Source organism: Cololabis saira, chromosome 5 (assembly GCF_033807715.1).
Source record: "Cololabis saira isolate AMF1-May2022 chromosome 5, fColSai1.1, whole genome shotgun sequence".
Classification (NCBI taxonomy): Eukaryota; Metazoa; Chordata; class Actinopteri; order Beloniformes; family Belonidae; genus Cololabis; species Cololabis saira.
In genome coordinates this window covers 46495611-46639789 of record NC_084591.1, presented here as the reverse complement: position 1 = coordinate 46639789, position 144179 = coordinate 46495611, and the positions used below count along the sequence as shown (strand labels likewise).

At 42.9% G+C, this 144179-nt stretch overlaps 2 protein-coding genes across 2 annotated transcripts in view; both read right to left on the bottom strand.

Moving 5' to 3' along the window:
• LOC133444488 (integrin alpha-11-like) overlaps positions 1 to 30783 on the bottom strand; it is a 107432-nt gene extending 76649 nt beyond the window's left edge. The window contains exons 1-7 of the mRNA XM_061722308.1: positions 30728 to 30783; positions 8356 to 8467; positions 6146 to 6255; positions 5700 to 5791; positions 2318 to 2432; positions 1960 to 2087; positions 853 to 1001 (exon numbers count right to left, since the gene is read on the bottom strand). Of these exons, the coding sequence (XP_061578292.1) occupies positions 853 to 1001; positions 1960 to 2087; positions 2318 to 2432; positions 5700 to 5791; positions 6146 to 6255; positions 8356 to 8467; positions 30728 to 30776 (755 nt within the window). The 5' untranslated portion in view covers positions 30777 to 30783. The remainder of the gene's footprint in view (positions 1 to 852; positions 1002 to 1959; positions 2088 to 2317; positions 2433 to 5699; positions 5792 to 6145; positions 6256 to 8355; positions 8468 to 30727) is intronic.
• A 22021-nt stretch (positions 30784 to 52804) lies between these two features.
• Positions 52805 to 101517, bottom strand: LOC133444479 (NT-3 growth factor receptor-like). The gene is made up of 18 exons (XM_061722298.1): positions 100998 to 101517; positions 91099 to 91173; positions 89039 to 89110; positions 87708 to 87779; positions 86273 to 86427; positions 81796 to 81935; positions 79330 to 79474; positions 77082 to 77194; positions 74846 to 75029; positions 74146 to 74169; positions 72228 to 72274; positions 71125 to 71227; positions 68869 to 69045; positions 67628 to 67758; positions 63442 to 63614; positions 62464 to 62707; positions 59783 to 59941; positions 52805 to 57466 (listed from the first exon to the last, which is right to left on the bottom strand). The coding sequence occupies exons 1-18, from the start codon at positions 101249 to 101251 to the stop codon at positions 57281 to 57283; spliced, it is 2454 nt and encodes an 817-aa protein (XP_061578282.1). The 5' UTR covers positions 101252 to 101517; the 3' UTR covers positions 52805 to 57280.
• Between the last annotated feature and the right edge of the window lie 42662 nt (positions 101518 to 144179).

The window sequence follows — 144179 nt, the reverse complement described above, 5'->3', positions numbered from 1 at the left end:
GAGGGATATAGCTGTCATAGATATAGCTATGTCATAGCTGCAGCTAGAGAACAAGACTATAATAGTTTGTCTCAAACATAGCTTTGTGGTAGATATGCTGCTATAGGCTTATGCTGCAGGGGGGCACCGACATGATCCACTGGGCGGTGCCTCTCACCCTTCTTTACTTCTTCTCTTTTCTTCTTCTCTTCTCCTCATCCATTTTTTATTTATTATAAGTATCTCATAGCCATAATTTTTGTCCATTGTTCTTGTAGTTTCTTGTGCTGGCCCCCTTTTTTTCTTTTGTGTATGTTTGCAGGCCGGAGCTTCGGGAGCTGCATGCTGCCCTGCAGTCCTCCCCTCTGATCATCCCACTGCTGCTTCCACACGTCTGTGTGGATGTCTGTGTGCTGCTGATGTCCTTCTTTTGTAATAGACGCTATATAAATAAAATTGAATTGGAAAGTTTCTGCAGCAAAACAAACCCACGCCATAATCCCTCCACCATCGTGCTTGCAAGTGGGTCTGAGTTGCTGAAATGCTGCGTTTGGTTTCCTCCAAACATGGTTCTCACCAAACATCTCCACGTTGGTTTCATCTGTGCAGGGGACATTGTTCCAGAAGTCTACTGGTCTGTTGTCTGTTGTTCTTTACTGCGTCTCTTCCCCCCTCTCTCTGCCCATTTCCTGTCTACCTACTTTCCCAATTAAGACCACTAGTGCAACAAAAACCTTTAAAAAAAAAAGAAATGCTGTATAATAGAAAAAGATAATTTCTATACAAATGGTCACATAACTGGTTGCAACTACCTTTTCCAGAATTTGACATACAGTACAAATGGCTGAGTCATGCTCTGACTCAGAGTCTTACCGTGCCACACTGATCGCCAGTGCTGTTCTCGTTTCCTCTCCTCCCCGCTGGTCGATGTTCCTGGCAGCGTCCACCACATCCTCCACTGTCTGGTATTCACCCAAACCAAACTCATGGACCACCGAAGAACCATATTGAACAACTCCCACCTGCAAAAAAACCCCAAAACAGCTCAGTCCAGCTGTGAAACGCAACATCACAGAACTTTATTAATAAAATAATGTGCAATATCATTCACTGCAACATGCAATTATGTAAATATCCATCTGTAAATATAATATATAATAATATTTTTATATACTAGTATTTCTTATTATTTATTTTTGTTCTTCTTATTATTATTGTATATAACAGTTTACTGTTTATAGTGTGTTATTATTACTGTGTTATTACTATTCCTATTGATGCCTCTTGTTTTTGCACTATCCCCTTTGCTGCTGTAAACTGCAAATTTCCCCTCTGTGGGACTATTAAAGGTTTATCTTATCTTATCTCTTATCTTATCTTATCTTATCTTATCTTATCTTATCTTATCTTATCTTATCTTATCTTATCTTATCTCATCTTATCTCATCTTATCTCATCTTATCTTATCTTAGAGAGTCGTGGGTGGTGTCATCTGACTCGGTTTTGAGTACTTGACCTTCATTGACATGAATTAGCCCCGCTAATTCATGTCAATGATGGAATTATAAAAATCCATCATTGAACTATGACTCCACCTGTCTGTATGGATGTCTGTTGGATACCTGCTGACATCCTGACCTAAACATAAGAGAAATAAGTAGAATAAAGTTGATTAACTGTGACAGGAATTGTTACCATGGTAACAACTCCCCCTCCCAACGGCAGTACGTGCCGTGTGCGCTCTGATTAGTACGTTCAAATTAATGCATACTACTGATATTTACTCAAAAGTGTGCCGAACCTAAGTATACTTTTTGAGTATATACTGTTTAGTATGGCATTTTGGACGCACCGAGAGGTTTCTGTTTGTTTTTAAACCTGATGAGTAACAACTTTAGAATAAAAAAAGGGTGTTCTTTTATACTTGCATAACGACAGACAGACAGACAGACAGATACACAGACAGACAGATGAACTAACCTGTGTCTGACCTGGACGGATGTAGAACTTGTGCAAGATGTTGGTGATAAAGTCCTGGACCTCATACCAGGGGTAAATGGAGTTAGAACCATCCAGAACAATCACAATGTCCATGAATGTCTCACACCCTACAAGAATGAAAATGAAGTTAGACCCAGGATAGATAGATAGATAGATAGATAGATAGATAGATAGATAGATAGATAGATAGATAGATAGATAGATAGATAGATAGATAGATAGATAGATAGATAGATAGATAGATAGATAGATAGATAGATAGATAGATAGATAGATAGATAGATAGATAGATAGATAGATAGATAGATAGATAGATAGATAGATGTGTGGTGGTTACTTTGCAGGGCGGGGGTGATGATGTGTGTGGCTTTAAAGTTCCAACTGGCTCTGGCACAGATTCCTGTGCTGTATAGAGAACTTCCACATTCATGAGACCAGAGAGGCCCACAGGTCTGAGGACACACAGATGCATACAGACCAAAAGAGAAAAAGAGTGTGCATGTCAAATGCAAATAAAACAGTCTCTATTATTGTTATTTGAAGTTTCATGTTTGATTGTGCTATGTGAACTCATTGTCGTTGTAATGTTGATATTTTGTCTTCTTCTGGAGTCTGTTGGTTCTGTATTGGTTCTCTGGCAAGTCTACTTGGATTTTAACAACTCCACCCATCTACAGATGTGGACACAATTTTCAGTACCCTTTAAAAAACCATGATCTTCACTGAAATAACCTCAAATTGAGAAAAGTAAAAGGTAAACAATAATTGAATGAAAACAATGAACATTTAGATATTCCTGTTGAATTGTGGTTCAACAGAATCATCAAAATAAGTTTCAAACAAATCAAACTACTCTGTACAAATATGAAGGATCCTCAACTAAACATTTAATTCTATGACCTTTTTCATCTACATCTTCAATCCAATGAAGAGTGTAACACTGTCAGTGGGACTTGTCCACCTGTAGACAGGTGTTCTGGTCCTCATGAACAAACGTCTCCAGCTGTCTGAGCTTTGAATGTTTCTTGTCCAGACTGCATGTTCTAGATCAGTGTTTCTCAACCCTGGTCCTCAAGGCCCACTGTCCTGCATGTTTTAGATGTTTCCCTTCATCATCACACCTGATTCTAATGAATGGTCCTAATTAGCTTGTCATCAAGGTCTGCACAATTCTGTTGATGACACAGCCACTTGTATCACGGTGTGCTGAAGCAGGGTAACATCTAAAACATGCAGGACAGTGGGCCTTGAGGACCAGGGTTGGGAAACACAGTTCTAGATGTTTCCAGAGATGTTCAACATGACTCATAGAAGGACAGAATAGTCCAGTGTTTGGTTGGTTGGTTGGAGTTGTTCTTGGCTGGTTTTAGTTGGGTTTTTGGGTCATTATCCTGTTGGAGCACCCATGACTTGCGACTGAGACCATGTTACGGGGTGAGGTTTCGGACCCAAATGCAGCACACGGTGGCAGTAACGGAGAGCAGGGGACAAGGCAGGATCCAGGAACAGGCAGGGTCGGCAATGGGAAGTCAAGACAGGGAATGCTGGAAGGTCTTGCATCTACAAACATTGAGTGATGATCTGGCAGTGAGAGTGCAGGAGAGAGGAGCTTTTATGCTGTCCTGATTGTTGAGGAGCTGCAGCTGGGAAAGCAGGTGAAAGGAGTGAGTGACGAGGTGGGCGTGGCTGGCATATGGAGTGAGCAGGAGAGAGGGGAGTGGAAAACCACTGAAGGCCAACCATGACAGACCAGGCTTTATGACACTGGACATGTACACTTTTTGTCCAGAACATCTTGATATTTCAGTGTTCCTGCACATAATCAAGACACCCTATACCAGACTCAACAAAGCATCTCAGTGACCAAGCATCAACCGTCTTACTTCCACATTGAAGCTCATACGGAACCAAGTTTCTTTGCAGTTCCTCCACTGGCCGCAAAACGAGTCCATCTCCATCAACCTCCAGGTTAAAATGTACAACTTTAGAGCAGAAAAAACATATTTACAGCCTGGTTCAAAAAACCGTTTTGGCCTCAATTTGGCTACCATGCTTCGCAAAGCAACCACCCGTTTTAACCCAGCATCAGCTAAATGCAACGGTTATTTTGGATTCTACCATTGCCTCGATGTTAAACAGTATATCCTGCTGGAAATGTCTCACAGCACCTCTGCAGATATCTCCGTGAGGTTCAGCCCCAGTTCCTCCCGTCTGGAGATAATGCTATTCAGTAGATGGAGAGGATTGTCCATAGCCGACAGGAGTCTACTCAGTACTCCTGCCACATACTGTATGTCAGACTGTCCAGTTCTGGACCTACAAAGCCATACTTCCTTACCAGTTCTGCAGATGCGAGGTGTCTTTCTTCTTGAAGTTGAGGTGCAGATGGTTAGAGTCACGCAATGAGAGTTTTTGATCAGCTAAAGATAGTTAATTTGGCAGCCACCTGAAACTGATGTCCTGTAAGAGGACAACGAAAAACTGTTTTTATATACTCACTTAAATTTGCCATGGTTCATCTATGGAGACCATGTGCACGCCATCAGTGAACTGCAGTAACATTGTTGAGTCTCAGAGGCTAAAGACGTAACGGGATAGCAGACTGGACCCACAGAAGTCAGATTCACAAACTTAGTCAAGGGAGTCAAAGTTTATTAAGTTCAAGGAACCAACTGGGGGAGGGGTCCCAGGATCCCTGGGAGAGCAAGCAGAGGCAAGGTCTGTCCCAGTAGGACAGCCCAAGAGGCTCCAAATAACGTCCAAAATCCAAAATCCAATCAACAGAACAGTCCAAGGTCTGAAAGCTGGAAAGGGCACTGAGATCTGTAACAACCAGGATATCCAGGAAGAGAGGCTATGAAATAAGTCCGTAATCCAAACCAAATCCACAGAGGCAGTCCTGAGTCCAACATCCAGGAAGGGCACATAAAATCGACAAGACAGCAAATCCCGAAGGAGTGAGCTGAGGCAAGATGTGGAGCAGAAACGGATTATACACTGGAGGCTAGAGAACCTCTAGCTATGAACAGGAGGGGAAACCACTGACGATCTGGCACCGAGGAGAAGCTGCTGCTTGTATTGAGAGGAGCACAGGTGGAGTGTTTAGTGATTGGAGTGGCGCTGCAAAGATGCATTCACGGTCGACTCTGAGACCACACATGACATAAACTCATGTTGTTCTGCACCCTGACAAACATTTATGTTCAGAGCTGGCGTCTAACTCTTAACTCTCCTCAGATGAAAGGCAGATACACCTGGACAGGTCACCATGTCTTCAAAAACAGTTCTCTGACCTACAACAGGAACATCAGTCTTGGTCCAATAAATCATGAGATGCTCTAGAATGGATTTCTAGAGTGTTTAGGTTTTCACTAAAGTTTTCAGACCAACATGAGCTCTAAAAACTAAATATTTAATCATATGTCTGCTTTTTATGATCATTTACTGTCCTCTGACAATTTTTACAATTAATTGTATACTTCTGCTGGAATTTCAGATGTGTTTCGTTTGTTTTTATCCAGATACACATTGTAGTTGCTGAGATCAATTCATTTGAAATCAGATATATGGTGTTAGAGCAGGAATCTCTGAAATTGGCGTCCTTAGAAAATGATTAATACTCACAAATACAAAAAATATCACATGCTCTTCATTTGATCAGTGATTGTAAGTGGGGCTGAGCTCATGTGGATGGCATCTTGGTGTGGTCTATGACTCACCACAAAGCTGCTGTCTTTAGGGTTGGAGGTGAGCGTCATTCCTAGCCTCATCTTGTCTTTCCTTTCAGATACGTTGTCCAGTGAAAGTTTTCCTGCAAACGATCCAAACAGATGTCTTCTGTGTCACGATCAAAGAGTCCATTTTCTTTACAGAATCCCTGTTATGTTATGTGTGTTCAAGTACATTTTGTAGAAAACAAAAAATGCACATTTAAGGGGTCAAAGTGAGGTGCTGACAATTGGAACCAGAATACAGGAGACCCTTCAGACCTCTACAGGAGATTCTATCTCCTGTACAAATGTGTTTGTGTCATTTCAATCTAGTTTTTGGTAAATGAATAATGAAATGGTATCATATTTTGTCATGTGCTGTTGTTCTTATAAGGTTCTGTTTAGCAATGAAATCAGAGAGGGTCTACTGTCTGTATTTGTGGGTTGTTGCTTACCCAGGTTGAGTCGGCTGCAGTTCACAGAGTTTGTGATATCCAGCGGACACTTATAGATGTCACCAGTCTGCTGCGTTCCTGTGGATTCAAAGGGTGCTCCAACCAACAACCTGAAAATACACTCACAATGGTAATTTTATGCTTTACCCATACTAAAAATCAAGAGAAAGGTCAATTTAAATATCAGTTTCATGCCTGTACTGTCAGTTATTTTCATTTAACCTTCTAAAACCTGGTGTACACATACATGGACATCACACAAGTGTCTATGTCATAATATTTAATTTCTTATACGGGGGCCCAAAGCAACAAGAAAAAAAACAAGTCTTAGAAGGTCAAAATGATTGTGTGTGACAAAATAATGCAAATTAACAATAAAATTGTTAGCCACCTAGAGGTGTAATGAGATTATTTTTATTGTCAGATTAGAACAAGTATATCACAAGTTTGCTTTAAAAACGACTTGGTTAAGGTCAGGAACATGTGGATTGCTTAAAAAATTGCCGCTGGGTGGCACAGTGGTTAAAGCAAGCTGCCCATGTACAGAGGCAACAGTAGTACTGCAGTGGTCGCAGGTTCAACTCTTGCACTGCAGCCCTTTGCTGCATGTCGTCCCCATTCAAATGATTTTTTTTTTTTTTCAAATTCAAATTGGCTTTATTGGCATGAATGATAATAATCATTGTTGCCGAAAACATACATACAATAAATCACGAGACAATCAACACACGAAACACCAATACAATTACAACAGATACCCAACACCCATTCTCTCTCTCTACCCCATTTCTATCTAGAAATTGAATGAAGGCCAATAGTACGGTGGCCAAACGCCAAACGCACTGCAACGGCCTAATGCGTCTCAGTTAAGGAAAACGGCTTCAAGTACAGAAACGATTCAAATTCACAAACTCAAAACGAGGTACGAAAAAGAGGAACGTGGTGCAAATGAAAAAACGTGCTGCAAAAAACAAAGACAAATGCAGCCTCATCGAACGCGCTGCAAATAGAGAAACAATGCAAAGCACAAAACGATATAAAACAAGAAACCATCTTCAAAAGAAAAACGCTTCATAACCGGAAGTGCTCCAAACCTGCAGGGGGCGCTCTCAGCGTAACAGCTCAATGGACCTATCACCACGTTCCTCTTTTTGTACCTCGTTTTGAGTTTGTGAATTTGAATCGTTTCTGTACTTGAAGCCGTTTTCCTTAACTGAGACGCATTAGGCCGTTGCAGTGCGTTTGGCCCTTGTCGGCCACCGTACAATAGAGCCACAAAATCTTTTTTTTTAATTAACAGGATACTTTCAAATATCTCAGATAGAAGACACAATTGGGCCTGATTTTGGCTACATTTGACACTTGTGGTTCAGTTATGGCACTTACATTTGCCAACCATGGCCCAAAGGTCACAAGATGGGCTTCACATGGTTTATGGCTTGTGTTGTATAGGCAAGATATGGTGACAATGACATGAATTTAGAAATTAAAGTATGTATATAGAGAGCCAAGCGTGGCCCTAAAGCTCAAAGAAAATGTCTGGTTGCCGTTCGACCAAAGTTAGGCAGCCAGAGTCATCCTGAGCTAATGCCACTAATCAGGACCAAATGTAGTCCAATGAACGCTGCCGCGTGGACCGTGTCGGTTTCTAATATTTTTTGTAATCCAGGATGCTTTTACTGGATTAAAAGATGACAGCTCCCCGCTAATCCACAAACTACACCTCCCACTTAAATCTAGAACTATCCCAAAATCTTTGCACCTATAATCTTGTTGTTTTATTAAAGTTTTAAAGATATCCACATTTATTTTACAGCCGCTTTAAGATTCAAACTGAAAATCCAGGACTCCAACTCTCTTAAACATAAACTGGAATCCTGATTTATATCATGTTAAACATCTGTATTGGCAGTCTTCTGATACAGACCTCCTTGTATAGTGGTTTTGTACTGAACATTGAGTAGTTTTATTTACCTAAATGATGGGTTTTTCTATGTTCGATGCCGATGACTAAAAATGGTCAATAATTGTCACACTGATTAATCTTTCTACCTCTAATATTATCAAATTTGTATTTGTATCTTAAGTAAAGATGCTGAAAGATAAATAAATATGGTAATGTCAGCTTTGATAAAACAACTGGACAGGGGGTGCCTAAGACTTCTGAATGTTTGGTGACACTTGAAGGCTGAATAAAGAGGGATTCTCACCATCGACGTCCTCCTGCCTCGTGCTGCTGAACTGTGTATCCAAACCCTGCGTCTTTAGAACCAGAAAAGATCTTAAAGTTCTTTGTGTCAAAGTTGAAACAGAGCTGGAGACCTGCAACACAGGAGAGAATGTGCTTCCTTCACCATTTCCAATTGCAAGTCATGGGTTTACATGACGTTAGTAAAAAAAAAAACAACAACCTAGAACTGTCATTTTAATTTGTTCAACTGAAGTTGGACTAAACCAACCTTCTAACAGTTGGACCAAAACACACAGATAATGTAGTTAAAGTTAGACTAATCCTGCAAGTAAACATTCAAGGAATGAAGATGGTGGTCATTCTGGATCTGAAGGGTTTTCCGGAGGTCTGTCAGGACCAACCTAGACCTGTGATCAGCCGAGCCTTGCATCCTAAAGGACCACCTGAAAAGATGTTAAGCTAGTCAACCTGGAAGGTTCTTAAAATTGCCAAAAGCGAAGGTAGCTGAACCATAATATCTTCCTGCTCCAGCTGGTGCACAAGATGAAAGCTGACGAGTAGGAGAAAGTCTGGCTCACTATCCTCTGATAATCAAGACAGCTGCTTCAGGCTGCATTCTCAGGCAAAAGTAACCCACGTTTTCTCTTCAGCACTGTAGCCAGGCTGACAAAGAGTCACAACTCTGTTGAGCTGTGCATTCCTGCAGCTCTCAGTTGTGAAGACTTTATGAGCTTCTTTAACAGTAAAATCATCAAAATTAGTGAAGATATCAATCAGGCCCATCCGGTAGCGGTTGTTCTTCAGCTTTAGCGACTTCCCTAGGCTCTGACTTGACTCTAGACTGTTTTGATCCTATAGACCTCCCTGAGCTGACCTCACTCGTCAATAGAGCTAAGTCAACCACGTGTCTGTTAGACCCCATCCCGACTCGACTATTCAAAAATGGTCTTTCTCTTATTGGAACTACAATACTGGACCAGATCAACTTATCCCTAAACTTAGGATGTGTACCACAGGTTTTCAGAGTAGCAGTAATTAATCTTTTACTTAAAAAAAAACGTTCTCTTGACCCAGACATTTTAGCTAATTATAGACCAATTTCCAACCGTCCCTTTTTATCTAAAATTCTGGAAAAAGTAGTTTCAAGCCAGTTATGTGACTATTTGTATAGAAATGATCTGTTTGAAGTTTTTCAGTCAGGGTTCAGAATGCATCATAGCACAGAGACAGCACTGGTTCGAGTTACGAATGACCTTCTTATGGCCTCAGATAAGGGATTAGTGTGTCCATACTGGTTCTACTGGATCTCATACTGGTTCTACTGGACCTCAGATAAGGGATTGTGTCCATACTGGTTCTACTGGACCTCATACTGGTTCTACTGGACCTCAGATAAGGGATTAGTGTCCATATTGGTTCTACTGGACCTCAGTGCTGCTTTTGACACTGTTGATCATGGCATTTTACTGCACAGGTTAGAGCACGTTGTTGGGATTAAAGGGACAGCTCTACGTTGGTTTAAATCATATCTATCTGACAGGTTCCAGTTTGTTCATGTACATGAGGTTTCTTCAGAACAGTCAAGGGTCTGTTATGGTGTTCCGCAGGGTTCAGTGCTAGGGCCAATCTTGTTTAGTTTATACATGCAGCCGTTGGGAAGTATAATCCAGAATCACGGCATACACTTTCATTGCTATGCTGATGATACGCAGCTCTATTTGTCTATGAAGCCGGATGAAACAGAACCGTTAGTTAAACTTCAGGCATGTCTTAGGGACATCAAGGACTGGATGTCCGGAAATGTTTTGCTTCTAAATTCAGATAAAACAGAGGTTATCATCAGGTTTGTAAAATAGCATTTTTCCCTCTCAGTAAAATCTCAAAGATTAGGAAAATCCTCTCGAAACTAGTTCATGCATTTGTATCTTCTAGACTGGATTACTGTAATGTGTTGTTAGCAGGATGTCCAAGTAATTTGCTGAATAGGCTCCAGCTGATCCAGAATGCAGCAGCACGAGTGCTGACAGGAATTAGCAGGAAAGACCACGTCTCTCCAGTGTTAGCGTCGCTCCATTGGCAACCTGTATCCAAATGTAGATATGGAGGGCGGGTCTCTGCTATCAGGAACCATTACTATGGAACCAACTTCCAATCTGGGTTAAGGAGGCTGACACCACCTCCACCTTTAAAACTAAACTTAAAACCTTTCTGTAAGTAAAGCCTGATTTACTGAAGGTTTGCGTGTGTAAAAACGTGTGCAAACTTGACATCACCCGCAAACCAAAGTGCCAGCTGATCTACTAACAGCGTACCCGCCAGAAATCGCTAAATACTGGGAGGAGAAGATGCAAATTGGTCCATTTACCATGCGCAATGAGATTTACCAAGCCTGAAAGTTATTGCGGGGATTGTGATTGCGTCTGTATTTAATACGTTCGAAAGGAAGGTGCTAATCTGCCCAGCATTACGCACAGATGGTTATTGTGGCAAGGAGGCGACATCGCCAAAATCAAAGAATACGCAGAGAGAGAGAGTCTTTCGGACTCGTGTAAATTTGTTTGGAATGAATGAAAACCAGATAGTTGAAACATATCGACTATCTAGCGATTCCATCTTGGAGCTGTTGAATGAGTTAAGGGCTGATTTGGAGCCGGTCACAAGCAGGAGTAACGCCATACCTGCCTTGCCGAAACTGCTCTCAACTCTTCATTTCCTCGCATCAGGGTCATTCCAGCGCACTGTAGCCATTTCTGCTGGGCTCTCCCAAAGCAGTTTTTCAGGTGTGCTGTCCACTGTCCTCAACGCTCTGTTACGCAGGATGGGCAGGTACATAAGGTTCCCATCCACTCCGGACGCACTGAATGATGTCAAACACGGATTTTATGCAGTTGCTGGGTTCCCCAGAGTAATAGGAGCGATTGACTGCACTCATAATCAGCTGGTTCCACCATCAAACACGGAGCATGTGTACAGAAATAGAAAACACACACATTCATTAAATGTGCAGGTTGTTTGTGACTCCGAAGGCATCGTAACAAACGTTGTGGCTAAATATCCTGGGTCGGTGCATGACTCCTTTATCCTGAGGAGCTGCATTCTTTATTCCAAGTTGCGAGATGGCGAGTATGGAGATGGCTGGCTTTTGGGTGAGTTTTATATAATTTATACTTTGTAAAATCATTCCTCACATTAAAGAAGTGCCATGCATTTATGCCATATTGATTCATATTTTCTGTCATTAGGTGATAGCGCATACCCCTTACACCCCTTCCTCATGACTCCTGTACTATATCCGACCACCCCAGGAGAGAATCGGTACAATGCAGCCCATATACGCACGAGGAACATTGTGGAGCGCACCTTTGGCGTATTGAAAACCCGGTTCCGCTGTTTGGACCTGGAGGAGCACTGCTGTACAGCCCAGAAAAAGTGGCCAAGATTGCAATTGTCTGCTGCATGTTGCACAACATCGCTAAACGTCATGGGTTGGAGCATGCTGCTGTGGAAATGGAGGAGGAGGATGATGATGATGATGATGATGATGATGATGATGATGATGATGACCACTACCATGGGCTCCCTGGGGGGCAACAACCCAATGCTGCGGGATTGCAGACACACATCACTCTCATTCAAGGCCATTTCTCATGAACTGTGAGTGGAATACATTCATTCTTAATTTTCATTCAATAATACACAGAAAAACACCACAATTAATCATACATTTATTTAACCAAACGAATTAAACATTCACAGCCAATGCAGTTAACAAAAATTTAAGCTACACTACGCTACTTCCTGAAATTAAAGAAACACTTTTATTACCGGTCTTGTAAAATGTAAGACAGGAGGTAGTGGAGCCTGTTGTGTGTTATTTCCCTCTTTTTGCCTTCACATTTGTAAGTTGTTTTTTTCTTTTTCTCAGGTTACGCGTCGCTCCAACGTGGCTCTCCTCTCCTCCAGTGCGCGCCTCGCCAATGCTCTCTCCCTCCTCTCCAGTCTCCGGCTGCTCCACTCTGGGACCGCTGGGAATGAGAGCCCTCACCACCGCCTGAACTCCATCCTGGATCCCTCTCGCCAGGGTATTTACGGCCATCGTTAGAGCAGATACAGCACTGACCAGCTGCCGAGTGTGCGCAGCAATGGCCCGAGTATCCCGCCTGAGCGCTCGGGCCATAGAGGACACAGCTCGCACCTCGTGCGCAACGGAAGATAAGCCATCTTCAAGGGCTGTAGACTGTTTTTTTTGTTCTTGCAGCAACTCTCTGTCAATGTCATCATAAACTGGTCACTTTTGAGGCTCTGCAGGGATGCTTGTTGGTGCCTGATTTGAGGACTGGGGTGGGGATGGCTCAACTTGTGGTGAGGATTCTCCACATGCAAAAGGAGAAATATTTTATTTGAATGTTAAATCGAGTATTATTCACCAAAAGGTTGCCACAGGAGGCACATTCCTTTTTTTATTTGTGATAATAAATAAATCACGGGTTTCTTATTGGCCGCCTACCTTGTTCTGCAGTTGGCTCTAGCGTGTCATACCCCGGTATCCCAGTTATCTGCTCCTCGCAGAAGGTGAGCTGCACCTGCTGCTCAATGCTGGTTAGAAGCATCTCTTCCGCAGGCCCTCCACCTGTCTTGTTTGCCGAAGTTTTATTAAAGGCCACTTTTTCTTTAGTTCTTCGCCTTATATCTTGCCACCTTCTTTTAACCTCATCTGCCGTTCTTTTTGTCTTATAACTGCATTTATTCTATGGCAGATTTTCTCCCATATTGCGTTTCTTTTGGTAATGTTTAAATGTCTTTGCTGTAGTTCATGAATGTGTTTATTTGCCTCTTCCACTAATATCTCTAACTCCAACTCGTCAAATTTCATTTTGCGCTTGCGACTATCCTGCTTTCCATCCAGACTGTCCATGGCGCAAACCGTAAGACACGCAATACCTCATTTAAATACTGCTGTTTGCACCTGTTATCAATTGCGCAAGCATTCTTAGTTGATCACCCGCAAAACACACAACAACAGCACGCGCAAACTTTTTCAGTGCACACGCAATTTAGTACTCTTTATTTAGGATCTTAGTAAATCAGGCCCTAAGAGTAGATACTGCTACTGGTCAAAGGTAAATAGGTCAACAACTATCTTCTACGAGGGTCTTTATGGAGCACTGTGTGGATGTAATGACTTTTTGGCTTGTTTGTTTCTGATGAGTACTACACATGTCACTAAAGTTCAGAGTACTTCTCTTGCTCTGCATCTGCAGCTTTCAATGCCAAAGTGACTTTTGTGAATGCGATTAAGCATTTCAGCTCTCATTGCTGCCAGAACGATGAGTCATCTCCTCTGAACAGAACTCCATTCACTCCTGAAATGTCCTCTCTGCAGTTCCAATGCATTTGTATTTCATTTGGCCATCTTTGGCTTCCATTCACTCTGTATCTGTGAATTATGGCATCATCATATCATCCTTTGTTTCTTTTCGGAATTCTTCTCATTTCTGCAGTCTCAGGAGTCTTTGTATTTTAGCTGGAGTACGGCTCAACAGTTTATTCATTATCACTTTGGGTTGTGATTTGACTCCACAATCACGTCTCTTCCATACACGCACTGATGGAAACAGTCCACTTCAAACACAGTTGCTAACATTCCTTTTCTAATTGCACATAGCATTGCTCTCTTTCAGTCCATGCATGTGATGCATATGCAACAGGCTTGTCCTCTTGTAGTAGGACTGCACCAAGTCCATCTTTTGAAAAGATATAACCCAGGTATTTGATTTCCTCCATCCTCACTTTGCATTTTTCTTTATTCAGCTTGAAGGTCTTGATTCTCACTCTCAATCTTTCATAATGTTGTTCTATTGTGTCACTGTTGATCAAAAGGTAATATATGCACGTCTCAAAACCTTCAACAACAATGGCGGAAGCAGCAACAAGAAAGACGCCTCACATCTGCAGAACTGGTGAAGACAGAGGGCTCTGTTGTAGGTGCAGAACTGGACAATCTGACATCTGTGGCAGGAGGATGGATGCTGAGTTGACTCCTGACAGTCATGGACAATCATCTCCATCTACTGAACAGCACCATCTCCAGAGAGAGGAGCAGCTCCACTGACAGACTGAAGAAATCATTCACACCATGAAGCGCTTTAAATCCACCCAGGTTGGATAATATTAAACATTAATGTCAAAGAAGCTCAATATCTGTATTTGTCAAAAGTAATTTCCTCCAACCCTAACCAGCCTAGAGTGGAGTTTAACACAATTCAGTCTGTTACAAATCCACCTTTCAATGTTTTAAAATATGTGTCAAAGTATACCTGTGCTGAATTTCTTAATTATTTTGTTGATAAGGCGGCTTCTGTGAAGCTGAACATCAATAAGACTTCTAACGTTCTTCTCCTGCTGTGTTCAATGTGTTTGAGCCAATGTCCTCATCACTCGTCTCTGACTTGGTCCAGACTGTAGCACGTGCTACGGGGCCCGACCGACAGGATAGAGAGGACACAGAGTTTAATGCAGAACCCTTTTATTCACTCATACACCGCCACACATGTGCACAAGCACCTTCACACAGCTCCAGCAGCAGCTTCTCCATCCGACCCAGCTGCAGTCTCCCAGTCCTCCTTATCAAGGCTGGCAGGGTGGAGAGGCTGATGGGACACACCTGTGTCCTGTCAGCCTGAGTGGCTGCAGCTCCTCCACCCTGCCACACAGACCAACCAGCTGCCCCTGGACACTATTCCATCTGGACAGCTTGAACAGGTTTTTAACACGACATGCTGCTAGTGATGCTGGACCTCACCGCAGCATTCACTACTGTGCTGCAATGGTTTAGGCCCTATTTAACAAACAGGAGCTTCTCTATCATGGCCAATTACTTTTCCTCTTCTTCAGGCCCTCTTACCTCTGGTGTGCCACAGGCAGAGGAGGATTAAGGTAGTCATGAGCCCCTAGGCTATTTTTTCTCTGGGGCCCCCCTTATGCATCATGTTCTCCCAGAAAAAAGTAATTTTGTGCCATGTGTAACAGTGCACATGGCAGTAGCACTCATTTACTATAACAGCCTTTAGTTGTAACAAAAATACTACAAAAAGCCATTAAAGTACATCTACAAGCCTAATGAATTCTCTGAATTGTCCAATTTCATCCACAAAATCTTCTTCTAGATCACCTGGATATTTACCCTGGAGATCAGCTGCTCCTGAATGGAGGTCTTGTATGGAGATAGATAGAATGTTGTTCAGAAATCCAAATGTGTGCTGAACGTGTGTAGGAGTGATACCTCTGATCCATTTCAGCAAAGAGACGATCTATGGCAGCAACGAACACTGTTGCTCTGAACCTGTCACGGCCCGACTGCATTGTGACGGAACAAATCAAATCAATGAGCTGATTGGATAGAAGTGACCCATGTTTGACCAATCCAAGGGCCCCTCCACACGTGGGGCCCCTAGGCTGCAGCCTAGGGAAGCCTGTGCATTAATCCACGCATGGCCACAGGGATCCATTTTGGACCTTGTTCTATTTTCCTTGTACATGCAGCCACAGGTTCACCAATTTCCCATCATAATGTCTCCTTTCATCTTTATGCAGCTGATTTACAAATCTATCTGACAATTATGCTCAGCTCACGTGCATTCAAATTCATCCACAGTTGTTGATGACATCAACCCTGGCTGTCAAATAATGTTCTCTGTTTGAACAAGAGCAATACTGAATGCATAGGATTTGCCCACTCCAAGTGGCTCAGGAGTGTAGCCCCAGGTCTTCATACTCTGACCCCTCACGGTTACCACAGATTGACTTGGTCATCAATACAAGCTTCTTTCACCTTGAACTCCTTGCTAAAGTCAAACCCTTCCTGAGACGTTGAGAAAGCCTTCCACTCATTTATCAGATACTACTACTACTACTACTACATTCATTAAGTAGATGCTTTTATCCAAAGCTACTTACATCTGAGAGAAAAACACAAGCAACACATCACATAGGAGGGTCCAGCATGGATAAGTGCTGCTCAGACTGCTGTGAGTCCAGTTGGACACATGTGCTTTTTTTTAATTAGTCATACTTCCCTATATCGTCTGCAACGTGTACCAAATGCTGCCATTGAGAAAAACTCAGGGATATCAACATATCACACCTGTCTTGTAGGCCCTCCCCTGGCTCCCAGTTCTGTTCAAAATTAATTTTAAGCTCTTGTTGTTTAGTCCAGTTAATGTCTTTCACCTCCATATTTATGCAGCTTTTAAGTTTTCACCAACCCAACAGAACTGTGCATTATCCTGGCAAGTATAGTGGTCCCATGGCGAAGGAGCAAACAGTGGGCTTATCATTCCTTTGGAGTCACAGGTCCCAATTCTGGAACAACTACTCCTAAATTATTAAATCACTGACATACATTCTATCACTGACCTATGTACCATTATTGACCTAGGTAGCTTCACCAGCCTATGTTTCTTTATCGACCTATCAACCATTACTCACCTATGTACCATCAGTGACCAACATTCTATCACTGATCTATGTACCATCACTGACCTATGTATTATCACTGACTTATGTAACATCACTGATCTAAATTCTATGACTTAACTATGTACCATCACCGACCTATGTACTATTATTCACTCACATACCATTACTCACCTACATACTATCACTGACCTATTACCTTTACTCACCTACATACCATTACTCACCTACGTACCATCACTGACCTAAATTCTATCACTGATCTATGTACCATCATTGACCTATGTACTATTATTCACTCACATCATTACTCACCTATATACTATCACTGACCTATTACCGTTACTCACCTACATACTATCACTGACCTATTTGTACCATTATTCACCCACATACCATTACTCACCTACGTACCATCACTGACCTAAATTCTATCACTGATCTATGTACCATCACTGACCTATGTACTATCACTGACTTATGTTACATCACTGACCTAAATTCTATGACTTACCTATGTACCATCACCGACCTATGTACTATTATTCACTCACATACCATTACTCACCTACATACTATCACTGACCTATTAACGTTACTCACCTACGTACTATCACCCACCTATGTACCATCACTGACTTATGTACCTTTACTCACCTACATACCATTACTCACCTACGTACCATCACCAACCTATGTACCATCACTGACCTATGTACCATTATTCACCCACATACCATTACTCACCTATGTACCATCACTGACCTATGTACCATTATTCACCCACATACCATTACTCACCTACGTACCATTACTGACCTATGTACCATTACTCGCCTACGTACCATCATCGACCTATGTACCATCACTGACCAACATAACATCACTGACCTATGTGCCATCACTAACCTATGCCCCATCATCGACTTATGTACCATTACTAACCTACATGCAATTACTCACCTACTTACTGTACAATCACTGACCTAAATTATATCACTGACCTATGTTCCATCATCAACCTATGTACCATTACTCACTTACATGCTGTCACTGACCTGCCTTCAGATTTCCATTTGGCACAACAGTAAGTTTTATTTACTTTTTTTTTTCATTATATTTTTGTTTTGGTCACCATAATACACTACAACCTTTACTTCTTGCATCTAATTTCTTTAATTCTTTTTAACTTCAATTTCTGCTTTTAAATTTTTACTATTTGTTGGGCCACAGTCCCGTGTTGAACATGGAAAGACTTGATTTCAATTCTGAGGCCCAACTCTAACACCTTCTTACAGCTGACCGCATGGTTCGAAACAAAGGAACCTTCATAATGAATCAAAGCCCCAGCAGGCTTTGCATTCACGGCCCATCGGTGATAAGGATTAGCCCCCTCATTGGGCATAGACCCCAAAACGCAGGAGGGGCCGTTGTCAATTTATGGCAGCCGGGCTTGACTATAAAGAGCCAGCTCCCTCTTTCTCCCAAGCTCTTGCTTTCTTCCTCTCTTACTCCCAAGATCTCTTATACCTGTCCACGGTCCCATGGAGTTCTCTGTGAGCTATGAAGAAGGCCACGGCTCATATTTTAGCATGAAGAGCTACTAGCTATGGGCCGACCTTCTCCATTATCGTGCCTGAAGAAGCATGTGGTTGCCTTGAAATGGCAACCATAGTCTGCAGCCCTGCAACGAGTGACCCGCAAACATTCTGAGCCCCAGATGAGCCGAACAAGGGACCCTTGCATGCATCGACGTGAACGCCTTTGGACCGACCTGGAGCTGAAGGAGGACCAGCTGCTGGGCCCATACATTCCCCTAATCCACACTGAGATGAGGAGAGCAGGAGAGAGAGAGAGAGAGACACTCTTTAACACGATAACCTACGGAGCATAACCATCCAGCCGTTCAGCCGTTTTTCTTCAACTACAAAGATTCACGTAAGAAGCTGTTTTGTATCTGGGCAGAGAATACACTAGTTTAGTTTTACGTTGTGAGCCGGAGCGCTGATCCTGTCACAACTGTGTTTATGAGTTTAAGTTTGTTTGTTTATTTTATTGTTTGTCTACTACTGCATCCACGTTAGAAAACAAAACCCTTCCTCATTTCCCAGTTGAATGACCGCGGCGCACATGTGAAGTTAGTTTCACATTGGTCTCTGTGTGGGAAACATCAGAAGAACTTGATTTTCCGGTAGTGAGAAGTTATTCTAGTGTCTTGGGTTTTGCTTTTCTCCTCTCATCCACACCTAGTAACACCCCCCCGCCACACACATGCACACTCTAATTAGTTGTTGTTTATATGTAGTTTAGACATCAGAATTTATCCCAGGTGTTGTTTCAGTATCTTTTAAATACATTCTGATTAGGGCTGCAACGATTCGTCGACGTTGTCGACAAAAATCGACAATCAAAATTGTCGACAATGAATTCCATTGTCGACAATGAATTCCATTGTCGACAATTGTCGCCAGACGTGTTTTTCCAACGGAGTGAGGCATCTCATTTCAATACGTTCTCTGCCGAGAGTCGCGCATGCGCGATAGCGTCTCTGCCGAGCGGTAGCGGGTAAACAGAAATGACAGCGTCCTGTAGAGCAGCTGCATGTTACAAAACTTCTAAAGTTTTGGAGCCTTTTAGCCTCGATACGGTAAATAAAAAGATGACTTGCAAGGTTTGCAAAGCAGATCTTGCTTATCACGGGAGCACGTTGGTAATGCACGAGCATTTGAAGAGAAAGCACGTCGGGTCTGGGTGACTGGTTTCAACAAATGATACACCAGTTCAACCCAGAGAACGTCCTGCCATCCAGAACCCATTTCACCCACTTGATGGAGAAAAAATATGAGACGTTTTATTTTATTTTTTATATAACACATTTGCCTGTCCTTAAAAAATGAAAAATAATGGACAGAGGTTTATTTATTCATGGATTTGTGTCCATACTGACTGATCACTGTGCCTGTCCTTGGTTTTAGATAGGACATTTTATTTACTTTTTGTATGAACAGCGGCAAAGTTGAATAAAATATCTACAGGACTGTCTCAGAAAATTAGAATATTGTGATAAAGTTCTTTATTTTCTGTAATGTAATTAAAAAAACAAAAATGTCATACATTCTGGATTCATTACAAATCAACTGAAATATTGCAAGCCTTTTATTATTTTAATATTGTTGATTATGGTTTACAGTTTAAGATTAAGATTCCCAGAATATTCTAATTTTTTGAGATATTTGAGTTTTCTTAAGCTGAAAGCCATGATCAGCAATATTAAAATAATAAAAGGCTTGCAATATTTCAGTTGATTTGTAATGAATCCAGAATGTAGGACATTTTTGTTTTTGTAATTGCATTATAGAAAATCACAATATTCTAATTTTCTGAGACAGTCCTGTATATTATCCGTTTTTTGGGTTTAGTATTTCTTTTGTACATTGCAAATTTTTTTATATTTTATATTGCTCTTTTTTTAATTATTTAGCTATTTATTGGTTATTTTTATGTTTATTTTTTAGGATATACTTTTTTTTATACCTTTTCATACTTTCGTGTGCATTCTGTAAAATTGTTGAGCGTGTGTGTGTTTGCTGCTGCACAATCGAATTTCTCCTCTGGGGGATCATTAAAGTTTATTCTATTCTATTATGTGCAGTTGACCTCAACTGCAGGGGATCCTCCCATGATGCACTGGACGTTGTCCTTATTCTCTAAGTCAGTGTCTCCCAACCTGGGGTGGTGCCAGAGATCTCTGGGGGGGCGCAAATCTTTGTCTGCTTTGAAGATATGCAGTTGTAAAAATTATATTTGCGCATGTTAAATAAATAAAAAAATCATAATAATACACCTAATGGAATACTCTAATCCAAATCTGTATAAACCCACTTAGTATTTTATTTAATCATACTACTACTCTGACAGGTTGTTGAAGGAAAAATGTTGAAAAATGTTGCTCTCATATTAAAAGACACATTTTTCAGAAATTATTTTATGTATTTGTTCGTATTTTATACATTGTTGACACAAAATGAAGGTGAGAAAAAAAAAAGTCATATCTGTACAGGGTAAACCAAAGAGAAATGTATCAAAAAAACATAATTAATGTTAATTTTTTTCAATTAAAGATTTTTAACGAATCTCTTTACTCTATTGGAGCTAGTACGTACGGGTCGGGGGGCCCGGCTGGTCTTAGACACAAGTAGGGGGGGCTCCAAGGAAAAAAGGTTGGGAACCACTGCAAGTGTTTAATATTTGTCTAATTTTTTTGTCTCTCTTTTAGGGCCAAGATTTTCTGTTTTTCTAGTTTGTTTTTCCTGTCCTCTCAGACCTTCCGCTAGTTGAAAACCTCCCTGCATCTGGTTTTGATGGAGGTTTCTTTCAGTTTGAACTGACTTCTCCTTCCTCTCTATAGGTTGGTGTGAAGATTCAGTGTGATGCTATGGTTTTCTTTACTTGCTATGTAAAGTGGTCTTAGCTGTGAACATAGACAAACCAGCGAGAGGTGAGGGGTGGTTAGTACTCGAAGCAACAATGAATTTGGCTTCTGGGGACATAAATAAAAGTTAGAAACCACATGAGATCCACAATTTTCCTCAAAGCAGAGTGAGCTCAATGAAGAATGATTAATCAGAGATGTTGGCAGAAGACAAGCAGGGGCTGGTCGGAGTGGGATACAGGATCCAGATCCACACTAGTCTCCTCCTGAAGTGATAGATCTCAGTGACTCTCTTTGGCACAGAAAACAGATTTTTAACATTTCACACAGCTTACACAGCTGAGCAGACTGTCATTGTCTGGCCTTTTTTCTTTCCTGACGTTTTTTCCACATGTGCCTGTGCTTCTCTCGTAATGAAAAACAGATTAATAATCAACAGTTCCTGCAGCAACAGAGGGATTGTGCCAATTCTGAGAATCCTCCACGTTTCAGAGTAAGATACTGCAGTGGGAAGTCAATCCGATCAGGTCGGAGATGGGAATGATTAACTAAAAAGAGCTCATCGAGCAGCACACGCTCAAATATCTGCATGGTTTCCTCCAGCAGGCGAGCAGATGGTTTCACTGGCCTTCCTGCAGCTGAATGATATCATCTTACCTCCACGTCCCTGACAGATCTAAGATTTTTACTTAAAGTGTCTAAGGCTGTGTCAAAAAGTAGTTTACTCAAATTTTGTGTGTGCGTGTGGCTGCGTGCATATTTGTGCATGTTGGTGTGCGTGCATGCAAAGAAGAGCGGTTGACAGAGAGTGGTCTAATTTTTGAGGGGGTGTCTAGTTTGATAGTGGTCATGTAGTTGGAGAAATCTTGTCTGGTTGGACAGTGGTCTCAAAGTTGCAGAGTCGTGGTCTAGTTGTTGTGCCTGTGTACTTAGAAGGTTAATCTAGATGGAGAGTGCTTGTGTAGTTGGAGAGTGATCATGATGTTTCCAGCCCAGATGTGAGACCTGGTTGGATGAGGCTACTCGCGCTGTCAGGTGGCCACAGTGATCTTTCCAGATGCTGAGGGGCTGCTGGGGATTTTATCAAAAAACCAAACTGCGAAGGCAAAATATTTTTTGGATATTTTTGAGAGTGGCTGTGTAGTTGGATAGTGTTTTTTTAAGTCCTTTCTATTCATTTTTATTTTGTTAATAAAGCGTCTAGTACCATAAATTAATTAACTCTTCCCTCACCACTGGAACTGTTCCCCCAATCCTCAAACTAGCTGCCATCACACCCACCCTAAAAAAACCCGGTGCAGACCCATCCGACCTTAATCATTACAGGCCCATTTCCAACCTTCCCTTCATCTCCAAAACTCTGGAAAGGGGGGTTGCAGCACAAATACAGTCCCACCTCAAATCAAGTAACCTCCACGAACCCTTCCAATCTGGTTTCCGCCCCAATCACAGCACTGAAACAGCCCTGGTTAAAATCACCAATGACCTCCTCCGTGCAGCTGACTCCGGCCTACTCACCATCCTCATCCTCCTGGACCTCAGCGCAGCTTTCGACACCATTTCTCACCCAATACTCCTGGACCGCCTGGCTGGCATTGGGATCACTGGTGTTGCACTCTCCTGGCTTTCATCATACCTCACTGACCGTCAACAGTTTGTCCAACTACGGAACCATAAATCTGGGTGCACGGGTGTCACAATGGGTGTCCCCCAGGGGTCAGTACTGGGTCCACTTCTCTTCACCATCTACCTCCTACCCCTAGGTTCAATTCTCCGTCACCATGGGATCCATTTTCACACCTACGCTGATGACACTCAGATATATATCTCCTCCAACCCCACCGCTGCCATTCCTCCCACTTCAATTCAATTCAATTCAATTTTATTTATATAGCGTCTAATACAACAGATGTTGTCTCTAGACGCTTTCCAGAGATCCAGAACATGAACATAAACATAAACATAAACATAAACATAAACCCCCGAGCAATTATTATATAAACAATGGCAGGTAAAAACTCCCCTAGTGGGAGAAAAGCCTTAAGCCAAACAGTGGCAAGGAAAAACTCCCCTTTAGGAGGGAAGAAACCTTGAGCAGGACCAGGCTCATAAGGGGGGACCCTCCTGCCGAAGGCCAGACTGGGGGAGTCAGGGACGTCGACAGCACACAGCAGGCAGGTGGAAGCAGCAGCGGGATGACCAGAGGTGGGGGGGGGGGGGCGTCAGCAGCACACAACAGTCATGTGGAAGCAGCAGCGGGATGACCAGAGGGGGGGGGGGGGGGTGCAGGCAGGCGGAAGCAGCAACAGCAGACATCCACGTAGGCAGGTGGAAGAAGCAATGGGATGACCAGAGGGGGGGGAGGGCCGGGAACACAGGCCAGAACGCAGCTCCTGAGGCTCCGGCCTGCAAACATACACAAAAGAGAAAAAAGGGGGGCCGGCACAAGAAACTACAGGAACAATGGACAAAAATGATAGCTATGAGATATTTATAATAAATAAAAATGGTAATGGAGAAGAGAGGCAGGGAAAAGGAGAGGAGAAGAAGGGTGAGAGGCACCGCCCAGCGGATCATGTCGGTGCCCCCCTGCAGCATAAGCCTATAGCAGCATATCTACCGCGAAGCTATATTTGAGACTAACTATTATAGTTTTGTTCTATAGCTGCGACAATGACTACTGACTCTAACACACTAAAGTTTACACTACCTAGAGATTTACCAACACCAGCTAGAGGTTTACTTAACACTAACTATAAGCTTTACTAAACAGAAAGGTTTTAAGTTTAGTTTTAAAGGTGGAGGTGGTGTCAGCCTCCTTAACCCAGATTGGAAGTTGGTTCCAAAGTAATGGTGCCTGATAGCAGAACGCCCGCCCTCCAAATCTACATTTAGATACTCTAGGAACTACGAGTAAACCTGCACCCTGGGAGCGGAGAGCTCGGCCAGGAACATAAGGCACTATCAAATCTTGTAAATACTGCGGAGCTAAGCCGTTTTGGGCTTTATATGCAAGTAATAAAATTTTAAATTGAATTCTGAATTTTACAGGTAGCCAATGGAGCGACGCTAACACTGGAGAGACGTGGTCTCTCCTGCTAATTCCTGTCAGTACTCGTGCTGCTGCATTTTGGATCAGCTGGAGCCTATTCAGCAAATTACTTGGACATCCTGCTAACAACACATTACAGTAATCCAGTCTAGAAGATACAAACGCATGAACTAGTTTCTCTGCATCCCTCTGCGAGAGGATTTTCCTAATTTTTGCAATATTACGGAGATGGAAAAACGCTATTTTACAAACCTGATTAACATATGGTTTAAACGACAAATCCTGATCGAAAACAACACCAAGGTTTCTCACAGTTGCACTGGAAGCCATCGCAACACCAGCTAATCCCTTCCTAAGATGCTCTGGACCAAGAATGATAACCTCTGTTTTATCTGAATTTAGAAGCAAGAAATTTCTGGACATCCAGTCCTTGATGTCCCTAAGACATGCCTGAAGTTTAACTAACGGTTCTGTTTCATCCGGCTTCATAGACAAGTAGAGCTGCGTATCATCAGCATAACAATGAAAGTGTATGCCGTGATTCTGGATTATACTTCCCAACGGCTGCATGTATAAACTGAACAAGACTGGCCCTAGCACTGAACCCTGCGGAACACCATAACAGACCCTCGACTGTTCTGAAGAAACCTCATGTACATGAACAAACTGGAACCTGTCAGATAGATATGATTTAAACCAACGTAGAGCTGTCCCTTTAATCCCAACAACATGCTCTAACCTGTGCAGTAAAATGCCATGATCAACAGTGTCAAAAGCAGCACTGAGGTCCAGTAAAACCAATATGGACACTAATCCCTTATCTGAGGCCATAAGAAGGTCATTCGTAACTCGAACCAGTGCTGTCTCTGTGCTATGATGCATTCTGAACCCTGACTGAAAGACTTCAAACAGATCATTTCTATACAAATAGTCACATAACTGGCTTGAAACTGCCTTTTCCAGAATTTTAGATACAAATGGAAGGTTAGAAATTGGCCTATAATTAGCTAAGGTGTCTGGGTCAAGGGAAGGTTTTTTAAGTAAAGGTTTAATTACTGCCACTTTGAAAACCTGTGGTACATATCCTAAGCTTAGGGATAGGTTGATTTGGTCCAGTATTGTCACACCAATAAGAGAAAAAACATTTTTGAATAGTCGAGTCGGGATGGGGTCTAACATACATGTGGTAGACTTAGCTCTATTAACGAGTGAGGTCAGCTCAGGGAGGTCTATAGGATCAAAACAGTCTAGAGACAAGTCAGAGCCTAGGGAAGTCGCTAAAGCTGAAGAAACGCCCACAACCGGCTGGTTGATTTCTTCTCTAATTCTCGTGATTTTACTGTTAAAGAAGCTCATAAAGTCCTCACTACTGAGAGCTGCAGGAATACACGGCTCCACAGAGCTGTGACTCTTTGTCAGCCTGGCTACAGTGCTGAACAGAAAACGTGGGTTACTTTTGTTATCCTCTATCAACGTTGAATAATAAGCTGTTCTTGCTTTGCGAATGGCTTTTTTATATACTATTAGAATATCTTTCCATTCACGATAAGAGTCTACAGACCTACAAGAGTACCACTTCCTTTCCATTTTACGCACGCTTTGTTTCAACATGCGAATATCTGAATTGTACCAGGGAGTTAAGCTCCTGTGGCTAGAAACCCTCCTTTTCAAAGGAGCAACTTCATCTAAAGCTGAGTGCAACAGATCAGCAGTGTTACTAACAAGAAAATCAACATCAGAGGTAGAACCCAGGTCACTGGCCTCTATTGCTTCAGTAGAGGCTTCACTATTTTCCACTGTCGCAAGACGAGCAACGGTCTCCTTAAATTTAGCAATAGCTTCATCAGACAAACATCTGCTAAAATAATACCTCCTGCCCTGCACTTCAACATCAACAACATTCAATTCCAACGTTATTAAATAATGGTCGGATAAAAGGGAGTTAACAGGTGACACCAACAGACCATCAGTTTCAACACCGTAGGTGAGAACGAGATCGAGAGTATGACCAAAACAATGCGTCGGCCCGTCCACTTTTTGTGAGATACCCATTGATTCTAGAAGAGAATTGAAAGCTAATTTAAGATTATCGCTTTCAACATCCATATGAATATTAAAATCACCCACTATGATGAATTTATCTGTACTGATCAATAATCCAGAAAGGAAATCTGAAAATTCAGACAAAAACTCTAGATAAGCTCTAGATAAGCTTCTCTAGATAAGCTTCCCTCACCACCTGCCTACACGACATCAATACCTGGATGAGCAATAACTTCCTAAAACTCAACGGCAATAAAACTGAGGCTCTTCTCATCGGCTCCAAATCCACCCTCACCAAGTCACAAGCCTCTCCCGCCCTTCCCATCATCATCGACGGCTTCCCGGTACCCTTTTCCCCCCACGTCAAGAGCCTCGGCGTCATTTTGGACAGCACACTCTCATTTGCACCTCACATTCACAACATCACCCGGACTGCATTCTTCCACCTCCGCAACATCTCCAGACTCCGTCCAGCACTGTCCCAATCCAGCACCGAAATCCTGGTCCACTCATTCATCACATCCCGTATTGATTACTGCAACGCCCTCCTCACTGGCCTCCCAACCAAACTCACCGACAAACTGCAACTCATACAGAACTTGGCCGCCCGGATCATCACCCGCACCAAGTCATCTGACCACATCACCCCCGTCCTCATCCAACTCCACTGGCTCCCAGTCCAATACCGCATCATCTACAAAAACCTCTTCCTCACCTACAAAGCCCTTCACAACCTAGCCCCCACTTACCTCTGTGACCTATTGCAAGATTACACCCCCTCCCGCACCCTCCGCTCAACCTCTGCTGGACTTCTTTACACTCCCACCTCACACCTTAGCACCATGGGTGCCCGAGCTTTCAGCTGCTCGGCACCCAGACTCTGGAACTCCCTCCCCCCACACATAAAACAAATACACTCCATCACCACATTCAAAACACAACTCAAAACCCACCTGTTCAAACTTGCCCATTCACTATAACCGGTCATCACGCACTACTTCCCACCAGTTTGTTTGTTTACTATTATGTTATTTGTATTGTTGCTTTTATGAATGTCTTATTGTATTTTTAAATGTATTTCTTGTTTTTATTCTGTAAGGTGACCTTGGGTGACGTGAAAGGCGCCTCCAAATAAAATGAATTATTATTATTATTATAAGTTAGTTATGACCAGTACTGGAGTTGAGGGGGATGAGGGGGGATGGCATCCCCCCCAGAAATAAAAATGGTCCAAATCATCCCCCCTGTAAAACTGCCATCCCCCCTTTCCATCCCTTATGTCATTTCATCAATGAATGTGGTTTTACTGCTATTTCAACATTTAGAGTCATCACCAGAAAAATAACACCAGAAAAATAACTTATTTGACAATTTTTACCTGTTTCAAGTAAATCTTCACTTGAAATAAGTAGGAAAATCTGCCAGGGGGACAAGATTTATCTTCTCATTACTAGAAAAAAAAAAATCTTGTTCCACTGGCAGATTTTTCTACTTATTTCAAGTCAAAATCTACTTGAAACAGGTGAAAATTGTTGTTTTTTCCAGTGATGAGTCTTGTTTTAAGTGTAATGAGATTTTTTTTACCAAAATGAGACATTTTAACTAGAAATAAGACAAATATTCTTGTTAAGATTGTGAGTTTTTGCAGTGATCCATGTTACTTATCCTGTGAAGGACAGAGTCATATTGATAAGTTCAGAAAAGTGTTTTTTATTGTTGTGTTTTGATGTATTTGATGTAAGCCCAGTGGATATTTAAAGCTTACAGAAGGCTGCATTTAACTGCTGCTATGTGAACCAGGTGGGGATGGCACCCCCCATCCCCACCTGACCACAGGTCAGGCGTGTGAGTTGTGATATACTTTTGTAACTATGTAACAATGCAAGCTAGTAACTGTGTCAAATGTTTTTTTTTGTTTTTTGTTTTGTCTTTTTGAGCTTGTATCACAAAATGAGGTGGCTGAAAGATGAAATCAAAGCTACCTGCTTAAAAAGACAAGCAGGTAGCTTGTGAAAGGCGGCTTTTAAAACCGCCTTTCACTTCACCTTCCCTTCTCAAAGCAGGAGCACCAGCGTCTGAGCTGCTTCACAAACAGGAAATTCCTAAATTTGTGTCTGTGATTCCACCCAAAACACCTCTGCAGGTGTTTTGGTCACTGCTATTATTTGTAATATATTATATTATTTGTAATCAGCACAAATTATCTGTCCCCATATGATAAAATCCACCATCCCCCCTGATTTTTTTTACAACTCAAGTACTGGTTATGACTGATATATTACTGATACCGGGTTAGTTGCTGGACTACAGATACCACTATATAAACAGGTGTAGACAGCAGGCCGTCAGAGTGAAACTGGAGGAAGAAAAGGGGTGTGAAACAGACAACGGGGCAGTGCTGCGACGCAATAGACGACATCTGCAGGCAGTCCCAGAGCTGGCTGATCCTGCAGACCAGCAGCAGCTGCAGCCTGAGGGACCTCCATTGCAGTGGGCCAGCAGCCCTCCTTCTCTGGCTAGACCCAGCACAGACTGAAAGATCCATCTGTGGTGTGTTCACCACACCAGTCAGCCCCATAGGGCTGTTCAAGTGACGTCCAGAGGTCGCAAGGTCACGGTACCTCCCAGTTATACAGTATAGACCAGGGATCAGCAACCCATGGCTCTAGAGTCACATGCGGCTCTTTAGCGCCACCCTAGTGGCTCCTGGAACTTTAAAAAAAATGTTTGATGTTTTTTTTCCTTTTTTCTTCTTTTTTTTCCTTTTTTTCCTTTTTTTCTTCTTTTTTCTTTTTTTCTTTTTTTCTTCTTTTTCCTTTTTTCTCTTTTCTTCTTTTTTCCTTTTTTTATCCTTTTTTTCCTTTTTCCTTTCCTCTTTAATCTCGACATTTTGACTTTTTTCTCAAGATTGTACTTCAACATTAATCTTGACATTTCAACCTTTTTCTCGAAATTTTTCACTTTTTTCTCCACATTTCAACTTTTTTCTCAAAGTGCATAATGAAAAAAAAATCTTACCCCAGTAATAACTAATATAGAAACATGCAGCATGTGTTGCCTTCATTCTAAGGCTGATACAACACTTCATCTTTTGCGGCTCCAGACATATTTGTTTTTTGTGTCTTTGGTCCAATATGGTTCTTTTAACATTTTGGGTTGCCGACCCCTGGAATAGACACTTGAACACTTTAATGACACTCACCATTCCACTGTTTCCTAAGTCATTCCGTTGTGAGAAATAAGTATGGGAAAATTACATTACATATGTTCCATGAACGCAACATATTTGCAAATAAAGAACTAGAACGTGAACTTATTCATTCTGCAAATGATGAACTGGAATTTGAACTGTTCAGATTATGTGAGTTTCAGCTTCAGTGTTTAGGTCCAATTATTACGGAATAATCCTTCTCATTTCACCAGCGGGCAGCGCGCACATTTAAAATACTCCACGAGACGACGACTTCACACTACATTACCCACAATGCAATAGCATAGCAACGGGCACCAGCTCCATGGCAACGGTGGCCCGAGCCCGGTGCATCTTTACATGACCAGTGGAGAGAGAGACGTTGCAGACGCAGCATCAGATGATGATCCACTTATCATTATCTGCGGGAATTTTACACATCGTCTCCCAAAGAGTCTGACGGTAAAAATCTAACCTTTCTAAGCAAATTATGTTCACCTGCGCTGAGAAAACAACTTTGAACGTCTGCCTCGTCCGTCTGCCTGCTAAATTCAAAACGTCATGTGGAGTTAAAGCATCTGTCCAGTGTGAGAAAATATCTGCAAGTCCTTGATAATCAAACAAAAGTCATCAGGAAAGACCAAGAAGACCCAACAGCCCTGAACGACCCCAGTCCCCCTGCTGCTCCATCAGGGTTGATTTACCTGCAACAGGTTGATAAACTGATAATGGTCTACATTGTTGGAGATTTACAGCCTGAGTAAAGTTGAAAAGCCACTGGGACAATACATGATAGTTTACAGCAGGGTCTCCAACCCTGGTCCTATGGACCCCCGGTCCTGCAGGTTTTAGATGTTTCCTTGCATCATCACACCTGATTCTAATTAATGGTCGTCATCAGCTTGTCATCCAGGACTGAACAAGTCTGTTAATGACAGTCATTTATATCAAGGTACTGCAGTTTTAGGATAGGGGGGCGTTTCATTCATACTTCTCACCTAAAAATATTGAAATGAACTGAATTTGAACCTTTTTAAACTATGTGAACTGAACTTTGAACTAGTTCATGAAAAGTATGAACTTGCACAACACTGCCGTCACGTTCCCTTTGACTGTCTGAAGAAGCCTGAACTGAAACTGCACGTTTTAAAAGGTATAATTGATGCGACCTTTCCGGCGCTGTTGGGTCATCCACTCACCTGGCAGGAGGCTGCAGGTCCACAGCACTAACAACTGGGAATAATCCATGAGTGTGTTTGAGCAGAAGAGTGAGCTGGAGTGTGAGTGTGTGTTGCTGCTGCCTTTATATGTGTGGAGCAGAGGAGCGGCGCCTCCTCCACACACACATCTCTGCTTTTAAAACCGCCTTTCACTTCACCTTCCCTTCTCAAAGCAGGAGCACCAGCGTCTGAGCTGCTTCACAAACAGGAAATTCCTAAATTTGTGTCTGTGATTCCACTCAGCACGCCGAGGAGCAGACGTGAGTGCATGTCACCGTTCCACGTGGAGCTCTCTACTGCAGGTTTCTGCTTTCGGAGGCTGTACAACTCAGTCAGAGCTGAACACACTGATATGGGGACATTTAAAAGTGTGCATCAAAAATATTTCCCTAATCTGCTTTTCCATTTTCAGATGAAAGAGTGAATACCTCAGAATCACACTATATTTTTTTTGTACTGAGAATGTAAAACTATGTTCTGGAAAAAAATCTCTGTCTTTGGTGAGGAGCTGAAAGTGAACTTTTTTATCACTCCTTGTAATTTATAGTATGTTTTTTGTTTTGTTTTTGTCTTTTTTTTTGTCTTTGCTTCTTGTCTAGATACCTCTGTTACTTGTCCAATATATCCATTCTTTTTTCATGTTTGAATCTAAATGATAAGTTTTGTTTTGTATAAAACCTCCTGAGTTGAGGTTCATAAAAGGGTAGGCATAATAAGCCTTTGCTTCAGCCTATACCTTTTCGGTGCCATTTAAAATATTGGACTATTTTTATGTTGTATTATGTTGTATCCAAATGGACCGAAATAAAACTCAAAATCAAAAATCAAATCAACTTTAGGTACTGTACACACCGTTATTACGGCACAGGAAGCATGTTATCAGGAATACACTACAGGTAATGGTACTCGGCTCATCCCCACCAGTCATTTGCAAGTGTACTTCTTGAGACTAAATTGGCCGACTTTTAGTTTATGAAAGTACATTTTGAAGTGTACTGTCACAGCGCAGCTATTACACTGAACACATGACGTCTAAACTTTAATTGGTTATAAAAATAAACATCTTACACCATAAAACCAGTGATAATGGATGATATGTGTTATGTCTCTGTAGACGTTGGGCTCAAGTGCACGACACAGGATGGCAGAGATTTGGTTTAATGCCCGGGAGGGCCTTTATTGCTGTTTGGGGGGGGGGGGGGGAAGGGTTGAGGCCTGGTGGGCTGGATCCAAGGCAGGCTGGGGTGACAGCAGGGTGAAGGAGTAGGTGGGTAAGGGGTCAAGCCAGACTGCAGCACAACAGTGAGGGCAAAAACTGTGGAGAAAACAAAAAGGAGGCAGTTATCAAAAAATCACAAAAGGTAGCTTCAGGAGTGTCAACATATAAACGAGCAGCTATGTATGCGACAACCACAGACGAGATACTTGCCAGGCCATTCTTAGGGAAGATCTGGCAATGAGTGGCTGGAAAACCAGGGTTTAAGTAGGCAGAGGATCTGATGAGGAGAGTGGCTGCAGCTGTGCTGGACCTGGCTGGAAGCTCCTTCCCCAATCACCCACAATTCACATCACCTGTGGCGAAGAGCACGCAGTGCACGAGCTGTGGGGGTGGGGCAGGCTGGTTGTTGTGGAGGGTGAGTGTTAGGTGGAATGAGTGGAGGTGACACCGTAACATATATGTGTCCTTCTGAGGTCTTTAGAACCATTAAAGCATGAGTTTAATGGATTTTACGCCTTTGTATGCCAGCCGTCTTGTATATAACCAGAGGTGGGTAGTAACGAGTTTTGGGAAATGTTGTACTTTTAGGAGTAGTTTTGAATCACTATACTTTTTACTTTTACTTGAGTAGATTTGTGAAGAAGAAACTGTTCCTCTTACTCCGCTACATTAGGCTACGTTGAGCTGTTACTTTTCTTTTATCCCTTTTATCCACGTACGCGTCAATCTCATGACATCACTGAGTGATTCTTTGGGAAAAGTGTTTGTTTTTGCATGTTTTGTCACATTTACACAGACTCAAACACACACAGAGTTTCTATGAGTTCATGTTTGTTCTAGTTCTGCCTGGTTAAAAAAGAAAAGTACAAAGGCTTGACATTTTGTGCTACTTGTGCTTAATTTATTTTTTTATTCTGTTATTATTTTATTTATTTTATTATTTATTAAAGTACTTGAATTTACTTTAAGAATATTTTAATTTAAGCTATTTTTTATTTTTTATTAATTTTTTATTTATTTTATTGATTTAATTTGCCTGAAGATGATTATTTTGTACTTTTGTCTGTTTGAATGGTTGTGTTAAAAAAATAAATCAGACGTTACTCAACACTTACTCAGTAACTTGAGTCGTTTTTTCACCAAGTACTTTTTTACTTTTACTCAAGTAATTATTTGGATGACAACTTTTTACTTCTACTTGAGTCATATTAATCTGAAGTAACAGTACTTTTACTTGAGTACAATTTTTGGCTACTCTACCCACCTCTCTTCAGCAGCAGAGTAAAGAAAAATAATCTGAAAACGGAAGACATTTTAAAACTATTCCAATTTCTGTGTGTGACTCATTTTGCTATCCCTGAATATCTGTTTTTCTGTTCTTTTAACATCACAGAATATGTCATCATTTATTAAATCATTGTTGAGTTTCCAGAATCCGCAAATATTATTATTTTTTTGTTTAGTACTTAATAAATGGATATTAATCAATAAGTGATCAGATAAAGGAGCCAAATCATGAGACGATTCTGAAACAAATTGTGAACAAGAAGGGGATATGAGCCACCAGTCAATTCTAGATTGTAGGGATTTGTTTAATCCAGGTAATTTATTTTAGATCAGAATTTAAATATCGCCATATATCTATAACCGAAAGTCGTTCACAAATAAATGCAATGCTTTTAAATCTTGAATGTTGGACTATTCTTGTTGGTAATCGATCTAACAGATCATCTGGAGCATCATTGTATTCTCCCCCAACAATCAGTTGTGCTTCTTTGTATTTAAATTTTTTATTTAAAGAGCTTCAAGTTTCGTACACAAATGCCTAAACATTGTTTTTGCAAGATCTGTGTTATTATAATTGTATAAGTTACAGTCTATAACAAAGGTGTTATCCAGTTTGAAAACCAAAATAATCCATCTACCCTCATCTGAAAATAATAATTCAATGATAGTACCTTTAAATTTGTTCAGAAGAATATTTACCTGTAGATTGTTGGGAGGCATGCCAAAATAACATAGATCACCCCATTGTGTTTTCCAAAATTTCAGACTCACTTATTTGAGTGAGTGTTTTGTAAAAGGAATAAGTCAGCATTTTTTCATCTGCAAAAAATGAAAATAGATTTTCTCTTGATACTGTCATACCTCTAACATTAGGGGATACTATTTTTAAGGAACTAAAATGGAGGTCTGTCATAAGGAAATAAAGAGCAAAGTTAGCTAGAAGTCTGTTAAGACAAACAGGAACTTGTAGAGTGCTAAGATGTAGCTAAATACACAGGTAGGTATTTTCAAATGAGAACTCTGAAGTATTAACCTACCTTGAGAAATTAACACTCTTTTCTCTTTTCATTAAAAAAAAGGTTAGGTAAACAAATTGCAAATTAAGTTGGTAATTATACCACCATAGAATATAGGTTGTTGACAATTGATAAACTGTTAAACTCAACATAATAATATGATGAAACTTGGGAAATGAACACGTTACCACATCAAACCTTACATTTATTAATGTATCATTATGAACTTATACGTACAGTATTTGTGTATCTATATTTCTATTAATATATACTGATTTATAGTTACCGGTATATGTAGATATGTCGATTTATAGTAATTTTTATGTATATAATTGGAGGTAAATATATGATCCAGTGTATATATAGCATATCTACTCTTATATAGTTATTCAAGTATATTGTTATACCATTGTTGTCTATTGTTCTCTATTATATTGTAGTATTAAAGTAATGATAATGTAATACCATGCATTATAATTCATTCTATTAGTACATACATACATAGTAGCACAACTAAATGCTGGGCGTTTGTTTTTTTTTCTTTTGTTTGCCTTGATTTTGTTTGATTTTGACTATATTTATATATACATATAATTAGGGCCCAAGCACTTACAGTGCGAAGGCCCCATTGTATCCGTAGGATTTTTTTTTCTCGTTTTTATTTTTCTGACGAAATGAGGGCCTTTTTCCCCCCTAAACGTGCCTCAAAATTCACCAAATTTTGCACACAAGCCAGACCTGGCGAAAAATGTAATATTTAATGGTTTGCATTAATGGGCGTGGCCTAATGGCTCAACAGCGCCCCCTAGAAAACTTTGTGCTTCAAGCCCCACAATACGGTTTGACGTACGAAAATCGGTACACACCTGTATCATGTCGCAACTTAAAGAAAAGTCTCTTGGCGCCATGGCTGAAACTGAACAGGAAGTCGGCCATTTTGAATTAATCGTGTAATTTTGACGCAATTTATGTCATTTCTTCGGCCGCTTCTTCGACCGAACCGTAACGTGCACCCAGGTGTGTTATACATCAAACTTTGTGTCTCCATCCTGCGACGATGCGCATTACTTTTCTCAGTCAAAAGCGTTACCGTGGCGACGATAGACGCCAAAAAGCACGCCCCCCCCCCTTCTTTTAATTGGTCCATATTTGATAGTTCCTACTTTCTGCCATAACTTTTGAATGATTTGACATAAAGACTCGTGGGTGGTGTCATCGGACATGGTTTTGAGTCCTTGAACATAATTGGTGCAAATTAGCCCCACCCCTTCTTCTGATTGGTCGATATTTGATAGATCCTATTTTTTGCCATAACTTTTGAATGGTTTGATATAGAGAGTCGTGGGTGGTGTCATCCGCTAAATGTCCAGGCCTGAAGAATCTACATGAAGTCATACAAGCTTCCACTGCAGCCTGAACGTGATCAAGGGTGGAGGACTGTTCATCGCTGCTTGCAGCTTTAATTGAGTATTATATCACTGTATTGAACAGTTATTGAAACTCATCTTATTATATGTAAGAATGTTAGATGTAAGAATGTATGTAAGATTCAGGGGTAGGACTCGATAAGTGGTTACTTCATTCCTACTCCGTTTCGAGCATGGTATATATATGGTATGAGTGCTGTACATATATATATATATATATATATATATATATATATATATATATATATATATATATGTATTCTGTTTTTTCACTTTCTTGTACGCTTTTTTATGCATGTTCAAAATAAAATCTTCAAATCAAATTATGAACTTAAATCAATCAACATTCACTGTGTACAGTAACCTGAATTTGGTAGTTAAGAGATCTTGTTAATATTAGATAGCATTTAACTTAAAGGGGACCTATTATGACATCTAATACCTATTTTAAACAGGCCTTGAATGTCTTAAAAACAAGCTTTTGATTGTTTTTGCTAAATAAATTAGAAATTCAGCCTCTAAACCATGTCTTTATCTTCCCATTCTCTAACCTCATTATCTATGCGGGATTCTGAGTGGGCGGGGCTATGATAATGAGGCTCTGTGCTGATTGGCTGCCTGAATGACGCGATATACCGCTACGAAAAAATGGAAAAGCTCCGACCGGCGGAGTGAGTTGCGGGCGTGGTTTCACGCATCGGAGGCCAACCGATGTAAATCACATTTTTGTTACGTAACGACGGGAGCAGAATCTTATTGGCTCGTAGATCCACATCACACTGGACGGCTCATCCAGGCAGCTGTACAGACACTGCAGAATTTGGTTGCTTTCCTCCTCCTCTGAGTTGGCAGGCTGAGGGGAGACCACTTTATATATGTTAAAGCAAGAAAAAACCTTTTTTTCATAATAGGTCCCCTTTAAGATCACCTTATTAACTCTCATGATTTCTACCGGACCGATCCATTTGGTTTTCTTCCCTTCGTCACAAGCTTTTTTTGACCATTGGCTAGAGTTTGTTCCTGCATTGTCTTTCCATATAGGTGAGGTCTTCTGCCATCCGTAGATTTTTTTCCCTTCATCACATCGGAGTTGAAAGAGGCTCTCCATAGAAGGTGCGCATGGTGAATTATATGATGATGAGACGTGGTTTGTTTTAATCTCTTATTCCCACTCTATGAACAGTAGCCTATCTATCAGGAACCCAAGTTTTGATTTTTCTTCTGGGATGATCTGGCCAATTATTTCCATCACCTGTCTTCTAACATCTTCATTACTGTGTTTCGGAAGATTGAGAAGATGGAGGTCCCATCGTCGGCTGTATCTTTCCCTCTCCTCTTGTCTCTCCTGAATTGGAGTCGTCCGCTCAGTCAGCATCTTTATAGTATCACCTGTTGCCTTACACTGTGTCCCAAGGTCTTTCATCTGTTCTTGCATGACCACAATCTCTGCTGTGTTTTTAGTCACTATTTCTTCAAACTTGGAAAATCAATCATTTAGCCCGTGAATAGCTTTCAAAATGTCCGTGTTCCACTCCTCCGAAAACGTGGATTTTCTTTGAGCAGGGGCTGTAGCAACTCATAATGTAATAACGGCTCATAATGTAATAACTTAAAGGAGCCGTCTGTAAGAAATGTCCAGAACTGGTACTGCAGTCACTTTCAAAATATTGTTGAGCGGCGTGTACCCTCTCCCTCCTCCCCCCGACCAGAGGTTGCCAGGTAGGCTGCAGAATGCAGCAGGAACGTAGGCTGACATGGCTGCCATAATTAGAGCCGAGCTGGCAACCCGGATGCCGAAACAATACTGACTTGGTGATTGGGAGATAGGTGGAGGGTGGAGCTTCAGAAACAATACTGACTTGGTGATTGGGAGATAGGTGGAGGGTGGAGCTTCAGAAACAATACTGACTTGGTGATTGGGAGATAGGTGGAGGGTGGAGCTTCAGAAACAATACTGACTTGGTGATTGGGAGATAGGTGGAGGGTGGAGCTTCAGAAACAATACTGACTTGGTGATTGGGAGATAGGTGGAGGGTGGAGCTTCAGAAACAATACTGACTTGGTGATTGGGAGATAGGTGGAGGGTGGAGCTTCAGAAACAATACTGACTTGGTGATTGGGAGATAGGTGGAGGGTGGAGCTTCAGGCCAAAACAAAACATGACAACATAAACATCAGTTGAGGGCTGCAACTCCTCTTTTTAAACTGGAATATCCTGGCTTGAGTGCTGTTGTCAGTGACATAAGTATTTGAAATGAACATGATTTTTAAATGTCTGTTGACATATCGGGGTCATTTTATGATTCGTTTTATTATTGCTCTTACATACAGCTCCTTTAAATGTAATAAAAGTGCATAATGTAATAATCGGCTCATAATGTAATAAACGTATAATAACATAACGTAATAAAGGCTTTGCGCATAATGTAATAATGTAATAACTTATTAGCTTATGAGCCTTACTGGGGCCGCTCATAATGTAATAACAGCTCATAATGTAATAATGGCTCATATTGTGAGAAAACAGCTGCATTATCATAATTTTTACCTCTTAAAGGTGCAAATAAAGCAAACAGCATGGGTTTCAGCGCATTAGTAAAGTAAATTAGTGAAACCAAGTATTATTTAATAGTAATTGCATTCTCACATTTTATTATGTAAGATGTATAAAGTTGAGCCACTAGGTGGGACCCATGTTAGTTATTTTTGGCCTTTGCGAATGCCATGCTAACTTCCACTGTCTGATTGTTGCAGGTGCTATTTGTGAACACCAAAGGTCAATTAATATATTTGTTAAACCAAGCCATCCACCTTATGTTTTAGCTGTCAGCTGAAGTCTCATGTACAAGCCCTGTGGAGAAAAAAGAAAAGTAGCTAATCTACACAAAAAATGTAGAGGTTCATCAAGGATATATATACTGTATAGGTGCATAACACGCTAAAATATAAGTAAGTATTTGTTTAAAATAAATCAATATTTACATTAATCTAGTGATTCTGAAAATTAACATTTTAACAATTTTGGTCCTGTTCACACTGGCCCTTTGGGTTAGTAACGTTCAAGGCCATGGAAGTCGAGTGATGGATGATGAGACATATGATGTCATTGTTAAAGCAATGAGAGGACAATTTCACATTCATGTAAAAGAAAGAACAAGGGTCCAATAGGGTCCTATAGGGTCCAATAGGCGCCGTTCGGGCTGAACGGGCCTATTGGTCAATCTGCCTGAATGTCAGTGATTGGACAGTCCTCACTACTTCCCGCCTCCCATTTCTGAATTTGAAAGTCCGGCTGGCTCCCGTACCAGAGGGGGTGTGAGGTGAGGTGGGAGCATCATGTGAGCCAAAGGACAGGGGCGAGGGGGTGTGTGTGGGGAGAAGGTGCCTTTAAAAAAAAAAAAAAACTGAATATCGTAGACCCTAGCTTTAAATTGGCAGTAAGACCAACAATAAAAAACAGCAACATTTTGCCTGGAAGGACCTCATCAGATTGTATGGAAGGAAATAGTGTTCACTTACTTATTTGAAAAGACCAATCTTAAATGTGTTTTTATTGTAGAAGTTATTGTGTCCTGCATTTAATAGTAAACAAAGAAAATGCTCTTTTAAACTACATGAACTACAGCCCACCTCCTTCTTCCCTAATCCACCCTCTTGTCCTGCCAGCTTTTGAGTTGGTTACTGTATCGCCACCTACGTACAAATCATAGTCTGTCACGGCTGGTGTATGGTGTGGACCTAAACGCAGGAGAGCAGGAGAGCAGGAGGCAGGAGTTGCAAAAACCAAGGATTTATTCCAGAAAAGGAAAAACAAAGCGCTGCTTGGCAGGATCAAAAGAAACTAAACAGGGATCAAAAAACTTGAGGAGGAAAAACGTGGCAGGAAACATGGAGGACAAAACAGTACGGACCGACAGGGAACAAGGGAATGACAAGACCAGATATACTCAGGGGATAACGAGACACGACGAGACACAGGTGCAGACAATCAGGGCAGATGGGACACAGGCGGGGCAAAACAGAAACTGAAAGGCTGGGGGGAATGTCAAACCCTGACATAGTCGAAAACACAAACACAGACTTCTGTCCATTCTTGTTGTCAGTGTGTGCTGTAGTGTGACCTTTATACCATGGATTTGACCTATAGGGGAGGATGCGTTAAACAATAAGTCTTCTCTTCCTGTTAATGTGGCCCGCTGCGTATTGGGGGCGGAGTTATATGGCATCTAAATTGGCCAATGCGCCACCACGTGTCGCAGAAATTGTATGATCCTGCTGGTAGACAGACAGACACACACAGGGGTGAAAGCATTTCCTTCCACCCCTGCAGGAATGGCAGAGGTAAAAATTATGATAATGCAACACCTTTCTCACAATATGAGCCATTATTACATTATGAGCTGTTATTACATTATGAGCGGCGTCAGTAAGGCTCATAATGTAATAAGTTATTACATTATGCGCAAAGCTGTTATTATGTTATGCGCTCATGATTTTATTACATTATGAGCCGATTATTACATTATGAACTTTTATTACATTTAAGTTATTACATTATGAGCCGTTATTACATTAGGAGTTGCTACAGGGGCTGTTAAGAGGAGTTTCAGGAAGAGGAGTGGACAAGCTTGGGAATGTCTGATCAGACTCCAGCTCCATTACCAGTCCTCCCTTTCATCTTTCTTCTTTTTTGGTCATATTTTCAGTGTTAGCTTGTCACGTTGCTAACTGTAAGTTAACCAATTCACTGTCTCAGATATGCCACGTTGAAAAAAATAACTTCTATTTCTGTTTTTGGGGTAAAATAATCCTACTGTCCGTGCACAAAACACAAAAGCAAAATGTTAATTCTCAAAAGACACTCCTTGAGTCAGATTTGATCATATAAAAGTCTGGTACTCTGAGAAGTTCACAAACTCAAAAGAAAGCCTATACTCAGGTTGCCATCTTGGCTACGTCCTAACAGACCATAATCTGCTGTTGGTTTCTGGGAGCAATGACATCATCAGATGATACAGTTCAAAGACCCGTTTCATTGTTGTGACATCGAAATGTAGAAGGTAACTTTCAAGACTGCATGTGATCAGCTTCGACTGTCAGGGACAATCGAGCACATGCAAGACAATCGAGGATTCTTTACACAGTTTTGTCATATCTGAACTTATTTTTCCTAAAGAAATGAATTAGCCCAACATCTTTCAAAAGAGCTATCTTTATATATATATTTTTTGCGAGTAGTTGTAAGTTCATATATAAATATGACAAAACCAGTGTCAGAGCCATAAGTTTGTAAATGTCAACACCTCCCTCTAGTGGCGACTTTGGGAACTGCGGCACATGGAGTCAAGTGATCTCAAAATATTTATTTGAAAACAAATAAACCCTCAGTAAAAGTTGCAACGGAAAGTTATGTGTTTTTCCAAACTTAAAACGTTTCTGTTTAGTAAGTGTTCCATAAGCCTCTAGTTAGTGTTTGTAAACCTCTAGTTAGTGTTAGTAAACCTCTAGTTGGTGTTAGTAAACCTCTAGTTAGTGTTAGTAAACCTCTAGTTAGTGTTTGTAAACCTCTAGTTAGTGTAAGTAAACCTCTAGTTAGTGTTAGTAAACCTCTAGTTAGTGTTTGTAAACTTCTAGTTAGTGTAAGTAAACCTCTAGTTGGTGTTAGTAAACCTATAGTTAGTGTTAGTAAACCTCTAGCTAGTGTTAGTAAACCTCTAGTTGGTGTTAGTAAACCTCTAGTTAGTGTTAGTAAACCTCTAGTTGGTGTTAGTAAACCTCTAGTTAGTGTTTAGTAAACCTCTAGCTGGTGTTGGTAAACCTCTAGTTAGTGTAAACTCTAGTGTGTTAGAGTCAGTAGTTATAGTTGCAGCTATAGAACAAAACTATAATAGTTTGTCTCAAACATAGCTTCGTGGTAGATATGCTGCTATAGGCCTATGCTGCAGGGGGGCACCAACATGATCCACTGGGCGGTGCCTCTCACCCGGCTTCTTGTCTTCTTCTCTTCAATTTTTCATTAATTATAAGTATGTCATAGCCATCATTGTTGTCCATCGTTCTTGTAGTTTGGTGCCCCCCCCCCCCTTTTCTCTTCCGCCTGTCTGTTTGGATGTCTGCTATATGCTTGCTGACATCCTGGCCTGCTCCCAACCTCCTTTATTTTTCATTCTCTCTGTCTGTTTCCTCTTTTCCTGCTCTGTCCAGCTGGCCTCTGGCAGGAGGGTCCCCCCTTATGAGCCAGGTACTTGAGCAGTTTTTCTTGCCACTGTTTGGCTTGAGGTTTTTCTCCCACTAGGGGAGTTTTTACCTGCCATTGTTTATGTAATAATTGCTCAGGGGTTTATGTTCTGGGTCTCTGAAAAGCGCCTAGAGACAACTTCTGTTGTAATAGACGCTACATAAATAAAATTGAATTGAATTGAATTTTCTGTTAAACATTTATATTTAATTTTCACCTCTATACATTATTCACAATTTGTATTTCTTAAATGTTTCTTCAGATTTCTTTTTTTCCCCTGTTTCAATAGCTTGGAACTGGTCTGGTGTGAGTGAGCAGATGGCAGGGATGTCAAATCATGACTGATTACCTCCCCGTTACTACCATCAGAGAACCTGAAATAGAGGTTTTTATTCTTATTTTCCAATTCAAGTCAATTCCAAATATTTATTTATCCCCTTAGGGGAAATTAATTGTTACAGTAGTCATGATTTAAGTTTCTTCAAAGTGTCATTGTAGAGATCTCCTTTAGCAGTCCTAAAGAGGTCCTGTAGGGGTCCTGTAGAGGTCTGAAGACTCTCCTGTAGCGGTCCTAAAGATGTCCTGTAGAGGTCCCTGGGGGATCTCCTGTTTTCATTAATGGGCATGGCCTAATGGCTCAACAGCGCCCCCTAGAAAACGTCTTGCCTCAAGCCCCACAGTACGGTTTGACGTACATGCACGAAAATCGGTACACACCTGTATCATGTTGCAACTTAAAGAAAAGTCTCTTGGCGCCATGGCCGAAACCGAACAGGAAGTCAGCCATTTTGAATTAATCGTGTAATTTTGGCACAATTTATGCAATTCCTTCGGCCGCTTCTTCGCCCGAACCGTAACGTGCACCCAGGTGTGTTATACATCAAAATGTGCGTCTGTGCGACGATGCGCCTTACTTTTCTCAGTCAAAAGCGTTACCATGGCGACGATAGACACCAAAAAGCGCCCCCCCACCCCATCATCTGATTGGTCCATACAGACAAAATTTCGTGCCTCAAGCCCCACAATACGGTTTGACGTACATGCACGAAAATAGATACACACCTGTATCATGTCACAAATTACAGAAAAGTCTCTTGCCGCCATGGCCGAAACCCAACAGGAAGTCGTCCATTTTCAATGAATCGTGTAGTTTGGCGCAATTTATGCCGACGTCAAGGCCCGCTAAATCACCGCCCCCTCCACCCAGCTCCCTGCCTCGTCTCCTCTCCAGCGCACCATAAAGGCTGATTTATGGTTCCGCGTTACACCGACGCAGAGCCTACGGCGTAGGGTTACGCGGCGACGCGCACCTTACGCTGAACCCTACGGTGTAGGCTCTGCGTCGATTTAATGCGGAACCATAAATCAGGCTTAACACGGAGCTGTTTAGAGCCTCTTTTGTTCTAATCACCGGAGGAAAACTGCTAAGAAGACCCGTGGCCACTGACTGGACTTAAGATAAGAGGACACTGCTGCTTGCATGCCTTTATTTTTATGATTGTTTGCTGTGGACTGTCTGCTTCGCCCTGCTGCTTTTCCGTGCATGCTTCGCCTGTCGCTCCCGGCTTAACTCTCCGACGCCGCTGTGAGCGTATTGCTCGCGGGGAGCTGCGGTCCCGGTCCTCTGGTCCCGGTTGGACTTCATCCCCGGGCTGTAGTCGCCCTGTCTGGGCTGTGTGTCGGTGTTTGTGGTTCGGTGTGCGCGCGTGTGTGTGGAGACGCCGGCAGAAGTGTGTAGCGGTTGGTTGGAGGAGGTTTGGAGGAGGAGCGGCGCAATGATTGACAGGAAAGGGGGGAAAGGAAGCGTTTTTCACGGCGCAAAAAAACACTGTCATAAAAAGCCAGGAATGGAGTACTAGAGTGAAGTTTTTCTTGTTACACTCTTTTAGACACATTTGAGGGATATTGGCCAAGACTTTTAATAGTGTTAAAAGCATGTTAAAAATGATGTCACAATACCTTTAAATGGCTAGGACTGCATCTGTTCAAGTCTGTTCAAAAAATAAATAAATGACTTTATAAAGCCACTTTATATATATATATATATATATATATATATATATATATATATATATATATATCAATGTTTTGATCTGCTACAATAATGAAATGACTTTAAAGGAGAACACCTCAAGTTGAGGACTTTTGTCAGCAATTTTTTGGTGAGATTAAAAAAGAGATTAATTAGATTAATTAATTACAGACCTTAATTAATTAAAACATTTTTTATCGCTTGAGGGCACTAGTCAAAACATACAGTAGTTCTGCATGACATTACTCTGCTAATGCTCTCATTAGACACGAAGGTGATATGAAAACAGAGACCGAAGAATCTGGCATCTTCTGTGAAGACACACGATACTCTCAGAGGGCAGGTTGGAACTGTGCCGGACCCATGCGGAGCTCCTTTTCACTGCAGTTGTTGATGATAATCAATTAGATTAACACCAACACAATTAACACTTCGTCATCAGATATTGGTCATGACATTTGGTCAATATGTTTGAGGGAGTTTAAACTGCAGCGAACCGCAGTAATGAATAGCTGATTACCAGACTCTAAAGAAATTTACAGTTTGTTGCAAAATTTGCAGCATCTCAACCATGATTTTTCCTCATTCTGATGTAGATCTGTTGCTGTGTTTGAGATCATTTCCTGTCACATGCACCAGTTTCAGTCAAGCTTCAGCTATCAGACAGATGTCTTCACATTTGTCTCTGGAAGACTCTAGAGAGGAGTTCATGGTCCACTTAATGACAGGCAGGTTTCCTGGTCCCAGAACATCCCAGTGAAGCCTGGAGGCTCTGAGACGCATACTGTATCTTGGTTTTTGTATTTTTCAGAGCCTTGCCTGGTCGGACCTTGAGGTAAATCTGCTGGGACGTACATTCGTGAGAAGATTGACAACTATCCTCACTGTTTTCTTCACTGTAGAAGGAGGAGACCCCGGGGAAGCTGGAGGGACTATGTATCTTGGCTTGCCTGCAAACGCCTTGGGATCCCCCTAGAGGAGCTGGACCAAGAGGCCGGGGAGAGGGAAGTCTGGGCTTCCCTGCTTAGGCTGCCGTCTCCGCAACCCAACCGCAGAGGAAGCGGAAGATCATGGAGGGATGTAGAATGTTGAGCTCCATATAGTTTTGAAATGGTTTGATAACCTTTTCCAGGTTGATGTGGAGCAACAATTACTTCTCTAAGAGCATTGCTGAAGTCTTTCCTTCTTGGCATTGTGTTAAGACCGGAAACTTTTATAGAGGTCCTCCCACATGCTCATGATCTGTTCATCAATAATGATTTTCACCAGCAAGTGGCTACTTGATTAAATCCTGTTAGAGGGTATGTAGGAAAGCCTGTAATAAAAAAGAAGAAAGCAAAAGTGCAAAACAACGTTATACAGAACTGGAAAAGGTCCAAGCAACATGAGGGAAAGAAGTAAGACTAAACAGCACAAAGACTGCAAAACAATGACGGTAAGAAACTCATCAATTATCAATAAAAGATATTTACTATTCTCACTGATATTGGAAAACAATGCCGGATTGTGTTGCTGTAATCCAGTAGGAAGGTCTGTGGCGTACACCGAGCATTACTCTGCACATTACCAGGAGAAAGTATCTGATCATCCCGTGATGGTAGGGATCCCTCATATTCATGGCTGTAAAGCGATGTACTGTATCTCAGAACTGGCTCTGGGTGGAGAATCTATGAAATCCATAGAATAATAAGTTCTGGGATTATGTTTCAGCAGCAAAGATGTGGAGAAGGAAGGTAAAAGCCACTGAAGAGGTAGACAGACAGAGAAGCAGCTCCTTGGAGGCCATATATAACTTACATCAGGTTTTTACTAAACAAAATATGAAACTTGAGCAGCTGCTATGAAATCTGTGCTATGATTGGTGAACAGTGAATTATTTAGTAGTCTGAAAGCCCACCTATCTACACTAAGACCAAGGGGGATTGGGAGTCATGTGACTGTAATACTGCCTAACCCAAGTGACAGAGTTGCCTATGAGGTCAGATTTTTATGGTCCACATCTTCATATGCAGAGTCTGTGTTTGATGACCACATGAGGGAATCATGTGGAGAGCCACCAGTTACTCACAGGCCGTGATCAACCCACTTTTCATAGAGAACATTTATTGCTGAAGGATAACAACAAGAGTGAAAGAGGAGGTTCACAAGATGGTGTTGGGACCATCTATGATGCACGGTTTGGAAAAGAAACCTGATATTAACCTTGACCAGAAGAAACATCTCTGGACTCAGAGCCATCTGGGATGGACCAACACCATGGAATCATGGATAGTTCTAACTGAGGATTACTACAAGGCTCGAGGGACTCTGAGTTATGTCACAATAATTGATAAATACAACGTACTGAAGCTGGCATCAAACTGCTATGATTTATTTATTTTCTTTTTTCTTTAATGGCAGATTTGTCGTACAGTGACAGCTGAGTATGAAAATGAATCCTTGGACACAATGGGGGTCAGGGGTGACATCCGCTGCTAGTCTATAACGCTAAAAAAACACAGGGAAACACACAACAAGCACACAAGCCTTCGAGATCTGTAAGAGAAAAAACAAACAGATACGAGAACAGGCAGAGACGTAAGCAGCAACCTCCCTCATTTTCAACACCCGGCCCGGCTCCCCTCTTATCAACCCCCCCAACACAGTCACCAGGTTGGAACGCCACGAAGGCCCCGGCGCTCACTTGGATGTAACGTTCACCCCTTCCACTCACCCACCCCCCATACCCATGCAAGTCCTCTTTATGATGTTGTTAAATTTGTTATGTGTACGTTGCTTTTCTGTGCTGAGGGGTTTTTTGCACCATGACACTGTATTTATATAGAGTGTGAAGATGCCTTTTTTCCCTCCTCCATCCCAGTGTCATCCTTCCTCCAAGAATGGCGTCCGTAGAAACAAATGGTGCCAGCGGTGTTAACCGGAGTCACATTCCGAAGTTGGGGAAGTGCATCTCCAGCCCCAGGTCCACCAGTACCGGCTCCCCGCAGGACTGGGTTCTGTCGCCTCTCCGATTCTCCCTGTACACCAACAGCTGCGTTTCCCTCCACCCCTCAGTCAAGCTCCGAAAGTTGGCTGACGACACCACCCTGGTGGGCCTCATCTCCAGGTGTTACGAGTCGGCCTACAGGAGGGAGATCGAGCGGTTGCTGAGCTGGTGCTGCCACAACAACCTGGAGCTAAACACCCGCAAGACAGTGGAGATGGTGGTGGACTTCTGGAGAAACACAGCCCCTCCCCTTCCCATCGTGCTGAGAGACACACACGTGGACTCTGTGGACTCTTTCCGCTTTCTGGGAATTACCATGACAGGACTTGAAGTAGGAACTGAACTCCACGACCCTTCTGAAATCCAAGGACCATGATGGCCCAGTTTTACACAGCCATCATTGAATCCACTCTCACCCACTCCATCATCACCTGGTTCCCCGCTACAGCAGCAAGGGACCTCCACAAGCTGCAGCGAGTGACACGCTCTGCGGAGGGAGTGATTGGCTCTCCTTTGCCTTCTCTGAAGTCCCTATACGACTCCAGGGCATTGAGGAGGACTAGGAAGATCATGGCCGATCCCTCTCACCCTGGCCATGGCCTCTTCACCGTCCTCCCCTCTGGTAGGAGGCTGAGGCTACCTAAGGCTGTCAGAGCCCGCCACAGACTCAGCTTCTTCCCCTCAGCCGCCAGGCTGATCAACGACTCAGGTCCCCCCCCTTCTCCCCTTCCCGCTCCTAAGTGACACTGGCACTTGTCACCGGTGTCACTTAAAAACTGGACTATAACTTACTGCATATGCCTGCACTTTATTTTTTGTTAACTCACTCACTGTGGTGTATGTGTCTGTTATTTATTTATTTATTTGTGAAAATATACTGAATGTGCACTCTGTTACCACCGTAACAAATTCCTATGTGTTTACACAAATGGCTAATAAAGTAATCTGAATCTGAATCTGAATCTGAATCTGTTCCTTGTCTGACATGTCTAACTCGGCTAATAAAGTTTATTCTGATTTTGATTCTGATTCTCCTAAAATACATGTAGAATTGTTCTGTGGTAGTTTGGTGGTATATTTGCATGTCACCCTCCACACTTCATTGGTATGCAATTTGATTAAAAACATTAACTCCATGATATTTGTTTATCATGGTGATGAGTGGATGAAATTAGGATTTTTTTCCAGTTGTAGATGTGAAGGTTCATGTACGATGGTGGAGGATTTCCATCTGACTGAATGTGGACTTTCAGTCAGCCTGGAAGAAATTCTACTGCTACTACTGTCATTTAGCAGATGCTTTTATCCAAAGCAACTTACATCTGAGAGAACAACACAAGCACAAAATCACATAGGAGGGTCCAGCTGGATCAGACTGCTGTGAGTCCAGTTGGACACAGGTGCTGCCATGCAAGGGTTCTAATTTTTATTTTTTTTATTTTTTTCACCCAACCCAACAGTCCCTTTATACAAGAAAGAGAATGTCTAAAAAGACACCATCATGCGATCATCTTGTCATAAGTGCATGCTGCTTAGTGAGTGCTGAGATTGACAAATCTGATCCTTATTGGGTAACATATTGCGTCACATATTGCGTCACTTCCTGTTGTTTGCAGTCTGTTGCCGTTGCATGGTGTTGCAGACTCTGTTTTTTTTTGTCTAAACTTGGATTGTTTTCTGGTAAAATAATACTATATCTGGTAAACCTCTGTCTTTAATTCATCACTCGCAAATTTTTCTCTTCCGTAACTTACATTGTCACCAATCACCGGTACACTTTCTGTCTGTTAGCCTCTTAGCATGGCCTCCTCTTCTCCCACCGTTTCTCCCCCTTGCTGCTCAGTGTGTGAAATGTTTAGCTATTCCTCACACGGAACACCACCACTCGCTTCACGTCTCTAACCATTTTTCCCCACTCAGCAACACACCCGCTGAGAAACCGACCTCGGTGATTGGCAACTCCATAGTGAGGCATGTGAGGCCGACTCCAGCAACCATAGTTAGGTGCATCCCAGGGGCCAGAGCAAACAAATTGAAACAAATCTCTGCCAGGAGGAGGTCATTGGTAATCTTGATTAAGGCAGTTTCTGTGCTGTGTTTTGGGCGGAAACCAGACTGGAATGGTTCAAAGAGGCTATTATTGTGGCTATTATGGTGGTTCTGGAGGTGGGTTGCTACTGTCTTTTCCAGAATCTTAGAGATGAATAGGAGGTTGGAAATGGGCCAATAGTTATTGTGGTCAATTGGATCTAAACCAGGTTTTTTAAGAATGGGAGTGATGGAAGCAGTCTTCAATGATGGTGGAACAGTAGCAGTGGAAAGGGAGGAGTGAACTATGGCAGTTATAATGGGTGAGACTGTTGGCAGAAAGGCTTTAATTAAGGCAGTGAGGAGAGGATCAAGAGGGCAGGTAGAGTTCTTGGATGCTTTGATGAGTCTATTAATACTTTCAACAGATGGGAGTTGAAATGTGGACAGGGTGTTGGAGGGTGGAGGATCCAGGGTGTTCCACTGGGAGAAGGTGGGTTGCGTTGGTGCAGGAAGAGTCAGTTGCTGGTGGATGTTGACAATTTTTCAATTTTAGATGGTCAAGATACATTTGCTGATGTACCACTAGGCCGGTTTTCCTCACTAATCGCTCCAGCTGACGACCCTGTGCTTTAAGCTAGCGAAGCTCCGGGGTGTAGCAAGGGGAAGACCGAGTGAATGTAACTGTGCAAGTTTTCAGGGGGGCAAGTGTATTGGAGGTTGGTATTATTGTGATCAACCAGTTCAGAAGCAGTGAGGGAGTGAGTTGAGCTGAAATGAATGGAAGTGTTAGACTGTTAAGCTCAGTGATATTCGTTTCTGGATGGATTTTGAAAGTTGAAGATGAATATCAAAGATGACAAGCTTATGGTCAGAAATGGGAAAATCAACAGTACTGAGGTTACACGGTGTGAATCCTGAACAGCAAACTAGGTCAAGAAAATGCCCTTTGTTGTGAGTTGGGGAATTAACAAATTGAACCAGGTCAAAACTGTTCAGGGTAGAAATAAAATCTTTGGCAGATGTTTCAGTGGGCTTATCAAGATGAATGTTAAAATCACCAGTTAAAATAACATTAGGAGACATAGCACAAAGATCAGCTAAAAGGGATGTGAGCTCACTAATGAAAATGGCAGAGGGTTTAGGAGGTTGATAAATGGTAACAATGAGGGTAGGTGTGGGACCATTCAGCTGAGCAGCCAGAACTTAAAAGGAGGAGGGCTCCGTAACTAGGACAGGCGTGATTTTTAGGTTCTAGGGATATATGAGCGCGATACCGCTCCCCTCTCCCGGAAGAGCGTGATTTACAGATGTAAACAAACCCAAAAGGTGATGCTTGATTCAGATGGGAAAAGTCGTTTGGCTGTTGCCAAGTTTCGGTGAGACATATAAAGTCCAGTTTTAAATCCGTGATGGATTCAGATATAAGCAGTGCTTTGTTCGTTAGTGAGCATGAATTGAAGGTGGAGAATTTAAAACAGTTGGAGGGAGAAAGCTCCGCCGTCCTGAGAAGAGAAGCCAATACGGCATGGCTTCCTACCGGCGTTTCCAGCCTTGTCCTGCCGGCGTGAATCCCTCGACCCGAAGGATCGGATGGAACCGCTGTCATCTGTTAGGATTTCATTAAGTTTGAAGGTGTATTTCTCTTTATATGCAAAGTAACCTCGTATTCAGCAGGTCAGCTGCTTTCATCTAGCCACGGAGTCAGCCTCTGTTTACGGCTAGACTACTTTCTTTAGATGCCGGGGTTAGATACAAATACACATACCATTTGTTGAGAGAAGACAATAGGGAGAAACAGATGTTTTAGCATTGGGGGGTCTTATCTGTGATCTGGGTTGACACCCCAGGTGGGAGACAATCAAAGGAGATTTGGGGCTGGAGGTGTGAAATGTTTGGGTGTCTTTCCCGCAGCTGGCTCCACCAATGAGGTTCAGGTATAAAGAACACCTCCCTTTTTAATATAAATTCAACTGGATTGATGACGACTGGGTGCATTTCTCTCCTGCCTTATGGTCTGAAAAAATTGTACCTCCGGCCGGAAAACATTGTGTTTGATATAATAAAAGCTTGTATTAACTCTGATTCTATTACACTGGTTTTCTTATGGTTCACCAGACAAACGAACACAAGGATCTTTCACATCGAAGCAGAATTTCCTGCGGGATCCGCGGTGGATGTATCTCGGATGTCGGAGGACATCCCGGTGGACGAGTAGGCTGGCTGGTAGCTCATACCGTGATCAGAGCCGTAAGATTTCATCAGCTGAGTATGTCAGTCGAGGCAGAGCAGTTATGATGGTGGAGAAAAAGGCAATCCAGAGCAGGAGCTTGAGTATCCACATTGTAGCAGAGCCGCAGCAGGAGAGAACCAGGAAGCGGTGGTAAGGAGCAGCACGCCAGGACGCCAAACTCAGAGAGGTCCCGTTTGCAGCAAGTGGGTTTCGTCAGTGGCTGACAGATGATCGTAGTAATACGAGCAGGTAATTGATATAAAACACAGATACCACTGGCAGTGGCAGTTAGCAGGCATCAAAAAGTGTTAAACAAGTAAAAGGTAAAAAATTCGGGTCGGTGAGGAGCGTCAGCCAAACGCGCCAGCGTTCACTCACACCAATAACATTTGCAGCCATTTCAGAAGTTATACCCTTTTCTCATAGTTCTCACTGGGGCTTCCTGTTGGATAAAACTGGTGATATTAAAAAATAGAATATATACATAAAAATAGAATACTTAGTCGACTCTGAAGGTTGTCCACATCTCAGCTTTTATGTCTTATGATTTATTTATTAGTTATCAATCACACTGGATATATGACAGTTTACAGGGAGAAGAACAAAACAATGGTTCCTGACCAACAAGAACTGTCACATATTTAGCTTTAATACTCGTGAAAAAGTTCTGTGGAACCTTCAACATGGAGGACAAAATGGGGTGAGATTAAACTGCAAGTAGAAGATAAATGGAATGAAAGAATGAAGAGAGCAGCAAATAAGAGGCTAACTTTAATAAAAAAAAACTATAATCACATCCACTTCACGAGGTGATCATTACTAATAGACCCTCGAGGGGGATGGTATCCACTTTGTATTTGTACATGCTTGAGGCCTCCTACAAAACGCTTCCATTAGACAGGATGTGGAGGGGTGATGTCCCTGGACTGGTTCAGGATTTTGACTGGGACGAGGTGTGGGCCAATATCAAACTTGCCTCTCAAAATCCTAACCATCAACAGATCCATCATAATTTCGTGCATAGGACCTACCTGACCCCTCGCAGGCTACATTTTATGAAAGTTATCAGTGATCCCTCATGCACCCTGTGTACATTAAAAACTCCTGGCACTTTTCTCCACATGGTGTGGGAGTGCCCCCCCCGTCGCTCGATTTTGGCAGGGCGTGGCCGCTGAGCTGATGACACTCATATCAGAGACATTACCTGTGACGATACCAGTGTTATTACTGAATGATCTTTACGCACTTCCAGTCCCTGAACGTCAGAAACGGGTCATATTAGCAGGTCTGACAGCTGCTAAGAAGATGATAGCAGTACGTTGGAAGCCCCCTCATACTTTGTCCATCAAACAATGGATCTTGACTTTTCTTGATGTTACTTACATGGAGTTATCGACAGCCCGTATAAATGGGGCCAAAGAGGCGAATGTGAATATGTGGCTCACCACAGCTGAAGCACTGAAGGGCTTGCTTTGATCCTCGTGTTTTTTTTTTTTTTTTTTTCTTTGTTGCTTGCTTTAGCCGTCCTGTCTCGATTTTATTTTAATTTCATATACGTACAAACGTCAAATAATTGTCCTGGTCTTTTAATAGTTTATTTCATTTTATGTGTGTGTCCGGCTGGGTAGGGTGGGGGTGGGCGGATGGATGTAACAATATATTCAGTGCCTGTGCATCATTGTTTGTTTTCTGTTTGAATGAAAATAAAATAAAAATTTGATAAAAAAAAAAAACAACTATAAAGTTACATCGGTTGAACTGAGCCTAAAACCGTTACGTGTTCAGAGCACTGCACACCTAAACAATATGGAAATATGGTACATATTTGCATCATTGAAGCATCAGAGGATTTAATGAAGACAACATTCTGAACTACAGTTCCGCAGAGCTGCAAACTACCATGGATTAAGATTAAGATTTAAAAAACTATTAAAACAAAATGAAAGTATCAATCCCAGAACCTGTAGATGAGATTTCTAATATTAGTAATTGATTACATACAGTACACATACAGTTTACATACATAACTAGTACACACACACACACACACACACACACACACACACACACACACACACACACACACACACACACACACACACATCAGGTGAACATGTTAATAAAAAGTCTCTCAGTTTATAAATTACCATTGAATAACCCAAAAAATGCACAAAGAGTTTTAAATGTTGACTACTTTGTAAAAACAATGGAAATCTTGTATCACAAGTGTTACTTCCAAAAAAAAGTTACATCTGGAAGGAAGATGAATCAGAAGGTAAAACATGTACAACATTACAGATGGATTCAGAGTAGGCTTAGGGTTACGGGTTAGAGGTTGGGGTTAGGGGTTAGAGGTTAGGGGTTAGAGGTTAAGGGTTAGAGGTTGGGGTTATGGGTTAGGGGTTAGGGGTTACGGGTTTGAGGTTAGGGTTAGAAGTTGGTGTTAGGGTTAGAGGCCAGGGGCTAGGGTTAGATGTTGAGGTTAGGGTTAGAGTTTAGTGGTTAGGGTTAGAGGTTGGGGTTAGGGTTAGAGGTTAGGGATTAGGGTTAGAAGTTGGTGTTAGGGTTAGAGGTTAGGGGCTAGGGTTAGAGGTTAGGGGTTATGGGTTAGAGGTTAGGGATTAGGGTTAGAAATTGGTGTTAGGGTTAGAGGTTAGGGGCTAGGGTTAGATGTTGAGGTTAGGGTTAGAGTTTAGGGGTTATGGTTAGAGGTTGGGGTTAGAGGTTAGGGGTTAGGGTTAGAGGTTATGGGTTAGGATTAGAGGTTAGGGTTAGAAGTTAGGGGTTGGTGTTAGAGGTTGGGGTAAGGGTTATAGATTAGGGGTTAGGGTTAGAGGTTAGGGTTAGAGTTTAGTGGTTAGGGTTAGAGGTTGGGTTAGGGTTAGAAGTTAGGGTTAGAGGTTAGGGGTTAGGATTAGAGGTTAGGGTTAGAAGTTAGGGGTTGGCGTTAGAGGTTGGGGTTACGGGTTAGAGGTTAGGGGTTAGAGGTTGGGGTTACGGGTTAGAGGTTGGGGTTAGAAGTTAGGGGTTAGGGGTTAGAGGTTGGGGTTAGGGTTAGAAGTTAGGGGTTAAGGTTAGAGGTTGGAGTTAGGGTTATAGATAAGGGGTTAGGGATTGATTCATTAAGCTATTATCTCACGTTAGCATGAGCTACATACCAAAGTTAGCACAGCTCAACTTCACTAGTTTGTTGTAAGCTACTGTAAGCTACTGTAAGCTAGTTAAACTAAAACAGCTTAATAATATTAGCTTAGATTCACTAGTTTGTGGAAAATGAAAAAAAGGATAATTTAAGTCGAAAATGCCTTAGTTTAGTTTTTCTTAACCAGCCTATGGTAGCTGAAGTAAAGCAGCTAAGATAATGGTAAAATCTCATACATCTGAGCTCAACTATCTTCTGGTAACCAAGTTAAACTAAAACAGTTTAATTATCATTATCTGATGATTCATTATCTGAATTAGCCATTGCTAATTTACACAAGGTTGTGTGTTCCTACAGCGGGCTAAAACTTACTTTCATCTACACAAAAAGAACGTTTACATATAATTATGTGGATATTTACAGCATGTACATCATTATAAAAATCACAATACAATAGAAAGAACCTTTCTTATGTTCTTGGTGGAACCTTTCGTAAGTCCTCGCTAGAACCGTCCCCGTCCTCAGTTGTAGACAGAATATGTCTACCGTTCTAGGGAGAACCTCTCCTCAATTCTTGGTAGAACCATCACTGTCATTTGTCCAATGAAGAACCGTCACTCTCCTCACATCTAAGTAAAATCTGTTGTCAGTTGTCGGTAGAGCCATTATTGTCTTCAGTTCTCATTCTTTTAGTGATTTAACCAGAATGCAGATGTTTTTTTCAGCATCTGTGGTAAAGGAAGTCATTAAACAAGATCCTCCAAAATGTTATTCTTAAAGTTCCCATCAAAGCCAATCCAAAATGTTTTAAAAATAAATATTAAAATAATTTTTAAACATTTAATATATTACTCCGTATTTTTGAGTGTTTGCATGGAGGAAAATTCTTCCTGCTTTTAGGGGTGATTACTACTTTCGAGTCTGATGAAAGTGGGGGGTCATTGGAGGCATCCATTCCTCTTCTTTTTTAGTATCTGGTTTTTAGAGTTGGAAGGGAAGTATGAAGTTGGCACTTCAACTACTGAACACTAGGATCTGGATCCAGACCTTAGTGGTCAATAGAGGACTTGCAGGTCTGGATCCATCACTGAAACACCTTTCAGTGGATGTGCTGCCATCGTCCTAACTGCACAGTTGCCTCCATTTCTTTCCTGAGTGGATTTTCTCAACTTAAACATTTGTATCTGGGGTCTGTATGTTTTATTGACATTTTACGTATCTGAATCTTTTCAGACCTGTTCTTGTCTTCACTTAGGTTTATGTACAGTGTTCATATGCATATAATACACGCCTCATGTGATGAAGACTTTTTTTTTACTAAATGTAACAAAGACTCATGCACGACAGTCCCATGCAACCATCATCTTGTCCCTCTCCTTGCCTCTTAAGGCCTACATGGCATCCTCAAGGCTCTTCCATCTTCATTTGTTCTTGGCCAGGTTTTTAACTTACTCCTTGCTGTGTCCCATTTTTTTTAGCCTTTACCATACTGGTGTTTGGCCTTCGTTTGCTTGCCTTTCTTCTGGATTCAAAGACAATGTTAGTAGTGATGTTGGTGAAATGCTTCCTCACAGGGGGACAAATCCACCTACACTCCTGGTGGTGTCAGGAGGATTCTTTTCTGTTCTTTGTGGTCTCTGAACTACAGCGTACGGCTGAGCTGTGACTTGAAGACTTGAACCTCGGTATGGGTAGAATTGTGTCTTTAGCTCCAAACATTAGACGGCATAAGAAGGTCTATGCCTTGTGTATCCTTGTCATGATCCCATCACCAGGTCCTTCTTTTTTACCACCATGGTAAATGAAGGAGTCGACAGTCAACTAAAAAGCAGGTCAGCTGGTTTGTTGAAACCTTGGAGAACCAAGTTCAAGTCCTCCAGGATACCTGCCCTCTTCTCCTTGTCAGTGTGTGTAAACATGTGCGTCTAATGTTGTGTCTTTTGTCTTTTTAAAAATGTTTCTTTGCTTATGTATATAATGTAAAGCCACTTGGTTAGGTTTAGAAAAGCAGATACCTAAACCAAACAACCAAACTCCAATAAAATACCGAAGACGGTACAGTTCAGCACTTCATACACGATCAACATCACAGACAGCACATAATGTTTGGCCCAGACTTGGCCCACGTCTGAAGTTTTCTTTGGCTTTGTCTAACGGCATTGACTCAAGGTGCCTGTAGCTGCCAGAAATGGTCCACCTCATTTCTTCTGGGCCTCTGGGAGACACCTGGCCTTCACAACACTTGCCATATCTAATGTCAACTAGTGTATTGAATCTAGGCCAACATCTGGCTCATACAACATATGCCAAACCAGGTCTGGTCCAGTTCACTTTGGGACAAATCTGGCCCACATAGCACTGGCCAGCGCTGTAACGGAGTCACAAGTGCCAGAAGTGGCCCAGATTAGGGCCGGCTGTGTCTACCATCTGGGCGTGTTCCTCACAAACCAGGAAATGCACTTATGATTTTAAATAGAGGAAAAAAAGTTCTACAGGGAAAGAGAAGAATATTATTATTTCTGAAAGATAAAACTGGATCTTTTAGTCACGTGACTGAGCTGCTCTGTCGTACTTTCATTCTTTCACTTTTCATTGTTCATTCGTTCTTTCACTCTTCATTAAATATTGGCATTCATTTCAACAAATAGAGTTTACCTGACAGGTGGGCATGTGCTTTAATATGTGGAGACCTAAACTGAAAAAGGGTTTGTCAGTGCTTGCTGTCAATGCCTGTAATGGTCTGCTGCGCGTGTGGACAGACAAGGACAACTAGGTTTATACAGTCAAGTCCAGTTTGACATAGTGCGGACTCCAGTCAAGTGTTCTTAGTGGAGTTCAGGTGAAAAAAGACAATAAGCCCAGTGATTAAAGAGCATCAATACAAGACATCCGGCCAGTGCATCCCCAGTGTCTGCTGTCAGTCTCTACCCCAGTATGTCCAGATAGACTGGTGTGGCCTTCATCAGAGTGAGCAGCTTCTTCTGAATGTCCTTGATGTTGAGTCGCTGTTGGGGCTCCCTTTGCCAGCAGCCCAGCATGATGTCATGGACTTCCTTGGAGCAGATTCTCGGGCACTCCAGCACTTTGCCCTGAGTGATGCAGTCTATCACCTGAAAAAGAAAAAAAGTGGTTAAATCCCAAAAAAGCAGGACAAGACAGTCACTGACTGTGGTGAAGACTGCTGTAACTGCACAGGTTACAGGTTACAAGAGCCATCCTGGAGTGTTCCTGTTAGAGGGGTGGGATGGTGGGGTATCTTGGCAAGAACCCCAATAAGCCTATTCCTGGTTGACCAGACGTGGGAATTATTGCCTCATTTCCTCCATCTACACCTGACTGACGACATCTGTCTGAGCACCTGTCTGAATACATCTGTCTGACCAACTGTCTGAATACACCTGTCTGACCAACTGTCTCAATACACCTGTCTGACCAACTGTCTCAATACACCTGTCTGACCAACTGTCTCAATACACCCGTGTGACCAAATTTGCCTCACCACACCAATCAGATCACACCTGTCTAAGACCTGAAGCTTGGAAGAAATTGTGCAGAGTGGACTTGTAGACTTAGACCAAGGCCACTGGTTATGTGAAACTACAACAAAAGTAAGTCAAGCTGCACCGTCTCCTTATGGAAGTTAGTGCAATAACTCAGACTAACCTGGGGCCTCATTTATAAAAGATTCATACTAAAAGTGTACGTGCGCTCAAAAGCCGAAATTGGCGTGCGCACAAAAAAAAAACCTGATTTATAAAACCGTGTGCACGCTAATCTGCATGCAATGTTCGCTTTATAAATCACAGACCAGCTGGAAGGTTGCGCACGTGAATTCGCCTCATATCCCACCCTCTACACGCCCACTTTATACCATAAATGGTCAATGCAAACTACTTGATGACTGTATTTGCATATAAATGAGCCTGCTGAGCATGCGCAGCGGCTTCCTGCAGTCTGTTTCTGCTGTGCGTCAGGATGAATGAGACGTGTCGAGCCGGTGTTTTGCCGAGGTGTCCTACCTCGGCAGAACATACTACTGTACAATCCCCGTTTCTTTTATCTCAGTTTCTTTTTTTTCAAAGGCTTTTTCATGCAAATAGACGATTTAACAGCAGGAAGTCAGAATGTGCTTCACATAGATCTATGTGTACGACGCTTCGGTGGAAGAAAAAAAACCTGGCAAATCACGCTTCCACATAGATAAATGTTGATGTCTATGTGGAAGCGTGGTCTATGTGGAAGCGTGATCTGACGGGGTATTCTCATCTGTCAAATCATTCTACCTGCACGGGGTGTCCGCGGTGCAGGACACGCCGTGCCGGTGTCGTGCCAAAAAGTGATTGCCTGCCAGAATCTTCTCCCCTGAAAATGGGTCTTTTTACCTGCCGAAAATTGATTGAAGGCCAAATACAGTTAATGAAAAGTTGTTTCTGCCTAAATATGACTTGATCTCATTCTTGAGCTTCATAATCTGAAAATCTGACGTTTTAGCGCTATCATTCAACGGGCTGCTGTGCACGCTCCCGCGGCCAGAAGTCAGATTCTGGCAGGCAATCAATTTTTACTACTGTGAATAATGTGGTTTTCCTGCCTCCACCTCATCCACAACATCTCGATCTCAGTCTCCATGAAATTTAGTGGCACGGTGGCTCGACACGTCTCATTCATCCTGACGCAGAGCAGAAACAGGCAGCAGGAAGTCATCAAGTAGTTCGCATTGACCATTTATGGTATAAAGTGGGCGTGTAGAGGGCAGGATATGAGGCAAATTCACCTGCGCAACCTTCCAGCTGGACTGTGATTTATAAAGCGAACATTGCGTGCAAGTGTGCGTGCACACGGTTTTAATCCAGATTTTTTTGTGCGCACGCCATTTTCGGCTTTTGAGCGCACGTACACTTTTAGTATGAATCCTACACACTTTGATAAATGAGGCCCCAGTTCCTTAACTTGTAGTTTGAAAGATTTAACAGCTGTTTAGATATAAAACAGCTCATATGTTTAAAGTACAGATTGACTATATAACAGAAGGCATAGACAAAGTAAACATTTACTGATATCAAGATACATCTATTGTTCCTTTACTCTAATGTACAGCTCGCTTGGATCAAGTATGGAATGGGCCTCTCTCAAGGTTTTACTGCCGAGACAAAAACAAAATCCATCATGATGTCCCAAGAACTGGCACTGGGATGCCACCTCTGACCAAACAGGGGCATAAAGATCTGCTTTGTTGACTAGAAAGCCACAGACGTTTCTGCACTCACGAGCGTAGAACATCTGGTATTACTGATTGGTTCCACCAGGGGTGCACTTTTTGGTGCCTTTTACTGGGGTGACATAAGGTACGTTCTGTGGTGTGCTGCCTCCATTTGGTCAGAAGCAGTACTGCTACATGGCAAAAATATATGTAAACGTCATTGTACCTCATTATTTGCGAGCTGGAACCAGGGCTGCTTGCCATACGTGAAGATCTCCCACAGAATGACTCCAAAGCTCCACACATCACTCTCTGTGGTGAACTTCCTGTACATGATGCTTTCTGGGGGCATCCAGCGGATGGGCAGCATGGTATGACCTCCGACCTGCAAACACACACACACACGGGTGGAAGAGGTTTGGGTCATGAGCATGAAAGGTTTGTGACAGCAAAAGGGCAAAGTGTGCGTTTCCTTTTTGACAACAATGCATAAGGACGAGAATATTCGGCAGTCCTGTGGCGCGTTTCCACTAGCAAGAGTTCAGGATAGATTTTTTGGGCCCAGCCGTTACGCATGTCTCCATTATCCACACATTTTCATTTCGGTGCATCACTACTTACAAACTCCTAAAGTCTCCAGTGATCATTCTGAGAGACTGTGTTTTGTCAACTCACAATCCCTGCTCTTCCATGAATGGCAATGATGTTGGATGGGAAGACAAACTGCTGTCCTGAAACCTAATATAGTCTTTAGTCTCTAGTTATGCTATGAGCAGTGGGCTGCCATTTCTCCAGTACTCTGGGAGCAGTTGGGGGATTCAGGGCCTTACTCAGGAGCCCACATGGGTCCTCGAGACCCAAGCCCAGTGCTGTAACCACTAGGCCACCACACCCCTCCATGACGACAGCAGCATGAAGATAAGGAAGTACAGCTTGAATCAAGGCAAGTGGACTTCCATTTCTGGGTTTTTTAAGACATTTCACCTTTAGGAATCAAAAAAGGGGAGTCGCCTTGGAGCCATTGAGGATTGGAACTCACTGACACCAAACTTCACCACACCAGAATTGAGCAAAGTGTCCCAGGTGGACAGATCCAAACTAACCCTCCTGACCCTCTGACAGATTGTCCAGCCTCAGTCCGTTTACAGATTAGAAATGTTTGCTTCAGTCTGTCAGTGATCTGAATCTGACCGAGGCCTGGAGAAAGCTTCATACTGATAAAGAGTTCTCATGTTGCTCAAGTATAGTAGGTCACATATTGATTATTTTCTCACTTCTACGAGCTTATCCCCTGTGAATGAATGTGGTTATGACAGCACAGTGTTATCTGATGGCAGTCCCGTCTTACTGACCCTTTTATATCCTCCATGTTCTCTCAGTGGAGCCTCCAGTCACATAGCTTACTGACCAAAGCTTTGTTCTTCAACTAATATTTCATTATGAATAGAAGTCAAAGTACTTTAGCTGTTGGAAGCAATAAATTATCCTTGTTAATTCAAAATGAGTTTATCTTAGCAATTGGAGGGTATATTTACATAATATGTAAATCTGGTATCAAAATAAAGGAAACATATGTATGACTCAGCAAAAGAGTAAAATTAAGCTTTTAAGTCTATATATATATATTTTTTTTTTTCTGTGGAAAATGTGTTGAGTTTAGGTGGAAATGTTTTTTAGAATTAAAGCTGATCTTTTTCGCCTGATCAGGCCTATCGAAATTAAATCAATAATATCTCCACAATTATAAAGACAATATGCATAATCTTGTTCTCAATGGATAGCTAAGACCTCACAGCATACATTTCCAGTCTCAGAAAATCTGTGAATGTTCACATGCCTGAGTTAATTGTGATACACCATAGAAAAAAGATGACATTTTTATCCTCGTCTAATTTTCTTTTAGTTTGCACAGTGGAAAACACCATGATAGCAATGCATATATATAAAGACACCACTGCCTGGATCCAGAAACTCCTTGACTACAACTGTACCAAGTTACATGAGAATAGCTTAAAGCACATAGATTTTATAAAGGTTTTAGTGTGGATAGTATCAGGCCGACTCTCTATTTGGGCACTTGGATGCCTATACAAAATGTGCCAAATGTGTTTTTGACATCTTTGAAGGGAACAGTTTAAGATTAAGATTCCCTGAATAGTCTAATTTTTTGAGATAGGATATTTGAGTTTTCTTAAGCTGTAAGCCATGATCAGCAATATTAAAATAATAAAAGGCTTGCAATATTTCAGTTGATTTGTAATGAATCCAGAATGTATGACATTTTTGCATTACAGAAAATAAAGGACTTTATCACAATATTTAAATTTTCTGAAACAGTCCTGTATGTATTTTTAAGTTGTTATAAATCAAATAGGGTTTTTTTCTCCCACTAGGGGACTTTTTTTTTTTTACCTGCCATTGTTTATGCTATGTTTATGTAATAATTGCTCGGGGTTCATGTTCTGGGTCTCCGGAAAGCACCTAAAGACAACTTCTGTTGTAATAGACACTATAAACAATTGAATTGAACTGAATTGAATTGCTCTTGTCCCTTTCCTGCACTCACATCTACTCCAGTACCTTCTCCTGCAACTGCACTTACTCCTTCACTTTCTTCTTGAACTGCACCTGCAGGTAGATCTGCTCCTGTCGGTTTTCCTCAACTTGCATCTGCGCCGGCACTTGTACCTGCTCCTGCACCTCCTTCTCTTGTACTTGCTTCTGTACATTCCCTTGCACCTACACCTGCATCCACTCATGCAGCTGCTCCTGGCACCTGTTACCTGCACTTGCTCCTGCTACATTAATCAGGGTATTGTCTTTCATTTTCCGTGGTTTTGGTAACTCAGTGGAATATAAAAAGAACAAGAAACTGTGTTGTACACTAAGAGCCAACTTTGTTCTTACCCTGTAATAATCTGTGCTGTAAATGTCTCGGGACATTCCAAAATCTCCAATCTTCACCAGAAAACCATTCCCCACCAAGCAGTTCCTTGTGGCCAGATCACGATGTACAAAGTGTTGAGATGCCAGGTAGATCATCCCACCAGCGATCTGACTGGCTATGTGGAGCATCTGGGACAGACCCAGTTCACCGTTGGTCGGAAGAGGCAGACCATCTACCAGGATGGTGGCGTCTGGACCGTGGGCTCTGAGGACACAGTTACAAAGAACATTAGAAACAAGCATGCACTTAAAGTACTAATCAAACACAAATCGAGTGGAAGTGATCAGAATCAAAGGTTTTTATAGTTTATTTGATTATAAAAGATCACTATTCCGCTCATTAAAATAAATAAATAAAAATGTACTCAATATGTCTCGTTTTCACTCCTCTTTTTTCTATTGCTTCATTCTTCTTTTTCATCTACTTTTATCCTGCTTCTTTTGCAAACAGTAGAAAGTGCTACCACTCCAATTACTACCACCAATTACTACCACTCGGAATCAACTGGCTTCCTCTCTGTGCCCCGAGGACTTTATCTCCTCCTTCCACTCCACCTGCTTAGGAGTTTTGGACTCCACTGAGATGAGGACAACTATTGTGCAAAAACAAAAAAAAAAAAAAAAATCACACATACACGAAGAAAAGAGCGCTGAAAGTTCACGACTGCTTCAAACCATAAACCGGAAATGCGTTGCTACCAAGCAAACCAATCACAGCCCTCTCGGTCTGCGTCGCCTCGACGCGTAGTTACAATTTTTGGGAGGTACGCGTCAGTGACGCCGTCAGTGACGGCTTCGTTTTGACGCAGAACCATAACTCAGCCTTAACTCTGATCTACGTACCAACTAAAAGACTCCTATATTAATAAGAAGACACAATGGATATGTTTGAGCTGTCATTGTTGAGGTTTTATAGGTTTACTGGACAGCTGAACTCACCTGAGAAACTTGTTCAGATCTCCATGCTTCATGTACTCAAAGACCATGATGAGAGGATCTCCATCCACACAAACTCCGTAGAACTTCACAATGTGTTCATGCTGGAGGTTGGTCAGCAGCTCTGCTTCACGCTGGAAGTCCTTCCTGGCTGTCAGGGTGGGGTCCTTTAGAGTCTGGAAGAGTCAGATAATGGTATTATATTATATTTTTTATCATTCTGATGTAGAGCTGCTGCTGTATTTGGGATCATTTCCTGTCGTATGACCCCAGTATATGACCTATATCTCTGAGACAGATGTGCTTACTGAAGACTGGTCTACAATGGTGATACAAATTTAAAGCACGGCCAGTCGGTCTCTGCCACTTTAGAGAATAAAGCTGACTTGAACAATACAAACCAATACAAACCAGCAGAGACACTCACACTCACACCTCTGGGCGATTTTAGAATCATCAATTAACCTACGACGCATGTTTTTGGACTGTGGGAGGAAACCGGAGAGCCCGGAGGGAACCCACGCAAGCACGAAGGGAACATGTAAACTCCACACAGACAGACCCCCGCCGAGCCAGGGAGTGGAACAGGAACTTTCTTGCTGTGAGACCACCAAGCCACCGTGCTGCCCCGCAGTAAACATTGTTTCATAAAAATATTAAGTAGATGACATGAATACAGGCCTCTAGCAGAAGCTAATTTGTAACCCTTTCCCATGGTTTGTCATGTTCCAACACTTTGTTTTCCAAGGCTCATGTGAAGGCAGCTTTCCTCTATCTAACCCTTGTACTGTCTTTGGGTCAAAATGACCTCATTCTCCTGTTCCTTCTTTCCTCCTGCTCTCTCCTTCCTTCTTTCCTTCCTTCCTTCTTTTCTCCCTTCCTCTTTACTCCCTTCCTTCCATCTTTCCTCCCCTCGTACATTCTTTCCTTGTTTTCTCCTTTCCTTCCTTCATTCTTTCATCCCTCCCTTCCTTCTTTTTTCCCTTCTTTCCTTCCTTCCCTCCTTCCTTCTTTCCTTCCTTCTTTTTTTCCCTTCCTTCCTTCCTTCTTTCCTCCCTTCCCTATTTCCTCCCTTCTTTCCTTCCTTCTTTCCTCCCCTCGTACATTCTTTCCTTGTTTTCTCCTTTCCTTCCTTCATTCTTTCCTCCCTTCCTTCTTTTTCCCCTTTTCCTTCCTTCCTTCCTTCCTTCCTTCCTTCCTTCCTTCCTTCCTTCCTTCCTTCCTTCCTTCCTTCCTTCCTTCCTTCCTTCCTTCCTTCCTTCCTTCCTCCCTCCCTTCTTTCCTCCCTTCCTTCTTTCCTTCCTTCTTTCCTCCCTTCCTTCTTTTCTCCCTTCCTTCCTTCTTTTCTCCCTTCTTTCCTTATTTTCTCCCTTCCTTCCTTCCTTCCTTCCTTCTTTCCTCCCTTCCTTCTTTTCTCCCTTCCTTCCTTATTTTCCTCCTTCCTTCCTTATTTTCTCCCTTCCTTCCTTCCTTCCTTCCTTCCTTCCTTCCTTCCTTCCTTCCTTCCTTCCTTCCTTCCTTCCTTCCTTCCTTCTTTTCTCCCTTCCTTCCTTCCTTCCTTCTTTTCTCCCTTCCTTCCTTCCTTCTTTTCTCCCTTTTTTCCTTCCTTCCTTCTTTCCTTCCTTCCTTCTTTTCTCCCTTCCTTCCTTCCTTCCTTCTTTTCTTCCTTCCTTCTTTTCTCCCTTCCTTCCTTCTTTCCTCCCTTCCTTATTTCCTCCCTTTTTCCTTCCTTCCTTCTTTCCTTCCTGGCATTTTACTGCACAGGTTAGAGCATGTTGTTGGGATTAAAGGGACAGCTCTATGTTGGTTTAAATCATACCTATCTGACAGGTTCCAGTTTGTTCATGTACATGAGGTTTCTTCAGAACAGTCAAGGGTCTGTTATGGTGTTCCGCAGGGTTCAGTGCTAGGGCCAATCTTGTTCAGTTTATACATGCAGCCGTTGGGAAGTATAATCCAGAATCACGGCATACACTTTCATTGTTATGCTGATGATACGCAGCTCTATTTGTCTATGAAGCCGGATGAAACAGAACCGTTAGTTAAACTTCAGGCATGTCTTAGGGACATCAAGGACTGGATGTCCAGAAATTTCCTGCTTCTAAATTCAGATAAAACAGAGGTTATCATTCTTGGTCCAGAGCATCTTAGGAAGGGATTAGATGGTGTTGCGATGGCTTCCAGTGCAACTGTGAGAAATCTTGGTGTTATTTTCGATCAGGATTTGTCGTTTAAACCATATGTCAATCAGGTTTGTAAAATAGCCTTTTTCCATCTCCGTAATATTGCAAAGATTAGGAAAATCCTCTCACAGAGTGATGCAGAAAAACTAGTTCATGCGTTTGTATCTTCTAGACTAGATTACTGTAATGTGTTGTTAGCAGGATGTCCAAGTAATTTGCTGAATAGGCTCCAGCTGATCCAAAATGCAGCAGCACGAGTACTGACAGGAATTAGCAGGAGAGACCACGTCTCTCCAGTGTTAGCGTCGCTCCATTGGTTACCCGTAAAATTCAGAATCCAATTAAATTGTATTACTTGCGTATAAAGCCCAAAACGGCTTAGCTCCGCATTATTTGCAAGACCTGATAGTGCCTTATGTTCCTGTCAGAGCTCTCCGTTCTCAGAGTGCAGGTTTACTTGTAGTTCCTAGAGTATCTAAATGTAGATTTGGAGGGCGGGCGTTCTGCTATCAGGCGCCACTACTATGGAACCAACTTCCAATCTGGGTTAAGGGGGCTGACACCACCTCCACCTTTAAAACTAAACTTAAAACATTTCTGTTTAGTAAAGCCTATAGTTAGTGTTTAGTAAACCTCTAGCTGGTGTTGGTAAATCTCTAGGTAGTGTAAACTTTAGTGTGTCAGAGTCGCTCCTGTGGTTTCTTGTGCTGGCCCCCCCCTTCTCCTCCCTTTTCTCTCTTTTGTCCATGTTGCAGCATCCTTTGCCGGACACCGGAACCTGCAGGTGGTCGTGGGTGGCTTGTAGCTTGCATTACGGAGCACAAGTCTTTCCCCGACCCTGCACCCCAACCTGGGACTTGCTGATTGGGCCGGAGCTTCGGGAGCTGCGTGCTGGCCTGCGGTCCCCACCCCTGGTCATCCCGTTGCTGCCCCCCCCTTCTCCTCCCTTTTCTCTCTTTTGTCCTGCAGGTGGCCATGGGTGGCTTGTAGCTTGCATTACGGAGCACAAGTCTTTTCCTGACCCTGCACCCCAACCTGGGACTTGCTGATTGGGCCGGAGCTTCGGGAGCTGTGTGCTGGCCTGCGGTCCCCACCCCCGGTCATCCCGTTGCTGCTTCCACCTGCCTGCTGTGCTGTTGCCGTCCCTGACCCACCAGTCTGGCCCTCGGCAGGAGGGTCCCCCCTGATGAGCCTGGTCCTGCTCAAGGTTTCTTCCCTCCTAAAGGGGAGTTTTTCCTTGCCACTGTTTGGCTTAAGGTTTTTCTCCCACTAGGGGAGTTTTTACCTGCCATTGTTTATGTAATAACTGCTCGGGGGTCATGTTCTGGGTATGGGTCTCTGTAAAGCGTCTAGAGACAACTCTGTTGTATTAGACGCTATATAAATAAAATTGAATTGAATTGAATTGAATTTCCTCCCTTCTTTCTTTCCTTCCTTCCTTCTTTTCTCCCTTCCTTCCTTCTTTTCTTCCTTCTTTCCTTCCTTCCTTCTTTCCTTCCTTCCTTCTTTTCTTTCTTCCTTCCTTCTTTTCGTCCTTCTTTCTTTCCTCCCTTCTTCCCTTCCTCCTTCCTTGACCCGAAGACAGCACAAGGGTTAAGCAGCTCATTTACTGTACCTGTCTTCAGCGACAGGTTAGATCAGGTCAGAGGTTTCACACTGGTCGTTAAAGTGGTTTTGCGTCACCGTGTGTGACCTGGTGTTTGTTTCTGGATTATTCTCAGCTTAATCCCTCTGGATCTAAAACCCACTGCTTCTCTGGTTTTCAACAAGAGGCTGGCTACAGGATTAAGCGTTGGAATTCCCTTGTCTGGGTTATCTTTGAGTCCCTGCATCTTCCCGGTTTCGTGGATTAAGGACTGTTTATATGGACTGATTACTGGATTTAAAAGTCAGACTTTTTTTCTTTCTCAGGGGGTTTGTTTACAGAATCATTACAGTTGTACCACCACATTAAACTGCTGCTGCAGTAATGTTACGACACAATCATGTACAAACACATCTCTTACCTTTACTGCCACCAGCATCTTGTCCTTGGTGGGGCTGAGGTTGTAGCATTCGGCTAAGAAAACCTTACCAAAGGCTCCCTCTCCAAGCTCCCTCTTCAAAACAATGTCCCGCCGTTTAATATGTTGAACATCTGACAAACACAGAAGGTAATGGACTTGGTATTACACCATGTTTTAAACTGGTTAAAAAAAAAAAAGATCACAAAAACTCTGCAAGACAACTTTCAAAGGTTTCAAAAGTTTCACTTTCTATCCGTGCTGTAGAAGTCGTCTGTAAATCACTGACCTTTCCTCCACTTCTATGGGTTTGTTGAGTCTTTTGTCTACTGTCAGTAGTAGTAGAGTAATAATCATTAAATATTTCTGGAATCTGGAGGAATTTCAGTGTGTTAAGGACAAGGAAGCATGTCTAGCTGGACAACTGTGATCTCTGATTAAGAACTATCATTGATCAATAGCTGATAGAAGCATATAGACAAGGGGTTAGCATGGAAATCTTTGTCAACAACCTCATGTTAACTTTCTAGAGATGTCTAAAGAAGAGATCTATGGACTGCAAGGCTAGGATGCACCATCAACATGGGAAGGTGGATTGTAGTAACTAAAGATGTACCTTCTCTGTCCCAAAGCCAGCCCCTCGGATCCAGTCTGCCCCTAAGCCGGCCCCCCGGACTCTGTCTGCCCAGTCCCGAGAACGGCACTCTGACCTGTCTGGCCGGTGTGCCCGGTCCCGAGTTCGGCTCCGAGGTCAGCTCCCTGAACTGTCTCTCCGGCGGCCCGGTCTGCCACACGGCCCCCTGAACTGTCCCGCCCGTCTGCCCAGCACAGAGGACGGCCCCCTGTTTTCTCGACGGTCTACCCGGCCTAGTGCCCAGGCCCCCTGAGCTCTGACTGTGTGTTGGCCTAAATCTCTACTTTTGGAACTCCTGCCTCCTGGTCTCCTGCATCTGGGTCCTACTCCACCACTTCCTGACATTTGAAACCAAAACGGACCACATCACACCACCAGGATCATGTTTACACTTCTATCTTCAAAGAAATCAGAAATCTATTTTTCAGTCCAAATCAAGAGAAACTGTTTAGCTTGAATTGTTTTCTATTAAACTGTTATTCATGTATTTTCATATGTAAAAAGCGCTTTACCCTGTCTTTTGTATTTAAAATCTAAAAATACATATAAAAAATAACTCAACTCCTTTAAGAAAAAAAAAGTTCAGTTTCTTCTAGAAATTGCTACTCACAGGTGGCCGGTTTGTTGTAGATGTGTCCGTTTCTGAAGTACTGTGGGTTCTCAATGATGGGAATCCTGGTCATTCCGATCACCACAGAATCTGGACCAATATCTAGCATACAGGGGCTGATGATCCCGTGGTGAAGAGGGCTGGCAGAGTCCTCACCGTTCATCACGGCTACCGGACCTAAAAAAACACATTTGACTGGATTAACGTGTTTTTACTGGTAGAGCCACAGGTCAAGCAACTAGTAAGTTTCCAACCAGAGACTAAAAGACAGGATTTGAGAGGGAACCAACACCAGAAACCAGTCCATTCAACTTCAATTTCCAAGTAAATTCTGGCTGACTTCCAGTTCTGGTTAACCTCTGGCTAACTTTAAACTATAAATAAAAGGGGGTGATGCAGTAGTGCTACTCTCTGTCATTGGGCCACACAGCGATGGAAAGCTGACTGCAAGCGTTAAGAGAGCCAAAGCCACATACTAACGGAAGATTCAGGGACATTTCTATTTCCAGGATTCACGCAGTATTTGGAAAGGTATGAAGTGCATTACGGACTATAACACCAGAGACATATAATGTCCCTGGGCATTATATGTCTCTGGCACGCAGAGCCTACGCCGTACGGTGCGCGTCGCCGCGTAACCAACGCCGTAGGCTACGCCGTAGGCTACGCCGTAGGCTACGCCGTACCCTACGGCGTAGGCTCTGCGCCGTTTTAACGTGGAACCATAATTCAGGCTTTAAACAGTGTCCCATGAGATGCGAGCAAGCGTCAGCGACAAAATCAATTCCATTGCTTTATTTTCTATTGGACTGGCCGCAGCGACGCAGCGACGCAGCGACGCAGCGACGCAGCGACGCAGCGACGCAGTGCAGCGATGCACAGCGCGATGCGCCGTTATGAGCTGAACATTTGTTGGACGCCCGGCTATTCTCTTTCTGTCGCTCGCGTTGAAAGCCGGTTGAAAGCCGGTTGTAAGCGCTGAAGGAAACAGTCACGATGAGGAACGGCTGATCCAGTTAGTTGAAATGAGAAGTTATCTCTATGATTCCTCCTCATTTCACTACAAAAACATCAATAAAGTGGCAGCTGCTGGAGGGAGATGGACAGAGAGCGTCCAATGTCACGCAGTGCTACGCGATAGTTGGACGCTCACATGCAGTTACACGGTTTTATAGTTGTGGGCGTGGTTTGCATTTTGGTTATGTAACGAAAATGCGCCGAATCTGAACGGCTCGTAGAAGCCACATCACACTGGATGGATCATCCGGGCGGCTGTACAGACACTGCAGAATTTGGTTGCTTTCCTCCTTCTCTGAGTTGGCAGGCTGAGGGGAGACCACTTTATATATGTTAAAGCAAGAAAAAACCTGTTTTTCATATTAGGTCCCCTTTAATTTGGAATTACTATTTCCATGTAAAAGGAAAATAGTTTAATTCGGAATTATTTAATTTGGAATAATTAATTCCGAATTAAAAAACATCATGTAACCGTGGCCACTGTGCAGCACGATGTTGGGAAGCCAGCGCACATTTCTCTCTGATTTCAATCAGAGAGCTGCTTCATATGATCCACATGGAAGTAGCTGCAGAGCTGCCAGCACCCATTTACAGCACAATATCCCGTTTAAAGTTGTTTCAATGGCAAAAGTCAGAAATAACTGCTGCATTTAGACGACAAGATGAACTCATTATTGGATCCAGACCCTAGGGGTCAGCAGGGGAATCGCAGGTCTGGATCCAGGCTTCTACAGATGTCAGTAGATTTTGTTACTTTCGCATTGGCCTAATACAGATGTAAGATTGTAGGGTTGGAGGTTTGAACACTGAGGCTAAAAGAAGAACCCCCTAGGGTCTCCAAAACTCCATCACCTGTTTTTGGGGTGAAAAAGTCGGCAGAAGTGGATGGATTTCTATCTTAGGTCTTGGCCAACTGATCCTCCTCTCTCTGGCTGTTTTTCTTTCTTGTCAAAGCTTGTTTTGGGGTAATAGCACCCCAAAGAGCCTAACTGCATTATATTGTTCATGAGCTGAATATATCCTCACATGTACTAAACCGATACAGCGTGGATGTGCAGTTTTCGCTCTCACTCTAGATACTACAAAGGACCCAAGCTCAAACCTTTCAGTCTTCCTGTTAACAAATACTATTGCTTAACTTCATTTTGCCAAACCCATCATAACTTTAGGTTTCAGCTAAGTCCAAAAAGACAGACTGAGAGCTCATTCAGACATAATCAGAGATAAGCTGCTTCTTACCTTTCATAATGAACTTCGATCGAGGTGCAAACTTGTTGATGAAAAGGAAGACGGCAATCAGCATCACACAGGCGAATCCGGCTAGCCCGACTGCCATGGACACCTGAGGACAAGGTCAGCTGGTGAGATGGTGAATCATTATTCAGCTGGTGAGATGGTGAATCATTATTCAGCTGGTGAGATGGTGAATCATTATGAGACAACTCATTTTCGTCTCGTGAGAATGAACTTAGATGACATCCTACCATCATTCCGAACTAAACTATTTTCCTTCGAGTTTACATGGAAATAGTAATTCTGAATTGAGGTTCACATGGAAAACACGTTTGATGGTCTTTCTCCAATTCCTCTCCAGGTCTGGGGGTTGGGAAGGTCCTGATTGGATAGGGGGGGGACCGGAAGTTAAACTACCGGAAGAAAAACTAACTTAGCCACTACAACTTTGAAAAGCTCACCATTTTGATGTTTCCTGTTTCCATCTGTTCTTTTAATTATTTCCAGGTCCTCCAAGCTATGTATTAAATAAATGGTCTCTGCTCTTGACCAGCGTTTACTGCGTGCTGCATCTTGAAACTTTGTTTGGAAAACAAGCCCAGTGTGGAATATAAGCGTCATGGAGACAGACGGGCGAGGGAACGAGCAGAAGTTTAAGTTTAGGTTTAATTCGGAATGGCCATTTTCATTCGGAATTAGGTGTTTAAATGGTCATTCTTACTCATTTTAAATCAGATTTCATTTTAATTCTGAATTAAAGAAGAATTAAACTTCCCATTTTCCAGACCCACTCGTGGATGGAGGGATGGAAGATGGAGGGATGGAGGATGGAGGGATGATATTCTCCACATCAACTTTACAAGCAGCCTCTAACTGCTAAATAGATGTTTTGATAGATTTTGGGTGTGTGCGAATATTCATAAAGCATATTTTTCTAAAATAAGCTCTAAATTGTTATCTGAGACTACATTAGCGAGCCTAAGACTCCCTAAGGACAGCTTTAGTCAGGATTGTGAATGAGTATCTGAACAGATCTATCTGAGCTCAGCTCAGTGTGCTGTGGCACGAGTTTCTCCAACAGGAATATGTCTCACACTTCAGCCACTCACCCTGTAGGCATCTTCCACACGTCTGGGAGTGTCCGCAGTCGGAGTTACTGGAAAACACCAGAGTTTACTGTCAGAATACTTCTACACCAACAGAACAACTCAAATCAGCAAACAAGCACAATTCATACCAACCGTGACAGAGATCACATCCAGGAATGATTCCTTTTGTGTGTCAGCTACGACACGGTAGTTATTTATAACTTAGTTTATGAATTAGAACCTGTTCAAAGTTATCTGATGGTGGTGAGGCGGGTTGGTTTAGTTCAGGGATCAGCAACCCAAAATGTTGAAAGAGCCATATTGGACCAACAACACAAAAAACAAATATGTCTGGAGCCGCAAAAAATGAAAAAATCTTTTATAAGCCTTAGAATGAAGGCAACACATGCTGCATGTTTCTATAGTAGTTATAACTGGTGGAAGATTTTTTTTTTATTATGCACTTCGAGAAAAAAGTAGAAATGTCGAGAAAAAAGTAGAAATGTCAAGATTAAAGTTGAAGTACAATCTTGAGAAAAAAGTCGAAATGTCGAGGAAATAGTCAAGATTTCGAGAAAAAAGTCTAAATGTTGAGAAAAAAATCGAAATGTTGAGAAAAAAGTAAAAATGTCAAGATTATTGTTGAAGTACAATCTTGAGAAAAAAGTCAAAATTTCGAGAAAAAAGTCTAAATGTTGAGAAAAACATCGAAATGTTGAGAAAAAAGTTGAAATGTCAAGATTAAAAAGGAAAGGAAAAAGGAAGAAAAAAAGAGGAAAAAAGGAAAAAAAGAAGAAAAAAGAAAAAAAGAGAAAAAAAGAAAAAAAACAAGAAAAAAAGGAAAAAAGAAAAAAAGAAGAAAGAAAGAAAAAAAAAAGGTCAAACATTTCTGAAAAAGCTCCAGGCGCCACTAGGGCGGCGCTAAAGAGCCGCATGCGGCTCTAGAGCCGCGGGTTGCCGACCCCTGGTTTAGTTCAACGCAAACACAACCTGACAGGAACTACAGTTTAAATGGTGCCGTGAATTATTTCAATAAAATACAAAAGAATTCAAGTGGACAACACTAAGTACCCCTCTGCTGCTTCAGCAGGATTAAAGAGCAGCAGCCACCTGATCATCAATATTAATGAACCAATCATTGGTGATCTGATCACAATAATTAATGAATCACTGATAGTTACTACTGCTTTAGGAACCATCTACTGAGAGTTCCTGCTTTAGGAACCATCTACTGAGAGTTCCTGCTTTAGGAACCATCTACTGAGGGTTTCTGCTGCTGCAGGAACCATCTACTGAGGGTTGGTACTGACATACAATATAGTTCATTAAAATTAAGTAATGATAAAAGTTCAAGAATTAAGGCTAAAAATAATCAGTCCACAACAATAAAATATAACAATAATAAAAACATTACAAGAAATAGATAAATAAATAAAACAAATACCTCTAAAAAATGTTAAACAGAATAAAACTATAAAATGTGATGCTACATAAAAGCCAGACCAAAGAGATGAGTTTCTAGTCTCCGTTTAAAAATGTCCACATTTCCAGCTCCTCTCAAATCCTCCGGCTGTTCCACAGTTTTGGAGCATCGGGGCTAAAAGCAGCAAATGTTTTAGTTCTACTCTGGAACAGCTAGAAAGGAAGAGCCAGAGGATCTGAGTTCCTTCCTGGTTCATAGAATAAAAACATCTCTGAAATATACTCTGGTGCAAACCCATGTAGCGCTTTATAAACTAATAAAAGAACTTTAAAATCGACACAAAAACTAACAGGTAGCCAGTGTAAGGATTTTAAAATGGGCCTGTGTGCTCTAGTATCTACGTAGGAAAGATCATCGGGACTTTTACTAACGGACATGATACAATCAAGATGAGTCATATAAGACAACACCAAGAATATGAACCGTAATACAAGAGTGATCAGAAGAGACACTTACCATAAACGTAATCGATTTCCGACTCTCAGAGACACAAGAGAAGCAAATAGAAAAAATATAGTTAGATGAAAAGAGCTGAAGCTCAACCTGTTGTCTCTGACAGTTAAGAGAACAGTTAAATAAAAGTAAATATAATTTTACATACAAGAGATGAGTGGAAACCAATCAGAATGCAATGAGTATAAACCACGTTAAAGGGCATTTTAAATAACACAAGATCGTCCTTGTGGAGCTGTAAACTGTCTTCAGTCTACATATAAAGTTTCAATGGCCACGGTTACATGATGTTTTTTAATTCGGAATTAATTATTCCCAATTAAATAATTCTGAATTAAAATATTTTCCTTTGAGTTTACATGGAAATAGTCATTCTGAATTGAGGTTTACATGGAAAACACGTTTGATTGGCTTTATCCAATTCCGCTTAAGGAAGTTACGTCTACCGGAAGAAATACAAACTTAGCCGCTTAGCCGCTACAACTTTGAAAAGCTCACAATTGTTACAGGTATGTTTCCTGCCATTTGTTCTTTTAATTATTTAATTATTTCAAATACGTCACAGCAGCTTCGCTCCAATCCAATTTTTCATTACAACTCTCTGTGGCTCCAATTGTTAACTGATTTCTATTTGTATATATTTCTATATTTGTTCATGTAGCGTAAATGTCAACCCCAGCGTGCTCATGAACATCCAACTCACCATTAAAGGGGTTGTCGAGGAAGTGGGCGTACACCGTGCTGGTGACCGCACCTAGGTAGTTGGTCGCCTCCAAAGTGTAGTTGCCGTTATTGTGGTCAGTTGGGTTTCTAAAAGTTAGACACCCTTCAATATAATCCTGGTAAATATCAATGTCAGGTCGCAAATACTCGTTGTGGAAAATTTCCTGAAAAAGAGAAAGAAAAGCACAAAAACTGCATGTCATCTTAGAAATGTTTACATAGTCAAATCCATTCAATTCAAATCTATCAATGAAGCCAAGATTCGGCCACCTGGACTAGCCGACCATGCTGTGACAACAAAGAAAAGAAAAGAGATGGTAAAAGAGTGAATCCTTGTTAGACAAGGTAGCATTTCATGACCATTATGCTCCTAAAATATAAGTAGATTCAGGTGACTGGCCCATCTTTAAGCTGAAACACATATAAACAATTGATATATGATCAACTTCTTCTTGAAATCAAAAAAAGCCTCGAACGTTTCCACCTCGAGATCCACCAGAACCACCAGTGTCTATGGTTTATTTGTATCCCAAGGAAGAAAGAAAAATATCCATTCACATCTATTTGTTTAAACCAGAAAAAAAGGGCAAGGCCAAAATGATTAGCCCCCTGACAATTTTAACCTTTTCAGCTTAATCCCTCACCACAGCAGATCATAGTCTACACATCCATTGGGCCCGATTTTAGGCCGGTTTTGCAGAAGAGCTAGACTGGTAACCGATTTACTTAATTATTTTTCAGAATATTAACATAATCCTTATTTTTAGTAATCGCATTCATCTGAAAAAGACCACCCTGTGCCAGATGCAATTCCCTGTGGAAACTTTTTTCTTGTCTGCATACATATTAATGATTAATACCAAGTTGGTAAAAACCTAAAGCGTATAAATGCATTTTAATATATAATCAATTCAATATATAACATATGTAATTTACATATGTAATTTACTTATGACAAGATTCTGCCATCTTGTCATAAGTCTGTATAAATCAATGGCCATGTTTCAGAAACTACAGTAGAGATACACAAAAGGAGGAGAGTTTGTGACCTCTGCTTTTAACAGTTGTCTTTTTTGTCATACATGTGTAATAACTGCTCCAGTTTTGTGGCTTTGACTCTGCTATTGCTTTGTTAAAAAACAAAGATCTGTGGTCAAGGTTTGGATACAGAAAAGATCACGGTTTGGGCTGAAATACATGCTATAACAATGCTAAAGTTTTACTCAATTAGTCAATTTTCTTCAGTTAAAATCTCTTCAGTAGGGTCAATTCCAAACAGAGCTCACCTGAACCTTATAATAAGAAAGTTCTGTCTGATTTTACATGTCAGGCTGATGATTAATCAATTAGCCTCATTACTTTGTGTCACAAGACCCAGTGTATTCACATCTAGCGTCACTATATCTATAACTAGAAAGAAAATTTGGGTTCAGTCAGGACTGAACCCAAACCTTTAACCACACATTCAATGATGGTCTTCTGAAGTTAATTTTCAGTAGCCAGGTTTCAATTACCAGTAGTCTGGGGTAAAACTTAGAAGACTGGAACTGTAACAGGACCGACCTTCTCCAGGATACTTTCTGTGTTTAATTACAGTGTGGGATTTAGTGGGAGCTCCTGAACAGACAGAGTTTTAGTCAGGATTCAGATTTGATCATAATACAGAAACAGCCCTGGGTATGGTACAATCTCCTCATGATCTCATCATGACTGGTGTCTATACTGGACATGGTCAGAGCTGCATCTGATAAGTGGAAGTTTCCAGAGACTTGAACATGCTATCAGGATTGAAGGGACCTGATTAGTTTTATTTAAGTAATATTTAACTTATATATTCCAGTTTTTTTTTCATGTGAACGAATAGTGTTCCTCATCAACCAGTGATGATTATGGTGTTCTACAAGGTTCTGTACTTGGACCATTACTGTTCACTCCACGGAGGTGCTGAAACAGCACGTGTCTGCTTGGGTTTTCTACAGGTTCTTCAATAAGTCAAAAAAATTAGAAAATAGTTTGAGATGGTAGTCCAGTGGCTACAGAGGTGGGCTTGGGTCTGGAGGACCCAGGTTTGAGCCCCAGAATGGCAACCAAGATGAACCACCTTGGGCCCCTGAGCAAGGCCCAGATATAAGTGTGTCTCAGACGTAAGTCGCTTTGGATAAAAGCATCTGCTAAATGACAGTAGTAGTAGTAGTAGAATATTGAACAAACCCCACCTCGTCATTGTGGAACCACCGTAGTGTTGGATGGGGCGAACCTCGAACAGTAAACTCTATACATGTGTCATGGCGGCGTTCTGGCTCCTTCAGACTCATGATGGTGGGAGGAACTGATGGAACGGACAAAAGAAGAACAGACAACTTATTACATCAGGAAGACTAGCTGTATTTTGCTATTGGTAGTAAGATTTTATGATATAAAACATTCAATGTCAAGTACTAGACAGAAGTAGGGTTGAAGGGAATAAATTCAGACATATTATGGAAGAATATCTAACAAATTTCTTATGATGCAACCCAGACAAATCATCAATAAGGTAACCAAGGGTCCCTTTTCCTGCGCTGCCCAGCTGGCCTTCGGCAGGAGGGTCCCCCCTTCTGATCCAGGTCCTGCTCAAGGTTTCTTCCCTCCTAAAGGTTTGGCTTAAGGTTTTTCTCCCACTAGGGGAGTTTTTACCTGCCAGTGCTTATGTTATGTTTATGTAATAATTGCTCGGGGGTCATATTCTGGGTCTCCAGAAGGATCTGTTGTGGAAAAACCCATTGAACATTCACACAATATGATCTTTCCAACTAGGTGAATATTCAGGCGTCCACTGTGTGGTCCGCCGTGTAGTTCACCATCACCAGTATCAAGTATGAAAGAGGACTGACTGAATGAATAATGGAACCATTGTGAGCGCTTTGAGTGGCCTTAGAAAAGGGATATAAATAAAAATGCAATAAAAATCTAGTACATTATTAATTAACAACCCCTTTAGAACACCAGATAATTCTCAGTTAAGTAAGGCAATATTGTTTTCCTGTTTTTGGGCCCATCTCAACCACGTTGGGATCGACAGACTTTTGCCTCCGGCTGTTTGTCTTAGTTCTCGAAGAAGAATGTTTGTTATCGATACCAAAACTTCTGGTAATTAAAAAATACCAGTTATTTAGAGATGTCTAGTAATCACAGACATCTCTAAACACCTTGAGTTGATTGCTGAACTCAAGGGTATCTTGACAGTTTCACCTCATTCAGGAAGTGACTCTTTGGGGCTGGTGCTAACTAGACCCCAGTCTAGTACTCCAGGCTCATTAACATCCAACAATCTATTGTTCATGAGGCCTGCACTTTGGCTCCCAACTAACATACAACCCCAACTCCCAAAAAAGTCAAGATAATGTGTAAAATGTATACTAAAGACAGAATATAATGATTTGTAAATCTCTGAAACCCATATTTTAATCCCAATAGTACATAGACAACACATCAGATGTTGATATGATATTTTGCCATTTCAAGGAAATTGTTTTTTTTTCAATCTCCTCAGCTCCTCAATCTATATCCAAGAGGTCTAGGGTGCACTTCTCCACAACACTCCTCCACCAATCCTTGGGTGGTTCTAAGGCACTCCTCAACCAGTCTGTGGGAAGGCATCTTCATAATTTCCATATCCCTCTCTGTCGCATCCACTTGTTTGTCTGTTCCCTCCACCTGTTTCTTTGTCGTCTCCACTTGTTTCTCTGTCACCTACACTTGTTCCTTGGTGGGTTGCTTTCCATGTTGTCTCACTCCTGTTTCTCAGTGGCATCCACTTGTTTCTCTGCTGCCTTCACCTGTTTCTCCTGTAGCCCCACATCCTGGCCACAAAACGTTCCTCCCACTTCCACCTAAACGACCAGTTAATTCTGTGGATCCTGGACTTTACCACTAACAGGTCCCAGAGAGTACTGGTCAAAAACTCCTTCTCAGACCTCTGTTTTATCTCGACCGGCTTCCCCCAGGGCTGTGGGCTATCACCCTTGTCTTCATTCTATACACCGATGACTGCAGATCCACACTGACCAACTGCCACTTGGTCAAGTATGCTGATGACACATTTCTCCTGTCTCTGCTGTGAGGACCTTGACATCACCATGGACCAGCTCTTCAGGAGTTCATAGAGTGGTGCGACAGCTCACATCTGGGAACTGAACGTCAGTAAATTCAAGGAGATGGCGGTTGGCTGCAGCAGTCACCACCATCATCCAGAACTGGGTGGTGATTTCATGCATTTATGTGGACACAAAGACACACACAGCCACACAGGTTCAGGTACTGTTGATGTGCATCTGTTTCATGAGTGTGTGTGTGTGTGTGTGTGTGTGTGTGTGTGTGTGTGTGTGTGTGTGTGTGTGTGTGTGTGTGTGTGTGTGTGTGTGTGTGTGTGTGTGTGTGTGTGTGTGTATGTGTGTGTGTGTGTGTGTGTGTGTGTGAACTTACAGTGAACAGTTAGCTGGACAGAAGCATTGGTCATGCCCACCATGTTGGTGGCAGTGCAGGCTAGTAGATAGTTGTTGTCGTCTCTGCTCACGTTAAACAGAGTTATTTTGATGGACAGAGTAGTGCTGCTGTCAAAGACTTTATCCTGGAATGACAGCAGGATAACAGAAAAAGGAATGAGCAAAGATGAACATGTCAGACATGAATGTAGAGGGAGTCCAGTGGATATCTGAACCTCCGATTCATTAGAACAATGTAAGTTCTGTTCAGGCTGAGGTGCTCTGGACCAACTCTGTACTCTTTCTTAGAGGGGGTCTGCCATATGAAAACAGCAGATTTCCCATCAGGCTGGCAGAAATTAGAAGTAGTTTTTATGGCAGGGTGTACGATTTCCCCACCGGCATTCAAAATGGCGATTGAAATAATCAACAATGTCCAAGTGGGTTATAGGTGAGAAAGACGGTAGTATGGGATACAGCCCCCACCAGTTCATGGGTGATTTGACACAAGTCACTACAACAGGTACATGTACAAAGACATTATTAGAAAGGATGAATATGAACCTCAGGTGGGATATACTGAATGATTAAGCCTCGTAGGTCTTGGAGCATTCCAAGGGGGGGACGTTAAGTGATAGGGCGTTTTTCTTTGATGGGGAGGAAATCCCAACATTTAGGAAAAAGTTTAGGTAGGTATTACAGTATGACCAGAGTGATAAAGAACAGGTAGAGAAGTTTAGGAAGCATGTTGCTGAAGGTTGGATGGAGCAGATGAGTCAGGTCTCCCAGGAAAGCTGAAGTTGTGTGTTTGCAGCTTGGGTTATTCCCTACGTTGATGTGGCCGTTTTTAATGGACCAAACTCCAACATCTAGTGTTACAGAAGAGTTCAAAGTTAAAAATGTTTTCTGTACTTTGACATGTCTCTACTACAAGATGACACATAATGTTCTTGTGACTGGGTCTTGCGCGCTGTTTTACGGAAAATGGCCAGGCAGCAGAGGACAATCTTGAGCCAAGCTAAAATAGCGAACTTGTGATAAGGTAACTGAGCTGAGGTTGGAATGTTTCAGCCATCTTCCAGGTGTGCTCCAGGTTGGGCAGTGTCACTTCCTGCCAGCATGGCGTCATGCAGAGTGACCAGAAAGAGGTATCAAACCAACTTTTCAGAAAACGGAAGGGTGACATCACATGGGGTTGGTTGGTCCAGTTCTTTTCATAGGGTCTATGATCATAATCGGTGATGGACCACCACGGTAACCAAGTCTGGGGTCTCAGACCGTATTTTTATTAGGGCCCAAGCATTGACAGTGCGAAGGCCCTATTGTATCTGTAGGAATTGTTTTTCTTGTTTTTCTTCCGACGAAATGAGGGCCTTTTTTCCCCCCTAAACGTGCCCCAAAAGTCACCAAATTTTGCATGCAAGCCAGGCCTGGCGAAAAATTTGATATTTAATGGTTTGCATTAATGGGCGTGGCCTAATGGCTCAACAGCGCCCCCTAGAAAACTTTGTGCCTCAAGCCCCACAATACGGTTTGACGTACATGCACGAAAAAATCGGTACACACCTGTATCATGTCGCAGCTTAAAGAAAAGTCTCTTGGCGCCATGGCCGAAACCAAACAGGAAGTCGGCCATTTTGAATTAATCGTGTAATTTTGGCGCAATTTATGCCATTCCTTCGGCAGTTAATGCGGCCCGAACCGTAACGTGCACCCAGGTGTGTTATACATCTGTGCGTCTCCATCCTGCGACGATGGGCATTACTTTTCTCTTTCAAAAGCGTTACTGTGGCGACGATAGACGCCAAAAAGTGCGCCCCCCCCTTCATCTGATTGGTCGATATTTGATAGTTCCAACTTTCTGCCATAACTTTTTAATGGTTTGATATAGAGAGTCGTGGGTGGTGTCATCCTCTAAATGTCCAGGCTTGAAGAATCTACATGCAAGTCATACAAGCTTCCATTGCAGCACGCCTGAACGTGCACAAGGGTGCGAGGGCCCGTTCATCGCTGCTTGCAGCTTTAATTGGTTGTTATGATTGATTGTATAATGCGTAAATTATGTTGTAATCTGATGATTCCAGCGTAATTTTCAGAACTTTCCAATAGATTCTATGTGCCTAATCCAGCAGTGAGAAGCTTTCTGCTACAGAAACTCTTCCTGTGGGAACTGAGGACCAGCCAAAAACCACGGTGCCACTGGACCACCTGATCCAACTGGACCTGAACATTGGCGCTTTTATTGGATCTCACTTCTGATTAACTAAACATAATGAATACAGAAGCCTAGAAACTCAGATTCAGCTTAATATGAGTATGATTTCATGGTTCAACAGGAAATTAAACAAATATTGTTGCTCACTTTGGTTTTACTTCACCAGCCCACATGAAAACCTGGTGTCACTTTATAAAGCACTTGTATTTTGTCAAGATCTTGACTAATGAATGTGTGAAGTCTTGGTACCACCTGGTCGGCGCTGGAGTGCAGGCCGTTGACGGGCCAGTCCACCTCAGGCTGCGGAGCTCCAGAGCCATTACAGGTGACTGTTACTTGATCACCTTCCACAACCGTTAGATTGCTGTGGCTGACCGTGATGACCGGCATGTCTGCAACAGAAGAACAGAGGCTGGGTTCACGACACAGTCCTCTACAGCAGTGTCTCCCAACCTGGGGTCCGGGCCCCCCTGGGGGGGCGCCAGAGATCTCTGGGGGGGCGCGAAACTTTGTCTGCCTTGAGGATATGCAGTTGTAAAAATTATATTTGCGCATGTTAAATAAATAAAAAATCATAATAACACACCTAATGGAATACTGTATCACAGTCTGTGTAAACCCACTTAGGGCCTGATTTACTAAAGGTTTGCGTGCGTAAAAACCTGTGCAAACTTGACATCACCCGCAAACCAAAGTGCCAGCTGATCTACTAACAGCGTGCAAAGACGACTGCGTCTCTGAAATGCGCTAAATAGCACACGCAATTCAGTTAGTACTTTTGCCCTGATGAATAATCAATATGGGGCGTACCTGGCAGAAATCCTAAATACTGGGAGGGGAAAATGCAAATTGCTCCATTTACCACGCGCAATGAGATTTACCAAGCCTGAAAGTAGTTGCGCGTATTGTGATTGCGTCTGTATTTAATACGTTCGAAAGGAAGGTGCTAATCTGCTGCTGCTGTTATTGTGGCAAGGAGGGACATCCAAAATCAAAGAATACGCAGAGAGAGAGTCTTTATTCTGCTGCATGCTATTTTAAAAATGGTTGCACAAGTTTTATTAAAGGCCACTTTTTCTTTAGTTCTCCGCCTTATATCTTGCCACCTTCTCTTATTGTGCCCCCCTCCACTCGCCCACAAGCAGGCCAAGCCTTTGTGCCAAAACTTTGTATTTTATTGATTATTTATCTTATTGAACGTGAAATCATCCTTCGTAAATTACATTTAATTAAAACCCGTGCTTATTAATCACAAAACACAGGTTAAACATCATGACCAAATCCGCTCCGACCCGCTGTGTCAGGATCAGCGCAGAGACTGCAGCTTCGCCTGAATTATGGTTCTGCGTTAAATCGACGCCGTATGGCGTAGGGTCGCGGTGCGGTGTGCGTCGGTCTGCTTTGGTGTGACGCGGAACCATAAATCAGCCTTTAGTGTGCGCTCTGTGCGCTGTTCTGAACACTTCTCTTCTCTTCTTGCCATATGATGGTCCCGTCTGTCACACATTTACTGTCAGTGTTTGCTATATAATATATAATATTTGCAATATACTGTGGGCATCTGAATAAAAACTTAACTCATAAATAGATGAATCAAAGTGCTCTCCAGCTCTGTGTCTGATTGTCTTTTTCTCCTCAGATCATGCCGAGCACCGCCGGGTCACGCAAACCCGACCAATTCAATATTAAAATCAAATTCAGTCCTGTGGCCCGTTTTTCTATTTCGTATTTTTGATCTGTGCCTAAAATTGAAATATGAAAAACCAGACGTTTTTCCGTTTTTTGTGTTACCAACTGCATTTATTCTATCGCAGCTTTTCTCCGATATTGCGTTTCTTTTGGTAATGTTTAAATTTCTTTGCTGTAGTTCATGAATGTGTTTATTTGCCTCTTCCACTAATATCTCTAACTCCAACTCGTCAAATTTCATTTTGCGCTTGTGACTTGTGACTGTGCATTCCATCCAGACTCTCCATGGCGCAGATTTTGCGCTCGCAAACCGTAAGACACGCAACACCTCATTTAAATACTGCTGTTTGCACCTGTTATCAATTGCGCACGCAATCTTAGTTGATCACCCGCAAACCACACAACAACAGCACGCGCAAACTTTTTCAGTGCACACGCAATTTAGTACTCTTTATTTAGGATCTTAGTAAATCGGGCCCTTAGTATTTTAAAATGACCAAAATATATTTCTAAGTTATTTAGCAGGATAAAAACTTAATAACTTATTATTATATCATTATTCAACATTTAATCATACTACTACTCCGACAGGTTGTTAAAGGAAAAATGTTAAACATTTTTGCTCTCATATTAAAAGAGACATTTTTCAGAAATTATTTTATGTCCTTGCAATTATTTTCTGTGCGTATTTTATACATTGGTGACACAAAATGAAGGTGAGAAAGACAAAGTCATATGTATACAGGGTAAACCAAAGAAAAATTTATAAAAAAAACATAATTAATTTAATTCATTCAGAATTAATTATTCAGAATTAAACTATTTTCCTTCCAGTTTACATGGAAATAGTAATTCCGAATTGAGGTTTACATGGAAAACACGTTTGATCGGCTTTATCCAATTCCTCTCCAGGTCTGGGGGTTGGGAAGGTTCTGATTGGATAGGGGGGGGACCGGAAGTTAAACTACCGGAAGAAAAACTAACTTAGCCTCTACAACTTTGAAAAGCTCACAATTTTGATGTTTCTCACCATCTTTTCTTGGAATAAATAAATGGTCTCTGCTCTTGACCAGCGTTTACTGCTGCTGCATCTTGAAACTTTGTTTGGAAAACCAGCCCAGCAGGAATATAAGATCATGGAGACAGACGGACGAGGGAACGAGCAGAAAGAAAGACTGGAATTAATTTAAAGAGGAATGAGTGTAAACATGATCGCGGAATTATTTTATTCGGAATTAAAATCGGAATAAACTAACCACTTACTTCGGAATTAAGTTTAATTCGGAATGGTCATTTTTATTCGGAATTAGGTGTTTACATGGTAATTTTTACTCATTTTAAATCGGATATAATTTGAATTCTGAATTAAAGAGGAATTAAACTTCCCATGTAAACGCACTGAGTGGATCATGACATCTTGTTATCACGATTACAGCAGTCGTGTGGTGTGAGGGGCACTGCACCTGAATGGTTTAAGTCCAATGTAGCTTTTCTGTCCAACATGGACAGTTTTCTTCCACAGAGGCTCTACTTAAATATGGGGTACCTCAAGGCTCTATTTTAGGCCCTGTTTTATTTTCTCTGTAACTGCTTCCCCGTGACTCCATTTACAAAAAATATAATTTGGCATGTCATTGTTATGCAGATGACGTCCAGACTTAATAACCTTTAAAATCGGGTGGAGCCCATTGTGTAGAGAATTAGCAGAAGTGTCTACAAGATGTCAAAAGATGGATGGAGCTGAACTTCCTCTACTTAAATGAAGAAAAAACAGAGGTCTTCGTGTTCGGGAAAACTGACCTGCTGACAGGATGTAGCAGGGCTGTTGGCCCTTTGCATTTTTTCAACGCCCCGAAATTGATTAGGAATATTTTTGATGAAAATTTCAAATTTGAAAGACAGGTCAGTGCAGCAATCCAGTACAGTTTTTATCATCTGAGCAGAGTTAAGCCTTATCTTCTTCATGCTGCCCTTGAAAGGGTCATTCATGCTCTTATCTTTACTAGATTGGACTACTGCAGCTCCCTTCATAGTGGGTTGGACCAGTTTCTCCTCCTCTGTCTCCAGTGGGTCCAGAATTCAGCTGCCCCCCAGTTAACAGAGACTTCACTGGCTGCCAGGCTGCAATCAGATGTGTGAGCAGCTGACTGATCCATTTTAATTGTATTGTGTTCATTGTGTCTTCAGATAGATATCCTAAGGTTTCTTTTTTCCAGACAAAGTTCCGACTTCTTACCCTCCGTTCTAACAGTTTCGGTGGTTCTCCCGCCTTCCTCAGTGTCACGTGATGGGAAGTGACAACGTCCTTATCAGCTGTTTTTACTATGAGGGCGTGGCCGACCTGCCAGGTTTGACAGGTTAGTGCACCCAAAGGACAAAATAGATCACAACAAAAAATGCAACGTAATATACGAAATACCCTGCCAATCATGTAATAAAACGTACATCGGGGAAACGGGGAGAAGCTTCAACACGAGAAGAAAAGAACATCAAAAGGAATGCTAGAAGGAGACGGAAAAAATTCAAACAAGAGCAATAAAAGAGAAGGCATTGCAAGAGACCCACAAGTCAGCCGTAACAGACCACTGTAAAAGGGAAAACCATATCATGAACTGGGACAAAGCCAGAGTCATCCACACTGAGGACAACAGACACCAGCGCTGGATTATGGAGGCCATAGAAATAAGGAAACAAGGACAACAAACGATGAACAGGGATGAGGGAGCGTACATGCTCTCTCACACATGGACCAGCATCTTGGAGCGGCGGGAGGACAGCGGGGGGCGTGGCCGACCTGTCAAACCTGGCAGGTCGGCCACGCCCTCATCGTGAAAACAGCTGATAAGGACGTTGTCACTTTCCATCACGTGACACTCTGAGGAAGGCGGGAGATCCGCCGAAACTGTCAGAACGGAAGGTAAGAAGTCGGAACTTTGTCTGGAAAAAAGAAACCTTAGGATGATCCATTTTAAGATGGCAGGGATCTCTGAAAGGTCCTGTTTTTGCTGTGCATGTGCATATAAACGTTGTTCAGTCCTACCACAGTTGGTGATGTTCATGTCCTGCAGCAGCATGCTCCTGTTCTCACTGGTGCAGTATAACTGTTGGCTGTCAAGCCCCGCCTCTCCTCTCTGCTGCCAGAGCTGCAGCCAGCGGATATCACAGCCACAGGTAAAGAGCACGTCTTCTAAATGACTGGAGTAAAAAGAGCATTGAAAGCATCAGTAACAACAGCATGTTAAACCCAAACAAAGGTCCAAAGAACAAGATGGATGGGTGAGCTAAAAACCCTCTTATGAAAGTGGGAGATGTTGAGGGGGCAGATGGAGACAATCCAGAAACAGATGGAGACAATTGTGGTAGCCTATATGTTTTTATGTCAGGGTCTTGCTGTGGGGTTTCTTTAGGTTGCTATATATGTATCATGTCAGGAGATGGAGCTGTTGGCAGGTGCCATGGTTTCTTATGACCAGGTTGGAAAGGCCCATTTCCTCTTCCTGCCAGCAGTGTTAGAGTATTGCAGCCATATTGAATGCCACATGTTTTCTGTACTGTTTGTAAACTGCCAGTTTTTGAGATAAAGCATCAAACATGCCGACTGAGTTTTGGTCCTTTTTCATGTGAAGTTACCACAACAATCAAAAGACAAATAGAGACAATGGAGAAACGGACGGAGCCAACAGAGAAAAATATGGAGACAATCCAAAAACAGATGGAGACAATCAAGACACAGATGGAGACAAACAGGAAAATATGGAGACAATCTAGTAACAGATGGAGACAATGAAGAAACAGATGAGACAATCGAGAGACCAATAGAGACAATCGAGAAACAGATGGAGATAATCCAGAATCAGATGAAGACAATCCAAAAACAGATGGAGACAATCAAGACACAGATGGAGACAATCGAGAAACAGATGAAGATAATCGAGAAACAGATGGAGATAACAGAGGAAAATGTGGAAAGAATCCAGAATCAGATGAAGACAATCCAAAAACCGATGGAAAAAATCAAGACACTGATGGAGCCAAGCAAAAAACTGATGGAAATAAATAGGGAAATATGGAGACAAGCAGGAAACAGATGGAGATAAACAGGAAAATATGGAGACAATCTAGAAACAGATGGAAACAATCCAGGAGGAGATGGAGACAATGAAGAAACAGATAAGAAAATTCCAGAAACAGATAGAGACAGATTTAGTCAGTCAAGAAACAGATGGAAATAATCCAGAAACAGATGGAAACAATCGAGAAAAATATGAAGACAATCCAAAACATGGATTGTCTTCATATTTTTCTCGATTAGAGAAAACAGATGGAGACAATAAGGAAACATGTATCTGTTACATTACATCATTACTGTAATATGATGTAGACCGAAACAAGACCGTTGTCCTGCAGCTACCCTAAGAACATTCAAGGATAGTGCTGAAATCTACGAAGTGGAAACAACCTTTTTGTTAACTCACAGTTCTGAGAGCTGCAGATGATCAAAGATATGCCAGGACAGAGTTTTCAACTGTGGGTTCTTGGACAAGTTTCTAAAGGGAACAGAAAAAGGAAATGAGAGGTAAGATAGAATAGATCTAGAAGACGAGGCTCTCAGTCTGCCTACTTGTGTTCCTGTAAAACATCACCAGCTGCACCTAAAGTCCTGTTCCAGTTCTAACATCTGCATGTCCTAAATCTGTAGATGTGCTCAGGCTCCACCCATGTTATACAGGATGCATCCGGTGGAGACTTCAGATGGGAAAGTATCCCAGAATCCCAGAACATTTTTTAAATTACATTAATTCAATCCCAGCTATGACACAGTTTTGCTTTAATGAAGATTTGCAAACATTAGTTTCAGGGATTGTTAATTTAATATTTAATTTGATCAAATTCACTGCTGTCTACAGTTTGTAGGTAAATAAGTTATAGTTTCAACCTTTTCAGGCAGTATTTTACTGATTGTTCTGAGCTGTGTGACTGAAATGAAGGCAACTAAGGAGGAAAAAACTGAATTTAGTTTGAACATGTTTCCAAGTGAGAATTTAGTTCTATCTTCATATTTATGCTTAAGTTATCGGCATGAAACTTATTTTACATTTTCCACAGGTTTTTGTTCTTTTTCCTTCTACTGAACTTTATTTATAACACACCTGAAACACTAGAGTGAATAAGCCATTAAATAACTTCATATAAAGTAATCATCATAAAAAAAAACTTCATCCTGGGGACTACCGTGCCACTATTGTATATTAAATCAAACTATAGAAGTTTATGATTTTACACGGTTAGCCTTACATTACGCTCCATCACAACAGATTTTTTTTTTTTTATCCCGGTTATTAAAGCAAGTGCTGGATGGAAAAGCTGGAGTGGACTTTTGGAATGGAGTGCTAGTATCGCAGTGCTAGTATCGCAGTTTTCCCCTGCACTGCGATCCGTGTTTTTTGGCTGGATCGCAGCATATTTTCGATCCGCGGATCGGATCGCAGCATCCCTAGTTACAGCTGTAGGAAAACTTAATGTGATGATAAAATGTGGTGATAAAATCGGTAAAAAATGATGACGATGTAGTCCACGTGCTGGATTTGGTTCATTGGAAGCAGACCGAAACCTGCATTGTTAGGTGGACCAGTGTTTGCTTCTGGGGTCCAAACCAGAATTTGATGGCGCATTCACAGCTCTTGAAATGAACTCTGGTTCTTTTAGATCGATGAAACAGGTCTGGTGTGAACGCTGCTTTAAAAACCTCTGAAACCTCTCTGTTCCACAACAGGAACATCAGTCTCGGATTCAGGTGTATACTCACATGTAGCGCAGGTAGGGGTTCTTGGAGAAGACACGAGCCTGGATGGAGGTTAAGCCGCTCCGTGTTATAGTTCTTTAGCAGACATATGCGAACACAGACAGAGGAGACACAGCATCATCACTTTCAGCTTGATCTTTACAATTAACATTTACATTTATGAACATGCAAGAACATAAATATGACATGAAAACTGTGGAAAGGAAGGCCCTGTGCATCGTGTGCCTCCACTGCAACCGTTTCAATGACGGCAGACAAACCCCCCACGAGGACGAACTCAGTGTGAAACCTCGAGGCGGCGGGTTTCTGGTCCGGATGAGCGAGGTTGTACAGGTAAACGCTCCTCTACCGTACCAGTGGAAACCACTTCTGCAGGTACAACCCAAGCAGCGGGGTCATGAAGCCGGGATTCATTCACTAATGACGTGACTGTGGTTGACCAGTCAACAGGCAGTGACTACATTTACATGCAGTCAAAATTCAGGTTATTGCTAATATTCCGGTTACTGAAACATTCGGAATATTCCGTTTACATGGTAATTAATCATTCGAGATATCTCGATCAAACATGCGACGCGCGGAGAACGTCATGACGCAATTCCCGTCATTTCCGCTTCTTCTTCCTGTATCCAAATTCAAAACAAATGCTGCTTCGCGCAACTTTTCGCTCACCTTCTTGTAAATCTTCTATCCCGGTACTTTCTACCGTCTACAAATGCAGAAATGTTCATATCCTTCATTACATTTATGAAGTGATTAGTCTCCTCCTGGTCTTGTGTTTCTCCGTGTTTATAAGAACTTCCTGGACTCAAAAGACCAGGATTCCTTGTGAACAGAGCATGCGCAGAAAACAAATTCCTGTTCCGTTTGATGGGGATATTCTGTTAGGCGTTTACATGACCAAATATTCAGGTTTTAAAAGGAGTAACCCAGGGGTCATAACCCGAACATGAGCAAATTCGAGTGATTCAAAGGGGTTATTGGTGTTTACATGGCCGTGTAAATTCGGGTTATTGCCAATATTCGTGTTTTAAAAGGGTTATTGACTGCATGTAAACGCAGTCAGTGTTGGTGGCTCCACCTCCCCCGTACCAAAAGTGAGACCGTGTGGATCAATTATTGGAGCACCTCTATCAAAGTTGTCCAGTGGAAACAGAAAAAACTGCATACCGTACCACCCCAGCTGTAATGCCACATGTTTCCACTCCCTGAATGTAGTGTAGTCCACATCCGTCAGCGACCACATCAGTTACAGCAGCTGCTGGAAGTTACAGCAGCTGCTGGAACCCAACAGAGAGGAAAGCTGGTTTATCAAGCCTAACAGATCAATCAGTCTTTACTTCTAAAGTACTTTTTGCTGATAAAATCACAAAGTGCTTTACATCAAAATGCAGAGCAAACTAAAGACACAGAGGCTAAGATGGATGTAAAAATGACAACAATAAAAGATGTTTACACAAAAACAACACTATTAGCCGGACGTAGACTAGGTGGTGGAGCGTTCTGTAGTCCAGGGGCAATGGATCGGAGACCATGATCTGTTCTGAAACGGATAAAAACTTCTGATCTGAGGGCCGAAGTGAACGAGCTGTGGAATAAGGAGTTAACAGATCACATATGTATTTTGGGACTTGGTAGTGGAAAGCTCAGTCAGGACTAAAACTTCAACATCAATACGTTGTTTGACTAGCAGCCAGTGCAGAGAGGATGATGTTGGGGGAACGTGTTTCCATCTACGAGCACCAGTTAAAAGTCTGGCTAGATAACTGAGTGGCAGGTGGATGGAAAAGGAGGAGTAGCACGTTTTCTGTTATCATTTTAAATAAAGATAACATGTAAATAATGCTAACATAACTCCTACGATAGCTGCTGAAAAGTAAATCAAGCTGGCAGGGGTCTGTTTGCATGCTGGCTCGAGCACCATCACAGACTAACGTACACCACGGGAGGATGTTACTGGGATCAACAGGAACGTACAGTAGACAGTCTTTGGTTCCAGGCGTTAGACTGACCACAGCAGTGGACCGTGTAACGCCTGACAGATGCGCAGTCATTTTACTTACAGCCTCTGCAAATCAGGGTACAGCGCCGTGTCCACTTCCTTCAACATCTGCAGACCGGACCAGTTCTCGATGTGTCTGCAGAGAACAAGCAGAACCAGTTTGATGATCAGTAATTAGATACCGTATTTTCGCGACCATAAGGCGCACATACATTTTATTTTTTATTTTTTTAAATGTGCCGGGCGCCTTATGAAACGGTGCGCCGTGTCTATTACCTGAATTACGGTAATGTGAGGCCGGCCACCATGAGAACGGTAAAAAGAGAAGGGGGCGGGTGAAGCCCCCGTGAGTTGCGGTTTGAATGAAACCATGAGCTGAGCTGTTTAATGCGGAAACAGAAGATGAAGACTTTTAAGGATTTGCTTGATGTGTAAAGTGAAATAAAATACAATCAAACTAAGTTTTGCTCCCGCTCTTTTTAAATAAGCACACTTGTGTGTGCGTGTTCTGCAGCGTGTGTGTTTTGCATGTCGGAACCGAGGATGCACCTGCCGTGGGGTTGCGGGTCCGATCGCCGCAACCCCGGGGCAGATCCGGCTGAAATGCCGGTGCTCTTTCCCCGGGAGCCCCTACTACCAGTCCATGTGGGCTCCTCCGGTCCCGGCCGGTCGGAACCGGTCACTTTCCCCGGTTAAAGCCGTGTGATGCGCGCTGCTGCAGCCCGACTTCCTGGTTCCCCAAGCGGGGTCCGATCGACCTGGTTCCCGGCCGCTTTGCGAGCAGAGATTTCTGGGGTACGTCTCAGGTCGGATCAGCTTCCCCCTCCGAGATTTGCAGCCGAATCTGTCGGTTACAAACCCGGTACCGGATCCCCGACATAGGCGTGTGTGGACCCGGTCCAGCGTGGGGGACCCGGGACCCGGGACGCGGGACGCGGGACCAGCGCGGGGGAGCGCGGGGGAGCGCGGGGGAGCGCGGGGGAGCGCGGGGGAGCGGGAGCCGGGACCCGGGACGCGGGACCAGCACGGGGGAGCGGGAGCCGGGACGCGGGACCACCGCGGTCGGGATCCGCAGCACAATGGGGTATGAAAAGTTTATTTACTCTTGTGCTTGCCTGCCACGCTGATGGACAGAAACTGCCGGCTATGTTGATTTTTAAAAGAAAAGCGTTGCCTAAACAGACTTTTCCAGCCAGAGTGAAATGAAAAGGGCTGGTGGCTGAGACAGGTTTATGTGGTGGTTTTTTTTAATTCTTTAATGCGGAAACAGAATATGAACCTTTGAAGGGTTTGATTGATGTGAAAAGTGAAATATAATATCAAACTAAGTTTTGCTCTATTTTTAGCGCGTGTGTGTTTTGCGGCGCGCGTGTGTGCAGCTCCGTCTGTGTAGACTGCGCCTTTTGAGTCGGTGCGCCGTATGTGTGTTTTAAAACCAAAAATGACACACAAAACTGAGGGTGCGCCTTTCCACACGGTGCGCCGTATGGTCGTGAAAATACGGTAAGTGAACAAACCGTGGGAATCAGAATCAGAATCAGCTCCCAGCACGGTACATCCAAGTGAGCCCCGCGGCCTTCGTGGAGCTGCAACCTGGTGTGGTTATCAGCAAGTGTGTGTGTGAGCGGTAAGTCTGTGAACTTTGCCCCAGAGCTACTCCTCAGCCATTGTCCTTAATGTTATCAGACGGCCCGGTACAGTTCTGATACAGGTCCACAGATGTCCTGGGAAGGGGAGGGCTAGTGGGGGCAGAGCCCCTTGATTTCATTCCTCCAGGGAGATTGTGACTGGAGCGGCCCGCCAAGCCGCTCTGTCAAGGTCAGATTGCAGAATCAACAATTGCATTTGGGTCAGGCAGACTCCAGTAATTGTACAACAAGTCTCTGGTTCATCAATGCGACTCCAAACAGACAAATTTGTGGTCAATTCCCGCCAAGCCGAGCTTCCAACTTCTCCAAGGTCTTTTCCATCCCGCCAAGGAGTTCAGAAACCGTCTTGAGATTTTGCTCCCCCAACGTTAGAGTCTGAGTGCTGGTCCCTTCAGCCACGTCAGGCAGCTGAACAGCTGTCGATGACTTCCAAAAAGTAGAAATCTTGTTATCATTAATCCAATTATGTAGGCATCTTCAACATCCTCGACCAACAGAATGGACAAACACACGATCCTCCACGACTTCCAGGAGTCCATCATGTATCCAGCAGCAAACGTCCCGTCGGGGCAAGAAGGCTCCCTTTTCCCCTGACTTCTCATCGCAAAAATTTGGTCAATTGTGCTGAGAGACCAGTTAACCAATTCCATGATTGTAGAAAGTTTGGGAGGATGTGAAAAGAGAGGCTCCAAAGAGTGACAAGACAGAAAGCAGCAGCAAGGCAGATAGGGAGGGAGCGGGAGCAGAAAAGCGTCCGGCTTCACCAAGAGCTGGAAGAAACATGTGGATATTCCTAGAACTACACTCCTCAACTCCCAGATGATGCTTATTAGATTTTAAAATTGACACATACAAATATCATTCCAGGAAAAATGCATGAAGCATATCATAGTATAAATATAAATAGTTATTTTATGTCTAACAACCTTCATTTTATCAAATATGAGCTAATTCCAAAACAACACTGAAAGTTACTTGAACATGAATATGGCTTTTCCTTCCATCCATCCAATGATCCGTCCGTCCATCCATCCATCCATCCATCCATCCATCCATCCATCCATCCATCCATCCATCCATCCATCCATCCATCCATCCATCCATCCATCCATCCATCCATCCATCCAATCATCCATCCCTCCATCCATCCATCCATCCCTCCATCCATCCAATCATCCATCCATCCATCCATCCATCCCTCCATCCATCCATCCATCCATCCACTTCTGCTCAGGATTCATGCCTTGAAGGCAGCAGTCTAAGGGTCAGACCGCCATCTTTCCACTCATCTTCTCTTGCTCATCATGATGATACCAAGCTGGCTGCAGGTCAACTGAGAGACATCATATCTTTGCCTGGGGGACTCCTACTGGTTAGACACATCTTAAACGTCTCCACGGGGGGAAACAGTGACTCTACTCTCAGTCTCTCTGAGATGACTGAACTTCTCCTGTCTCTGAAGGAGAGTCCATCTACCCTGCAGAGGAAACTCCTCTCAACTACTTGTATTTGAAATCTCTCTGTACAGAAGAGTGCAGTGCTACGAGCAGCTGAGAAACTGTGGAATCCTCAACCTCCCAGACCCACCAGCACACATTAACCAGTGTTTTCTGTCTCCAGTGTAGAAAGTCCTCAGGTGTATTTATTGGTAAGTCAATGCTGTGTCCACTGACCCAGGGACAAGCTGGCGCTATTACTGGGATCCATCCTCTCCCAGTTGGATCCAAGGGTCTTTGTTACAGATGGACTTCTGTGTTTACAACTAAAGATGCTCTGATACGTTTCTGATCAGGGCTTTGAGTACCGGCCCAGCACCGATACAATCCCATTTATGTTGGAGGTTTATTTTCTTTGAATATTAGCTTCAAATGTTTGAAGTTGTCAGATTCAATTCAATTCAATTCAATTTTATTTGTATATCGCAGGCAGGTGGAAGCAGCAGCGGGATGACCAGAGGGGGGAGGGGGGGGGGCGGACCGCAGGCAGGTGGAAGCAGCAACGGGATGACCGGGGGTGGGGGGGTGCACAGGGACCGCAGGCCAGAACGCAGCTCCCGAGGCTCCGGCCTGCAAACATGCACAAAATAGAAAAAAGGGGGGGCCGGCACAAGAAACTACAGGAGCGATGGACAAAAATGATAGCTATAAGAAACTTATAATAAATAAAAATGGAAATGGAGAAGAGAGGAAGGGAAGAGAAGAAAGAAGAGAAGAAGGGTGAGGGACACCGCCCAGCGGATCATGTTGGTGCCCCCCTGCAGCATAGGCCTATAGCAGCATATCTACCACGAAGCTATGTTTGTCCCTCCCCCTCCCTCGTCCCACAGGCCTTTGTTCACCGATAGCTAGTATGTAGAAAGCATAGTTAACTCTGCACATTCGACTCCTTGAGGTTCTTTGACATGGGGATGTTCCACTTCTCCAGCACCCCTTCAGATGTTTTCAGCTATTGATTGCTACTATCTGATCCACAGAGCTCATTCCTGCATCGCTGCACTTTGAAGTGAAAAGTTTGATGGCACAATGGTTTCACCAGGTGTGCCCTCAAACTTGGAGACAAGGGACACGTGTCAGCGGTTCAAATGTCCACGGTGCAGCGGAAAGCCCGTTTTTCTTTTACCTTACAGGGACATGTCCAACCACATTCTCAAACAATTTGAGCAGTGTCAGAGACATATTTCAGTTCTGGTTAATTGTGCCACTACTCCACCAGATTGGTGAAAAAAAACAGTTTTTTCTGTTATTTCTCTCATTTATGAAGAGCTGCTAGCTGCTATGGTTCCTCCATCTTCTTTCTTTGGCTTGAACCTCTGCCTCTTTCACCTGACAACTCCTTAGGTCATTTGTAAGGGGGTTAGTTTTACATTTAACAACATTCATACCGCCTCTGGAAACTGCAGACTTGTATAATGGGCTCAGTCCAAAAGCACCAATCTTAAAACAGGAAGCTGCAAAATTGCTGTTTGTAAAAACTGCATGGTGTTACACAACAATACTCGCAGATGCTGATACCCTAATCTTTGTCAGAGTCAGTGAGTATCTCCGGTGCTGGTATTGGAACGGGAATAACCCGTTTCAACGGTACCATGAGCAGATGTTTCCAGAACCTGCCACCACTTCAGGAGATGAGCACGCATGGCAAATATTTCCACATTATTTTAGCTGAGCATGAACATCTACAACAATATTTAAAGGGTTGTTCTGCTCCAAATCTGTCTAATAAAACCTTTGTAATCATAGTAAAAGCCAGCTCCGACACATCGATCATCCTTCTGATCCACAGTCAATATTTCCAGATGTAACTGACCTGCTCAGGCAACATTAGTGCATTACTGATGAAAATATTGATTTATTCTTCATTTTTATAATTGATAACATTTTAATATTGACATCAGCCCAGTATTGATCTCAACTATTGACATTTTTGTCATAATGCATTTCATAAAAGGCCTTGTTAGATGCAGACAGATGAAAATGAGGACATATTTTAGTGTTGGGGGCTGTTTGACCTAAAAGATGCAGGGCAACAACAGTTTATTTTCACCGCCAGTTAATAACCTCAGTTATTGTTCTAATGGGGCCGTTTGCTCTCAAAAAGCTAAAAAACATTGACGGATGAAGAGCTTCAGGTGACATTCTGTCCTGTTCTTCAAACACATCTTAAGATGTGGAAAAATACAGGTTCATCATTGTCCCGTCTTTGGTTTCTAGATTCATCCTCCTTTGGGACAGATCAGGACTACACCAGACCTGTCCAGTCACCGGACCCTTTTCTTCCTCAGTCATTTGTAATGTGTCCAGATTCTAGATTTATGTTGTCTTGATGAGACTTTGGCCTTTGCACTATTGATACTGCTTTGCTTGATCATTTCCATCTTTGGTCACAAATACACAGCCCCCATTTCCTCCAAAGAAAGACCCGGGACACTAATCAAGAACATTAATTAGAGTGTCATCTACATATAAACTGACATTTGTGTTAATTAACGCAGATGGTGCCGAGTAGAATTAAATGTACATGTAGATGTAAATAAGAATTAAAGAAGAAAAGTTCTTCATCCAGAGCCTTGTGGCACTCCTCAGTTAGTTCCTATGATGATAGTCCAAAGTCAAAATATCTTCTCTGGACGAGGTTAACATCAGGAATTTTTTTTTCACATTCAAATTTTAAGTTTTATCTGTGAACGTAGCGCTGTCTTTTAGAGTCGACAAAAAGGTGATCAAATCTTCCCAGCTAGACTTAGCTTAACTATTTATTCTGAGTAAATCTCTCCATCCAGTCCTCATTTCACATGTTGTTACCCAAACAACATGTGAAATGAAGACTGGATTGATGGGTTTGAGAATAACCAGTTTCAGGCCAGTAGGTGGGTGTGCTCATTGCTCGTTTTATTACACTGCAAAAACTCAAAATCTTAACAAGAATATTTGTCTTATTTCTAGTTAAAATGTCTCATTTTTGGTCAAAAACTCTCATTACACTTAAAATAAGAGTCATTACCAGAAAAATAACTTGTTATTTGACAATTTTCTCCTATTTCAAGTAAATTTTCACTTAAAATAAGTAGAAAAATCTGCCAATGGAACAATATTTTTTTGCTTGTAATGAGAAGATAAATCTTGTTCCACTGGCAGATTTTTTCTACTTATTTCAAGTGAAAATCTACTTTAAACAGGTAAAAATTGTCAAATACGTTATTTTTCTGGTAATGAGTCTTGTTTTAAGTGTAATGAGATTTTTGGACTAAAAGTGAGACATTACTAGAAATAAGACAGATATTGTTGTTAAGATTTTGAGTTTTTGCAGTGTAACCGGGATTAGACGGAGCCAGCTCCTGCTATGATGATGTCCACTAGAGCTGCAAAAGATGTGCTTCAAAAGTACCGCTCAGACATTAACATACGGTTAATCCCCTCCTCTTTTTACAGTCATTAACCACAGATTAATGTCCTTTTCAATGTCACGTTTGATCGCTAATATTCCTGCTTCAAATTCAGAATTCAGAAAGAGTGACATCAGCATTTCTTTTTTTCTGTTGAATGTTAATGTTTGAGGACATTATAACATTGAACTTGGCCTCCAGACAAAAGGCAAAGTCTGAGCTGGTTTATTTTGTTTCCAGCAGAGCCAGGATGACGGGTTGCGTCACACGCTGAGTCCTGCCTGTTTAACTTCATCTTCTCAGACATTTTTATAAACACACTCAGGCTGAATTTATGAGTGATTAGAATCTACAGATGCTTTCAAGATGTCTAATTTTGACGTATTTCAGACTCCTCTGAGATTATGTCAAAAACAGGTCAGCGGTCTTCAAACAGCCACGCTCCACCATGATGAAGCAAAATCCTGAAATCTGTGTTTTCATGAGATTTCAGAGGCATCGTTCAAAGGTCAAAGGACTGAGGTAAAAGCACAAGATCCAGCAGCAGTAATTAAAAGTATTTGTTTGTGTTTGACTTCATCAGCATCTATGGTTGCAGAGGAATTCTTCTTCATGATGTTGCTTCAGTGAATAATTGTCAAATGTCTGATGTATGCAAGGCGAGGCAAGGCCAGTTTATTTGTGTAGCACCAAGGTAATTCAAAGTGCTTTACATCAACATTAAAAGCAGCAAGACACAATTAAACAGCAAATAACAAATAAAATGAAATAAAACTATAAGAAAAGAGGTCAAATAATAAAAAGCACAAGTTGTTAAAAAGAAAGGGCAGTAGAGTACAGCAGGTAAGAATTTAATTTAAGATGTAGCCGTTGTATCCACCTTTTATGCGGCGCTCCTGCATCGGGGGAGCTCGTTTCGGCTAAACACCGAAGAACCTGCGTTTGTTTCTGGACAAAATGCAGGAATTACAGACTCTCAGCCCGTCTGCTGAACAGAACACGCTCAAAGTGACACACTGGTAGAAACCCTGTCGCGCACTTGTACACAGCAAACACTGAATAAACTAGGAAGCCTAGTACCTGTAGATTATAACAGCAGGAGCTCTTCCTCTTCATATTGGGGCGATGCAAAGCTTTTCCATGAGTTTAACTTGGCTAAACCTGTTTGCCCTAATGGAAAATGTTGGCCCTATTAAAGAGGAAATAAGATCCAGAAGAATTTGGACGTGTGTGACAGCTACTTCATGTTGGGTCAAACGTTAAATGTCCAGCGCCAGTTACAGCACCGTTGCCAGTTTTCATATTTATCTACACATCCAATAACATTTGCAGCAGCGACGGTTCAACGCATTAAATATATTTTTGAGTCCCAAGTTTTGGGGTTTTGGTGGTCGGAGGAACATCATCTGTAGAGGGAAGGTATTAGAGCTGATTCTGGCAGGCCGTGGCCCTCAAGTACACTGCAAAAACTCAAAATCCACCAGGAATATTTGTCTTATTTCTAGTTAAAATGTCTCATTTTTAGTCAAAAAATCTCATTACACTTAAAACAAGAGTCATTACTAGAAAAATAAATTGTTATTTGACAAATTTCACCTGTTTCAAGTAAATTTTCACTTGAAATAAGTAGAAAAATATCTGCCAGTGGGACAAGATTTATCTTCTCATTACAAGCAAAAAAATCTGGTTCCACTGGTAGATTTTTCTACTTATTTTAAGTGAAAATCTACTTGAACCAGGTGAAAATTGTTGTTTTTTCCAGTGATGAGTCTTGTTTTAAGTGTAATGAGATTTTTTTTGACTAAAAATGAGACATTTGTACTAGAAATAAGACAAATATTCTTGTTAAGATTTTGAGTTTTTGCAGTGTATTTGTTTCTCCATCACGTTGCTGGCCGCTTTTAACCGTCATTTTTATCTTTCTTGGAACTGATGGACGTGTCTGTACAACAAACATGACATGAGCAGCTCCAGTATGCCACGAGCAACATTCCAATACGTTTTCCTTTTGAACAACCCCCAAAAACGATGATCATGATCTCATTTACAGTCACTTTTCCTTCCAGGAAAAGTGAGTTTTGCTGTTGTCAAATAAAGAGAAGCGTCGTGGGTCTGAGGTCCAGTCCTTCAGGACCGGGCTCTGGTCAAACCAGGACCTTACTCCTCCACATCGTTTAGTGTTGCATTCACTATTACTTCCTATTTACCTGTTGTGAGTGGGTGCGTCTGATCAGATCTGCAGTATTTAAGTTATTACAGAGGACTTGGCGGAAGACTTCATTTCTGTGGTAGCAAATCATCTCTCACTTGTTGTAAAAATCAGTCTGAAAAAGAGCTAATTCATCCCAAAGATCTTTGAACTTTAGATGGTTGCAATAAGTTAAACCCTAAATCTAGAGTCCAGTTCACTTTGTAAATATCTGCTGCAGCTGTGTTGTTAGTCACTTCCTTTTCTTTATCAGTTCATTCATTCCTTCAGCTTTGAGATTCAAAGTTTTCATTTGTTCTTTTTTTTAAACTTTGAAAAATGCAGCGACTCAAGAGTTTGGTTTTACTTTTACGGAAGAGTATTAGTTAGGGCCATCCAGGAGAAAAATAAAAATATTTTAGAGGAGGAAGATTTTTTTTCATTTTGCACTTCGATAAACAAGTCGAAATGTCTAGAAAAAAGTCGAAATGTCTAGAAAAAAGTCGAAATGTCGAGATTTAAGTTGATTTGATTTTGATTTTGATTTGAAAATCTTTAATGTCCCCGAAGGGCAATTTGGTTTGCAACAACAGGACAACATACATATCCCACTTCAAACACACAATACAATAAATAAAATAAATATAGTAAACACAGTCATCACAGTAAACAGGCGCATTGTTCCCCCTATAGGCTGTTTAAAAACTTAAATGCAGATGGGGATAAATGATTTGAGGTATCTGTTTGATTTGGCCCTACAGGGAAAAGTGTACCTTCTCTTAGACGGGAGAAGCTGAAAGTTGAAGTACAATTTCGAGAAAAAAGTTGAAATGTCGAGAAAAAAGTCAAAATTTCGTGAATAAAGTTGAAAAGGCGAAATTTCGACTTTATTCTTGACATTGTAGGCCTATTTCAACATTATTCTCTACATTTCGACTTTATTCTTGAAATTGTATTTCAACATTATTCTCTACATTTCGACTTTATTCTTGACATTGTATTTCAACATTATTCTCTACATTTCGACTTTTTTCTCGAAGTGCAGAATAAAAAAAAATCTTACCCTCTCAAATATTTTTTCTCCTGCATAGCCCTAAAACTCTTCTGTATAGGCTACTTTGGATTGTTTTTTGTTTGCTTGTTTTTGTTGTTTTGCGTATAGCTACAGTTTATCACCTGTTAACCAGTTTTTAACTCTTTATTCTGCCCTCCGGGGACCGGCGCGGAGCGGCGGGACTTACATGCTGCTGATGTTGCGGAACAGCTCGTCCGCGCCGCCGGAGCTGTTCCCCGCTCCCCCGGAGCCCTGGTAGGACGGCAGCGGGAACAGCTGGCCGCCGTCCGACCTGTTGCAGTGGATCTCGCTCTGGGAGCAGGTACAGGTGGGGGGGCAGTCCAGCACGGAGCTCAGGTTGTCCTGGACTAAAGCCACGAGCAGAAAGCTCAGAAGCACAAACTTCCAGCGGAACCCAGAAGCATCCATGCTGTCCAGCATCCGAGTCCTCCAGCATCAAAGTCCTGCAGCATCAAAGTCCTGCAGCATCAAAGTCCTGCAGCATCCAAGTCCTGCAGCATCAAAGTCCTGCAGCTGGTCCAGCACAGTCCGCGGTCACAGCTGACCGGGAGAAGCTTCACATCCTCGGCCGCTCCGGCGTGTGTGATTCCCGTCACAGCCCTGTGTCTGCTCTGACTTTGAAAGAAGAAAAACTGCACCTAGACGGAAACATGGATAAAAAACCAACAGCAAACACAGAAAGGGTGTCCAGGTGAGCTGTGAGTGGGACAGGAAGGGGTGAACACGCATGGAGCTCTGGGATCCTTACAAGTCATCCACCCACTCATCCATCCTCCTCTCTCTCCACTGACGTTACACACGTCAATAATAATCGAAGGATGTACTCTGACTGATCAAAAGTGTGGTAACAAGTTTATTTGTAATGTTTTTAAATCCAGATTGTTCCATGATTTTTTGCAGAAGGATAATTCGACAGGATTCTTGCATGGTGAATATAAACACATTAAACAAAGCGCATTCCAAATGTATTAAATGGCCTATTTTGCCTAAAGTTAAAGAAGTACATTTTAAAATTAGGAATAAGGTCTATCCTGTGGCAGAATTTCTTAAAAAATATTTAAATTTGAGGTAGATCAATGTTCCTTCTGCAAAAAGGATGAAGAAACACTGGATCATTTGTTTTATCAATGTCCTCATTGTTTCTGGACAGACATACACAATTGGATTTCTCTTAAAATTAATAATGTTCCACCTTTTGAATTAAGCCATATTGTTTTCTTCATGGATGATTTGGAATTTTCTGTTTCTGATATTATTAATATAATTTTGTTACTGGGTAAGTACCATATTCATTGTGCCAAATGGAGAAATTGTAAACCCTCCTTCTGGGATTTTAATATTTTTTTCACATGTCTCAAAAGAGTAGAAAACAAAAATGCAAGTAAAATAAGTCTAGACATTGCTCGTTATTTGTTATTCTAATTTAATAATTCGTCTCCTTTTCTATGCTCAATTATGTTAATTTAAATGCTTAATTTATTTTGTTATGCATATGCACTTTCTTAATTCTTAGAGCGCCTTGTTTTTTGTATTCCTTACAAGAATCCCCTTTTTTTGTATTTATTTATTTTTTTATCTATTTATTTATTTTTTTTTCATTTCCTTTCTTTTCATATAGCATTGAAATTTATATTTGTCCATTATCCTCTTTGAGAGTTTGTATATTTTCAATAAAGTTTTGTTTAAAAAAAACACAAAAAAAACACATGTCAATAATGGTAGAGAGACGTAGAAAGAGACAGAGAGAGAGTTCATTTAATTATTGTATTAAATGAAATTGTAGTTTCTTGTGCCGGCCTCCCTTTTTTCTCTTTTGTGCATGTTTGCAGGCTGGAGCCTCGGGAGCTGCGTTCTGGCCTGTGTTCCCGGCCCCCCCCCCCCATCCCCGGTCGTCCCGTTGCTGCTTCCACCTGCCTACGTGGATGTCTGCTGTTGCTGGTTCCGCCTGCCTGCACTCCCCCCCCCTCCCTCTGGTCATCCCGCTGCTGCTTCCACATGACTGCTGTGTGCTGCTGACCGGTAAATCGAGAGCTTTGCCTTTCGACTCAGCTCCCTCTTCACCACGACGGTCCGGTACATCGACCGCATAACTGCGGACGCTGCACCGATCCGTCTGTCAATCTCACGCTCCATTGTTCCCTCACTCGTGAACAAGATCCCGAGATACTTGAACTCCTCCACCTGAGGCAGGACTTCCCCACCCACCCGGAGAAGGCACGCCACCCTTTCCCGGTGGAGAACCATGGCGTCGGTCTTGGAGGTGCTGATTCTCATCCCTGGCGCGTCGCACTCGGCCGCAAACCGCCCCAGCACATGCTGAAGGTCCCGGTCCGATGAAGCCAACAGGACAACATCATCTGCAAAAAGCAGAGATGAAATCCTGAGGTTCCCAAACCGGAACCCCTCCGGCCCCTGGCTGCGCCTAGAAATCCTGTCCATAAAAATTATGAACAGGACCGGTGACAAAGGGCAGCCCTGCCGGAGTCCAACATGCACCGGGAACAAGTCTGACTTACTGCCAGCAATGCGAGGTCAACAGGTCAACAGCTCCCCACCTGCACCATAAACGGTGCCGGCAGAGTACTGCTTCCCCCTTCTGAGGCGCCGAACGGTCCTCCAGAATTTCCTCGAGGCCGACCGAAAGTCTTCCTCCATGGCCTCCCCGAACTCCTCCCAGACCCGGGTTTTTGCCTCCAGGACCGCCCGAGCCGCGGCTCGCTTGGCCTGCCGGTACCTATCTACTGCGTCAGGAGTCCCACCGGCCAACATAGCCCGGTAGGACTCCTTCTTCAGTCTGACGGCATCCTGTACTTCCGGTGTCCACCACCGGGTTCTAGGATTGCCGCCACGACAGGCACCGGAGACCTTGCGACCACAACTCCGAGCCGCTGCGTCGACAATGGAGGCAGAGAACATGGTCCACTCGGACTCAATGTCCCCCGCCTCCCCCGGGATCTGAGAGAAGCTCTCCCGGAGGTGGGAGTTGAAGATGTCCCTGACAGAGGGCTCGGCCAGACGTTCCCAACAGACCCTCACAATCCGTTTGGGTCTGCCCGGTCTGTCCAACCTCCTCCTCCGCCAGCGCATCCAACTCACCACCAGGTGGTGATCAGTTGACAGCTCAGCCCCTCTCTTCACCCGAGTGTCCAAGACATGCGGCCGAAGGTCAGATGAAACGACAACAAAGTCGATCATTGACCTCCGGCCTAGGGTGTCCTGGTGCCACGTGCACTGATGGACACCCTTATGCCTGAACATGGTGTTCGTTATGGACAAACTGTGACTAGCACAGAAGTCCAACAACAAAACACCGCTCGGGTTCAGATCGGGGAGGCCGTTCCTCCCAATCACGCCTCCCCAGGTATCACTGTCATTGCCCACGTGAGCGTTGAAGTCCCCCAGTAGAACAATGGAGTCCCCAGTTGGAGCACTATCAAGTACCCCTCCCAGGGACTCCAAGAAGGCCGGGTACTCCGCACTGCTGTTCGGCTCGTAGGCACAAACAACAGTGAGAGACCTTTCCCCGACCCGAAGGCGCAGGGAAGCGACCCTCTCGTTCACCGGGGTGAACTCCAACACATGGCGGCTGAGCTGGGGGGCTATAACCAAGCCCACACCAGCCCGCCGCCTCTCACCCTGGGCAACTCCAGAGTAGTGGAGGGTCCAGCCCCTTTCAAGGAGCTGGGTTCCAGAGCCCAAGCTATGTGTGGAGGTGAGCCCGACTATCTCTAGCCGGTATCTCTCAACCTCACGCACAAGCTCCGGCTCCTTCCCCCCCAGCGAGGTGACATTCCATGTCCCCACTGTGAGGGTTTTAGTCCAGGGATTGGGTCGTCGAGGCACCCCGCCACGACTGCTACCCAGATCACAAGGCACCGGCCTGCCATGGTCCTTCCTGCGGGTGGTGGACCTACGGGACGGCGGACCCGCGTCGCCGTTTCGGGCTGAGCCCGGCCGGGTCCCACGGGCAAAGACCCGGCCACCAGGCGCTCGCCAGCGAGCCCGAATCCCCAGGCCTGGCTCCAGGGCGGGGCCCACTTCAACCAGCAAGACCCTAATGTGGACAGGAAGTCTTCGGCAGTGAGACGAGCTCTGATCCCAGCTAAGAGCTGAGCAGCAGCTGGAGCCGACAGAGAGACGTCCGCTCTGATCCCAGAAAGCTGCAGTCATCTGTTTCTGTAGACGCATGACAAGTCTCTCTAAACTCCTCTGAGATGGAAAACAAGTGAAGATAAGAAATTAAGTAGGAACTGAGTGAAACCGGAGGAATATAAATCAAACTGATCTGAGATGACGTGAAGTGGATGCATGTTTGAGCTCCTCAGTTAGATTGTTTGTTTGTGGATCATTGTTTTGGCCTCGGCCGTAGATATTGTTTCAGTTCCTAGCGTTTTGCTTTACTATTTGAGCGGTTGTCCTCTCTGAAACCATGGAAACCACATCATGAGTTGCAGATTAGAGAGTAGGCCTTCAGCTGCTGTTGTAGCTGCAAAACAGGACCTATCACTTCACTAAGATTCTGTCTGGTGACACCGGTCCGGTATTGCTCTCATTTACAGCCCCTTTCACCAGTACACAATGTACCAGACCCATCCCAATGGGATGGGGACAGGGTGTTGCGTATTTATTTATTTATCCTTTATTTATACAGATAAAACACTTGAGTCCGAAGACTCATTTTCAAGTGTGACCTGTTCACATCCACACAGTTGCATAAAACATAAAAATGAGACATGACAAGATATGACAGGACATAACACTTGAAACTGATGCAGAGTGGAAATGACAATACACTATAACCGTTAAATAGCTGGAAAATAGAGATATCAGGTTAGCACACTAGCCCCAGACAAAAATAAAACTTGTAGAACACAGACTAGCTTATGTGCTTTAAATGCTTAGCTGCGGCAGAGGTCATCTAGAGCAAGTACAAGATAAAGATGCACTCTCCATGTCTCTAAGCAAAAGCTTAAAACTAGCAAGGGGAATCAGGTTCGTCAACTTCAGACTCTGTTGCAAGGAGTTCCAAGCGGACGGGGCTGCAAAAGAGAACGCCCTTTTGCCTTTCTCTGTGCGGACCAAGGGGATGGAGTAAGTAATGATATCCTGCGTACGGAGAGCGTATCTGGATTGCTTGCGTGAAAAGTAGACAGAGAGGTAGGGTGGGAGCAGACCAAGAATGGATTTGTAAATGAGAGTGTACCAGTGGAGGGTTCGGCGGATGGAAAGAGATGGCCAGTTAACCAGACAGTAAAGCACACAATGGTGTGTAAGTGGTTTACAACCGGTTATGAAGCGCAGTGCTCCATGGTACGCAGCATCCAGAAGTTGGAGACAGCTTGCAGAAGCATTCATGTAGAGGACATCACCATAGTCCAAAAGAGGCAAGAAGGTGGCAGTAACCAGCCGTTTCCTAGCAAGAGCTGAAAAGCAGGACTTGTTTCTGAAGAAAAAGCTCAGTTTCAACTTCAGTTTCTTCAAGAGCATATTGATGTGAAGTTGGAAGGTGAGAGTGTCGTCGAGAACAACGCCAAGATATTTGTAGTTTGACACAATCTCAATAGGTGTACCCTGACGAGACACAATGCCAGGAAGTGCTGCTGACGCGTGCTTGCTGTTGGAGAAGAGCATGACCTTGGTCTTCCCTGCATTCACCACCAGTCTAAGCTGAGACAACTGGGACTGAAGGGTGTCAAAAGCAGTCTGTAGAGACTCCAAGGCACGGGAGATGGAAGAAGCAAAGCAGTACATAATTGTGTCATCCGCATAAAGATGAACAGCAGCATTTGAGGTTGATCCTATTTCATTTATGTAAATGGTGAATAGGGTTGGCCCTAAGACCGAACCCTGTGGCACCCCATTAGAGGTAGTAAGCATGTTGGAGGACAGATCACCAAACTGCACAGCCTGTTTACGCTGAGACAGGTAGTTTGTAAACCAGCCAACAGCATGGGAGGAAAAACCAATGTCCGAGAGGCGCTGACATAAGATGGAGTGGTCGACGGTGTCGAATGCCTTTGACAAGTCGACAAAGAGTGCGGCACAGTGGTTCTTCCTGTCCAAGGCCTCAGTGATGTCGTTGACCACTTTAAGAGCAGCGGATACTGTGCTATGCTGCTTCCTAAAACCAGACTGCAAGGGTGAAAGGATATTGTGTAAGTCCAGGAAGTCCTTGATCTGTACATTGATTAATTGCTCAAGAACCTTAGCAAGAATAGGAAGTTTGGAAATTGGCCTGTAGTTGTTCAAACATTTGGGGTCACCACCCTTCAGGAGTGGGACCACAAAGGCAGATTTCCATACCTCTGGGATCTCGTTGTTGGCGATGGATAAGTTAAAGATGTGCGAAACAGGTTCTGCAATGAAGTCTGCAGCAAGGCGCATGTGCTTATTCATAAAGGAGTCACTACTGAAAACAACAAGGATGGCAGCAGAGTCGCTGGGGACACTTTGGATCAACACGTTTTATACCGAAAAACCAACAGCCGTCCCAACAGAGTCCGGACTTTGGATGTAGGGAGGCGCTGTTGAGCCTTCCTGACCAGGTTGTAGCAGTTTGTTGTCCAGGAGAGGTCCTGTGAAATGTGGATCCCCAGGAATTTGAAGCTGGTCACACGTTCCACTGCCACACCATTGATGTGGATGGGTGGATGAGTGACAGCATTCTTCCTGAAGTCCACAATCAGTTCTTTGGTTTTTGAGGTATTGAGCCTCAGGTTATTGTCCTCGCACCACACAGCCAGGTGATCCACCTCCTCCCTGTAGGCCAACTCATCATTGTTCCTGATGAGGCCAATCACGGTGGTGTCGTCCGCAATGATGATGGCGTTGGAGCCATGTACAGGTCTGCAGTCATGGGTGAAGAGGGAGTAGAGGAATGGACTCAACACGCAGCCTTGTGGTACGCCAGTGTTGATGGTGACTGTGGAGGAGCAGTGGTGGTCTAACATGCTGTGGCCTGTTGGTCAGAAGGTCAAGTAGCCAGTTGCAGATGCGAGCTGTGATGCCCAGGTCCGCAAGTTTGACTACTAACTTTGACGGGATGACAGTGTTGAATGCTGAACTGAAGTCTATGAACAGCATTCTGGCATAGGTGTTGTGGTTGTCCTGGTGTGAGAGGACAGAATGCAGCGCTGTGGAGACGGAGACTCTGTGCTCCTGTTCTTGCAGTAGGCAAATTGGTGGGGATCCAGGGTGGGGCCAGGCAGGATTTGAGGTGTGCCAGGACCAGCTGCTGTAGGCACTTAGAGATGATGGCGGTGAGTGCCACTGGGCGGTAGTCGTTGAGACACGCTGGTGTGGAGCTTTTCGGTACCGGCACAATGATGGTGGATTTGAAGCAGGTGGGAACAACAGCACGGGCCAGGGACAGGTTAAATAAGTCAGTCAGGACCCCCGCCAGCTCCCCAGCGCATGCTCTGACACACGTCCAGGGATGCCATCAGGGCCTGCAGCTTTGTGTGCGTTGGTCCGGCTCAGCACTGCTTCAACATCTGTGGGGGGAGAGTGTTAGTGGCGGGTGGTTGGCAGTCAGCTCTGCCCTTATTGCTGGTGCATGGCTATCCTTCTCAAAACGAGCGTAGAACTCGTTCAGCTCCTTGAGGAAGGATGTGTCAGAGGAGGGGGGGGGAGGGGTTGGTGGGCTTGAAGTCACTGATGACCCGAATGCCCTGCCAGATCCATCGGGGGTTGGAGTTGGAGAATTGCTCCTCCACCTTCAGTTTGTAGCAGTGCTTGGCCTTCTTGATGCCCCGTTTCAGGTCAGCCCTGGCTGTACACAGGGAGGGAGACACGGATGCAGATGATCAGGGCAGATGGGAACAAGGGAAGTCAAGACATAACTGAAACACAAAGACACGGGTTTCAAAATAAAACAGTTACTGACAAAACCATGACAGTAGGATGTGAGTTAGAAGAAAAGAACTTGAACTGGAGTGAGTAAGATGAAGTGATACAGAACATCCTCAGAGGAGAGACTGGTGATTGGAGCAGACTTCAATTGACATGTTGCAGAAGGCAACAGAGGGGGTGAGGAAGTGAGGAGCAGGTCTGGTATCCAGGACAGGAACGGAGAGGGACTGATGGTGGTGGACTTTGTATAAGGATGGAGATGGCTGTAGTTAACACTTTCTTCCAGAAGAGGCAGGGACACAGAAACACTTGTAAAGTGGGGCCTGCTTAACCAGAGTTTAATGTTACCAGTTTTTCTCTCCTGCTTTGCTGTGATTTTCTTTTGTTAATTATTTTGTGTGTTTTTCCCCTGGATCAGTGCACGCTTTTTGTTTACAGCAGTTTTTTTGAAAACTCACGGATCCTGACAGATAGATACGATCAGAATAACTTTACTTGGGACAACTTAACATGAGCTGAGCTAACCAGCTTCTCAGAAACCTCTGATATCTCCGGAGGTTCTGCATGGTTCTTTCATCCAGTCTGCTGGCTGCTCTGCCTGCGTCATGCACTTCAGTTCTCTGCAGCTGAGGAACAAGGGATCAGGGTGGATGGCTAGGCTGCCGTGTAGCTTTCCCTCATGTTGAGTCTTGTTTTGATGAAGAGATACAATTTGTTAAAGTTAGAGTTAAAGTTAAGTGTTGGGTTTTCCAGTCTGTCTTTTTCATCCTTTTCCCATCTGTATTTCCATTTGTATATCTCTATATGAGTAAAATTGTGCATGAACTGTAATAATTTAAGAGCCTTTTCGTTTTGAGAATGCATTCTGGCTTTCTCCGGTCGCTGTTCAAACCAGCGACATCGACGCAGAGGCCCAGAAACCACAGCCTCTTAGTGGAAGTTTATGTCCTTTTAAAGGAGGAATAAAAGATGAGTTTCCTGCCAGTCCTGGCCCTCCATATGTCCTCGGGGCCCTCTGTGGCTCTGCATCGATGGACTGTGGCCTGCTAAACAGCTAAACACATCAGGACGTGGTCAGAAACCCTAATCATCTGAAAACGCCAGCAGCAGTTCAGGAGCATCTCTGATTTAATGCTGCTGCTGATGATGACCACACATTCCATCTGTTTTCATTCCCAATGCCTCCAGCTAAGGCGAGATGCTCGCTGTTACTGTCATGTTCTGATGTATCCAAAATCTCAGAGAAGGAGTAATTGCTATTTTTGTAGCTACTTTTAAGTACTTCTGATCAGTCCGTGTGGCTCTATGGCCACTGAATTTCAACAGCATTGACTATATGCATTTGTGGAGAAGCTGCTGCAACACTTGCTCCGCTGTGATCAATTAACCTGTTAAAGCAGCTCATAAATGATGCATCACAAGATACCACTAGTCTATTTATTTCAGTCATTAGAGCTGAAGTACAAAACTGCGAACCCTTTTAATGTGTCCAGAGTCCAGGGGCCTCATTTATCAACCGTTCGTAGAAAAAGTTCTAAATTCTATCGTAGGAATGAAATAGAATTAGAATGCGTGTAAGTACAAAAAATCCGGATTTATCAAACGTGCGGACACCGGTCGTACGCACATCAGTGATGATAAATCCCACCTGTTCTTAACTGCCGTGCTCGTGCACGGTTAGCGTCATTTGCATACAGAAACGCCTCCAATTGACCAGATACTGTATGGCAGCAACAACAGGAGGTTTTTTTTCTTTTCAAACTTTATTGAACAAAATTCTGTAGGGTCTACAACAAAAGACAAATGAAACGAAACAATCAATTATCTACAGATATTCAACATTTGGGGGGGTAAAAATTAAGAAACAAAGACATCGTTTCATATAAGCTTTTGGCAATAGCGTTTTTTTCACGCATCAGTTTTAGAGACGCTAAATACAGTTTACATTCATTTTTCAGATGTACAATGGAGGATTTGCTGTTATTCCATTTGCATTTATGTATGTGATATTTACCTAGTAAAATAATTATGTTGACCATGTTTGATATATTTCTTGGAAGATTATCCATATAAATTAAGATTTGGTTGGAGTAAAAAGCTCCTGCTTGGAGGTGCAAACACCAACAGAGCTGTTCTGCAGAATAAATGTGTGTTGCATTCCTCCAGGCCACCGGGCAACGACGGGCAACAGAGACATAGTTGCAGCGCAGATTATTTGTGCATGGATTGAATGAAATCCTTTCATGTTCACGTAACTGAATTCATTGTGTGATGGTGATTTTATTGCGATGTGGGTGCCATCTAGCTCCAATTATGTTGTCTCTCGATCCAACATAGGTTGTAAATAGATCCATCAGAATGTTGGGGAAGCGGTACCTGCTGAGAAGCCGCTCTGTCTCTCACTGAACATCAGCACGCTCTTTGAAAACGCGCTCCCTGCGGAGTGCACGGTTCTAAGTAAGCCATGGTACTTGTATTTTCTTTTCAGGTCGTCCTGCCACAGCTGTCTTTTATAGCTGTCACACCAATTATTCAAAATGTCTGAATTACTTATGGATAATTTTTATTAATTGGAGGAAACAGGGAACGTGTGAAGTTTGAGATCACTGAACACTGTGACTCTTTTACTGGGTTCTATTTGTAGTTTCACTGTTCTACCACTAGGTTTTGTGTGTACGCATGGTCGGAGTTGTGCTTACATTTACACGCGTTCCTGCGCACAAGTACATGTTGATAAATTCCATACTTCAGAATGTTCATACGCACACTTTACGCACATATCTGTGCGTACGCACGGTTGATAAATGAGGCCCCAGATCTTGACTGAGCTGTGACCCACTGCTTCTGGCTGCTGAATGTTACGGCCTCTGCAAGAGGTCCAACACAGAGCGGTTAAAGAGAACTGCTCGTCAGAGCTTGTCACAGGTTTCTGAAGAAGACTTCAGATTTTTACCTTTTTGTTTGACAATTAACTAAAATTTAACAGCGCCCCCTAGAAAACTTTGTTCCTCAAGCCCCCACAATACGGTTTACGTACATGCACGGAAATCGGTACACACCTGTATCATGTCGCAACTTAAAGAAAAGTCTCTTGGCGCCATGGCCGAAACCCAACAGGAAGTCGGCCATTTTGAATTAATCATGTAATTTTGCCATAATTTATGCCATTTCTTCGGCCGCTTCTTCACCCGAACCGTAACGTGCACCCAGGTGTGTTATACATCAAAATGTGCGTCTAGATCCTGCGACGATTCGCATTACTTTTCTCAGTCAAAAGCGTTACCGTGGCGACGCTAGACGCCAAAAAGCGCGCCCCCCCCTTCATCTGATTGGTCCATATTTGATAGTTCCTACTTTCTGCCATAACTTTTGAATGGTATGACATACAGAGTCGTGGGTGGTGTCATCGGACTCGGTTTTGACTCCTTCACCTTCATTGGCATGAATTAACCCCGCCCCTTCTTCTGATTGGTCGATATCTGATAGTTCCTACTTTCTGCCATAACTTTTGAATGGTTTTGTATAGAGAGTCGTGGGTGGTGCCATCCGCTAAATGTCCAGACCTGAAGAATCTACATCAAGTCATACAAGCTTCCACTGCAGCCTGAACGTGCACAAGGGAGAGAGGGCCCATTCATCGCTGCTTGCAGCTTTAATTCTTATTATGACTGTCTGTGTGTATTTGATTTCTGCTTTTAAACTGTTTCACTTTTTAAGGCATTTAAAAATATATTTTATTTCAAGCCCTTTGAATTGTCTCAGACATGAAATGTGTTATACAAATAAATCTGCCTTGCTTTGCCTTGCCCTGCCCTGTCTTGCCTTAAGGCTCTTGATGTTGAGGGGCTGTCTTGGTTGACACGCCCGTGCAACATCGTGTGGACATCGGGTACAGTGCCTCTGGATTGGCAGACCCTCTTTTAGAAGGGGGACAGAAGGTTGTCCTCCAGTTATAGAGGGATCACACTCCTCAGCTAGACTGAGCAAAACTCCCCCTCTGATGTCATAAAGTAAATGATGTTGATCAGAGGAATGATGGGGCAACATTGGTGTTGATGCAAGCGTGTGAGAATTTACATTTACATTGTAAAGAGATAAAATCTTTACTGTCCCAACTCTTTTGGATTGTTGACATGCTAAAGCTTATGTTCATACCGTCAGCAACCCTTTGGGATTACATATATACAACAAAAACATTAAGAGTGGCACTGACCCAAGCAATAGTGTACCATGTAATGGACTAACCCCGATATTTGGACTTATCTTCTTAGCTTTCTTCATACTTTTATCCCCACCAGATACGTTTCTATCCAGCCTATTGGATTATTTCACTCTATCTGAGGCCCCAGAGGGACAGATAAGTCCATTTAGGACGTAATGTTTTCATGTTAGTTGTGATTTGTTGCATCAAAAACAACTCACATATGTAGAAGAACACACACATGCACACTTCTAACAGTATTAACCACTGACTTGTGCCTCTGGTCATAAAAGCCATCAGCTTGTAGCTATTAACAGGGTTTTTATGGACCAGACCAGCAGCCAAATATCTAAAAATCAAAACAAACCCACATCCCTTTTACGTCTAATATAATATTCTGCTATGTGAAGTGTGGACCGGCTCTTTGGCTCTATATTCCGTCCTTCCTTCGGTCCCGGTCTCTCCTCTTCTTCCTGATCATCATAATCTTTATCATTTCCATCTTTAAGAGCGTATCTCATCTGCTGTTTTGAAACCATGACATCTGAACACTCCTTCAGTTTTAGCTGGAGGAACTTATCTCCTCCTTCCTCTTCTTCCTGTTGCCCTTCTTTTTTCCTTTCCTACCTCAGGCTTCATCTGATCTTGACATCAAAACAGGCTCTTGAATCATACAATTACTCATAAAAGGACAAACTGTACAACTGTTGTCTGTATAAAGCTGCACAGCCCAAGTGGAGCAGATGGGTAGCGCTGCAAGGATAAAAAACAATCACACGACGTTTGGCTCTCAGTGAGGCTTATTTCTGAGATTCCTGCTGAGATTATATCCAATTTAAATACATTTACAGTCCATAAAAATAAATAAAGATCATGTGTGATTCCAGCATTTGTGTAAAGTTGTGTAAGTATTGTGGCGGACACAATTACGGACCTGGACCTCGCACCCAGCATGATTGGAAGGAAAGGGGCGTGGTCACGGGTAGATTTATGCTTACGTGGTTACGTGCTCTCTCCGTCTGTTGTGATTTCGTTTCTAGAATCAATGGGTATCTCACAAAAAGTGGACAAACCGAAGCACTGTTTTAATCATACTCTCGATCTCGTTCTCAACTAAGGTGTTGAAACTGATGATCTGTCGGTGTCACCTGTAAACTCCCTTTTATACGACCATTATTTAATAACGTTTGAATTTAATATTGTTGATGTTGAAGTGCAAAATAGGAGGTATTATTTTAGCAGATATTTGTCTGGTGAAGCTAAATTTAGGGAGGCCATTGCTCATCTTACGACAGTGGAAAATAGTGAAGTAGTGGAGGCCAGTGACCTGGGTTCTACCTCTGCAGATGTTGATTTCCTTGCTAGTAACACTGCTGATCTGTTGCATTCAGCTTTAGATGAAGTTGCTCCTTTGAAAAGAAGGGTTTCGAAACATAGGAGCTTGACTACCTGGTATAATTCAGATATCCGCATGTTGAAACAAAACGTGCGTAAAATGGAAAGGAAGTGGCACTCTTGTAAGTCTGTAGACTCTTATCGTGAATGGAAAGATATTCTAATAGTATATAAAAAAGCCATTCGCAAAGCCAGAACAGCTTATTATTCAACGTTGATAGAGGATAACAAAAGTAACCCACGTTTTCTGTTCAGCACTGTAGCCAGGCTGACAAAGAGTCACAACTCTGTGGAGCCGTGTATTCCTGCAGCTCTCAGTAGTGAGGACTTTATGGGCTTCTTCAACAGTAAAATCACGAGAATTAGAGAAGAAATCAACCAGCCGGTTGTAGGTGTTTCTTCAGTTTTAGCGACTTCCCTAGGCTCTGACTTATCTCTAGACTGTTTTGATCCTATAGACCTGCCTGAGCTGACCTCACTCGTCAATAGAGCTAAATCAACCACATGTATGTTAGCTTCAGGAGCTGCCCCCCCCCCCACCTCCCCTCTGGTCATCCCGCTGTTGCTACCACATCTGTGTGGATGTCTGCTGTGTACTCGTCCCCGACCACCCCAGTCTGGTCTTCAGCAGGAGGGTCCTTACAGGCTTTCTTTCCTCCTAAAGGGGAGTTTTTCTTGCTACTGTTTATGTAATAATTGCTCGGGGGTTTATGTTCTGGGTCTCTGGAAAGCGCCTAGAGACAACTTTTGTTGTATTAGATGCTATATAAATAAAAGTGAATTGAATTGAATAGACCTTAGGGAGTGATGTCATCAGGCAGCTCTCTCTCTTACATCTGGCTCACGCGGTATGGATCAGCATTTTGTGAGGGTGCTTTACTTTAAGCATTAGTTTTTCTTTTTCTACAGTAACACTATTTTTGGGGTTGTTTGGCGCTTGCTGTCATGTGTGATACAGAAGCCAACAGTTGAAGTGACCATTTCTGTTTGTTTTTCATATTAAACGAGCACATTGTGATTTCCAAAACCTTGTGCAGTCCGTATATTTAGGGCCCGAGCACTTACAGTGCTTCTTCTTGAATGCCCAAAAGTCACCAAATTTTGCACGCAAGCCAGGCCTGGCGAAAAATGTGATATTTAATGGTTTGCATTAATGGGTGTGGCCTAATGGCTCAACAGCGCCCCCTAGAAAACTTTGTGCCTCAAGCCCCACAATACGGTTTGACGTACATGCACGAAAATCGCTACACACCTGTATCATGTCGCAACTTAAAGAAAAGTCTCTTGGTGCCATGGCCGAAACCCAACAGGAAGTCATCTGGCGAAATTTATGCCATTCCTTCGGCAGTTAATACAACCCGAACCGTAATGTGCACCCAGGTGTTTTATATATCAAAATGTGCGTCTCCATCTTGCGACAATGCACATTACTTTTCTATTTCAAAAGTGTTACCGTGGCGACATCTGATTGGTCCATATTTGATAGTTCCCCAAAAGTCACCAAATTTTGCATGCAAGGCAGGCCTGGCGAAAAATTCGATATTTCATGGTTTGTATTAATGGGCGTGGCCTAACGGCTCAACAGCGCCCCCTAGAAAACTTTTCTCTCCCATAACTTTTGAACGGGTTGTGATAAAGACATGTGGGTGGTGTCATCGGACTCCGTATTGAGTCCTTGACCTTTATTGGCCTGAATTAGCCCCGCCCCTTCTTCTGATTGGTTGTCCCTATTTTCTGCTATCACTCTTGAATGGTTTGACATAGAGAGTCATAGGTGGTGTCTTCTGACTCGGTTTTGAGTACTTGACCTTCATTGACATGAATTAGCCCCGCCCCTTCTTCTGATTGGTGGATATTTCATAGTTCATCTTTTCTGCCATAACTTTTGAATGGTTTGACATAGAAAGTCGTGAGTGGTGTCATTTCTGATATGCTTATGGGGTGGCCATGAGTGCGAGGGCCCGTTCATCGCTGCTTGCAGCTTTAATCTCGTTTCGTTTTTGTATAACCTGAAAAACACTAAAAAGTGTTACAAGCTGTGGTGGATGTTTTGGTACTGCTGGCTGACCAGGACCTGAAGACTGTCGCAAAAACCAGCTATAAACCATATATAACTAACAAGAAGCATGGCTACTCTCAGAAGATCCTGAAGTGGGCTGTAGAGGCTTTGCAGGCTGGATCGTGGGAAAGCCAAGACATCCAACAGTGGAAAGAACTGAGTGAGGGTGTATGGCACTGAATGACCTGGAGTAGCTGATAACCTCAGGAACATCAGTGAAGATGAGTTCCATCACAACTGAGGATGGATCTCTGACACCACCTCAAAATCTGGACCTTGACTGGGCCTGGGGTATCAGCACACACAAATTCAATTAAAGCACTTTTGCAACAAAATGCAAGAAATTCTCAAATTGAAAGAAAAAAGTATTATACTATTACTATTTTATTTTCCTTCCTCACCAACATGGGTTAGGGTTAGGGTTAGTGTTAGGGTTAGGGTTAGCGCCAGCCTTCCTCACCAACATGGGTTAGGGTTAGGGTTAGTGTTAGGGTTAGGGTTAGGGTTAGCGCCAGCCTTCCTCACCAACATGCCTCTGTGATAGAAATGATAGCTTTCCCTTGTTGATGCAGCAAATTGTCTACAAAATGTTCTACTACTCCCCCCTTGCAGACAGCTCCTGGAATCATCATTTACGAGTTTAGAAAACCACCTTTCCTCAAATGTGACGGTGTCAGCCACTTTTTAAACAAAAACAAGTCAATCTTCCCGTCTTCTTATAGATCGAACTTTAATCTTTTTACTTTAATGGACAGCTACTCTGCGAGTACTTCATATGTTCACTTTGTTGCAGAGTTTCATACAGGCAGTTTAGCAGTTTTGCCTAATTGAAATTGATCTTTCTTCTTTTGCTGTGTGTTTTTTGGGTGTAAAAGCCTCAAAGTGCAGATGGAGGCGTAAACTAATCCTGGACAGCCTGATCCCTCATCTGTGGTCTCTTTATCTCTCAGGTCATCAATATGAAAGGTTTTATACGTAGCAGAACAAAAGAGCACGTTATGTTGTTAAATGGATGCTGGTCCATCAGCCTTGGTAGGACACACACACACACACACACACACACACACACACACACACACACACACACACACACACACACACACACACACACACACACACACACACACACACACACAGCATCATCTAATGCCCAGCAGCACCTAACACACTCCCAGACCAGATAACTCATCTCTGAGCCATGTTAATGGAAGAAACCGCACTGGTTCCAGTCCCACTGCTGTAACTGGTCACTAATGCTTCCCATCATTTACTAATAATGATCCTTTGACACATCGGGCCACGAGTCAGCACGCCCCATCACCCCGCCCCATAAACACACAAAAACCCACAACGGTCCATTAAATGGCATTAGAACCTCTTTCTGGTGGCTTATTCTGACTTCATGGTACTGAAGGAGCATTCCAAAGTCACCCTGTAAGGCTTGAAGTCTCGCCGCATATTCCATGTCTCAAACCGCCTCTAATGGACCGCCACATTACAACATCCACCAGACCAGTGGTCTTCAACGCTGATCCCCAGGGTCTACCGTCCTGCATGTTTTAGAAGTTTCCTGCTTCAACACACCCTACAAGTGACCGTGTCATAAACAGACTTGTACAGAACTTGATGACAAGTTGATGACGGCCCTTCATTGGAATCAGGTGTGTTGATACAAGGAAACAACTAAAACATGCAGAACAGTGCACCAGACCAGGGCTGAAGACCCTTGTACTAAATCAGGGGTCGGCAACCCAAAATGTTGAAAGAGCTGTATTGGACCAAAAACACAAAAAACAAATATGTCTGAAGCCACAAAAAATGAAAAGTCTTGTATTAGAATGAAGGCAAATGGTGAAAGGCGAAATGTCGAGAAAAAAGTCAAAATTTCGAGAAAAAAGTCAAAATGTTGAGAAAAAAGTCAGAATTTCGAGAAAAAAGTTGAAATGTTGAGAAAAAAGTTGAAATGTCGAGTAAATAGTACGGAGCCCCTAAGGATTTTTTTTTTTTTACAATGAGTTTTACGCGCGCGTAAAACCTTAAAGTGAGCACGTAAAGTTGTTTACTTGCAAGCAAAGTGGTAATGTACTTATAATGGAGTCCCAGGTTAAAATATAGCTCAGCTAAATCCTGTAATGTCATTTCCATTCATAAGCAGAGCAGGGCGCAACTTGATGGTCTCCTGTTCCAGCAAAACTCCCATGTACTTGTTTTTACGCGCTCACGTAGAACAACTTTTAGGTGCTCACTTATAAGTTTTGCGAGAGCACGTGAAACTTTTTAGTGAGTGCATAAACGTTTTACGTGCTCACGTAAACAACTTTACATGCTCACTTAAAGGTTTTACGCGCGCGCGTAAAGGTTTCACGCGCACGCTTAAAACTCATTATATTAAAAAAAAAAAATCCGTGTCCCTTTAGGGGCTCCGTAAAATAGTCATAATTTCAAGAAAAAAGTTGAAATGTCGAGAAAAAAGTTGAAATGTCGGGAAAAAAGTCGAAATGTCGAAGTCGAAATGTTGAGAAAAAAGTTGAAATGTCGAGGAAATAGTCATAATTTCAAGAAAAAAGTTGAAATGTCGAGATTAATGTTGAAGTACAATCTTGAGAAAAAAGTCGAAATGTTGAGAAAAAAAGTCGAAATGTTGAGAAAAAAATAAAAAAAATTGAGAAAAAAGTTGAAATGTCGAGATTAAAAAGGAAAGGAGAGAAAAAAAGAGAAAAAAAGCAAAAAAGAAGAAAAAAGAGAAAGAAAGAGGAAAAAAGAAAAAAAAAAGGTCAACATTTTTGAAAAAGCTCCGGGGAGCCACTAGGGCGGCGCTAAAGAGCTGTATGCGGCTCTAGAGCCGCGGGTTGCCGACCCCTGTACTAGACCATCACGTGCAACCTCCATGGCTCCTGAAGTCTGTCACACTGCTTCATGCACTTAAAGTTGACCAAAGTGCTTCACAATTAAAATCAAATAGAAACATGGACAACAAAAATAATCATGACATATGAAGGTTCTTAATAGGACCACCCCACTGTTTGGACCTCGTCTGTGGAACCTCAGACAAGTGTTGGCCTGCTGAGGCTCTGCTGGCCCCCCCTTCTCCTCCCTTTTCTCTCTTTTGTCCTGCAGGTGGTCGTGGGTGGCTTGTAGCTTGCATTACGGAGCACAAGTCTTTCCCCGACCCTGCACCCCAACCTGGGACTTGATGATTGGGCCGGAGCTTCGGGAGCTGCGTGCCGGCCTGCTGTCCCCACCCCTGGTCATCCCGTTGCTGCTTCCACCTGCCTGCTGTGCTGTTGCCGTCCCTGACCCACTAGTCTGGCCCTCGGCAGGAGGGTCCCCCCTTATGAGCCTGGTCCTGCTCAAGGTTTCTTCCCTCCTAAAGGGGAGTTTTTCCTTGCCACTGTTTGGCTTAAGGTTTTTCTCCCACCAGGGGAGTTTTTACCTGCCATTGTTTATGTAATAACTGCTCGGGGGTCATGTTCTGGGTATGGGTCTCTGTAAAGCGTCTAGAGACAACTCTGTTGTATTAGACGCTATATAAATAAAATTGAATTGAATTGAAATTGGGTGGATGGAAATTTCAAACCTCATTTCAGAAAGATGGAGCAACACTGTTTATGGCACTAAAACCAAACAACACGAGCTTAAAGGGGATTCTGAACTCAACTGGGAGCCAGTGTAAGGAATACAGGACAGGACCGGTGTGGTCTTGGTTCCGGGTTCTTGTCAGCAGGCGAGCAGCAGCGTTCTGAACAAACCGCAAACAACGCAGTAAAGTTTGGTTGGTACCAAATAAAGGGCTTTACAAAAGTGGAGCCGGGAACTAAGCAACGCATGAACGGCTTTCTCAAGGTCACCACATGACTTTGCAGGGAGTTGAGGTTGCCGGAAGTTCAACCCCGATGACATCCTTTTGTCTAAGTGTCATCAGGAGCCACACCCAGATTTCTGACTACCTGGTTAAAGTGAGGGCCATCAAGACCCGGGACAGAAGAGGATTCTGGACTACAGGAGGGCAGGGAGGGAGCAAATACAAGCGTTCAGTTTTACTGAACGTTAGGTTTTGAGAGAGTTTAATGTCGTTTAGGCATCTGTGGGTGGATTCCAGGGCCTCTTCAGACAAAAACTATCAAAAAAGTGGACAACCCCTCTGGGATGTTGTCCAACAGTTTCCTGAAAGTGTTTTTTAAAAGCCATGTGAGAAAAATCTGTCTCCGCTGACCCAGGTTACTGCAGAATTAGGCAAATAAGGAGAACTAACAGGACTAGAACCCGTCTTAAACACACCCACCTTAGTTAATCTTCCTCAAGTTACCTACTTTAGCTTCTGTAACTTGAACCAGAGGTCTGGATCCAGACGCTAGTGGCCGGCAGAGAAACCCGCAGAGTTCTTCACTTCCTGGACTTCCTGGAGTTTTTATTCCAATCATTTGATCATATGTGGATCAGGGTGGAATGTGGGCGGAGTCAATTCCTCCCACAATGGTTCAATTCAGTTCAATTCAATTTTATTTGTATAGCGTCCAATACAACAGATGTTGTCTCTAGACGCTTTCCAGAGACCCAGAACATAAACAATGGCAGGTAAAAACTCCCCTAGTGGGAGAAAAGCCTTAAGCCAAACAGTGGGAAGAAAAACTCCCCTTTAGGAGGGAAGAAACCTGGACCAGGACCTGGATCATAAGGGGGCACCCTCCTGCTGAAGACCAGAGGCAGGTGGAAGCAGCAACGGAATGGTGACTACTAAAGCTAAAAAACAGAGTTCTTAAACAGTTTTCAGGCGGTGACATCACAGCGTGTCCGATCTGTGAGGGTGAGAGCAGCCCTTCATGTGCAGACTGCACATGAAGGGCATCTGCGTTGGGGTTTGTGAAGAGTTAAGTGGTACCTAAATGCAGGTTGTGTCTGTGGGATGCGGTGAGGTCGAAGCCTGGGAAGCAAATCATCCATATTTGTTATGGTGCACGTGGGCTTCGTCATCCGTCGACTTGCAGGGCTAGAGTTGTGTGTTTGCTGCATCAAAAGCTCAGAGAAGGTTATAAAGAATCTTACTTATAACAGAAACGTTTGACTTCGTATGTAGTATATACGATATTTCGTGATCAACTCAAATCCTACAATAAAACCGTCAAACAAGCAAGAATTGCCCATTTCTCAAAACTCATTACAGACAATAAAAACAATTCTAAATTTCTTTTCTCCACCTTCGATCTTTTAACAAATGTACATTTTAAGAATTCCTCACAACCACCAACAGACAATCTTTGTGAGGATTTTGCAGACCACTTCAGAAGTAAAATTGACAACATTAGGTCCAGTCTTTTACCACATCAAAATGTCATTTTTAACACATCTGGACAGTTGCTTTTACCCGAGGAAACACTGGAGAGTTTTGCCCTGGTTGATGCGAGGACACTTGGTCGAGTTTTCTCCCAGGTAAACCCAACAACCTGCCTTTTAGATCCCATTCCCACATCACTTTTAAAGACATTTTATGAATTCTTTGAGGAACATATTTTAAATATAGTAAATTACTCTCTTCAGACGGGTGTCTTCCCTGCCGCCTTTAAAATGGCGGTGGTGAAGCCCCTTCTGAAGAAGAGTAATTTAGATCACAGCATTTTTAATAACTACAGACCTGTATCCAACTTACCCTTTTTAAGTAAGATTTTAGAAAAGCTGGTTTTTAACCAAGTAAATTATTTTTTAATAAGAAACAATATTTCAGAGAAATTTCAGTCTGGCTTTAGGATGAACCACAGCACCGAGACAGCCCTTTTAAAGATTTTAAATGACATCAGGTGCAATTTAGATAACCGCAAACTGACAGTCTTGGTTCTACTGGATCTTAGTGCCGCCTTCGATACAGTAGACCATCACATTTTATTAAACAGACTGAAGCACCTGGTGGGCCTCTCTGGTACTGTTTTTAACTGGTTCCGCTCCTATCTCACAGATCGATCTTTCTTTGTAAGTTTGGATACATGTTCCTCCAGAATGCATGAAATTAAGTGTGGGGTCCCCCAAGGGTCAATTTTAGGTCCACTTCTTTTTAACCTTTACATGCTTCCCTTGGGGGACGTCATCAGGAGACACGGCATCAGCTTCCACAGTTACGCTGACGACACACAGCTGTACATCGCCGTGTCTCCTGATGACACAGGGCCACTTGATGCCCTTTTTAACTGTATTTCAGATATTAAGTCATGGATGGCAGATAATTTCCTACAGCTCAACCAGGACAAAACAGAGGTTTTAGTTATTGGTCCTGAAGGCCGGAGAGAGAAACTTTTACCAAAACTACAAGATTTTAAACCTTCGCAACGTGTAAAGAACCTGGGTGTTATTTTTGACTCTGAGCTCACTTTTATTCCACACATAAAGAATATCACGAAAATAGGTTTTTACCATCTTAAGAACATAGCCAGAGTCCGCCCGTTTCTCTCTCAGGCCAGCACGGAGGTGCTGATGCATGCTTTTATCTCTAGTCGTTTAGATTATTGTAATGCCCTGCTCTCTGGTCTTCCTAAAAAGAGTATTAAGAACTTACAGCTATTACAGAACTCAGCCGCTCGCGTGCTGACGAGGACCAGAGGGCGGGAGCACATTACACCTGTTTTAAAATCGCTGCATTGGCTCCCCGTGCGCTTCAGGATCGATTTTAAGGTTCTTTTACTGGTTTTTAAGTGTCTTAACAGTCTTGGGCCATCTTATTTATCTGATCTGCTTTTACTGTATCAACCCTCACGGACCCTGAGGTCCTCTGGTACCGGCCTTTTAACCATTCCCCGAACCGCGACCAAAACCCACGGTGAGGCTGCATTCAGCCATTATGGCCCCTCTTTATGGAACAGCCTGCCAGAGAACCTCAGGGCCGCAGAGAATGTTGATATTTTTAAAAGGAGGCTCAAGACACACCTTTTTAGTTTGGCTTTTATCTGATCTCATTTACCTAGTGTTTTTAGCTATGTATTGTGTGTACTTCTTTAGCTCTTTTATCATCTCTAAAACTTTAATCCATTTTAGTGACTTTTTACTTTATGTTATTTATTATTCATCTTAAGTTTTATATATATTTCTCTAAAATTTTACACTTTTAGGCATTTTTTACTTTCTTTTAATCTTTTAGTTTTTAGCTCCAGTGTTTCCTCAGGGGGGTCGTTCACACTGGGAGGTGTGCCTGCTCCGCCCATGGGGGTGTCGTCATGGGGATCCCTCAGGCCTGGGTAGCTGGGGGGGGGCTCCACCTTCTGTGTGGGGTCTGCCCCGGTCTGTCCGGGTTGGGGGGGTCTCTGTGGGGATGCTTCTGGTGGTCGTGGTCGGTGATGCCTCTCGGTGTGGACGGCCACCAATTTTTTCAGTACAGAGTGGCCCGAGGCCCGTTAAATATTAACACTGTATAGCAGCGAAGGTCCAGAACATCATAATAAATATATATATATATATATATATATATATATATATATATATATATATATATACAGGGCTGCACATAAGTGGGCCGCCAGAGCGCATGCGCCGTCAAAATCCACAGTGCGCTGCCAATCTTGTGCTGCGAAGCGCTTTTGCGTACCAACAGTTGGGGCTCATATTATTGGTTGTGGCCAGACCAGAATACTAATATTAAAACATCTATTGGGAGAGCTTTTCCCCAGAACTGCCACTCAAAGTTGGTACTGGGCTGGCCAATCACAGCGCGTCCGTTGCTGCGGTGGGTTGCGCAGGGAGAAAGGTAAGGATCAGTTTTACTGAACAAACCTAGACCCCGACAAGTCTCGTCAAAATGTCCAAGAAGCAAGCGCCATTAAGTAATTATTTTGGCGTTCCAACACCACCAACTACAAAGAGACGCCAAACTGAACCACTACCCGAATCAAACAGAAAACGTGTGTTCCGCCGAGAAGTGGCTGCATGATGTTACGCGGCGACGCGCACCGTACGTTCGCGCTCCCGCGTATCCTACTCCGTAAGCTCTGCGTTGGTGCAACGCGGAACCATAAATCAGCCAGTGTCCGTCACTGCGTGCAGCAGTTACCTGCGCCAGCTGCTGCTCTCTAATTATGGCTCACAGTTTATGAAAACCCCAAATAAAAAATAAATTAGAGAATATTTTATGAAATCAATAAACAATTCCATCATCAAAATTATAACAAATAAAGGTTTAACATATCTTGCTTTGCATGTAATAAGACTAGGTAATATATTAGTTTCACCTTTTAAGTTGAATTATTGAAATATATTAACTTTTACACCATATTCTAGTTGAATTATTGAAATAAATTAACTTTTACACCATATTCTAGTTGAATTATTGAAATAAATTAACTTTTACACCATTTTCTAGTTGAATTATTGAAATAAATTAACTTTGTAAAGGACCATATTGAGCCATTCATCTTTATAAGTGAATAAATATCGTTTTTGCCTATAACTTATTCCTGCATCCCTCTTTTATCGATCCGGCGAGACGGGTCACCGCGTTTTTGGAGGCCCAAGTCACATATCCAGGGGCTCCTCTGAGCACCAGACCAAAATAATTATGTGCAGCCCTGTATATATATATATATATATATATATATATATATATATATATATATATATATATATATATATATATATATATATATATATATATTCAAGTAGCCTCATAGTTGTATCAACATCTGCATCTGACTGTTATATTAAAAAAGTACATATTTGCCCATTAACATGTGTAACTTCAATTACACATTTTTTTCTCTTAAAAATAAAATAAATAAGATTTTATTTTATTTTTCAAATGCTATCTTATTTTATTTCTTTACCAGCAGTTTGAATTTCCCCTTTTCTTTGTTAATTGTCTCAACCCATTTTTATAATAAATTAATATAAACACATCTTAGCAATTTAAAAGTTTTGCAGTTTTTCTTTCTTCCCCTTAATCTTATGCCCTCACTTTCTGTCGTTCAGTGAGAGAACTGAGCTCTAATTTCTCCTGCCAGGACTTTAAATCTGGGCTGGATGGTGTCAGGTTCTCATGCACATGAGAAGGTGCTCATTGGTGAACCTGGAACGATATTTAGTTTTAATTATGTTCATTGTGGAGAAAGCTGCTTCACAGCTGTATGTGGACCCAAACATGTTTAAGATGGTCAGCTTATTTTCTGTGACTTCAGTTCAGACTTGAGTGGATATGTTTGATGAAAAACTTTGTGTTTTGTTTCAGTGGCGTTTTACTTTCGCACTTTGAACGCCACGGTCTCTGAACGTATGAGACACTGGTTTTGTCCCAGTGGGAAGACTGAACCAGGATGAATCTGTCCATTCCGGGTTGAACTTCCCTTTCCACCTGTTAGGCTTCTCATCTCTGTAAGAGTCAAGCTAATTACTTACTAAGTTTTATTTACATTAATAAGTTGTCAGGACTGCGCCTGTCGGATTTCATCCGAGCCTGATCAGCTGAGACGGCCGGGCAGAACCCGCAGCTCTCTGGCCGCTGCAGCAGAGTCACTTTCCGATGCTTTTGCGAGCCCGAACAACAGTCCAGTCCAGCAGACACATCTACATATACCATCCTTCAGCAGTAACGATGGAGCCCACCGCCCGAGCGGCACCGACCTCCCCGGCTGCGCGGACGAGTCAGGATAAATGATCACGCCGTGCTCGCTCGCTCTGGGCGCAGACCCAAATAATCGATCCCTGATCCTGGCGGATCTAAACCTACTCTGTGCAAAATGAAGGATTTACTCTATAAATACACACCATTTCTCTTACTATTACACCTAGAGCTAGCTGAGGGTCTTCTTCTCCTCATTTGGTCGGGAGTTGCTATGCAGTCCCGCGGCCCTCGTGGCCCACACGTACAAAACTGAATTTTTTTCGCGGCCCACTAGATGGCGCTCGCGGCCCAAGTGTGGGCCGCGGCCCTATGGTTAAGAATCACTGGTCTAGTTATAATTATGTAATATATGTTATATATTTATTGGGTGTGTAGCACACATATATTTATAGGGATATCTATGTAGTTTATATAGTGTATATTTATATAGATTTATATAATATTTGTATTTTCTAGATATTGATATAATATTTATGTAATATTTATATGTTCTATATACTTATATGGATAATTATGTAATAATAGGCATGTTTACGTAGTATTTATATAGATTATATTTATATGGATATTGTGTAGATATAATAATAGCAATAATGTATATCCATAGAGTTATAAAGGGGTAGGAATATGTGAATATGAAGATGTAAATGTTTCTTTTTATTTTTTTAAATTTTTACTTTCATTTTTATATACATAAAAAAATAATTCATTCATTCATTCATTCATTCATTCATTCATTCATTCACTTCACCAGAAGGTTTAACATATGTAAATATATAGATGTAAATGTTTATCTTTTTTTTATTTTTTTTATTTTTACTTTAATTTTTATATACATAAAAAAAAAATTCATTCATTCATTCATTCATTCATTCATTCATTCATTCATTCACTTCACCAGAAGGTTGACTGTGAAATTTAAAGAACTTTCTTATTGTTTCATCTTTGTAGTGTTTATTATTTAATCTGAGTTACATTTTCTTTTGTGTTTTTTGTTTGTTTACTCCCCCTTGTGTAGCTTTTGTTTTGTTTTTTATTCGTATATGGAAATGATTCTATATAAGCCACCAGGCTTCTTCCTTTCCTTGCATGTTATTTCAATGTTTTTACATTTATTGTTCAATTTTCTTATATTGCTAAATAAATAAACTAACTAAACTACAAATATTTATTTCATGTTTCTAGTTCCTTCACAAAATTGAAATGAACTATTTTTTAAGAACACTGTTCCGCTGAGCCACCAGAGATAACCTCTTGCTGCCCCCCACCATCTGCCCCCGGAGCCCCTCGGGCTTCTTCACGTCCTCTCAGAGACGGAGCAGATGGAGGTGTTGTGGTGGAGGTGTGGCGGAAGATAGAGGTGGGAGTCGTCAAACAAAAGTCCTTAAATATCAAAAAACAGTTCTGCACCGCAGGAAGTCCACACACGACCTGGGAGGAGCAGAGACGCGTGCAGGAGCCCCAGCATCCAGGACCCGCAGGGGAGGGAGGTGAGACAGGTAACTCAGGGGGTGAGGTTACCTGTTACTAGGGGTGTAACGATACACTAATCTCACGATACGGTGAGATTAGAGAAATTAGTGAAAAAAAAACAAGATAAAATAAGATAAATCTCTACTTCTACTTATTTCAAGTGAAAATTTACTTGAAACAGGTGAAAATTGTCAAATAACAAGTTATCTTTCTGGTAATGACTCTTGTTTTAAGTGTAATGAGATTTTTTTGAATAAAAATGAGACATTTTAAGTAGAAATAAGACACATATTCTTGTTAAGATTTTGAGTTTTTGCAGTGCAAAGCAGGAGCAGCTGCTCAGGACACACACAGTGACCACACACGCCCTGCGGCGGTCACATGACCTGCTCTCTGTCCTGTCTGGACCAGCACACGGACAACAGCTGCTCATGTTGAGCAGCTGGAGTCGGGGGGGGGGGCGGGGGGGGGACTGGTGTTGCTCAAGGGCAAGGCCAGCATCAAAGGAAGAACAAACACGACAACCACAACTCGACCCTGAAGCCACCTTTACGTTTTGGTGCAGTTTTCCAGCGGCGGTTGCATGAAGGACTTAAGTCCAGCAACTACAACCAGGCTGGAGTAAATTTGAATGGCTCTGTTATGTTTAACTGCACTAAAATTTAACTTGTGGGCTTCTTGGTGGCGCAGTGGGTTAATCAAGCGCCTCATATACTGAGGCTACAGTCCTCCTGCAGCGGTCGCAGGTTGGAATCCCGCATGTCATCCCCATTCTCTCTCTCTACCCCCTTCCTGTCTGCAACTTGAATAAAGAATCAGAATCATGGGCTGCTCGGTGGCGCAGGGGGTTAAGCAGCGGCTCATATACTGAGGCTACAGTCCTCCTCCTGCAGCGGTCGCGGGTTCGAATCCAGCCCGCGCACCTTTGCTACCCATTTCCAGTCTGCATCTCAATAAAGGGCCACTAGAGCCCTAAAAAAAAAAATAAATAAATAAAAAAAAAAATAAAGAATCAGAATCATGTTGATTTGGCCAGGTCAGACAAGACATGGAATTTGACTCGGTTATTTTCGCACAAGTCACTGAGGCGATGATTAACCTTATAGGGTTAGAAATGAAGAATATTGTCTTCTCCAGCACAAGCATTGTCCACAGTGAGGACGTCTCTCTGAAGGCCTCACCAGGAGAACATGTTCCATGACTTCATGGGGTAGTCTAGTGGCTACAGAGGTTGGATTGGGTCTGGAGGATCCAGGTTCAAGTCCCCAGAATGGCAACTAAGTCCATCAGAGGAGGCCGACAGTGGCACAGCTGGTAGTGCAGCCGTCTCACAGCAAGAAGGTCCTGGGTTCGATTCCTGCTGTGGGCGCTGAAGTGTGTGTTAAGTTCCCCCATGACTTCAGTGCCCACACCCTGGGTGGGGTTGGAGAAAGGGCCTTTCTGTATGGAGTTTGCATATTCTCCCTGTTTTCCCTTGTTAGCCCCTCACAAAAACATAGGGCTATACATGCCTCCTCTGGGCGCCAGATGGGGTGGGGAGGATCTGGCTACATCTGGCCAGAGAAGCCCTACCCTGTCTGGTGAAAATAAACTGCTCACTCAGGAGGAGGAGACTTGAGCTCAGTGCAGCTCCCGGGGTTGGTAGAGGGAGCAATGGCCAGGACTGACTTAGGTAGGAGCACTGATAATATGCATAAAAAATTGGGGATTAAAATAATTAGAGAGGGAGGACTCACTGATGGCTTATGAATATCGCCTGCCTCTAATTCTGAATTTTAATTTAAATTCTGTTTTGAAAGTATTCACACTTATAAAATTCACTAAACTGCAATAGTGGAGTTGGTTCTTGGATTAGCGTGTCCCTTAAAGTGGCTATTTTCAGGGAGGTCACGTGACCGGCAAGCGCAATGGTCGGAGGACTCTAGGACTCTCTGGTGATATCCCTACTTTTGTTAATAACTTAATTCCCAAGACCTCGGCAGTGCTTTATTTACATGCCCCCTCTGGCCAACTGGGGCACCAGATGGGGTGGGGAGGATCTGGCCAAAATAACGTGATCCGTCCACGCGCTACGTCCGGCCAGAGAAACCCCACCCTGTCTGGTGAAAAGATGCGGCCTGCTCACTCCTCAAGTTAAGGAGGAGACCTGAGCTCAGTGCAGGAACTCCCGGGGTTGGTAGAGGGAGCAATGCCCAGGACTGTCACTTAGGTAAGAGCACTGGGTGATAAAAAAAGGGGAAAAAAAACAGGATACAAATATTTTTTAAAGAAAAGGGACATTGAAACATGGCATGGTTGCCAGACGGCTGGTCTGCTGAGGTTTTAACCCACAACCACCTGCAGGGGTTATGGAGAATGACCCCAAACAACATAGAGCAGCAGCCATCCGGAAATGTCTGAGGTCAGAGATCAGAGGAAGATGGACAGACTAGCTGGAGATGATAGAAAGTAAAAAATATCAACTGGTGGAGTAGAACAGAAGCAGAACAGGTCCAAACTAGAGGCAGATGGAGAAGAGAAGAGAAGAGAAGAGAAGAGAAGAGAAGAGAAGAGAAGAGAAGAGAAGAGAAGAGAAGAGAAGAGAAGAGAAGAGAAGAGAAGAGAAGAGAAGAGAAGAGAAGAGAAGAGAAGAGAAGACTCAGCAAAACTGGACCAACCACAAAAACAAAAACTGGTTGGATGAGTGTCCACTTCAGACGGCAGGATCAGAATATGGTGAAAACAACACGAAGAGCGATCCAGGTGGTTCTTGTCTTCAGAGCAGCAGTCAGGTTCTGCTCCCGACGGGAGGACAGCCAACAGGTCAGCTGCTCCTCGACCCCCTCATGCTGTCCTTCTTTTCTCTGAAGTGGTGATACAGTCCACGGTGATGCCGGGGGAGGGAACATCCTCCATCCCCCTGCAGCACTGTGAGCTCAGGGATGAGCTTCCTGGGCTTTTCTGATGAGGTAGAATGTGCTGCTGCTCCAGGTGACAATAATGGCGCCTTTCCACTATCACCTACTCAGCGCGACTTGACTCGCCATGCCCCGGTTTTGCGCTTTTCCACTAGGGGTGGAGGCGGGTGGAGTAATACTTTTTCTGTAGCTACTCTGTCGAGGTTCTAAGCGTGCTGAAGAATCTCAACATCTCCTGTGATGCAACATCCTCCTTGTACCTTACTGATCACACACACCTGACGTCATCACATTACAGGCCACCGATTAGTCGGGGGTTGGAGTCAGACGTCTGAGTCAGGAGGTGGAAATCAGAGAAAGAGCGACTCGCGGCTTCTTCATTTTATTCGACAGGCAATGGCAGCACAAAAATGTCTGTTTGGTGATCCAACTCTGAGGGTCAGATGTTCATAAACCTGGTGCTGAGGAGAGAATTAAAAAGGGATCTAGACGGGAGATAAGGAACGACCAGATCTACCAGGAGCTCTGTCTCTTCATAGCTGCTCACGACTCCAGATGACTTTTCAGCAGCGCTGAGACAAACAAAATTTTTTTAAAAAGCGTTGCCGCTTGAAGCTTCTCTCACTCTCATTTTTTAACTTGATATCGAACACAAGCAGCACATCTATCATCTCCTCCAGGTTCTACATCTTTAGTCTTGTTGTCTTCTCTGTTTAGATACACAATCAAATACGTCACAGCAGCTTCTCTCCAACCTCCTACTTCTCATCTGGGTGTCTAAAAACAAAGGAGGGCAAGGTGAGACGAGTCACGCTGAATAGGTACTAGTGTAAAAGCGCCATAAGGTGCTTGAAGATTTGGATTGGATTGGATTCAACTTTAATAATCTCCAAAGGGGAAACGTCATTGCCACCATGGCCACAACAATACAACATAAGACAATCAACCATACACATGAACAATGTCTCCACCTAGGGAGAGCAGTGGATCAATACAACAGCAAAATAACCAGAAAATGACCCCCCAAAAAGGGAGATAAAAGAAAAAAAGAATACAAATCCATTTGAAAGATGGAGACCACTGCTGCTCCTCCAGTCCATGTCACCATACCTGAATGCTACATTCCTGGGCTCCAGCAGACCTGTAAACGTAGACCTTTGTGTCGAGCCGGGGTTTCTGATGGTTGTGGGTGGCGAAAGCATGGAACCAAGGATACTGCACCATGTCATCTCAGACTGGTGACATGAGCTGACTGTACCGTAGGGGCCTCCATCGTCGTGAGGTCGCCATCCATGTGGTGGAACAGGAGATTCTCATTTTGGATGTTCAGCCAACAAATTGGCAGCAACTTCTTTCATGTCAGCACCGTGGTAATCATGACACTAGGAGTTCAAGCTGTTCTGAAGGCAAAGGGAGGTGTATGTACGACATGTACACCCACCAGCCATGTTGTCACGTACACCTGCTGTACCTAATAAAGTGGTGAGGATGGCAATGGATGCTGTCACACACATCCTGCACACCATCCTCAGGGGCTGGGGGGTGGGGGTGGGGGGGGCTGGGTAAGTGACGTAGCTACATAGGTCAGCATTCAATGCCATAGTGGCCTCTGAACTGGGGGAGCAGGGACCCCACAGCCGGGGTTTTATTATTGTGTTCATCGTTACATGTCGTCTTCATGTGTAAATTCACTTGTAAACTTTAATTTCTTTATTATATTTTACCTTGCTTTTAATTAGGGCCCGAGTACTTACAGTGCGAAGGCCCTATTGTATCTGTAGGAATTTTTCTTTCTTTCTTTCTTTCTTTCTTTCTTTCTTTCTTTCTTTCTTTCTTTCTTTCTTTCTTTCTTTCTTTCTTTCTTTCTTTCTTTCTTTATTTCTTTCTTCTTCTGATGAAATGAGGGCCTTTTTTCCCCCTAAACGTGCCGCAAAAGTCACCAAATTTTGCACCAAGCCAGGCCTGGCGAAAAATGTGATATTTAATGGTTTTCATTAATGGGCGTGGCAAAATGGCTCAACAGCGCCCCCTAGAAAACTTTGTGCCTCAAGTACCACAATACGGTTTGACGTACATGCACGAAAATCGGTACACACCTGTATCATGTGGCAACTTAAAGAAAAGTATTTTGGAGCCATGGCCCAAACCCAACAGAAAGTTGGCCATTTAGAATTAATCGTGTAATTTTGTATTGGCGGAATTAATGCCATTCCTTCGGCAGTTAATACCTGAACCGTAACGTGCACCCAGGTGTGTTATACCTCAAAATGTGCGTCTCCATCCTGCGACGACGCGCATTATTTTTGTCAGTCAAAAGCGTTACCGTGGCGACGCTAGACGCCAAAAAGCGCGCCCCCCCTTCATTTGGTTGGTCCATATTTGATAGTTCCTACTTTCTGCCATAACTTTTGAATGGTTTGACATAGATAGTCGTGGGTGGTGTCATTGGACTCGGTATTGAGTACTTGACCTTCATTGGCATGAATTAGCCCCACCCCTTCTTCTGATTGGTCAATATTTGATAGTCTCTATTTTCTGGCATAACTTTGGATGGATGGATGGATGGATGGATGGATATATGGATGGATGGATGGATGGATGGATGGATGGATGGATGGATGGATGGATGGATGGATGGATGGATGGATGGATGGATGGATGGATGGATGGATGGATGGATGGATGGATGGATGGATGGATGTTGTGCTGGTATAACTATGCATGTGATAAGAAACTTATAAATGAGCACCAGACGTGCAGGCAGAGAAGAGCTGGGCTGGTTCTGGGAAGGTTGAGCTTTCTTCAGTGTCACTAAGTGAATCCCAGTCGCTCCCAGTGAGTCCAGTTTCTCCTGCTGGAGTCATTTAATCCTGAGGTGACTGACCCTGCGACTGCAGCGAGTCTGCCACCATCATGGGCTCGGGTTACACGCCCACAAGTGCAAGTATCTTCTTGCTTTTCCACCACATGTTCTCTCTGAAGACCAAAGGAGACGAGCAGCAATCTGCCTGATCATAGAGGTGGTCGTTGGATTTCACTATTGATCTGGTTAAGGTCAGTCTGAGCCTGGCCCTCTATCCATCTAACTGTCTCTGGCTCTCTCTGGTTAACACTAACACACACACACACTCACGTACGTACGCACACACACACTCACCTACGCGCACACACACACACACACACACACACACACACACACACACACACACACACACTCATGTAGGCGCACACACACACACACACACACACACACAAGAGAAATGATTTCACGACTGCTGGTCACCATCTGGAGTGAATTAGTGGCCTCTGCTGAGGTGCTGAGGTGCTGCATCCTTTTCAGGTGCGTTCAGACTGCGCTCTTTGTTTCATACCTGGTTCCTTTGTTTTATAGCAAATATTGTTACTTAAGATTTTGATGTTTTTGTTTGGTTATTTAATCTTTTCTTTTGTTTTACTTTTAACTTATTATTTTAGGAATTCTGGTGAATGTTTTCACCCTTTTTGATTTGTGATTATTGTAATCTTTTGTATGTTTTTGTGTGGACTGCTGTGTGGACTTTGTGTGGACTGCTGTGATGGATGGTACGGTCTCTGGTGGAAACACTCACCACTGATTAAATGGACCATCTCCATTCTGACGGCCTCCTGTTGGGGTATGATCAACAGACGACACAAGTGTTATATCCCTATTTGTTTGACCTGGAACGTCGACGCTACCATCATCCATCAGAGCCACATCGCAGTAAAAAAGGATGTTTCATTGCTGAAAATGTGTTTCAAGTATGAGATCTGAAATGGTTTTAACAGGAAAACAGAGTCCTGATTCCTAATCTTATAGTCCTGGTTCCTCCTCTTGTAGTACTGGTTTCATCTTCTCTAGTATTGGTTCCTACTATTGTAGTCCTGGTTTCAGCTCATCTACACCTGGTTCCTAGTCTTGTAATCCTGGTTCCAGTTCCTCTATTCATGGTTCCTACTCTTTCAGTCCTGGTTCCTACTCTTGTAGTCCTGGTTCCTGGTCTTCTAATCCTGGTTTCACCTCCTCTAGTCCTAACTAGAGGTTTACTAACATTAAGTAGAGGTTTACTAACACTACCTAGAGGTTTACTAACACTAACTAGAGGTTTACTAACACTAACTAGAGGTTTACTAAACACTAACTAGAGGTTTACTAACACTAACTAGAGGTTTACTAACACTAACTAGAGGTTTACTAACACTAACTAGAGGTTTACTAAACACTAACTAGAGGTTTACTAACACTAACTAGAGGTTTACTAACACTAACTAGAGGTTTACTAAACACTAACTAGAGGTTTACTAACACTAACTAGAGGTTTACTAACACTAACTAGAGGTTTACTAACACTAGCTAGAGGTTTACTAAACACTAACTAGAGGTTTACTAACACTAACTAGAGGTTTACTAACACTAACTAGAGGTTTACTAAACACTAACTAGAGGTTTACTAACACTAACTAGAGGTTTACTAAACACTGACTAGAGGTTTACTAAACACTAACTAGAGGTTTACTAACACTAACTAGAGGTTTACTAAACACCAACTAGAGGTTTACTAACACTAACTATAGGTTTACTAAACACTAACTAGAGGTTTAATAACACTAACTAGAGGTTTACTAAACACTAACTAGAGGTTTACTAACACTAACTAGAGGTTTACTAACTAGAGGTTTACTAAACACTAACTAGAGGTTTACTAACACTAACTAGAGGTTTATTAAACACTAACTAGAGGTTTACTAACACTAACTAGAGGTTTACTAACTAGAGGTTTACTAAACACTAACTAGAGGTTTACTAAACACTAACTAGAGGTTTACTAACTAGAGGTTTACTAAACACTAACTAGAGGTTTACTAAACACTAACTAGAGGTTTACTAAATAGAGGTTTACTAAACACTAACTAGAGGTTTACTGACACTAACTATAGTCTTTACTAAACAGAAAGGTTTTAAGTTTGGTTTTAAAGGTGGAGGTGGTGTCAGCCTCCTTAACCCAGATTGGAAGTTGGTTAAGATCTTGTGGTCTTTTTACATCCTCATATGTAAAACAGTGGAAGAGGATGATGGTTCTGGTCTAAATGCTTATCATCGCTCGTATTTTGGTACCATGAAGTACATTTTCATTTCTCCATTTGGCCCAGCAGAGGTCACTAGAGAACAACGTCTGCAGTCAAAGAAACCGGTGGGACTCTTCCTGTTTGATCAAGTTTATAGTTGGGGAAGGATCAGCGGCCCTGACACATCCCTTAGTGATGATGCTATAGACCTGGACTGCTGGGAGACCTCCCATGATGCACCTCCCCTCACTCTGTACATTGTTGTTGTTATGAACCTGTGTCCCTTCTTCCCAGCAGGTGTTCCTGTTGTTCCTGTCCTCTCAACCTCCAACCGGTCCAGGTGGATGTTGGTCCTTCCTGAGTCTGGTTTTGTCAGAGGTTCCTTCCTGTTAAAGGGGAGGTTTTCTTTCCAGTCGCCCGGTGCTGGATCAGGAAGGGGGATTGGATTCAAGAAAAGGTTGTTTTTTTTTTTGTTTTTTTTTATCCCCAATTTTTTACCCATTTCATCACCCAGTGCTCATACCTAAGTACACTGAGGGCCCTACACTGAGCTCAGGTCTCCTTCTTATCCTGAGGAGTGACGGACCGCTTCTTTTCACCAGACAGGGTGAGGATTCTCTGACCGGACGTGGTGCGTGGAAGGATCACGTTATTCCGGCCAGATCCTCCCCACCCCATGTGGCGCCCCGGTTGGCCAGAGGGGGCATGTGTAGCCCAGGACTGTGTGCATGTTTTTGTGAGGGTAGCTCACATTAGCTACCCAAGGGAACACGGGGAGAACATACAAACTCCACACAGAAAGGCCCTTTCACCAACCCCACCCAGGGTGTGGGTGCTGAAGTCATGGGGGAACTAACACGCACTTCAGCGCCCACAGCGTCCCCGGCGGGAATTGAACCCAGGACCGTCTAGCTGTGAGATGGCTGCACTACCTGCTGCACCAACGTGCCCCCACAAGAAAAGGTTTTGATCTATTGGTTTCCTTGGTGAAGTAATAATGGTCATTGTTGTTTTATCGGTTTTCGTATCGATTGGACTGACTTGAAACGATTGAACTGTTTTGTTGACATGTCTTGAGATGACATGTGCCGTGATTTGGCGCTGAACTGGAACTGAACTGAATTCGGTGTTTGCTGGTCTGAGGTCTCTGAGAATCAAGCTTGGCCTGTTCCCATGTTTCTGTTTCACATGACCAGATGATGTTTTCACCGACAAATGGAAACTAACAAGAAAACCTTTACAAGCATTACGTCTGGTCCACATGATTGTCTCTTGTTCTTATGCTGAAGCATATTTGCTACCAACATTTGACCTCAGTTGCAGGAGGGACATTGCTCCAGATCCTCTGTGGAAATCAAAGCATCCTCCCAGGACTGTGTTTTCATTAAGGATGTTTGATTCTTCCTGTGTCAGGATAGAAAAGTCTAGATAAAATGGTTTTAGACTCCCACTTTGCAACATTTAGGTCTGCTTGCTACACCATGAAATCCTCTGTAGACCATGAACAGGTTAGTGTCAAGTCAGAATGGCCACCAGCAGTTTTTTAGTCTCACAGAGTTGGATCTGTTAACGTCTACAAACCTCTGTTCTAGTTACTTTCATTGCCGGAAACACGCCCAGAAGATGCTTGTGGTTTATGATACAGAGTATTAAGTTATAGACTGATTTACGTGACCAAGACACCATCAGCTGAGGCCCCGCTCCCAGGAAGTGGAGGGAATGCTCTGATGAGGGAGGAGCTCCAACGTATCATGTTGGCCGCTCTGAAGTAGTTCAGATGTTCATCTCTGGTCCATGACCTCCATGTGCTTAGAAGTGCTCAGCGGTACAACCCTCGCTCACATGTCAGAATGGACAGTTGTGTTTTTGCGGAGGTGCACATGAGGTGACGGTACAAGTTAGGATGAAGGACCCTCAACTACGAGGAACAGACGTAGAAACACGAATCACGCTTTCACATCCATGACAACTATACCAGCGATTTGATGTACCTCAGCGGGAAACATATAAACACACATTTTTGAGTAATGACGGGGATTGACGAGTTGTCATCAGTCACTACTTTAGCATCTGGTAAACGGTTATTTCTGATGTCATCACCAACATTAAATGTTGCTTCATGCTGTAAACCAGGGGTGTCAAACATACGGCCCGGGACCTCCTCGGAAACAGGGACGGGTGCGTCCGGGACCACCACTGGAACAGGGACGGGTGCGTCCGGGACCACCACTGGAACAGGACGGGTGTGTCCGGGAATTACCACGGGAACAGGGACGGGTCCGTCCGGGACCACCACCGGAACAGGGACGGGTGCATCCGGGACCACCACCGGAACAGGGACGGTTGCATCCGGTACCACCACTGGAACAGGGACGGGTGCGTCCGTGACCACCACAGAAACAGGGACGGGTGCATCCGGGACCACTACTGCAACAGGGACGGGTACGTCTGGCACCACCTCGGGAACCAGAACAGGCTGGGGCTGCTGCCGCCGTTTCCCCTGAGGCTGAGCACACCTGGGCCCCCCCGAGCCAGGCGTGTTCCCCAGAAGGGGGACTCCGGCTCCTGCCAATAGGGCCTTGTTTTTTTTAACCACTTGGTAGAAGAATTCCCACCAATCAAAAGTCTCTCCTGCTGGGTCCGTGAGGGCTGGTCCGTTTTGTTAGGGAAAGGTGGTTGGTCAGACCCAGATGTAGGAGAGCAGGAGGCAGGAGTTCCAAAAAAAAAAAAAAAGCAGTGATTTATTTAAATCAAACAAAAAGCGCTGCTTAATAGGATAGCAAAAAAAAAACCTACAAACACATGGAAACACGGAGGGAGGAAACAGTACGGACCAGCAGGGAGCAAGGGAAAGACAAGAGCAGATATACACAAGGGTTAACGAGACACAGGTGCAGACGATCAGGACAGATGGGAAACAGGAAGGTCAAAAGAGAACTCAAACACAAAGACACGGGCTTCAAAATAAAACAGGAACTACCATAACAGTTTCTAGTGGATGTTTTCTGCTGAGCAGCGGATCCAGTGATGTGGGGTCCTGGTTTCAAGACAACTTTATTAATCTCTTGAAGGGCAATTTTAGTCGCCAGCTCGCGCCCAAACACACACATAACACATTCAATAGAAACACAGAGAGAAAGTTGGCAGCTGTGTGCAAAAACCCTGCAATTTGTTGCATTAAAAAGTGCTGATACCAATATATGAATTAATTGAAAACAGTCTATACAAAGACCGGATGATATTGTCAAAGGGGTGGTTGCATAAAGTTATGGTAATACAATAACCCAAGTCCCCAAGGAAATACTTCAGTTCTTCGAGGGTGAGCAGTACTTAATAACCCACAAACACAAGGTGCAGCAACAAACATTTATTGTGCAAAGACTGTTAACATAAATCAAGGGTGGGGAAAATGTCTCTTAAAATGGCCAATCCTTAAAAGGCAAGGGTTAAAAATAAACAGTCACAAAGTCAATCCGTTCAGGGGCTCACTGTCGTGTTCAAAGACTGTCCTCCAGCGCCCCCTCTTGAATCCACAGCAGTCAGGCCCATGCCAACAGGAATCCCTCTGCTACACACCTCCAGTCGACACTCTTTGACCCTGGAACAAAGAAGAATAGCCAGCAATCTGCCCTACAACCACAGGACATTTCATTCGGCTATCACGAAGTGGTTCGGCTTGCAACAGACAGTGTATTCGTTGGAGAAACTCACAGCTTTTAGGCAGAAGTTCCTACTTCTGCCATTAGCGTCCAAAGGCCTCCAACACACTGCTGCGTTGCTGTCTGGTCCACTGGGGGCCCCACAACTAGCCGGGTTCCCCCCAACTAGCCGGGTTCCTGTGGGCCTCTGTCCATCAGTCCATTTCCTCAGCTTGAATGCCTCTCTCTGAATATCTAGGTGGGAAGGAAACCCTCCCCTGGTTCACCATTGGTCTAGGGGGGCCAGCCTGCAGTAGCTCATTGGCCGGTGCAGCTGTCAGTCTAGGTCCAGTTCACTGCCTTAATAATGTTCAGCTGTGTCTAATCAACTCAAAAGGTCATTGCATGTCAAACTCAAACCAGGGAAAAAGTTATATTTCAAACAATAACCGTAACTGCACAAAGCAACAAAAACATGCACGCAAGTAAAATGTTTAACACAACAATTCCAAAAAATAAATAAATATACAATTAAACACAGCATGACACTCAGCATGACAATATCATTCCTAGAAGGTACACAGTACCTAAATGCACATACCAAACAAATTCATAAGGATAAATTTAATAGCCGGGCAGCAGAGGGGATAAAAGACTTGGAAAAGCGATTACCCTTACAAACATGTTGGGCATAATGACGTCCTGAAGGCAGCAGCGAAAATTATTTTTCTAAGACGTGCCCAGAAGTTCCAGAATTCTCTGAGTCTTCCTTAAAACCTGTTGTTCCCATAGGGAGCCCAGGGGCCTGTACTACGAAGCAAGTTCAACATACCCAGGATATCTTTTCCTTATCCAGATTCACTAACCCGGACAATTGCAATCACGCTAAGCGGTCACACGACGGTGGTTATCAACTCGGTATATCAACCCAGGTTTCTCCAATCTGGATATGAGCGCGTGCACATAAAAGGGGCGGTGTTTTCAGCGCATGACCAATCGCAAGCATGGAGAAGTCCGCTGTCAGAGCCGCTTATTTCAGTAGCGAAGAGCAAACAATAATTTTACGGAAATGTGATGAGTATAGGCATATAATAGAGGCAAAAAGCAACACAGTTGCAGCTGCAAAATGCAGGAAAGACAGCTGGCAAAAGATCGCTGACTGTATAAATGTGTAAGTTCATAGGGATATAAACATATATTTGAATATTCTGGGAATCTTAATCTTAAACTGTAAACCATGATCAGCAATATTAAAATAATAAAAGGCTTGCAATATTTCAGTTGATTTGTAATGAATCCAGAATGTATGACATTTTTTTGTTTTTGTGTTTGCATTACAGAAAATCACAATATTCTAATTTTCTGAGACAGTCCTGTATATATTGGTTCTATAACTATTGTTGTTGACCGATAACTTGTGCTGATGCTGTACCAAAGAATTGGGTTTTTTTATTTATTTTATTTTATTTTTTATTTTTTCAGGAGGGGGGTATTTAGTATTTTAAAGTGACTTCTCAGAATTTTCGAGGGACGAAATTGAAAATCCCTTTTTTGCTATCCCCTTACAAATGCATCTTCTTTTTGATTTCTTCTTGATTTATTTATTTAATTGGTATTAGTTTTGGATTGACTGTACATCGGATTTTGGGTGATGATTTGTTTTATTTATTCCTTGATTGATTAATTTTTTATTTTCTCCTCCACCTCTTTTTTCCCTTTTTTTTTGGATCGTTCATACAGGTAGTCATCAGGGAAAGCAAAGGGGTTTTGGTCCCTGAATACGCGTTCTGTTCGGAGGGATCCTCTCACGATCCGCGCACCGAGCTCCACTGGATTCTCTTCGAAAGGGCATGCCATTTTCCAAGAGAGCTGATTGGTCAGTGGGCGCTGCTTTTATACCCGGCGATCTGTATCTCGAACATAACCTGCTCCGGAGCAGGTTAGCTGTTCAGCATAAGTTACCATGGCCATGTACCCCGGTAAGAAGTGAACCACCGTCGTAGTCCTGAAAACCCAGGGTTAAACCTGAAGTTACCTCGCTAACCCCAAATCCCGCTTCGTAGTACAGGCCCCCGGTCTCTCTGCTTGAGTCCAATAATCTTGGAACAGATTTTCACCACACTGTTAAAACTGTTTCTGTCCATGAGTGACAGGTTGTTGAACCAACAAATAAAAGAATAAGTTAAAAGGCTTTCATGAAGGACTGATAAAAACGACAGAGAATCACTGGATTCACTGAAAAAGAATTCAACATACGAAGGAGATGAATCCTCTGCTGTCCACGTTTGACCAGTGCTTCAGTGTTGAAATCAAATTTAAAGGAGCTGTATGTAAGAGCAATAATAAAACGAATCATAAAATGACCCCGATATGTCAACAGACATTTAAATATCATGTTCATTTCAAATACTTATGTCACTGACAACAGCACTCAAGCCAGGATATTCCAGTTTAAAAAGAGGAGTTGCAGCCCTCAACTGATGTTTATGTTGTCATTTTTTGTTTTGGCCTGAAGCTCCACCCTCCACCTATCTCCCAATCACCAAGTCAGTATTGTTTCTGAAGCTCCACCCTCCACCTATCTCCCAATCACCAAGTCAGTATTGTTTCTGAAGCTCCACCCTCCACCTATCTCCCAATCACCAAGTCAGTATTGTTTCTGAAGCTCCACCCTCCACCTATCTCCCAATCACCAAGTCAGTATTGTTTCTGAAGCTCCACCCTCCACCTATCTCCCAATCACGAAGTCAGTATTGTTTCGGCATCCGGGTTGCCAGCTCGACTCTAATTATGGCAGCCATGGCAGCCTACGTTCCTGCTGCATTCTGCAGCCTACCTGGCAACCTCTGGTCGGGGGGAGGAGGGGGAGGGTACACGCCGCTCAACAATATTTTGAAAGTGACTGCAGTTCCAGTTTTGGCCATTTCTTACAGACGGCTCCTTTAAGCTGGTTGTCAAACACAGTGCCCAGATATTTATAGGAGCTGACAATTTCAATCTTCTCTCCATCTATGACACTCTCAGTGAAGGCCTGCTTGTTACGTCTAAAATCTACCAACATTTCTTTAGTTTTGGATGCATTCAATTCTAAAAAGTCCTTACACCAGTCTACAAATGCAAGGAGAGCCACACCATGGTTATGTTGGGCACTCTGAAGGAGAGACAACAGCACAGCATCATCTGAAAACAAAAAGAGGTGACATTACGCTCCCTTATGGTGAACCTGTATTTGTCACAACAATGTCAGACAAATAACCATTCACAATGACCATCTGCTGTCTGTTGGTCAAGAATCTAAAATCAATAAAACAAGTTGGTTTGATAGTTTAAAATCAGAAATAACTCTCTCAGTTAGAAGACAAGGTTGCATGTGGTTAAAAGCAGAGGAGAAATCTCCAAACAACAGTCTAGCATGGGAATTGTGTTTCTACAAATGTTTGTACAAGGTGTCAAGAATAAAAATCTTAGCATCTTCGACACCCTTTCCAGCCTGTACGCACATTGTAGAGGGTCAAGTTTACCCTCGATGGCAGTGAGAATCTCATTTTTAATTAATTTTTCCAAGATTTTCATAATCAATGAAGTGAGGGCAATTGGCCTGAAATCATTAGGCTGTTTAGGGATACTACACTTTGGTAGTGGCACAATATGTGATATTTTCCAAATGTCAGGATATTTAAAAGAATCTACTATTGTTTGAAAAATAAATGTAAAAACACCACTAAGCTGCACAGCGCAGTGATGCAGTGTACAGCCACATATACCGTCAGAACCTGCGGCTTTTCTCACATCAGTGCCTGACAATAGCTAAACCACCTCATCTCAAGTATTGTGATCTCATTGACTGGGAAAAGTGAATGTTTGAGTTGACTTATCTTCTCTGAAAAGTCATGCTGCTCAAAACGAGAATAAAAAGCATTTAAAACAGCCCCCCTGGTACTGGTTTTAGCAACGCTGGCCTTGGTTTCAGAGCCATAGGTTCTGGTTTCAGCAACGCTGGTCCGGGTTAAAGTGCCAGTGGTTCTGGATTCAACCCTGCTGGTCCTGGTTTCAGCCCTGCTGGTCCTGGTTTCAGCCCTGCTGGTCATGGTTTCAGCCCTGCTTGTCCTGGTTTCAGCTCTGCTGGTCCTGGTTTCAGCACTGCTGGTCCTGGATTCAACTCTGCTGGTCCTGGTTTCAACTCTGCTGGTCCTGGTTTCAACTCTGCTGGTCCTGGTTTCAACTCTGCTGGTCCTGGTTTCAACTCTGCTGGTCCTGGTTTCAGCACTGCTTGTCCTGGTTCCAGCCCTGCTGGTCCTGGTTTCAGCACTGCTTGTCCTGGTTCCAGCCCTGCTGGTCCTGGTTTCAGCCCTGCTGGTCCTGGTTTCAGAACCACTGGTTCCAGCAACGCTGGGTCTGGTTTCAGCTTCGCTGATTTGGGTTTCAGCACCACTGGGTCAGATTTTAGCACCTGATTTCAGAGCCACTGGTTCTTGTTTCAGCAACGCTGGCACTGGTTTCAGCGGTTGGTCTCACCGCTGCTGGTCCTGGTTTCAGCACCTGGTTTTAGCACCTGGTTTCAGAGCCACTGGTTTTGGTCTCAGCGCCGCTGGTCCCGCTTTTACCGCCACTGTTTCCAGATTTCAGTGCCACTGGGTCTGGTTTCAGGTGTGGTTTCAGTCGTAATGCCTGGAATTAGGATATTTAGCCAGTCCAGTAAATACACGGTGGGTGGTAACTTCCTGGAAAATCGGAATCCAGTCCAAAAGAACCAGGCTGATTCATTGTATCAGAAAGGAGTACGCTTGGACGGATGGCCAGGCTCTGTTTGTGATACTGATAACCCAAATTTGAGCCTGAAGTTAGCCCATTGCTCCATCAGTCCAGGGTCCTGGTCCACGTCGTGTTGTGTGTCAGCATGTGTTGGTGTGTGGGTGACGCCTGTATTGTTCCACTGGCAGCCAGCCAGAAACAAACAAAGACACTTGACACTGATAAAAACCCGTCTTTCAGCACCACCACACCTAGATACACAGAAACCTAAGCTGCCTAGAGGCTGGGACATACCGCACATAGCAGACCCACAGCAGCTGGACCTGGTTCACCAGACCACGAGGACAGACACCGGACACTTCTACAGCTGCAGAAGGTCTTCCTCTGCTCCACAGACTTTCTCTGTAG

Bases quoted from the DNA above. Each gene is read 5' to 3' on its own strand.
- LOC133444479 (XM_061722298.1), bottom strand. From the start codon at position 101,251: ATGCTGGACAGCATGGATGCTTCTGGGTTCCGCTGGAAGTTTGTGCTT. The intron at 77,195-79,329 runs GTAAGTTCACAC...CCGTTCCATCAG, and splicing joins TGTCCAGCTAACTGTTCACT to TTCCTCCCACCATCATGAGT. The intron at 62,708-63,441 runs GTGAGTTCAGCT...CTGTGTCCTCAG, and splicing joins GATCTGAACAAGTTTCTCAG to AGCCCACGGTCCAGACGCCA.